This window comes from Tasmannia lanceolata, unplaced genomic scaffold (assembly GCF_043159265.1).
Source record: "Tasmannia lanceolata isolate RefF3 unplaced genomic scaffold, GAP_Taslan_0.1 ptg000044l, whole genome shotgun sequence".
NCBI classification, from domain to species: domain Eukaryota; kingdom Viridiplantae; phylum Streptophyta; class Magnoliopsida; order Canellales; family Winteraceae; genus Tasmannia; species Tasmannia lanceolata.
In genome coordinates, this window is record NW_027518721.1 from 20,134,999 (window position 1) to 20,279,177 (window position 144,179).

Consider the following 144,179-nt stretch of genomic DNA (forward strand, 5'->3'; position numbering starts at 1 on the left):
CAAAACATAATTGATAAGGATGAACTTACAGTCGAAGGACCAAACATCACTCAAAACCCTCTCCCAAACCATCGTGTTGTTGCTCCTCCTACAACTAATCCCATATTTGTTGATGAACCTTCTCTGGATCCTTTAGCCCTCATCTGTACAATCTCGTCAGAAAAATCATATGTCATAAGATTTAATGACAAAGAACTCGAGGAGGTGAAAGGGAACAAACCTTATGTGCTGTCGTTTAGCGACACTGAACTTGCTGAGTCATCTTCATCCCAGTCTTATGTGCTTCGAAGTGAGGGTTTGGAAAGAGCAAAGAAGACTCCATTACATCCTAAGGATGGAGGACTTTAGGGAGGAAAAGGCTAGTAAGACTCCGTATGTTTTCATAATGGAAGGAGATGAGATGTTATTACTGGATGATCAGTGTGATTAGATGCGTCACATGACCAGAGGAGGATGTGTTTTCAAACCTCCTGAGTTACGTGTAGATAATTCAGCAAAAGCTACAAGGGCCACTGAGGGTCAGAGACAGAATAGACTTGTGGTAGAAGAAGAAGATGACAATCTTCTGAAACAACTGAAGAAGACCCAAGCAAATATTTCTATTTGAGGTCTCTTGATGTCATTTTCTAATCACCCGAAGGTTATGTTAAAAGAATTGAACGCCGCTCAGGTGTCTGTTGACCTTACTCCAGATGTAAGCCATTAATCAACACTATATTTGCGTAGCTAAAAGTGTAAAACTCTTTGGTGTTATGTTGACGGATAGGAAATAGATGGCCAAGATTGATCCTATATTTTGGCATTCCAAATCCATGTAATGATGACTTGTCTTGAAAATAGAAAGCAGTATAAAGTAAAAGCAAGTCATTGATGTTCTCTTCTCATTCACGGTGTGGGAGCTGGTTTTTTCCAGGGGATCACCACATCGGGCTTTATTTTTTTTCGTCATAAAAGTTTAGTAGCAAGCATGTATTCTTCGTATCAATAACGTTTTTCTTTTTTTCTTTCTCAATCTTATGACTTTCTTTTCTTGGGTTATAATTGTTTGTGCGTCATCCTTTAAGGTTTTTTTTTTTTTTTGAACAACAAAGAATTATATTATAGAGGAGAAAAAACATGATCGGGTGGATCTACTCATTTTGTATTCAAAACTCAATTCCAAATCCAAATACAAAATACGAGGTATCAAAATGGGCCCTAGATTGCTGGCGGCCCCCAAAAATTCTGGGCTGGAATGTTATTCTCTCTTCCTTGGAGACTTTAGAAGATCAAGGCCTTCTCGGTCTAGTGTTATATTTATTTTCTTGTGTTGTATCTGTTTTCTTTTATCATTGATGAAAAATCTTGTCATTTAAATAGTGAGAGAGAGAGAGAGATACTCTATAGAGTAATCTGAGAAGTTAGGCGCATTTTCTTGTATAGTACATTGCCCAAAACCGGCTATCGTGGCTACTGTGATGATCTTAGTCGTCTAATTAAAAGTCTGCGAGTGTGAAATTTATAAAAGAATACAAACAGCCGTTACACAATGCCAGAAAATAATGGTTCATGTGACTCCATTTCCATGTGACCATAAACTTGACTATCAGCTTCATGTGACTTCTTTTTCATGTGACCATAAACTTCAATCAGTTCATTTTCATCTCACTTTCATGTGCTCTGGTGTAACCACATCATAAGATGATCCAAACCGTCCATGTGATGGGACACAACATAAATAGGTTGTGTCCCAAAAATCATTTCCATAGGATGATCCTAGCTCTATGATCTGCAGAGGTTTCATGGAGTGCAGAGGTTTCCATGCAGTTCCTCTCTAGATCACAGGGTTGGGATCATCCTATGGAAATAATTTTTTTGGGCACAACCTACGGAGGATTTGGATCATTCATTCATTCGTATTTAATTGGCTTGTGCCTTGTGAGTTGTGCCTTGTGTTTTGGGAATTGAGCTCTTTAAGTAATAAAAGACAAGGTGAGTTAGCACAGTTATCAAAATACCCTTGCTTTTGGTAGTTCGGCTTCTCGTCTCCCCTTCAAATTCCGTGCACTATGACTCCTCTAAATTTCTTGGGATTTTATTAATTGGGAATTTTGTACTGCTCGAGGCTCTTCGATAACAAGTCTTTTTCCTTGCTTTAAATGCCTTTAATTAAGTCTATGATCGCGTCATTAAGGATTTTGCTTTCATTTTTTGTCTTTTCTTGGGACTTTGGACATTGGAGTATTTTAGTAGGCGTCGAGGTGATGTTTCTCTCTCTCTCTCTCTCTCTCTCTCTCTCTCTCTCTCATTTCAAAATCCTTTGGAATTGCAAATGTTGGAAATGATGAGTCCCATCTTTGACTGATCATGACCGTCCCTGATATGTCCCATCGCTTAAACTTGTCTCGCGTAGGGGTGTCGATGGACTCGGACGGACCATCTGAATCTGAGTCCAGACTTACATGGTCAGGATATTAACGGATCCATGGACATATTTCGGATGGACCATATGAACCCTATGATAAGATCCAAAATTATTTCCATTGAGATCCATACGACTAAAAAACCATAAAACAGACCTACATCATCTGATTTATTATAATATTTTATAAAAATGTCCATCAATTTTATAAATTTAGGGTGTGTTTGGATTGCCGGAATCAAGAATCAGTATCAGTATCTGATTCCAATTTAGGTGATTCCAGCGTTTGATTTCATTTGCAAAATGGAATGTGAAACGATACTCAACTCAACTCAACTCAACTAAGCCTTTGTCCCAACTAGTTGGGGTCAGCTAATAAATCATTTAGAAAATTTTCATGAAGAAGGTGAAAGGATCTATCCGGCTCATATTGACTAAGGCTAATCCTGACACTAGTTGAGTCCATCTCTATGAATCATTTTCTTCCATTCTATCTTATCCAAGGTCATGTTCTATGTTATGTTCCTAGCCCTCAAGTCTTTCCTCATTGTTTCTACCCAAGTTATTTTCGGTCTGCCCCTACCTCTTTTTACTCCATCAACGTGGATATGCCCAAACCATCTTAAGTGGTACTCTCTCATCTTCTCTTCAGTTGGTGCCACCCCCACCTTTTTACGGATGCCTTCATTTTTAATTCGATCCAACCTTGTGTGGCTACACATCCCATCTAAGCATTCACATATCCTCTAGGCTCATCTTATGCACTTGTTGCTTCTTGATAGCCCAACATTCTAAGCTGTACAACATAGTTGACCTCACAACTGTCTTATAAAACTTTCCCTTCAACTTGGTAGGTATCTTACTGTCACACAGAACTCCTAAAGCATGCTTCCACTTCAACCAACCTGCTCTTATTCTCTGGTTAACATCATCTTCAATCTCTCATTCCTTATGTAGGATTGAACCAAGATAGCGAAAGATATCCCTCTTAGGTATCTCCTGCCTGGTCATATTTTCTACATCCTCGCCCCGCCTCCTTACATTACTAAAGTTGCACTTCATATACTCTGTCTTAGCCCTACTCAGTCTAAAACCTTTGGATTCCAAAGTAGTTCCTCATAACTCTAATTTAGCATTCAATTAATACTATGTCATCTTCAAATAACATACACCAAAGAAACTTCGTCCTAAATACCCTCCGTAAGTTCATCCATAACTAGAGTAAAAAGATAAGAGTTTAGAGTTGATCCTTAGTACAGTCCTATTGTAATTGGAAACTCACTAGACGTGACATCCGCAGTTCTAACACTAGTTACTGCTCCATCGTACATATTCTTAATCATATCAACATATTTAGCAGGCATTTTTTTCCTTTCAAAGACCCACAACATAACAAGGGAATATTTGACGCTTTTTGTTTCCCTCCCCCGGGGTGGTATTCTGATGCCTAGAATAGAAAGAAAAAAACAGTGTCAAATCCCCTCCCAAAGGCACTTGACCGAATCCACATGAAAAATGACTAAAATACCCCCATGACATAAAAATTGATCAAAATACGCCAATCGGGTAAAAATGACCGGATATTCCCTGATCATGAAAAATGATCGAAATACCCATATATCAGGTGAAAATTACCAAAATACCCATAAGTTTTGAAAAATGACTAACATACAACTATGACATAAAAATGATCAAAATACCCCCATATCGGGTAAAATGACGAGAATACCCCCAAGTCATAGAAAATAACTAAAATACTCCTATATCAGGCAAAAATGACCAAAATATTACTTAGTCATGCTAAATAAATAAAGTCACCCCATGATATAACAATGATTTTTCTATATCTCGTAAAAACTTACCAAAATACCCATGAGTCATGAAAAATGCTCGAGATAGCCCTAGTCGTGGAAAATGACTAAAATACCCCCACAACATAAAAATGATCAAAATACTCCATATCGGTAAAAATGACAAGAACATCCTAAGTCATGGAAAATGATTATAAAATAAAACTATGGTATAAAATAATCAAAATACCCCATATCGAGTAAAAATGACAAGCATGCCACTAGTGGTGAAAAATAACTAAAATACCCCCTATAATATAAAAAATGATCAAAATACCCCATATCGGGTGAAAATGATCGTACTGCCCATGAGTTATGGAAAATAACTTAAATGCCCCTATATCGAGAAAAAAATTATATAAATACCCCTGGTCGTAAAAATGACTAAAATACCCCCATGATATAAAATTGTTCAAAATACTTCACATAAGGTTAAAAATGACTAGAATAGTGACAAAAATTATCAAAATACCCATAGTTATGGAAAATAACTAAAATACGCCCATGATAGAAAAAATGGTCAAAATACGCCAATCTGGTAAAACTGAGCTGAATATCCCTCAATCATGAAAAATGACCAAAATACCACTAGTCAAGAAAAATGTGATGATCAAGCATGTTTATTTTTGGGTGGGTGGAAATGATAATCTCTCCCCTCCCCCCCCCCCCCCCCCCCTAACGGTTTCTGTGAGAATGGTTCACTTGTTGAGGATAAATTCCTTTAACGTTTTTCTTGACTTTAAAACCTAACAGATAACGTTAAAGGGGGGGATTTTGTCCGTCAGAGGGGGGGATATCATTTCCCCTTTTTTTTGAAATAATGATCAAGCATGTTGTTGTTGCATATGACGTGTGTTTTAATGCCTAGTCATTGATATTGCCTTTAGATTGCTATTATTGGAATCACGATTGATTCCCTAGATGAATTCCATTTCTAACAGAAACACTAGAATTTGAATCATTATTCCGTTTACAGGGGGAAATTGGAATTGGATTGGAATGTGATACTGATACCGATACCGATTCCCGTAATCCAAAAGCACCCTAAGTATTATTTTATGGGTTTTTTTGTAAATTCGAGCTAATGCTATTTGCCTTTTTCTCGAACTACTCTATTTTTCTTATTTTTCATTCATTTCTCTCATGTCAAGTCATCTTCTCTTTCTTCTGTAACCGTTGACATTAAGTCCCTAATCCACTGCAGCAGCTCGCCCTCGCCTGCTTATGAGAATCTTCTTCTTAGAATTTGAACCGTGTACAGAATAAGTAGGACCTACTACAACACTCCGATGGACGGTCCAATCTGAAATGGATTGTGATAGACACTGGAAGTAGATCCGAATCTGATTCGACAGAGACCGTGACAAAGTGTTCGGTCTGAAAATGCTCCGGAGTGGTCGGTCAGTGTGAGTGAGTGGGTGTGGGCGTGAGTGAGAGTGAGTGATTGATGCGGGCGTGCCAGCCTCTTTCGAGCCAAGAACTCGAAAACTCAATTCGAGGGGTACGACAACCGAAACGTTTTAGTCCCCTGGAAATGGATTTCAGGCGATTGAGAAGAATGGAACGACACTCTTTGCTTAGGCTCCACTACCTTTACACAGATGGAAAGGACTTTTCCAGTACAGATGCTACGCCTAATGTGGGGATGTTGACACATGCAGAATGAGAACAACACGTCGACACACCCAGAACATGAACAACTCGCAATTGGTCGATGCACCCAGAATGCAAACGACTCTTAAGGTCGACAAATCATTCGATGCAAACTATATGCAAAAAAAATAGAAACGAAATGCCAGTGCAAGGGATGGTTGAATTAAAGAGAAAGACATCCATGGGAAGATATATTCATTGCTTCCTTAATCAGGATAAACGCTACAGCTACAGAAAAAGTAAAAGTTACAGTGCTGAAAAGTAAAGATAAGATAAAATGCCAAGACATGTTTGGATTTAGTTATTGTACCTTTTTCTTCCAGATTTTTCTTCTAGATAAACGTCTCTCGCTCCTCATTACCGCACGTTCTTTTTTTAGGGAACTTTTTGGTAACTGTTCTTGCTAGTTTCCCTTATTGCATGTCCTCCATTCCTTCAGGTGGTTATTATCCACCTTCCCTCAAGTGATGGTTAGTACGTCACTCCCTTGACCTAGTCCAACTAAGTCATCTTCCAGTGGTTCGGTCCTGCATGACCGATCACACATATAAACAGGTATCTAGAAGTGGGAAGTTTCTGGCAATCGCCAAGTTATAGATCTTAAGATTCACATGTTCTGCTCATTTCCAGATAGCGGTTATCTGTCTTGCGTCAGATGCCAAGTTGGCATTATAACTACTTTTGACTCAAACTTAGTGAGTCAGCACCTAGTAATCTGGTCTTCATGACTGACCATGCTCGAAAATGGGTGTAAACACAAAGACATAGGTGGATCCGATCTGAACTGGATCCAATGACACTTGTCTCGTGACAATCTGACAGATAATCTCTCTTCCAACATCCAACACTTTGATCCAAAAAGTCATACTGATCCAGCATTATAATGGATTTCTATCAATGATTGTCAATTGTTGCCTCTTTTTCCAATTGCCTATTTGCAACACATTGGTCACAAGGCCAAGATTGTTCAAATGGACGACCCAATACAACCCAACTATACCCACAAAGGCTACATCAGTTTCTTCTTGCGTTCCTCTTAAGTAGAGCACTTCTTCATTGACAGTTCTCTCAGTGTATACAACTATACCCACAAGGCCACATGAGTTTTCTATGCTCGATCCAGCAGATGAATTGCTTCCTAAGTTTTATTATAATTTGTTACTTCAGGAGAAATCATAAACAATTGAGAATGTTGGAAAGTAACACCAGCACATAATTCAACTTCCAAATCACTGCCCTATAATCGCACTGTCTTCATCTTTGACTTGGTCTTATTCACCCGTTGTGGAGTTTAAGGCAGGAATACAGAATGAACCCGTCTTCTCTTTTTTAAATGGCTAGCTACTTTGCACCTATCATTGGAAGTTGATTCGGTTAGTTATAGGTGTCTGTGATCCAGGAAGCATTCGCTTTCCGTTCTTTTCTATCATCTCTAGGCCTAACCCTCCTCTCCCTCCTTTGTGCTTGTGCTTGGCCTTGGCCTGTTTCTAGCACACTAAGCTCACTAAGCATTGTCTAGATCCTCCCCCCTCCCAAACCACCCAAACGGTCAGCGCATAAATCTTTTCACCCACCCAGATTGGCGCCAGCAAATCCTCTAGGATTCTACGAAGCATTTGCTTTCCGTTCTTTTCTGTTTTGTCTATGCCTAACCCACCACCACCCAGATCGGTGCTGTGATGGGTTATGTGACAAGCAAATCCTTAATGGCCAAGTTCTCAGCTTTAATCCAACTATATCCAGAAGGCTTCATCAATCCTCTACTTTCCATCAGCTTCCTCACTCTCATAGCATCATCCCACCTACCAGCCCTCGCATATATGTTGGACAATGTCACATAGTTTCCAGCATTTTCTGGCTCTAAGCAAAACAGATACTCTGCAGCAAACCTTCCCAAGTCGATATTTTGGTGAACTCGGCAAGCAGCAAGCAAAGCCCCCCAAATACTTCCATCTGGGTCAATTGGCATTTTGGTTATGAAATCAACGGCGTCCTCAAGCCGCCCCACACGTGCGAGCAAATCAACAATACAAGCATATTGCTCCATAGTAGGGGTGAAGTCAAAATCCAAAGCCAAACTGTCAAAGAGATGGAGTCCTTCTTCAACAAGACCAGAGTGGCTACATGCAGAGAGCACAGAAGTGAATGTCACAGAGTTGGGTGCAATGCTTGATTGTTTCATTTCTCGAAGAAGCTGAAGGGCAGCTCTACCATTTCCATGAATACCATATCCACCAATCATAGTATTCCATGAAACAACATCTCTTTCTCCCATGTTTGAAAACACGGAGTAAGCATCGCCAATGCATCCATTTTTAGAATACATGTTGATCAATGCATTCCATACCAAAGTGACCAAATTAGAACAAATTTTCACTATACAGGCATGAATTTGTTTGCCAATTTTCAGATCACATATAGGCAATACAGTGGAAATCGTTATATGATCGTATTTAACTCCTCTCAATTGCATATCACTGAAATGCTTAACGGCCAAATCACCCATTCCTAAATGAACAAAACCAAGAATCATGGCATTCCATGTGACAGTGTCACCTTTGTTCATTATTTCAAACACGTTTTTTGCGTCTTGAATCCTTCTACACTCAGCATACATTGTCAATAACGCTGCCCCCACCGAATCATAGAACCCAATCGTAGATATGGTTTTAATTCCATATCCATGGACCTCTCTCCCATTCTTCAGAGATCCTAAATGCCGGCAAGAGGAGAGAACACACGAAAGCATATCCGAATCCGGAAAAACAACTCCTCGGCAAATCATCTCTCTGAAATTGAGTAAAGCCAATTCATGTTTGCCACTTCTCGAATAGCCCAAGATTAAAGTGGTCCATGAGATGATATTAGGCTCGGCAATCTGACAAAAGATTTTGAAAGCCTCCTCACAAAGACCCAATTGGCTATATCCATCCATAATCGTATTCCAAGTGATTAAATCAGGCTCAAAACCTTCTAATCTCATTGAACTTAACAGTTCCAGACCGGAATCAAGAAACCCATTACAAACGTACCCCGAAATCATCGAGTTCCACGACAGTAGATCTCTTTCAAACAATTCATCAAACACTCGGCGTGCATTATCAACATCCCCACATTTCGAGTACATATCGACCAAAGAATTGGATACGTGTGAGTTGGGTACTGTCTCAAACCTCAGTACATCTTCATGGATTCGAATACCCTCTTTGAGGGACGACAATTGAGCGCAGGCCTTGAGGACTTTTGGGAAGACGTATCTATCGGGTTTAACGCCTTGTGCCCGCATTTCATAGTAAGTTCTTAGGCAGTCTTCGTACTTTCCATTCCTCGAGTAGAAGAAGATGATTGAAGTCCATGCGAAAACGTTTGGTTGAGGCAATCCATCAAACAGGTGGCGTGCGGTTACTAAATCGTCGAAATCCGCATACATTTGTACTAGTTTGGTGGTAAGATACGGATTGGATTTTAAACCATGGATGAGGATCTGCTGATGAACCTTTTTTCCTTGTTTCAGAGTTTTTGAAGTGCAGCAAATTTGAAGAAGATGGTAGAGATAGGAGGTAGAGGAGTTTCTGAAATGGGTCTCTGAGGAGGATGAAATCTTTTGCCAAGATTGAGATATCCATCTTTTCATGTCATCACGAATAACACTGAATCAACTGTAAACCATTCGCGTTTGAATTTACGCCTGAAAACATTTACTTTAAATAGAAGAGAGAAGAGAGAAGAGGGAAGGGGAAGGAATTTGTGAAGTGTTCAAATAACAGACATCCGTACTACGATTTGATGATAATGGCACTACTAATTGAGTTTTACACGGTGCTAATTGGACGTTTATAGAATCTTAAGGAAAGTGATATATTCGTGCCCCGGTTTCATCCCTAGCCAGCCCACTATGGTGTATTTAATTTTATACGACTACGATTTTACACTACCAGGGGGTGGGACTTCGAAAAGGCTACTTATATTTGCACTGCCATGATTTTATAATTGAGCTAACACTCTGTCTTTTACTATTTAACTAGCTGTCGAAGGTTATCTTAATTCCCAAAAAAAAAAAAAAAAAAAAACTATTAGAAGCAAATTAAGAAAGAAAAGAAAAGAAAAGGTGTGTTAGTGCGATTATTAAAATATGGTAACCTTTAAAAATGGTAAAACAAAGTGAGGATGCCCTTTATTCAATCAAAATCGCACATAGTGGGATACGTATATCTATCTATATCTATAAAGCTGAATGTGGTAAGATGGGGTGTCGCCTCGTAGCACCCCCACTACATATCTAAATTTAAAAACACTTGAAGGAAATGTTGCACACCGTTTTACACTTTTGGAATTCCAAAAGTTCTTCCTAGAAAATCAAATCGTTCTATATTCCATGTTGCAACCCCTGTTTACTGTACTCCATTTGTATTAAAGAGAAAATAGATGCTAAAATCTCTCATCTATATCTATAGACGGAATTCTACACTAATGTTTCCCATTCTACACCTATAAAAAAGAAATTCTACACCTTAACATTTGGTATTCTATTTTGGGCTGTTCTGCTAATAATATTTCAAGAACATAATTTTTCGTCGCCTCGTGCACCGTACGGGACTGCAACTAGTTGATCTCATAAAAAGTTAATGCAAGGGGCCATTCGGATCCATATTGTACCACTACGGCATTGTATATACATACTAGATTAATCTGAACCGTCCAGTTGACAGATTTGGTTTTGGATCTTCTATCGACCAAAAATCATGTAATATTTTTATCTTAAGCATGGGATCTCTGTAAATCCAATTTCATAGCTTTGAAGCACCATTTCCTTCTCAATGTTTATAGAAACTCCCATATTTCCTTTGGTCTAAAAAAGTTATGAATTTAGAGATAAAGAATCACCTTTGTTATTCTCTATAGCCGTGAATCCCTCAGCAAGAACTAACTGTAAGGGGCCGTTTGGATACGCGGGTTTTAGAATCCAGGTTTAGTTTGAAAACAGCGTAAAAGAGGGTCATGATCAAGCTGTTGGTATGTTGTCCTAGCAGCATTTCTTGGATTTTAAGTAAGAAAACCAGATTTTTGAAATCTCTCCCGCATCCTACGATTTCTAAAACCTGGAAACATGGGACGATCGCCAGCTCTCTTACTGTCGGAAAGAAGGGCTATAAATCAGAAAACGAGGACTGCTCTCTTTCTTCTCTTGTCTCCCAGCTATAATTTTAAGGAAATCCATGATTCTAAAATACGTGTATCCAAACGGCCCCTAAGTCTTTAGTTTCCATGTCTCCATTGATTTCCCATTTCAAAGAATTTGATGGAGTTTTGCCTTGTCTAAAAATTAAACAGACCCAGCAGCAGATGAAGTTGGAGAACTGTCTCAAGGCTGGCAAAATGGAAACATGCCCACAAAGTCAGGATAGATTAAAATTTCGTTAGTCTTTTAACTTTGTGCATGAATTTAGATTGTGGCTTCAACTTCCAGCACTACATAGTTCTAACCTGACTTGCTTAACCTAATAAACCCAAGCTATGGAATCTTTTGAAGCCATTAAAATTTATCTTTTGATGCAAATAAGATTAATTTAAGTTAATCTGATTTGTAAATGGGACATTTATGCCACTCTAGAAGCCATTACGTGAGGTAGACAAAACAATTTTTCACTATTTGATTATAAGACTGCATGTAAACTAAATGCATATGTATACTGGAGGTTATTTAAAACTTATCTTATAAATGTAGAGTTTCTTTGACTGTTAAATATAGTGTAAATGTAAATTTCTATATTGGTATTAAATATCTTATACATGTAAATTTTTTATAGCTGGTATATACCTCACATGCAAACATATTTTAAGCTCTAGCTATTTTTTGACATAAATTTAGTCATAAAAGCACATACATTTTGCATGAAGAGAAATTATATGACGCCCGACCGTCAAAATAAAGGGCGGAGAGAGACAAACCCTCTCTCCCTTGATTTTTAATCCAAGGGAAAGCACCATTTTTTACTTTTCCTTAGTTCAAAAACCAAGGCAGCAGGTTTTGTCTCCTTCCGCCCTTTACATTTTGACGGTCGGGCATCATATAATTTCTCTTGCATGAATAAGTTCGAGCATAGCACGTGCTGTGTTCTTGCAAGATTACATGCAAATAATTTTTTAAGGTATCCAAAGAAGTCCCAAGCAACAAATACGCTTGTAAGATTTATATGGATCATTATGCTTCAAGTTGATCATTCCAGAAATAAGATCAAATAAGCTTGTAACATTTAATAGAATATAGAACAATGACCTGGTGATTGAATCCATTTCAATATAAAAGCATATATAATACTTTTCGGTCTTAAGACAATGATTAAAATTGTCTATGGCCAGTCTAAACAGAGAATCCAACAAAAAATCAGAATAGAACCCAGACTGAAATTGGATAGAGAGGCTTGGAGGAAGGATGATTTTAATTAAGAATTTAGAACAATGACCTGGTGATTTAATCCATTTAAATATAAAAGCATATATAATAGTTTTCCATCTTAACCAGAATGAATAAAATTGTCTATGGCTGGTCTAAACGGAGATCCAACAAAATTTCAGAACAGAACCCAGACTGTAATTGAATAGAGGAGCATGGTGCATGGAGCATGGAGCATGGATGATTTTAATCTTATTCATTCATGAATCATAGGATCATATATATTACTCATCTGTACATCGAACCAGCAATCTTCTATGTCCCCCTTTCCCTCATGCAGCTTTTACAATAACCTCGCCTGGGAACATATACTCAACACCCTCAGTGAGAAGTTAGTAAGATGACTGGAAATAATAGGTTCTGATTAAAAATACAGACCTGAGTTTCTTGATCAGTATGTCGAACTCCCATTTATCTCCGGGTTAGGTTATCACTGGATGGCACTTCGATAACACTTGACAGTGGGGTTTGTGGTTGTGGCGCGCTAACATCAGCCATCACATAGTCCTCATTAGCAAGTGTTACCATACTATCCCATTCAACCCCAGCTTTGATCAGAGTCAGGGCCTTCAATTTATTCATGATAAAAGCAAAAACCAGGTAATAAAGAAAAATGATGAGAAAATGAATCTAAAAAGGATACATTCTGTTTTCCACATGTCTGTAATGCTGACTCCAACATCCGATAGAAGCCAGTAGTCAGCATCGCTCTGCAAAACAAAGAAAATCTCTGACAGATATTCATTGAAATTTTTTTGGTGCTATCCATATAGGGAAAGCAGTTATCAGAAAGCAAGAGAAGAGGCACCAAATATGTCCAGAACAGCGACTTGATAATTCACCACTCTCAGAAAACAAGAAAAGAGGCACCAAAATTTATTTTTAAGTTGCAGAAGAGTACTGCCAAAATTCTAAGTGATTCTCCTGTCTATTCTGAAAACCATCCCACCTCTATGTCATTTTGGTGCTTTTGAAAGCCTGGATTCTGCATGAATTCAGAAGCTTTCGAGTGTCTACCAACACAGTAGTTTCTTTAAGCATCAAGGTATTCAAATTTTAATCGCTGTATGGGGAAGTATGTCTCGTGTAATCCTATCATTTTCTTCCCAGAGAGGAGGAAGTTTCATGGAATTTCTAATCCGGTGATTGAAAAGGGGCAAGCAATTGTTCCGATTATCATCACACTTACATCGACATCTGATGGTACAATCTTCATGATCCCACTAACGAAGTCCTGTGGAGGATTTAGATCGGAACACGTCCTCTGTGGCTCTTGAACTTCTAATGTCCCCTTCCCTGTGCTGAGTCTACTCTCCTCAGTGACTATTGCCACTGGTGGGTTCTCAGCGGAACCTGAATTTGATGCAAGTGGGAGACTTGGAGGTGCATCGACACCATTCATCTCCTCAAACTTCTCCTCAAATTGACTAAAAGGCAAGAAATGAAAAGCAAATGTGTCAGCAAACAATATTTTGTTTTCACTTTTTAGATTCTCCACTAGGTAAGGACCATGGACTTATGTTAAGTCTCATTGACTCCAGCATAATAAGTTCTCAATGCATACAAGTAGGGGTGGACATGGTTCCGGTTCGAACCGAGGAACCGAACCGAACCGGCACATATGGTTCGGTTCGGTTCGGTTCCATATTTATATGGTTGGTTCCGGTTCTGATATCTTGGAACCGATGGAAATTCGGTTCGGTTCTGGGTTTGGGATCCCGGAATCGAAAACCGAACCGAGAACGGACCCTCACCTTAAAACCCAATGCCTCATCACTTGATAAAATCACCCCACCCCCTTTTAATTCACCCCTCTTTAACGTGTTGCTTTGCCTTTAAAATTTTAATTCACCCCCAAATTTGTGCTTGATTATTCCAAATTTGTGCATGTTTGTAGGTCATATATAATTTTTGCATTGCCCAAATTTGTGCAAATTTGTGCCTGATTATTCCAAATTCGTGCATGTTAGTCTTTGTAGTTCATATATAAACAGGACCGAACCGATTATAAATACAATTAGGCAAAATATCTACATTTGGTGAAGGTTGGGTAAACCCAGAACCGAACCGATTATATTATATATGGTTCTGGTTCGGTTTGGTTCCAAACATATATGGTTCGGTTCTGGTTCCAATTTCAGGGAACCGATTATATATGGTTCGGTCCTGGGTATACCCCAAAACCGAACCGAACCGAACCATGTCCACCCCTACATACAAGCACTCAACATTACCTGACAAGATAAACATCGATTGGACCCATGGTGCTTCTTAGGACAATTCTATATCTCCTTTGTGGATATTCAGCAGCCTAGCATAAGAAACAATATATAGTGCGTCAGAAACAGGTTAAATGACCAATCATGCAGTCTCTTCTACACTTTATGTACCTCATCAGGATCTGGGACTTCCAAAGTAGTGCCATGAGGTGCTTTAATTGCTATTAGTGTCTCATTCTGCAAGAACCAACATTGGAAATCAGTAAATGGTTACTTAGCAAGCAGCAAAACGAGCAAAACAATCTTAGTATTGGGTATAATAAATTGCAGAAGTCAGGCCGGTCTAAAGTACATCATCTACATGGCACAGGAAACAAACAAACCTGAAAGCAGGGTAGGCCCTTGATGTCTTCTTCTGTCACATACAGCCACCTAAACAGAAAGAAGGAAAGCAAAGGAATGAGACACTAAATAAAATGATAACCTTTGTTTAGTAGCAGAATCCTTAGAAAAGTAAAAGTAAGACTTTAGTTTTTACCTTTGATTGTTCTCATCCTCACTTAGGCCCCTTAATCTTTCCCTCATTTCTCTGCAATAAACTAGAAGATGAGCATAATCCACAGATGGGAAGAGAACAATTAGATTTATTATTATTTTCTTATAAACAATGACTTTATTAATGAAGAAATAAATGAAACTCTTTACTAAAGAGGAACCAAAATTTATCAATGCAATAAATTACAGAACCTTATTCGTTCATCTAATCTACTCTCCTCCATGGAAAGATTTTTGACGCCTGCCTGCAGGAATCAAAAGTTACCATCAGATTAAATCCAGCACCTAATACTAACTTCGTAGTTAGAGACTATGCCACAAATATCTCTGATATTTTCAAAATATAGCGTTTTTATCGGGAGATTTTGATAAAACGACAAAATCCCGAACTAATACCGAGATTTTAAAAATATAGCAATATTTTCGTTTTTTATGATAAAATATCCCTATAATATCGCGATATTATCCCGATATTTTTACGACATTTTTATTTTATATTTTTTTTCTTAAATTTAATATTTTTAAAATAATTTTAGTTTTGCCGTTTATTTCCAGATATAAACCCGGAAAAATTAATAAAAATTAATATATCCCGAGATTTTACCTTGCCAAGAAATTCCCGAGAACGACATTTGTGACATAGATTAGAGATGACAAAACCACGTTTTCAGAATTACTAGATCATAGTTAATTTTCGTATAATGGAAACTAGAGGTCGTGGAGAAACCAGCATGTGTCAAGTAACCAATGCTTAATGTTGCTTCATAATTAGAGATTAAAACACAATTACACGAAGTCAATGGCATCAAAACGACTAATATGTATGTGAGGATACAAACAAGTTAAAAATTACTTCCACGTAACCTGTAAATTTGCAACATCATCCTCAACTTCCCCTGGCCTTGAGACATCAAGCCCCCTACAACCAATTCCCAAATTAATTAATTGTACTCTAAGCAATGCACACAGATAAGAAATCTTGATGATTATTCAACAGGAAATTCTGCATTACTTCCAGCGTATTCTGTTCTTAAGTTTCTTTTCTATGAGCCCAATTCCTTCCAGCACATTTGTTATGTCATATATTCGCCTCTTCTGCACCTATACCAACAGATATCTTTCCGGAGTTAGAATAAAAAGATAATAAGATATAAACTTAAACAAAAACTAATAGAATACTCACCTCCAAAGTGTCTGCCGCGTTGTTCAAATCAAGAATGCCGTCTTCTGCATGTTTGATCAGATTGATAAACTTTTTTGTCAGGAGACCTGCACAAGAGTCATGTCTATATTTTTATCAATAGTTCAAACAAGCAATAATACTATACACATATTCCTGTAATGGAAGTCTTGCATATTACTTCAATGATATTTCAGTTAATCTGACCAAACGTGAAAAACTTACAGTAATCCAACCAACAAAATTATAATTGAATTATCCATCACTTCAATTACCTAGGGAGCTATCGTAACGACAAGACCCAACTGGGGTAAGAGCATTGCTAGAGGGGGAACCTGCAATAATTCCACGGAATCTGTCATTAAAATCTTTTTTTTTTTTTTAATTCTAGATTAGATAGAGAGATGAAAGCAGTTGTGCTGGCTGCAAGTTCTAAGACCAGAATCATATTGCCAGCTAATAACCAGTCATCACAACCCCAACAAGATACCTATGCTTTTAGAGAAGTCTATTCAATTAGACCGAATAAAGAATAGAAAGCAGTGATATAGTATAAATAGGCAATACTTCTCACCAGCGTTTGACAGAGGAGTTTGGGGCACAGATCGAGAGTACTTGGAGACCTTTGACCTGCCGTTAATCCTACCTCCTTTTCCTGATACAGGTGTATGGAGGGGGCTGTTAACCACTTCAGTATGTCCAGGAGTCCACTCACTAGACTCCACTTCATATTCTTCTGCTTCAGGCTTCTGCTTCAACTGCACAAGCAACAAAGAATTTGACGAAATTCCAGAGTAGTATATCCAGATATTAATTTGGAATGTATCTTGATAAAGGCTCTATTCCATGAAAAAAAAAAATCAGTGCAACATGAATAAAGGGAAATGATATCAGCACAACCACGTTTTAATAATTGCACAAATTTGACTTGTCTTTTCCTTTGTAATTGGTTTGTGAGAGCTTTTTGGGAACCGTAGTAATCTTTGACAGCACTTTAAATAATAAAAGGAAAGATGGGTTAGTGCAACTATTAAACACGGTTGTGCTAATATCATTTCCTTAGATAAAACAGGTGTGCAACAATCTATCATAATTCTAACAAGGCAGATAATACTAAAATAAACAGGACATCAAATGTGCAACAATATATACATGTATATACATACATATCATATATATACAGAGGAATGCTAGCAACAAGCAGCTAAGCAGCTGCTTGAATATACCCGAGCGCTCATTGGTACACGTATTACAGTACTCCCAAACGTAAATGGAAATGATAAATCCGATCCCTTCTCTGTTGCACACTTGCCCTTCTCTCTAGTAAAAGTTAACCCTCCCTCCCTCTCTCTGTGAACTGCTATTGATGATACGGTGCTACCTGGCATCTCAGACTTCTCAATTGCTTGGGATCGTGCCATTGTATCAATGTATTTATGATCGCCTTGTCCAAACAGTCCCTCCTCACTACCTTCTTCCTTGTTACTCCATCCCTGAATCTTCCCCAAACGTAAATGGCGTACCTTAACAGTATGTTTTTCCTTCCTCCAAAAAGATATCATGATCCAACACACATAATAGAAATAAAGCTCAGCATAAACTCTGAATAATCATTTCTATCAGTCAGGTTGCATGTACTAAACCCAAATGCAATTGCATCCCTTCTCTTTAGTTTCATCTTCTGTTGGAAGTACCCAAAACTAAGAAGTGCAGTTTTACAAATTTGTCATGCTATTGAGTTTTAGGATCTGGGTCTTGAGATTTTGCTGGATGGGCAAGAAGTTTTAAGATCTGGGTGGGGAAGACGTTTTTTTAATGGTAAAAAACTCATTAATCAAGAAAAGAAACAGGGTAGAACCCCAATGATCGAGAGAAGACGCTTTAGGATGGGGAAGACGTTTCACGATCTGGGTGGGGAAGACTTTTATTGGATGAGGAAGACGTTTTGTCTCAAGATTTTTGTATTTCGAGAGGTTTAGGAAGTGAGGTTGGAGATTCTGCTATCCCCTTTTCAGTCATCAAAAAATGGGTGAGCGAGAATCTTGAGATTTTTGTATCTTGAGTGGTTTAGGAAATGGGTTTTGAGATTCTGGTATCCCTTTGAAGCCATGCAAAAATGGCAGAGGAAGGTTCTCGAATTGGAAGAGGAGATGCTTTCTCGGTGGTAGAGAGAGAGAGAGAGAGAGAGAGAGAGAGAGAAGGTGACAGGATTTACTGTTTACATTTACGTTTTAGGAGTTTCTTGTGACATGTGTACCAATTAGTGTTCCGGTGTATTCAAGCGGCTAAGTAGACGGTAGTTGTGTGTGTGTGTGTGTGTGTGTGTGTGTGTGTGTGTGTGTAGGGATATATATAAATATATATACATATATATATATATATATATATAGAGAGAGAGAGAGAGAAGGTGAAATTTAATAAAAAAGAGTAAAAAAAAAGCACGAACGAGGAGTCCCTAACGACAATCAGAAACTGGAAAAGCAAAAAATGTTACACTCAGCTACGAAATAGACAAAACAAGGGAGACTCACGTTTTCCCTATTAGATCTTGTTTTCGCCAACTTGTCTGACATGGCATTAGCTAGACGAGGAATAGGAAAATAACTAATCTACAAGTTAGCAGAAATATCTATAATGTGGGAGATGAAATTGACGAGTCTCGAAGGACCAGTACTTTTTCTTTGATCCCAAGATATGACGCTAGATGAGTCGCCTTTAGCCCAAATGAGCCTTCCGGGATGATTAGGGAGGAGCTTTAAACCTTCTAAAAGAACACTAAAATGTACAACTACAGATAATGAAAAAAGAAGCGATTCATCCGGCCCATCAAACGGGAATATTTGAATTAGTATAGTCATATCCATTATGCACCATAAGCTAATCACTAATGATTAAAGATAACAATACATATGGCAAGGACTGGAAATCTACTGGCTTGTGTAGTGGTAGATGCTGCCATTCTTGGGTTCATGTCATGGATCACAATCCACGCTAGAACAAGAGATCGAACTAAGAATGTAGCTCAAACCAGAGATCGAGCTCGAGTCAGAGACCAGGAGAGATGAATATCAAAGACCAGCGAGACTAGAAGACTTCTCAGCGATGTGGGTCGGCATGATGATCGAGGAGACAAGGTGGAAGGAGCCTGGGATGTGGTTCACAGACGAAACCTGAACAGGTTCGTCAAAGCCATGGGAGGTAGACAAAACCCTAACCTGGGGGATTGGATCTAAAGAAGATGCAATTTCGTCAATGTTAAAAGGAGGATTGTCTGCCAGAGATGCAAAAAGTATTGGAGTTCGGTTGACGGTGATGTAGGTGCGCGAGGTGGAGGTGAGAAGGTTGGTAGTCGGAAGAATCAGGAGCTCTCTTTTCCTGAAGGTCATTTTGTGGTTGTGTATGGAACAAATGCGCTCGGCCTCCATCCGGTTGGATCTTCCTCCAAGGAAAAGTTGGCCGGAGGGGAGCCAGCCTCGACATTTTTTCAATTCTCCCACAGGAGTCGAGCAACCCTACTCCGGCTACGGGGTGTCACAGCAAACCAATCAGGATTCTAGGACTCTAGAAGTTTACCTCAGGAAGGTTGGGGTTCCCATTTTCCAGCTCATTGGAGAAATTGATCCGTGTCGAAAACGAAGGAAACCCGGAGCTTATTGCAAGTATGCAGCTGAAAACCTTGAGATGCCCCTTCCTCAACCTGGTAAAAGGGAGTAGGTTCTCAGCCACCAAGGCATATCCATGGTGATGGGAATTCTGTGGGGTCCCGACCCATGCGTGCACCATCAAGACTTTCGAAAAAATTGGAGCACGCCCAGAGGAATTTGTTTCCTTCGATCATTCGTGTTATCATGGCAATGGCAGAGGCGTTTCTCGCCTATGTGTTGTGGCAACAGAATATTGCCCATCTGCTGTGTATCGTCCTTGAAATTAATGGCACAACAGTTTGGAGGAGGTTATGGCTAAAAAATGCGATAGTTTTCCTGGAATCATACACAATAATGGTGCTTTTGTAAGAAGTTTAGAAGCTTTGGACTGCCTGAAAGGATGGCCAAAGTCCTTGGCTTCTTGAATAGCAGTCACTTTCGCTTCCCTACTGCTTGGTAGCAACTTGAGAATCTTATTCACTTGTTCTACATTTGAATATCCTTTGCCAAGTGACTTTAAACCGTTAGTAATATCCATATGGCGAGTGAACATTTCAGAAATTGATTCGTCATTTTCATTTTAAGAACAAAATTTGGAAAACCAATAAAATTGTGACTTTATAGCAATATTTTCGTGGTAAAAAAAATAAAATATGAAGATATTTCGATGATTAACCATTCCATATAAGATTGTGTGTGTTATATAATGAAATTTTATTAATGAAAAGGGCAAAGGCCCTATGACCGAGATGATCATACAAAAGAAAACAAAGCAAGAAAGGATGAAGAGCATGGGAAAATATAACTAGAAAAATACAAGAATAGGGTAAAGCGAAAGAAAATAGTCTGTAAACCAAAACACCCTCAAAGAGGGAGCTAATCAAGAAGTAAAATCGACTCTCTAACAACCCACTACATGCAAGCATATCCGCATTGGAGTTGGTAGATAGCCAAACATGTCAGAGCTTTATGTTGTGTCCCACCAAGACGTCCAAGATTTCCTCTGTAGCATCCATGAATCTCTGTGGATATCTGATGCCATCACTCACTCATCATGTTGATGGAATCAACCTCAATGATAACCTAACACAGATAAGACTGGCCCAACAGCCTAGTATTATGAGGAAGTGCTTGAACCTTCGCATCGTTAGAATCCTTTACCCTGATCGGTTCCGAAAATGCCCACAACATGTCTCTATCAGTACCAAGGTTTCAGGTTTCAGATTCAGTTTGTGTTTCGGTCATGACAAAATGGAAACATTTCTGTTTCGGGTGGAAATTTTCAGTAGAAATCCTTTAAAATCACAAAAACATGTGGAAACATGTGCAAATGGACATTTGAGATGAAACATCAAGAAGTGCTAGAATAAACACAAATACAAGCTAAAAAATCTCGCATAAGTATTAAAAAAAACCCACCCATAATGGTTTAACAATATGTACCACATTTCAGCACATTTGGGAGATCCGCAGACAATGAGGTTGGTCGATTAGTGCGGTCTGGCATTGATAGAAGTGCATTGGACCTTTTTTACTTTCTGCCTCCTCGACATCCTCTAGTTTTGTATCGTTTTTTTCTTTTTCTGTCGCATGACATGTAGTGACTGACCACCTCGGTCTTTAGGCTTTACCCCATGTTTTGTATCAATATATAGGCTACTGATATTTGTACTACCATGTTTTGATAATGAGACAAACTCACCTTGCCGTTTCCTTTTTAATTGGCTGCTGAGAGCTTTTTGGAATTGTAGTAGCTTTTGACAGCTGATTAAAAAATAAGAGCTTTTCGGGAATTTTAATAGCTTTCTCTTCTTTTTTTACATAAGGGTGTATACGATTTTAGAGAGAGAGAGAGGGGAGGGGGGTTGTGGGTTTCACAAAAAGTTAAAAAAGGTGAAAGGGGTTGAATTTTAATAGCTTTTGACATTTGATTAAATAATAAAAGAGAAGGTGAGTTCGTCTCATTGTCAAAACATGGTAATGGGAACACACACACACACATGGGATTTGCTAGGGACCATCGCAGAAGGCATTTTGTAGACCGGCTGTTGCATGAGAGAGCAGCCAGATAGGCTCACTTTTCAACAGAATTTGTCTTATTCAAATGCCTTTTGCGATGATCCCTAGCAAGAGTGTGTGTGTGTATGTGAATGTGTATGTGTCTGTGTATGCGTGTGTGTGTGTCTTATGTTGCCATTCAAAAAAACCAACATTTAACGCCTAGTGACATGCGCGAATGCGTGTGTGTGTGTGTTATGTTGCCATTCAAACAAAAAAAACATTGAACGCCTAGTGACATGCGTTGTCGGGCATTTTATGATAATTCAATACGTACCATGTTTCACTTGTAATTCTTATAAATATTTACACACAATACATACAGAACATTTTACATGTAATTTGTTGAATAACATGTTGTAGCGTAGTTTAATCATTACCTCTAGTATAGAGAGTATTGTAGTCTTTGTACTCACTTGCCCTATTTAGGCCTATATATACATCATATTCATGAGGAGCTCCCTAGTGGAGACTCTCCATCCTTCACTCCTCTTCTTCTTCCTCTCTTCTAACCCTAATCTCATTTCTAACATGGTATCAGAGCCAATGGGCTGATCCTTCAACAAGGAAAGAAGAAGAGTATCTCCCTCCATGCCATCACCCCTTTCTCTCGTATCTCATTTTTCTCTCTTTATCTCTCTATAGTTTCTCCCTCAATTCTTCTCCTCGCTCGTGTCCTTCCCTCCTCCTCCTCCTCCTCCCACTGTCCCTCTTCCCTTTTCCCTAACCCCTCCATTCCCTGCTACAGTTAGCCACTACAGCAACTGCTACCGTAACCCGCTACAGTACCGCTACAGTAAATCGCTCCAGTAACCTGCTACAATACCCAAATATTAAAAAAAAAAAAAAAAAAAAAAAAAAACACCATTTCTATACCTTAGAAATCTCACTCTTTCTCTTTCATTTCGTCAAACCCATTTCGTTTTTAACCCATTTTCCCTCTATCGTATATCTCAAAACAAAACAAAAATCATGTTTGTATAACTTGTGTAAACCCATTTTGGGTTCTCCTCCACTCCAAAGTTCTCTTTATTTTCTCTTCTCTACGGCCTTTGTCTTTCTCATCTCATCGTCAAGGTGCACCCCAAGTGTTTGATGAAATGTCTCAAAGGAATTTTGTGCCTTGAAAGTGTTATTTTTGTTTCAAGTTGAAGGCCTTTGGCCTCAACTTGAGGGGGAGAGTTGTCTTGTATTGTTTCTTGTTGTTCTCTTGTGCTTGTCTTGTTGTCGTCTTCTTATCATCTCTTTCTTTCTATTATCTTCTATGTCTTTTATGTAGTTCTTCAAGGCGCGCACCACGTATTTGATAAAATATCTAAGAGAGGTGTGGTGCCTTGTTTCTCATCTTTCCTTTTTCTTCTTCTCTACGGCGCACACCAAGTGTTTGATCAAATGTCTGAAAGCGGTGTAGTGTCTTGTTTGTCTTCTTTTCGTTGGAAGTAGAAGGTATTTGACCTTCAACTTGAGGGGGAGTGTTTTCATGTAGTTCTTTGTGTCTTTTCTTAGGAGTGTTGTCCACTTTGTTGTCTTTGCTTGAGGGGGAGTGTTGTTAGTGTTGTCTTTGTCTTCTTGAGGGAGTATTGTCTTGTTTTCATGTCTCTTCGTGTTGTCCGGCTTTATGCCTTATCTTCACCGGGCGATGGTTTCCCCGTCGTTGGTCGATTATCTTCTTCCCTGTCTTCTTCTTATCTCGAGGAAACTGTTTCTCAGTCGACCTCTCATTAGGCGACGATGTTCATGCCGTCGACCTTCTTTCCAGACGATGGTTTCCCTATCGTTGTTCGGTTATCTTCTTCCTTTTATCTTGTTATCTTGAGGCGGCGGTTTCCCCGTCGACCTCTCATTAGGCGACGATGTTCATGCCGTCGACCTTCTTTCTAGACGATGGTTTCCCCATCGTTGGTTGGTTATCTTCTCCCTCCTTTCCGGGCGATAGCTTCCATATCCATCGTTGGTCGGCTCTCTTACAGGCGACAATCTTTTCCCGTCGACCTATCTTTTCCGGACAATGGTTTCCCCATCGTTGGTCGGCTCTTTTCAGGCGACGATGTTCATGCCTTCGACCTTGTCTCCAGGCGATGGTGTCCCCATCGTTGGTTGTTTATCTTCCTCTTCTTATCTTCAGGCGGCGATTTTCATGCCGTCGACCTTGTCACCAGACGATGGTTTCCCCATCGTTGTTTGGTTGTCTTCTCTATCTCTTCTTCTCTCCAAGCAACGGTTTCCCCATCGACCTTGTCTTCGATGGTTTCCCCATCAGTAGTTATCTTCTTCTCTTGGTATTGACTACTTAGCTGATGTTCTCGCTCGTGGTGCTTCGTCATTGTTTGTGTGCGCACCTTTGGTGTGACCCCTTTTTGCTCAATGGATCATTGTTATTCCCTTACCGAGGTGCCTCAGTTCGATCCTTCGTGGTTCCAGGCTTATTGTCGAGTTCAAATTCAGGGGGAGACCCGGTTGCGACCGCTCTCGCCGTAGTGCTACTTCAGGAGGAGTTGTTACTTTTTTGTGGCCGCTGATCTCAACGACCGTACTCTCATGGTGGTCGTTATCTCTTGTTATGCTTTCCTTATGTATTCACCATACCAGCTTGAGGAGTGTTATACCAAGCTGGATGTGTGTATGAGCTTATTGTATTTTTTGTTATTTTTAGTTGTTTTTTGTAATCTCCTTTGTGCTAAGCTGGAGTTCCCTAGTATATACCCTTGAGGGGGATTGTTGAATAACATGTTGTAGGGTAGTTTAGTCATTACCTCTAGTATAGAGGGTATTGTAGTCTTTGTACTCACTTGCCCTATTTGGGCCTATATATACATCATATTCATGAGGAGCTCCCTAGTGGAGACTCTCCATCCTTCACTCATCTTCTTCTTCCTCTCTTCTAACCCTAATCTCATTTCTAACATAATTCATATAAATATAATTATGTAACGCATAAGGTATATTATACGTCTACTACAATTGTGTTGGTTTCAACTTTCAAGAAACATTTTGGTTTCGTATGTGTTTTGGTGGGGATAAAAACAAAAATATTTCGGTCATTTCTTAATGGTTTCGACAGAATTTTAAAACTATGATTACCTCCCCTCATAAGGCCTCCAATATCAGTCACGCTCAAGTTACCAAAGTTCAACTTCAACTTTCAATGAGGTGGTCCCCACCGGGGTCGTAGATCCTCCTAACTCCTTATAGCATTTGCTCGGCCTAATTTCCTCCCAAGACCTATGGAAAGAGAATACCAGAATTCCTCTAAAGGTAGAAAGGTCTGATACCCACTAAACAATCAAAGACTGCACACTTCTTTTGAAACACCTTAGAAAGCCCTCTTGATCCTTCCCTTCCAAATCAGCCAAAGAGTGGCGACAGAGAACAAGCTTCAAAGAATCTTACCTCTAAAAGGCCAAGGAGCAAATAATTGTGACTCAAAATGATCAGTGGTGTGTTCAGGGAGAGTCCAACTAACTCAGAGAGCCCTCAAGCAAAATACCAAAGCTCGCACATGAATCTATAATGAAGCAATAAGTGATCAACAAACTCAGCATCGGCAAGGTTTCACGTGCAATGGTGGGCAATGCTCTTCTATCTATGATGGAGGTGATCAACGGTGAGTATCTTATCAAGGCAAGATGTCCTAAAAGGCAGTAATCCTCAGGAGGGACTTTAACTCTCCAATCTCCCCATGCATGCAAAGGAATAGAAGTATGAACCAAGTGATAAAAAAGGATTATATAGTGAAAGTGCCAGCCTCTATTCAACTCAACTCAACAAAGCCTTTGTCCCAAACTAGTTGGGGTCGGCTAAATGAATCCTTTAGAAAAAATTCATGAAGAAGGTAAGAGGAATCTACCTGGCTCTAATCCTAGTTCTAGTTGGGTTCTTCTACGTTGATCATTTTCTTCCATTCTATCCTATCCAAGGTCATGTTCTCTGTTATGTTTCTTTCCTCACTGCTTCTACCCAAGTTGTTTTCGGTCTGCCCCTACCTCTTTTTACTCCATCAATTTGGCATGAGTCGCCTCTTCTCACCGGAGCATCCAAAGGCCTACGTTGGATATGTCCAAACATATCCAACGGTGCTCTCTCATCTTCTCCTCAATTGGTGCCATCCCCACCTTTTTACGAATGTTTTCATTTTTAATTCTATCTAACTTTGTGTGGCCGCACATCCATCTAAGCATTCACATCTCCGCTACACTCATCTTATGCACATGCTGCTTCTTGGTGGCCCAACATTCTGAGCCGTATAGTGAAAGTGCCAACCGATGTCCATCTTCAAACACTTTTGTCCTTTCCCCATCTTTTAATACAGATTGAGTTAATTCTAAATAGGAAAGAAGCTATTGCATCTATCTCCCAATCGAAGAAGTTTCTTCTAAATCCTATATTAAAGTCCACGGTCTCATTGATTATACGGTAACAATCAACCACACTACTCTCTTAATTGGAAGTCACATTAAAGAGCAAGGGGAATTCATCCTTTAAGGTTCTATTACCAAGCAAATTTTCTACCCAAAATCTTATCTTTTCCCCTCTCCCACTCTAAAACAAACTTAAATGTCATGATATCAAGCCAAATTGTAGTCCCTTTATTCTTGTATGCATCCACATTTAGATCCAAGCTTAATCTTTGAAAAAAAAATGGTACAATTAACCACCTTATGAGATTTAGTGAGTCCTCATCTACTTGACTACTATGTAAAAAACAATCACAAGCTTTTCACGTTCCAGAAGACTCATTTAATGACTTCCGCTGATTCTATTTTAAAAGTGTGGAAATTCCCTCCAAGTCCCACGTGATGAATTCATTATGTAGCTGATTGTATTCCACCATGCTATTAGCATAGCCTAAATAAGATACTTAGGTAGATAATACAAACATTTCCAATCACCAAGTACCCACCAGGCAACCACATAAACACAACTACTATTTATCCACCTTTTTAAATCTTACAATGATTAGTGGTCTGGTCATATGATACTTCTTCAAACTGAATAGATTCAACCAGGGCCAAGGCATATGCTCTAAGACAGAGATGGAAATTTTGTCTCACAATTATAAGTAGCAACAGTGACTAAGAAAAGGGCATAAGACTGAGACTTTTAGAACCAAAGCACCTAGAGATTCCAAGTCAATTAGGAATTATTACAAAGAAGTGTGTCCTCATTAGCCCACCATTCAATTTTGACAAGGAAAGGTTCTCTAGATGCGAACCACTGGGTATCAAAAGCATTGATAGTGGGACAGTAGAAGACACCTTCAACGAGATCCATGAAGCAAACCATCATCCTATTCAATTGAAAAATGTATGTTATTCTAGAACTGTTTTTTTCATGCAACATTATATCATGGGTTTTTCATGCAACATTACATCATGTTTGACTAATCTTTCTTGAATACCTCCATCTGCAATGAAGTTAATTAGGTAGACGAGTATCAAGGTAATGGGAATATCACTATGGATATCTTGAAGCTTCCATGTTTCCTACTTTAGTCTCCACTATCTTTTGTTGGAAATAGTAAACAACAGATTCTTTGCCTCTTCCCAAAGGAACTACCATTTCTCTGAACCAAAAGATAATACCCACCTGATGATCCTCCAGTCTCGTCCAAATTGCAAGGGTCAATCTATCATCAACCTTAATCCATCAACAACAATTGAGTCAAGAAGTCCCAACAAGGTATAAAGTTACAATTGCCTCCCAGTGCGTACAAATAAATAAAAATAGTTCTTAGTTTTTAAGAAATTTAACCTATCACCCACAATGTTGACAAAGCCTATCATTTATAGTGTAGAAAAGTCATTTTAGTAACATTTTGCAACAGTCAAGAACTCAACTCAACTCAACAAAGCCTTTGTCTCAAACTAGTTGGGGTCGGCTAAATGAATCCTCTAGAAAAAAATCATGAAGAATGTAAAAGGAATCTACCCGGCTCTAATCCTAGTTCTAGTTGGGTTCTTCTATGTGGATCATTTTCTTCCATTCTATCCTATCCAAGGTCATGTTCTCTGTTATGTTCCTAGCTCTCAAGTCTTTCCTCAATGTTTCTACCCAAGTTGTTTTCGGTCTGCCCCTACCTCTTTTTACTCCATCAATTTGGCACGAATCGCCTCTTCTTACTGGAGCATCCAAAGGCCTACGTTGGATATGTCCAAACCATTTTAAGCGGTGCTCTCTCATCTTCTCCTCAATTGGAGCCACCCCCACCTTTTTACGAATGTCTTCATTTTTAATTCTATATAACCTTGTGTGGCCACACAATGCACATCCATCTAAGCATTCGCATCTCTGCTACACTCATCTTATGCACATGCTGCTTCTTAGTGGCCCAACATTCTGAGTCGTATAGCATAGCTGGCTTCACAGCTGTCTTATAAAACTTTCCCTTCAACTTGGGAGGGATTTTACGGTCGCACAGAACTCATGAGGCAAGCTTCCTCTTCAATCAACCTGCTCTGATTCTATGGTTAACATCCTCTTCAATCTCTCCTTCCTTAAGTAGAATTAAACCAAGATAGCGAAAGATATCCCTCTTAGGTACCTCCTGTCCAGTCATATTTACTACATCGTCGTCCAAACTCCTTACATTACTAAAGTTGCATTCCAAATATTCTGTCTTAGTCCTTCTCAGTCTCAAACCTTTAGATTCCAAAGTAGTTCTCCATAACTCAAATTTAGCATTTACTCCTGCTTTGGTTTCGTCGATTAATACTATGTAATCTGCAAATAACATACACCACGGCACCTCATCCTGGATACCCTCCGTAAGCTCATCCACTTCAACCAACCTGCGACAGTCAAGAACTAGAAAAATAAAAACCAGTGGATACAGGAAGAATTAGCCGTGTTTCCTCGTGTATCTTTAATATCAAAAAGGTCAAAATCCAGAAGATATTCAAAAAAGATGTTAGCTTAGAAAAGAATAGCGCACAAAGAAAATTGTGTCCAACAAAATCCCAACCTAGGGACAGATTTAAGTTGTTTCTTAGAGTAGTCTTGAAAATGACTAGTTCGGGGTTATGATAGAGCAACAGCGTGGTGAAGACCTCATATTTCATACATCTAGAGCATTGGCTGTGAGAGTAGTTTCTCTTTTAATGGCAAAGATATATATATATATATATATACCCCACGATCGAAATGGCCAATACAAGTACTACATAACCCATACAAAAGCATGAACTAGGGTCAAACGAGGAAGATAATCAAATAACTCTAGCCTATCCCTAAGGCCCCTTGAAGTGGCCTTCTTGTCCGCATCACTATTTACCGATCTTTTGACGTGTTGGAATGAGATTGCTGAGTTCGCCACTCGATCTTGGATCTCATCAAACCAGTAAGCGAATCGCCAAGGGAAGGGATGACTTCCCCTCAAACGCCTGAATACGTTGTTTGAATCTCCCTCCACTATCACTCAATCCATAAGGCTAGCCTTTGGGACTTGAGACCCTTAAGCACTACTTTAACCTCTACCTCAATAGAGTCTGTGATCTCAATTGGCCCCAAAAAGCCCAAAACATAGCTCCTATCTTGTCTCTAAGCACTCCATATACTCCAACTAGCCCAGGGTTGCCCATACTAGAACTGTCAAAGTTGAGTTTTAGGAACCCAGGACCTTAAGGATCCCACTCTGGTATCTGAAGTGATAAAAACTCCGAGCTAGCACAGATTTCCCTCAATCCATACCACAAATTGTGAGCAAAGATGAACCTGAAACTAAGCAAGGATCTAGTCCAGGATATGGTTAAAGACATCACCTTCCATAATATGAATTGAGTGCTTTTTACCAATCCTTTGAACACTCGAGTGTTTCTTTCCTTCCATAGACCCCAAAATCACAGCTAGCAATGACAGTTCCAAATAATCTTCCCTTTCTTTTGCCATGATGCGAAGTAGGGCGAAGTAGGGCTGGACATGGTTCGGTTCGGTTCTGGGGTAAAACCAGAACTGAACCACCTAATGTCGGTTCTCAATTGCTAGAACCATAGCCAAACCGGTTGCTCCTAGAACCAAACCGAACCAGAACCGAATTTAATCGGTTCGGTTCTGGGTTTGCAACAGTAAAAAAAATGGGTGGTTTTTTAAACCAAGTGAACCTGAAATACAGTCATACTAAACACTCAGTCCTATTAAAAGAGACCAACCATGTCATTGGCTATAGAATTGTAACAGGTTTGTATTTCTAACCAGTAAAGAGACCAACCATTAACAAATTCGTGGCCTCAATAATGATATCAACACGCCCCTCTTTTTTGGCATTTCACTGATTTTAAATGACACGCGTAAATACATAATCGTAATCGTATGGTATTTTTCCAGTTCGGTTCTTCTCGGTTCCATGTCCCCTAACCCAGAACCGAACCGATCGCCACCGGTTCCCAGATTTGGGAACCAGACCCGAACCGGCTCCACTCATAACCGAACCAAACCGAACCGAAGCACCCGGTTCGGTTCGGTTCGGTTCTTCGGTTTTACCCGGAACCATGTCCAGCCCTAATGCGAAGGACCAATACTCAAAAATATCCACAAGCTTAGGAGGAAGAACCCAATATATTGAATCTGCTGAATTATCTACCCCAAATCACTCTAGCCACTCTGCAATGGAGGAATATGTGATTGACTGGCTTTCCTGATTGAATGCATAGGGAACAATGGTTGATTATCAACATGTAGCGGCTTCTTAAGTAGTCTACTGTCAATATCTTGTTAAGGAAAGCAGTCCATCCAAAAGCAGACACCTTGGACGATGCTAGAATAACCCACACTCTGGCAAGGGACAAAGCAATAGGACAAAGGGAAAGCTGATGGTAAAATGATTGGACGTTGAATATCATGGAAGAGCTCCAGATCCAAACCTTTCTATCATCTCCAGTTCTTTTAATGTATTGAGCTTAAACATCTCCATGAGCCTAGCCACCCAATCTAGTTCTTTGTTGAAGAAATTTCATCTAAAGTCAAGCTTTCAAATGAATCTCTCATCCCTCCATTCGAAACAATCCTTAACACATACCTCCTTGTCTACTACCACTGCGAATAAGTCCGGAAATACATCCTACAATGTGGCTGTAAGAGTAGTTCTATAATAGAGTATGTACAAGGAGGAATGAGGTTTTATACACCTCGGCAATTTAACGAGGCAGTTCATTTTCATAAGAATAATCATACTAGTCTTCTATTTAAATGCATATATCAGTTGCCATGATGCCATATACCAGACAAATCTTCCAACATGTACTATATCAACATTTTCACATCGACGGGTTTAGATATAGTCACAATCGACCCATTAAAACACCATTTTCTTCAATAATAAGATGAAAGGTTTATTTGCATTGAAGCATCTAGGAGTTCCCAAATACCCCAAGGAGGTAGCTCACGTAGTTTTGCATAATTTATCATATTAGAACATTAACCGTGAATAACACTAGCAACTGTTGCAATTCTATAGCAAAGAGAGATCAGTTCAAACTCAAACCTTCATGCTGATGCACAATCTAGTTCACATGATTTCTTCAAATCAAAATTCTCATTCACATACTAAAATTAATATAAAAAAAATCAATAGATCTGCAAAAATCACAACCAAATCCATTCTTGCCAACTGATACCAAAAATAGAAACAGCAGAGCACAAAATTGAGAATAATCCAACAAAACCACAAATAGTCAATCCAAATCCAAATAAAACTAGAAGCAAAAAATCCGAAACAAAACCTAAAAAATTTAAAGGGAAAGAAACAGCGATTCTCGACAAACTCACAGGGGATTTGAAGACGAGAGCCTCGGCATCTTCATCAGATGGCCGGAGATTCTCGCCGGAGGAAAAGCGGTGGTAATTTTCCGGCGAAACAAACGGCGGCTTCACAGATGAAAACGGGAGGTGTCTCTTCAGAGAATTCAAGATCTGATCTGAGGGTTGGGCCGAGCGATTCGAAGCTCGGCCTCCAGACATTATAAAATCAGAGATTTTGATAAACCAAATAATAAAAAAAAGAGAAATCTATCAAACCCTCGGTTTTGGATCTCGAGAGATTTTATCGAGAGGTTTCGAAGATGAGTATTTTTTTTTTTTCTCTGATTGGTTGAGGAAGGAAGAGAGGAGTGAAATTAGGGTGGGATTGGGGAGAAAGAGGGGGGATGAGATTTGGATTTTTGGGGGAGAAAGAGAGAGGACGAAGAAGGTTAAAAAAGTGGAGAGGGCAGAAAAGGAGGGAAGGGGGGAATTTAGTTCGGATAGATATATGGAGGGAAGGGGGGAGAGAAAATTAAGAAAATTAAACACACGCGAGTGACTATTGCAAAACGATATGTTTTTGGGAATTGATATTAGCACAACCATGTTTTGATAATTGCATTAACTTATCTTGTCTTTTATTCTTTAAAGAACTGTTAATGGCTGTTACACTTTCCAAAAAAATTCTCATAAGCCAATTGAATGACAAAAGACAAGCTGAGTTCGTGCAGTTATTAAAGCTTGGTTGTGCTGATATCGCTTCCCTATTTTTTTATTTTTTTATTTTTTATATATTTCCGCTCCCTAATAAGAAGTGACTAATTTTGTTAGAATCGTGCTTTTTGTTGCGTTGCTACTTGCTCGGTCTCGTGATTATTTCTTCACAAACCATAATAAGCACGAGAATTTAGAGAAATTAAATGGTGTACGGCCGTGCTCGCACGAGCAGCCCCAAAAAAGGCGAGCTTACATTGTTTGCGTGATCTAAACCGTTCATTTGTTGGGCCCTGTTGTAGATACAGTGTGCCCAGAAAATCATCTCCATAGGATGATCCTAACCCTACGAGTTGTGGAGGTGTAGACACCCCATTTTGACCGGACCCAAGTTCGTTGCGTTTGTGCGAAACCCCATCCGATCACCAAGCTAAGATCCCAAATTACATTACAAGTTAGGATCGGTTCTCACCAGGGTCGCTGCCAAATTTCATCAAAAATCCGAACCGATTTGTCAAATAAGACGAGCCGAGAGAAGGTGCACAGTGCAGATCAAAGGGAGGGTGATTAATCTGAAAAGGGGGCTGTCCATGGGGAAAAGGGAGTGCAATTATATCATTTCTCATGAAAAGGGGGGTACATAATCCCGTCCGGGTCGTGGCTGATTCGCGCGCCCAGCAAAATTCGTGCGCTTATCGATTATAGGAGTGCCAATATCAGCGGCCTTTATTTTTCATATATAGATGAAAAATCAAAGGAAAGAGAGGAGATTCTTCGTTTTCTTTTTTTATTTACAGAGAGAGGGAGAGCGAAAGTGAGATCGGAAGAGGGGTTTTCCAAATTTCTCTTCTCCAATCTCCTTGCCGGAAGACCGTCACCGTCCCTCATCATCTACCGGAATCCGATCCCTTCACTGCCATCTCTCTTGAAGAGACGAATTGCAGAGAGAGAGAGAGAGAGAGGGAGTGCAGAGGGTTTCAGATCTCCTCCTCCGGCAACGGTGCTGGAGCTCCGATCGTGCTCAAATCTCAGATCTGAGATCTGAGAAGAGAGAAGAAGAGGGGGAGGATTTTGTTTTGATAAAAATCCGAGAGAGAGGGTTTTGCAGAGAAAAGGAAAAATTGGGTTTTCCTCCGCCAGCATCTCCTCTAGCCAAAATCCGGCAAGCAGCCGGTCACCGGTTCCGATCAACCTCTCTGATCCTCCTCCTTCACCTCCACCGGCAAGTTCCTTCTCCGATCGGATCCGTCCCCAGCCTCCGTTCCTCACCGGCCATCTCTGCAAATCCGGCAATCTCTTCTTCTCCGGCCATTTTCTTACCGGATTCCGATCAAGTTCTGCATCTCCGACCAAATCATTACCGGAATCCGGATAATCCATTCTTACGGCTAATATTTCTTCTTCTGTTTTCCTAAGCCTCTGTTGTGTTCTTCATTTCCTTTTATGTTTTTAAACCTTAAAATTTAGTTCTAGAAATCTAGATCTATTGCCGTTCTTTTTGAAACCCCACATCTACTCTTCTTTTGAAAATTTAGATCTTATTGTTTCCTCCTTAGAGCCGATTGTTAAATTAATTGCTCAATTTAGTTTAGATCCATTCCATGCTCCAGATCTGGAATTTTGGAGATAATTTTAAGCTTGCAAGTAAGATCAAGGAAAGGAGAAGAAAATATGCAAATATGTGTGTGGAATTAAAAGAGATGAATTTCTTGTTGTGTGAAATATGGATCAAAGCTTAGACATGATCTGAGCAAAGCTGCATTCAGCGGATTTTCGAGGAAGAATAAGGGGAAGATATAAAATTCGGAGGATCCAAATTGGGGAGCAGTTGCAGATTCTACCATCACTGGTCGGTCTCGGCAATTAAGGTATTTTCGTTTGTTGGATCTGTGGTTATTTGAGGGAGTTATATTGTCCAGTCAAGTTGCAAGTGTTAATCCAGGTTCTTTTTAGAAATGCATCCGTTGAGATTAAATTTTGTGTAAGCTAACAGTAGATATGCTAAATCTGTGATTACTTGAAGTGATGCTTGATGGATACTCAAAATATTCTTGATTTGCTGAGATTGAGCTAAAGGATAATGAATAGGAATGCAGTGTTATCTTAAAATTGCTCTTACGTTTTAATCACAATCTGTATCTTGTTTGTTTCTATAATGTTGTGAGTCAATTTCCTTGGGATGCCTGAAGCATAGTGAAAGACAGAGGGTACTTTATTTGTTATTTAAAAAGAGTCTTTGTTGAAGGTATCTACTATTGATTTTAGCAAAATTAGTTGTCTCACTAAGGTAGCATGCATGGCACAATGGTTGGGCAATGATAAGGTTACTTGGAGCCCGTCTTTGTGTTTTGTGGCTCACCGTTTTCTGCACTTGAATCTGCACAAGTTGATGCCCCCTGTTATGTACCAAAATTTATAAAAATCAGAAATATCATTGCATGCATTTGTATAATCTGTTAAAAATTTTGATATTCTTCTCTTGTACTAAGCTTTGAGTTAGGGTTTGAATACGGTAATAAATGGTGTTCAGGTGAGATTATCTCAAAGCTTATCATACTCATTTCTTTTTATTTTAAATAAATTGTTTAATTGAAGAAGGAAATCAGATGATTTGCACTATTCGATGTCCTTGACACGAATATCGTCTGATTTCAAGGCGGTTTGTAGAAATATTATATGTGTAGGAAATCAGATGATTACTTTGGCATCATCTGATTTCATTGAAGTCCCCGTATTGGGGTTTGTGGTTGGTTTTGAAGTGTTTGATATTGTTTTTACTTCATTAGGCTACCCAGCGGCTGGTATGGGCTAATTAATTTTTATTTTAAGTAAATTGTTTAATTGAAGAAGGAAATCAGATGATTTGCACTATTCGATGTCCTTGACACGAATATCGTCTGATTTCAAGGTGGTTTGTAGAAATATTATATGTGTAAGAAATCAGATGATTACTTTGACATCATCTGATTTCATTGGAGTCCCCGTATTGGGGTTTGTGGTTGGTTTGAAGTGTTTGACATTGTTTTTATTTCATTAGGCTACCCAGCGGCTGGTCTGGGCTAATTAATGTTGTTCATCATGCTATTTGAATTTGAATTTGAATTTGAGATTGCCTAGTAGTTCTTTTCTACTCTCTTGGTGGACTAGCGCAGTCTTCTAGACTTCTTTAGATAATAGAACCTGTACTAGGAGACATACTCTGTCTTGTTAGGCAATCCTCCTTTGGAGGCAAGCCTCATTTGTAGAATCCTCTCTGAGATTGCACATCAGTTTGTTCCTTTGTTAATTAGAGACCAATTTGGTCAATTAGTTGTCTTAGCCTTGCTTACCCCTTGAGGGCAATGATAAGGTTACTTGGAGCCCATCTTTGTGTGTGTTTGGGAGACCCACCCGGTCTCATTCTCTCGTTAGTCCTCTTTGTGTGCTTTTTGATTTTGGGAGAACACCCTACTCGGCTTGGCTTCATACCCCTACCCTTATGGGTATTGGGTTGCACATTTGTTGCACCCTAGGGCTAGGTAGCTGTCCGGCCCGGTTGGGTGTTTTACCTTTGCCAAATATGCACAAGGTCTCTTATTCCTTTTTAGACCCGCACGGTCTCATTCTCTTGCTAAACCTCCTCTTTGTGCGCTGTTTGTTTTTGGAAGAACACCCTACTCGGCTTGGCTTCATACCCTTACCCTTATGGGTATTGGGTTGCACATTTGTTGCACCCTAGGGCTAGGTAGCTGTCCGGCCCGGTTGGGTGTTTTACCTTTGCCAAATATGCACAAGGTCTCTTATTCCTTTTGCTTGTAAGCTTCTCCTTAGTCGTTAGTCCATTCGCATAGGAGTCAGCCTTGATTAGAGAGTCTTTGACTCATTCATCCTTTAGATAGTGTTATTAGAGAGTCTTTGACTCATTCGCCTTTTAGGTGGTGTTATAGGAGAGTCTTTGACTCATTTGCCTTTTCGGTGGTGTTATAGAAGAGTCTTTGATTCATTTGTCTTTCAGGTGGTGTTATTGAAGAGTTTTTTATTCAATCTTTCTCTTATTGGTTTTTCTAGAGAGTCTTTGACTCATTTATCTTTTAGTTGGTGATAGTGGAGTCTTTGACTCGTGTTTCCTTCTCTTTTAGAGAGTCTTTGACTCATCTATCCTTTAGTTGGTGTTAGTGGAGTCTTTGACTCGTGTTTCCTTCTCTTTTAGAGAGTCTTTGACTCATCTATCCTTTAGTTGGTGTTAGTGGAGTCTTTGACTCGTGTTTCCTTCTCTTTTAGAGAGTCTTTGACTCATCTATCCTTTAGTTGGTGTTAATGGAGTCTTTGACTCGTGTTTCCTTCTCTTTTAGAGAGTCTTTGACTCATCTATCCTTTAGTTGGTGTTAGTGGAGTCTTTGACTCGTGTTTCCTTTTCTTTTAGAGAGTCTTTGACTCATCTATCCTTTAGTTGGTGTTAGTGGAGTCTTTGACTCGTGTTTCCTTCTCTTTTAGAAAGTCTTTGACTCATCTATCCTTTAGTTGGTGTTAGTGGAGTCTTTGACTCGTGTTTCCTTTTCTTTTAGAGAGTCTTTGACTCACTTCATTTTCTTAGTTGATATTATTAGAGTCTTTGACTCATTCGTTCTTTTGTTGTATTACTAAGGAGTCTTTGACTCGTTGGTTCTTCCGTTGGTGTTATTTGGGAGTCTTTGACTCATTTCTCCTTTAAGTTGTAGTATTAGAGAGCCTATGGCTCATTTGTCTTGTTTGGTGCTGTTAGTAAGGAGTTTCTCCTTAGTCTTGTTGTCTTTCCTTCTTCTTTGGAGACTAGCCCAGTCTCATTATAGCTTTGCCTTTTGAGATCGTAGATCTTTTTGTTGTCATCGATAGCTTAGTTTGCCTTGTTTAGGGGTTTCCCCTATTTGCCCTAGGGTTTGGCCCTAAGGTTTTGCTTTGTATTTTCCCTTAGGTCTTTGACCAAAAGGGTGAAAACTCTTTACTTCAAAAACTTTTGAAAACTTTAAAAATACGAAAAAACATCTGAAAAACCTTAAAAAGCCTAAAGTGTTGAGTGTTTTAGAATTAGTAGTTAGAGAGTTCGTTTCGAACTACGTTGGCTTGATCCTCTTCCGAGGTACGTAGTGCAGCTTGGGATTTACATCCCAAGTCCAGCCAAACTTTTTTTTTTTTTTTTTGTAAATAATATTTTAAAAACAACCATTCAAAAAAAAAAAAAAATTTTAAAAACATTCTTCAAAAACCTTCAAAACCTTGTTTTCAACAAGATCTTCCTCTAGAGTTAGGACTTCGTCTTAGATAGAGGGTTTTAGAGTTAGGGTTTGTCTTTGATTTGTTGTGTGCTTGTTGTGTGTTTGTATTAGAGTTAGGAGTTTGTCCTAGCTAAGAGCGCCTCCGTCTGGTCAGTTGGCGATTCACATCGCCGACTGATGACTAGGTCTAAGATGCGTTAGTGATCCCATGGTTTTCCTTAGGAAATACAGCCTAGTTACACATAGGTTGTAGGAATCACCTGCATTAGCTTAGGGCTAATCTGCATTTAGTTAAGGCATATAGGGTGTCCTAAAATCCACAATTCACTGGAATTTAAATAATCGTACAAGAAACTTTAATAATTAGTCCGGTCTTTTAGATCGAGTCTAGGATAGAGGGCTAGGTGTCTTAGGCATCATAGCTTAGAATAGGCGCGAAGAACTACGTTGCCTTGATTCTCGTGGAGGCGGGGATACGTAGGCTTCTTTGGATGAATACCAGACCATCCGAGGACTCAGGCTAATAATTTAGAGTCTTAGGATTTGTTGTGTAGTTATTGTATGATTTGATATGTTTTTCTCATTTTTTTGTACTGATCTCATACCTTTAGCTATAGCTTGCATGTGTTTGCACATCAGAACTTAGACACCCATTAGGCTTGTCACTCATAACCTAGCTATGCTTAGGTGGCACATCTTTCATTTTATTTTATAGGTGTTTATTATTTTTATCCTCAGGAAATGCATGCTTAGGTAGACGAGTCCTGAGGATTGTTCCCATTTCACATGATTTTTATTCAAACTTCTTTAGAGTTACTAAAAATGGCATAAGAGACCAAGTGCTTGCACTCGGACGAATTGGGGGTGCTCTCAGACCTTCCCCATTCGTAACCAGGCACGAACCCATATATATTTCTGGTTATCCATTGCACAGAGGATTTGATTTTAGGGTTCCATGGCATATCCATGGATGGCGACTCTGAGTTTATTTCAGGTATGTCTCGGTTTCGAACTTCGGTTCTTGATCGAGACATATCTCTTTCTTTTTATATCGCCACTCGTGCTATGCTATGAGGGTGGAATCCGTTTTGAGAGTTTTTTGGTAGAGCTCTCCTTCACACGTGGATGATCCAGATGGTGTTAGGGACCCGTTCCTTCGCCGCCTATCTCGGATCGGGGTCCACAGGAGGTTTTACTATGGACGACACAACTCCACCGATCAAAAGGTTAGGAACATCCTATGGAGAAGATTTTCTTGGCACACCCTATCTCCATCAGGGCCCAACAAATGAACGATTTAGATCACCTAAACAATGTGGGGCCCACCGATTTTTTTGGGCTAAACGTGCATGCACTATGGAGTCGCATGCACTGTGGAGTCCATATAGTCCAGTATATGGACTTTTTATACGGTGTAAGCTCATATAGTCCAGTATTTTTTATAAAGTGTTGTATGGCCCACAACATAGGATGATCCAAGCCATCCATTTGATGGGTCAGAACTTAAATAGGTTGTTCCCCAAAAATCATTGCATAGGATGATTCCAACCTTCCGATCTATAGAGGTTTCCATAGTATGCAGTTCCTCTATAGATTGGAGGGCTAGGATCATCCTATGAAAATGAGTTACTGCTTGGTGTTGGTGTTTTGTGGAATTTTGAAGTGCAACACGCATCCCAGTGGGGGTATTTAGGCTATAGTGCACAACCTATTTAGGCTGTGGCCCATCTAATGGACGGTTTGGATCACCTCATAGTGTGAGCCATACGTGAGTGCTGATATCATGTCCCAAAAATAATTCGCATTATATAAGGGGAGTTTTATATGATGAAAGACCTTATAGCCACACTGTAGGATGATCCAAACCGTCCATTAGATGGGCCACAACATGGACGGTTTAGGACCCACATGTACGGAGGGTGTGCACTGATTCCAGTTGCTTCCCATCTCTTGACTTTTGTCAGTGAAAAAGATAGAGAATGATGGGCCCCAGGTTCAAAGAATCACCCTTGATTTTGACATCTCTAAGGCCCTGTTTGATTTGGAATTTGAGAACCGATTGTGAGGGAAAAAACGGATTATTGGACTTCGTACGACAATGCGAATGGAAACTCTTTATTACTTTGAGAATGGAGAGGGCATGCTGTGTGCGATCATACCAACACAAATGCACTGGATCTCATCAGAACTCCGAAGTTAAGCGTGCTTGGGCAAGAGTAGTACTAGGATGGGTGACCTCCTGGGAAGTCCTCGTGTTGCACGTTTAGTGCGACGCCTCCTAGGTTTCGGTTCGGATGTATTTATTTTCTTCCGGATGGTGAATTCAAATACGTCCGGTCTTTATTATGGCGGGGTGATAGTGTCATTTAATTGGATAAACGGAATTCGTTCTGACATTTCATTTGCGATCAAAATATAGCGGGGGTTTGTTTAGATTCAATGACGTACCGGCCATAGCGGATGAGTGTAATTTGAGTCTAAAATCAGTGGAGTAACAATTGCTTCTCAAAATCCAAAACAAACATTTCCTAAGGCTGAGCTGAAATGGGTTGTGAGTCACGGCTAACCAAGTCGTGTGACCATTTTGAAGGACAAGCAAACGAATGTTGGAGAGATTGATAGTCGCACCCTAATTTGCCATCATGTTTATGGACTTGAGAATAATAGTTATGCCTTTGACAAGTAAATAATAAGCGATTTGCTAGGCAAATTTGCGGAGAGCCATTTCACAGCTCACTTTTGCAGGAAAGAACCAACCTCGGATTAATTAAGTGAATAAGACAAAATTTGTTAAAAAGTGAGACTTTATGCTAGTTCTCTCCTGCAAAAGTAACCCGTTAAATGGCTTCCCGCAAAATTGCCTAGCAAATCCCAGAAAATAAATGAGAAACGATATCCAAATTTTATTGACTTAATACTCTCAGTCTGTCCTTCTATTATATATTTTTAGGGATTTGCTAGGGACCATCACGAAAGGCATTTCACGGGCAGGCTGTTGCATGAGATAGCAGCCACTTCATGAATAGTGAATCTTTTGAAAAGTGAACCTGTGTGGCTGCTCTCTCATGCAGCAGCCGGCCCGCGAAATGCCTTTTGCTATGGTCCCTAGCAATTCCCAAAAGATAAACGTATCAATATCCAATCAGAAAGTGTTGAATAAATTGGGGAGTGCCATTATAAAAAATGGACTGTGCATAATAAGATAAGTCTCTCACTTATCAACAAGGAAGAAAAAAATAACTGATTGGATAGGATGAAAAAACGAAAAACGGCCATCTAACAGCAACAATAGCTATATGATAGTGAGTGTGTCGTGTCTGCCACTCAAAAGGGGTTAAGTATCTGATGATGGTGGATTTGACAGGTGGGATGAATGGGGGCTTGATGGATCAAGAGATTAGGATCGTCCCATCAATTTGTTCTCAATGGCATTTGGCCAGACATGGTTTCAATTCGGATCAACCGATCTGATCATATAAAAGAGGCAAAATTGGTGCCAAATAAGTGTCTTTTAGTCTTTCTAACATTTCCCCTCGGTTTTGCATTGTATCAAGGAATGATAGTGAGGGTATTTTGAGATTCAAAGTTAGCTCAGAAGAGAATATTGTCACGGGAACAATTCAGAACACAACCGGTATTAAAATCCAAACATACCTCGTCTCGTTGCGTCTTGATAAGTCGTCATTTATAACACATTTGGTTGCCACTCTTGGTTTAGAGGGTCGGTTGGCCAAACTCTATAGGGAGAGTTGGCCCCATGACCTGTTGACTCCTCCCCCGTTAGGCCTAGCAGGTGTGGACCGGAACCTTGGCGGTTTGCTCATGGGTTGCAAGAGGATTTGCTTGTGCATGTGACGCACATAGCAGGAAATCATACTACAACTCGTAGGCATGCCCTAAGGTAGCTTTGGGTGCAGACTGCGAGCTATCCACAGGGATACTGCAGTTTCTTTAGTCGAGGATGGGGGCCAAAGACAGTGCATGATAGGTTGGGTTCCCACATGCATTGCGCGTACGGACCGGTGCAAGGGGCTAGCTATATTGTTTGCCTCCTGCACCGCAGTACATCTTGTGGGCAGGCCAATCTCTAGGTCTTCTATGAGTTCATGCCGGGGCGACTTCGGGTGCCCTCGCGAGGTGTACACCTTGCGGATCAGTCCATGAAGCATCTTGCTTCTTGAATAACCAAGCCCCAGTGCTTGACGAATTGGTGCGTGGCATCGTCATGCCTCGTACTCGATGGACTTTGCATTGGGCTCCAAGGCCTGATGTTCGATGTACTCATGATGCAGGCTGATCATGAGAGTGGATATCCAGTAGTGCATGTCAAGATCTGAGCCAAGCAGCTTGTTGAACAGCTTAGAGACTGTGCACATCCAAAGCATCAAGGGGTATTGGCGTGTAAGGCCTTCAGAGCCTTGTACGATTGAAGTCTTGCCCTAGCATTCATGCATGTTGGAGTGCCGCACGGGTTATTCCGCTGCTCAATTATTACGCCCGTGACACTATTGATATGAAGGATTGGGAAGAGCATTTAGGCCAGTTTGGATACCTCATGTTTTTGTATTTGGATTTGGATTTGGGTTTTGGATACGAAACACATCAATCATCCTCATGTTCATGGTTGCCAAACATGCTATAAGTATTTATTTCAAAAAGATACATTCATTATATTCCCCTTCAAAAAAAAAAATCAATAACTCATTCCCGTTTTTTTAAACCAGAAAAAAAGAGTAGAAGAGAAGCTTATGTTAAATAACCTCTGCAGTAGAAGAGAACTCTGCTTCACTCTCAGAATTCGTTGCAAATCACCTCAAATTTTTGCCAGGTTGGTGTTGAAGAACACCATTATCGATTTTTTTGGTTCTCTGCAGTTAAAAAATCGCTAAAGCTCTACCGCTAAGGTTAAATAATGTATCCTACGACTACGACTCCCAACACCCAAGCATCCCACGACGAAAGTAAAACTTCTCCAGAAAGTCCCCACTCTTGCATCTTCAATTTCAAACAAAAATGCACCTGATGAATTGGAAGAAGTATGCAGATTGAAGAAATAGGGAGGTCTCAGAGTGGGAAAAATCAAATTGAGGAACAAGGCTCTACTTGGAAAGTGGTAGTGGACATTTGGGGAGGAGAAAAATTCCCTATGGCACCAAGTTAATGGACATAAATATGGGAAGGGTTGGGTGGGATGGGGAAAGTAGAAACACTTCTTTAGGAAAAGGCTCGGATGCAAGGAAGTCCATTTGTGAGTTTAGGTCCTTGTATGATACTTTAGTTTGGTTTTGGGTAGACCCATGGCTAGGAGAGTCCTTGTTGTATCATGCATTTTCAAGCTTATATCCGTTAGCGACCAATAGGGAGGCAACTGTGTAACAGACTATACGGGGGAAAGGACTATATGGGGTAAGGGGATGGGAGCATTGTGTGGTCCATTAGGCTTAGAGGTAACCTTAAGGATAATAAAATAGTTTGTCTTTCTACCCTTCTGTCACGTCTCCATCATTGTTGTTGCTCTTTTTCCTCATCGGATCGTAGAGTGTGGATCTTGGATACTTTTGGTTCATTCTCGGTCTAATCTTCCTTTTACAGGTTGGGTTCTATGAACATGGAAGAATCGTAGGATTTAAAAATCACATGCCCCTCCCCAAGTGGTGGCTTTTGCTTGGACAATGGTAACAAACAATATCAATACATACGACCGTATGAAAAGAAGAAAAATTCGGCTTGCAAGTTGGTGCGTGCTTTGCAACCAAAGTGAGGAATCCTGGGACCACCTAATGATCCATTGACCCATTTGGAAGTGTATCTTTAAAAGCTTTGGACTTTTAAATCCTCTCCAAAGATCCATTAAGAACATCCTCTTGGATTGAATTGGGAGACCCTTTGGGGAAGTGGGTCGAGCAATGTGTTGGAAACTAGATATGCAATGATTTGGCACCTATGGAAAGAGAGAATCAACCAAATTTTCAAAGACAAAAATAGGGGCCTTGGAAAATTTTCACCCGACATCAAGGTTGACATCATCCATTGGTGTAGGACTCGCAAGCATGCACCTTCATATAGTGTTGCTGAAATTTTAAGAAACTGGAAGGTGATAATACTAGAGAAAAAAATTAAGAGTCAAAGTGACGCCGAGGTGGATCCACAATCCAATTGGTCCATTAAAAGATTGAACGATGTGTCCTTAAGATTTACAAGTGCTGCCTTGATAAGGGTGATTCTAACTTGAAAAGATAGATAGTGATTCTTCCATGGTAGCCAATTCCCTCTCCAGTCCTTCAATCATAGGATCTCAGAGGGCTGCTGATGGAATATTGTGATTCAAAAGCAGCCCGAGATAGGTAATTGGCCACTCTTCCTTTTTACAACCAAGTCTCATGGCATGCTCCTACACCTCTTCACCCTACATATTGATGCTGACTATCATGCTTTTTGAGAAGTTGATCTTCAGTCCTGACATCATTTCGAACCACATTAAAACCTATGATTTGTGGATACGGACACGAGCGACGAGTGTCGACCAAGACAATGTCCAGCAAAATCCCAAAATTTAGAAATGCAGACACGGCTAAAATAGAAAGTATATAAAACCATGATTTGTGGATATGGATTCTTCTGTCGAGTTTCGACACGGATACGAGGTGTCAAACATGGAAACTCCTAAAAATTTAGAAATGATAACACACCTATACACGCATAACTGATTACTATCATAATTTGCAACAATATAAATACGGTATTCATTTAACAAATTAATAAGTCTTAGGATTAATCAACTATAATCTAAAACAGACATAAGATGATAAAAAAAAAAAAAAACAACACATTCATTAATTTAATCTATTCTCTTTAGTCTCCAATATGCACCGAGAAAGGGAGACCAATAGGATACACTGAATATAATATTAGAATAAGAGTTTGTTTAGGGCTTTAGGTTTAGGAGAGGGGATATAACATCAAATATTAATTAAAGAGGAGTTAATAATAAAAAGATAAACACAATATTCAATAATAAAACAGAATGTACCACTTGACACAGTACACAAATGTGTCTTCATGCCCACATTAAGTTCGACACTTCTAATAGTACATTCAGAAGTGTCCAAAGGAGTGTCGACACGTGGGGACATGCATGTCGTGCCAGACACGACACGACACGCGTGTCCACAATAAATTCAAAGTGTCAGCCAAATCATAGCTGAAAACCCTTTGAAGTATGTAGTGTAAAGTGGATCTTCCATAAGAAAGTGTATCATCTGCGAACTGCAAATGAGATAGTGGATGGACATTTCTGTTAAGTTGTAGTCTTCTTATGAATCCCCTTTCTTCCACCTTAAATAAGAGTAAACTTAGTGTCTCTACCACCATTATGAGAAGGTGTGGGGATAGAGGGCTGCCCTGTCTGATACCCTTTGAACTGTTGAAGAAGTCGACTAGGTATCCATTCACATAGATAGAGAAAGATGACTAGATAAACAAGATTTTATCCAAAATCTCCATTTCCCTCCAAAACCATCCTTTCCTGTACAAAGTCCACAAAGTTCCATTCTATGTGGTCGTGTGCCTTTTTCTATATCAATCTTGCCGACGATTCCCTTCTCGCCTCCTGGAGTCGATGACTTCACTGGCTATAAGAATTCCGTCCAATATATGACAGACATTTACAAAGGCTCCTTGAAACTGAGAAATTATGTCTCACATTACTCCTTTGACTCTTCTCGCCAACAACTTTGCCAATATTTTGTATACGCTATGAGCGAGGTTAATTGGTCTAAAATCCTTCAGCTACAAGCCCCCCTCTTTCTTTGGGATGAAGGTAATGAATGTAGGGGTCATCTCCTTCCCCATTCCACCTCTTCATTGGAACTCTGACATAAATGCCAATAGATCTTCTTTGATCACTCCCAATACTTCTAGTAGAAAGCCATAGGGAATTCATCTGGCCAAGACCTTTGTCTTTCTTCATGCTAAATATAGTATCTCATATCTCATCATCAAAATCACTTTCCAGCCATCTCACCTTGCTCCTGTCTAAGTTGTTTAAACTCCAAGCCCCCAAGTTTGGCTCTACAGTTATGATCCTTGGTATATAGCTTAGAGAAATATTGGACAAAGAAAGAGGGGACGGGCATTGTAGGGCATGCAATAGCAGCACTTCACATTGCCAAATGAATTCTAAGCAAGAAACCTAAAGAAATAGAAAAAAAAACAAAACAGTGGGTGTATAAAAAGGGACTCCAAAAACCCAATATTTCAAGCATGTCCTCAACGATAAATTGCAATACTAAAAGATTGAGTTCAATTAGTTATGAATATAAAATTTCATTATAAAGAGAGAAATTCTCTCCACCTGTAACCTCAAATAAATTCCAAAATGCTAAGCAGCCTACACCATATATACATCCTATATTCATGCTGTCTATCTTTTGTCATCTGTCCCTAAAGCCTCTATTTCGCCTACCTCACATGTTCTATGAAAAGCAATATGAGAAATATAATGGAATATATAACATATCTAAAATTGTCTAACAGAGTTGAGTTAGTTATAAGGGAACAGTTTCAAATTGGGGACTTTTTGGCTCTTTTGTAACTCTTATGATCAATTTGATCAATTTTTCATTTTGTATTTAGTTATATATAGAAAATATCCAAAACTACTAAGAAAGATGCATATTTTTTTCCAACAGTCATGGCAGCCGTGTGAAGCATGCTCAGTAATGTGAATTTCTTTACGCCATGATAAGTATCCGAGTGCAGAAGGACAATATATGAGTAGCATAAATGTAATGAAAAGAATACAAAAAACATGCGGCTTAAAAACAAAAGAAGACTGGGTGTAGCAACCAATTCATTAGTTATGACCTATGACAAGAAGGATATTAGAAAATTGAGAAAGTATATCAGCTTTTTTACTGCTTTTAGAGGGCTTGAGCTTGTGTCCTAGCGGTTGGGATCCGATAGACACAACCTTGAGATTATGGGTTAAGGAATCCAGCTTAAGAAACAAAGTGATGGGGGCAACTGAACATTATGCTTTACTGGACCCTTCCAAAATATTCCACTAAGCTTCTTTAAGTACCGTCTTGAAATGGCATCCACAGTGTTTCATCAGAAGATAGTTGATGTTGTGCACTAATTTATTTGCTCAAAATGACTTGATATATGTCAGCTGTGAGTCCATGACAATACAAACTTCTAAATATAGCTTCAAGTCATCATCATGAGCCCAGATGCCAAAGCGCAACTAAATCTGTTGTAAAGACTTTGGTTGGCTGGTGGACAATTTAAATTGTCAATTGTCTGAATTAGTACATTATATAAGACAACAGCGAAAAAGTTGGAACGGTAGTAACATAGGAAGTAATAATAAATTAGAAAAAAACGTTTAGCCTTGAGTTTGTGTTTCTGTGGCCCCTTATACCCCTGAAGATGACAACAATGTAACGGGAATTTAAACAAGTATTTTCAGAGTATGTAAATGAAAACACTATGACATATAAGCTCCTTCAATATCAGGAAAGTAGGCTAACCTCACATAATATAGGGCTAAAGAATATACAACTCCCACTAGACAAATCTAACATACCATCAGTGATACATGCTAATATCCATGTCCTGGACACTTCTTGAATTCCCACAAAATAAAACTGAGACAGTTGCCTTACACAACAAACTGATCCAAGAACGATATGCAGAATGAAAACTATTCCAGGAGTGATCAAACCTCTGCTTCATTTAGTCATTGCTTTCAATAGGAAATGAAAAAGGCTGAATTGAGTTCCTTCCCTCGCCTCTAAACACCCCTTAATGCTACCTGTCCTAGGTTCCCAATTGAACTTCCATCAGAGTTGAGCTTGAGAGAACCAATGAAGGGTTTCTTCCCATGCAGCACAGTTACAAGTTCTTCTCAAGACAGGCAGCATGAAATCAAGCCCGACACATCATATGTTGAACATTCCCTTAGTTCATCAACGTCAACTGCATTCACTTTCTTGTAAATAATTTCCTACCCAATGAGCTATTTATAAGAACAAGTTTTCTTCTCTTGCAATCACAAGAAGTCCCTTCAAAACCAAACAATTTTCCCAGTCCCAATCCAATTAACAAAATAAATTTCACTTTCTCGAATAAATTTTTCAACGGCTAAACATGAAGGCATGAGCCCACTTGACCCAACGAATTGTTATTTAGAATATTTATATTAAAAACGATCATAACACACTCTGTATCAGTTCTCTATTCCAGACGTTGATCCATATCTCGTTGCCAGGAAGACCAGCCATTGTACAAGATTTTCTCAAGTTTTCCAATGCCCTCACTTCCTGTATTCGCATCATATATGTTTTTAGAACAGAACTGGCACAAAAAAAAACCTTCAAATATGAATTGTCAACCAGAATACAGCAACTTAATCATACAAATAAAGTAGAAGCAAACATAAGTCTTCTTCCCACACCAATTAGAGATGAGAAAAGCACTGTTTGACCTCACTCCAGCTGAGAAAACAGTCTAAAAGTTTAAGCTGCATTTGATGGACTCCATGAATTTAAATAGAAGTTGGACAGCAGCTAAATGGCACCATGCTAGAACCGACGCAAATGAACATCTTCCTAATCAATTAAGTCTTTAGCAATACCCTCCCAAATCTAGACAAACTTTTAGACATTCAACTCATAGTTTCAAAACTCCCCCATGTCATCGTGGACTCCATCAAGTCGAATCCCTTTTACCTCCGAGCCCTACAAAATCAAAACTCCTTTGACTCTCATGAGTTGTGACCGCATCAAACGAGTACTCAATCGTGTCAACCGAGTACTCGACCGTGTAGTGCCGAGTCGACTAGGATTTGCTTTGGCCTCATGTTGACCCGCATTCACATTTTGAAACACTGGTTCAACTCAAATCACCCACCAGAGTTGGGTCATCAATTAACAACAGAGTTACGACTACGCAAATCTAAAGAAAAAAACGGGATGTCAATTGTAGCGCTCTTGATCGATTGAGAGGAAGAATTTACATTTCCCAATATTCCTACTCGCAGAGGAAAAAATTTACAAGCAATTTTGAGAATTGAACTTGGTGGGAAAACAAATACATCAATTTAATAGTTTAAACAGATTCCAATTGATCACCCAAATTAGTACACCACAAAGGGGAGGTTCTCAACGGTGGCGAAGAGCTAAGGCATACCTCCAACCGACTGTGGAATTTCTCATCATTCATCTTCAACATAACTGGAAGTGGAAAACACACGCCCTTCTCTACACACATTTGATGCCTCGGCTTTATCCTGTTCTCCAAACTAAACGAAAAATACTGCGGAAATTCCTTTAACTCCTTCAACTCCCTCCCCATCTCTACCACAAAGTAATCGAATTTCGGCTCGAAATTGTCTTTTATACTGTAACAAAAAAGCTGAGGAAATCTCCTTACCATGGAGACAGAATCGCGGTAGGAGAATCCAATCTTCTGGAGGTAATCCATCCGCGGGATGTATTTCTCCTCGACGCTGCCAGAGAGGAGGGAGGCGTGTTTTCCAGCGTCGGTAATACCTGTTGAAGTATAAATGATTAAATAACACCAACTCTAAAAGCTTAAGCTTTTGGAGTAATTGGTTGTTTCACATGGTATCATTGCTATTGCTATTATCTCAAGGCAAGTCCTGGTCCCAAAACCCAACAACTCCTTAATTTTTAAAAATCCATAGCCAACCCAAAAGAGGGGCAACATGTGCCATGTATATGGCCAACCCAGAAAAAGTGGTGCCACAAGTGAGGGGGAGTATTCAAAGATCAAATAACACCAACTCTAAAAGCTTAAAAGCTTAAGCTTTTGGAATAATTGGTTGTTTAACATGGTATCAGAGCTATTGCCTCATGACAGGTCCTGGGTTCAAAACCCAACAACTCCTTGATATTAAAACTCCACGGCCAACCCAAAGAACATTAGTACTACCCTAAAGTGGTTTCACCCCACGACCAGAACCACAGTTAGGTAGACCAAAGCCATAGAGCGGGCCCACATACCAACATAACCCCTTGGGAGTGTAGAAGTATAAATGATTAAATAACACCATTCTAACCCCATTTAGTAGACCAAAGTGATGGCGTGGGCGTCTATACCAACATAACCCCCTAAGGTGTGTTGAAGTATAAATGATTAAATAACACCATTTATAACAGCTTAAGCTTTTGGAATTAGTAATGGGCTGTTTCACAATACCGAGCATTTGGAGGAAGTAGAGTGTGGGACGCAGGCATTTTTCCACGTCGCAGGCGAGCAATCTGGGCCGTCGATTGATGACCTTGCGGAGATCAGAACCGTCGATTTTAGCCTCCCGGAGAAGGAAAGTGAAGACAGGGAGTAAGGTGGAGATACCAGAAGTGAGGATTTCAGGGCACATGCCGCAGATGCGGCGGAGATCGGACGGATAGAAACCCATCGAGCGGATGAAATCGACGGTGGATTTGATGTCTTCGATTGAGGAGGAGACGATGGGAGGGTGGTTTTGGGCGAGGGTGAAGAGGTCAATGCCAAGGGAGTCGAGGTAGAGCATTTTGTCACGGAATTGGGTGTGGGGATCAATTTGAGGGGGGGTGGGAGAGGAGAATTTGGGGGGTTTTTTGGAGGAGAAGTTGAGGCGAGGGTTTGGGAGGGGTTTTGAGTTGGGGAGGGAAGAGAGAGGAGGAGGTTGAGGAGGTGGGAGATAGGGTTTTGAGAGGGAGTGGATTTGAAGGGTATTGGTGTGGAGATGAAGGAGTTCTTCCATTGTTTGAATGTGGGTAAGAGAGGGGGGGTGTTCTTTTGTTCTTTTTTGTTTTTATGGGTTGATTGATGTCTGAGAGAGACGATTTGTTGGGGATAAGGCTCAATGGATCGAATGAGATTTCGTTTTTGTATTTGAAAGGGTATTTGGAATCTTGATCGACTGGTGAGGATTGGAGGGAAGGGTATTTTAGTCGTTGAGGGTCTATGGCTAAATTCGTAATGGGAATGATATTCCCACGAGCTATTAGTAAGAAAACCCACAATTATCACTCTATTTGACGAGTGAGGGATTGGAAGGAAGGGTATTTTAGTCATTGAGGGGCCATTTGTAGGGGTGGACATGGGTCGGGTCAGTTCGGTTCTACCCCAAACCCAGAACCGAACCGATCCTTGTCGGTTCCCAAATTTGGGAACCAGAACCGAACCATGGTTCCACGGAACCAAACAATATCGGTTTGGTTATGGGTTTACCCATTTTTTTTTCATTTGTTTTTTTTTTTTGTTTAGTGACTACAATTACAATGGAATCTCCCAAAACATAGTAGCACTATAGCACACATAGATAAGCTAGCCTTAATTCTTCTACATACAGGAATAATAATTATTTTAACAAAGGTTAGGACGTAAGCGGTAAGCATTATCACAATCAGACAATAGGCATTGGAGTAGATCTATGGGATGTTAAGAGTGAAGGGGGTGATTTTATTCGTCAGGGAGGGAATATAGGGAATATTACTGTGCTTTCATATTTGCTTTTTTTTTTTAGTATTTATAATTTAATATATATGTGAACCGGTTCAGTTCTCGGTTCCAAGACTCCAAACCCATAACCGAACCGGCTAATGTCGGTTCCCAAAATTTGGAACCGGAACCGAACCGAACCGTCAAAGACTAGACCCGAACCGAACCGAACCATATAGGCTGGTTCGGTTCTTCGGGTTAGACCCGACCCATGTCCACCCATAGCCGTTTGGATAGGCGGATTTTGGAGTATTGGATTTCCTCAAATTTGTAGATTAGAGAAAAAAAGAAAAAAGAGACCAGTCGTCCTTTTATGTTTTCTCGCTCTCTTTTTTTTGGACACCAAGAGAGCAGGAGATCGTAATGTTCTATGAGATTTCTAAAACCTGGATTTCTTCCTTAAAATCCAAGAAATGCTGTCTGGACAGCACACAACAGCTTATCATGAACCCTCTCTTACACTATCCAAACGGTGTATTTTAGTGGTAAGGGGAATGATATTCCCACGAGCTAGGGCATGGCCTGTTCATCAGCTCCCTCCATCCTTTCCTGTATATCTGCAACTCCCATGGCTTCTCTAGCACCTCCAAAGATCTTCTCCCAAACCCTAACCATTCCCAAGACCTTCGATGGCCTCAGGAAATCCTTTCATCCTCGCGCCACTCGCCCGTTCTAGGCGTGCAAGTCTTTGAGAAGGAGTTTTTCTGTGAAGGTTGTAAGTGCATTCGATTCCCAGGTCTTGGGTCTGTTTTGTTTTGTTTCATTTCTGAAAGGAATATAGGTTTTTTTTTTGGATTGCGTGGGTTTAAGTCTCAGGGTTTATTTTTGGTGGGTATTGTGGAGAGATCTGATAATTGTAATTTCTTGGTGAAATGTGTTGTTTCCCGCCAGCATTTTCGTTTGCCACCCTTTTTATTACTGGGTTTGCTTCGCCAAGAGTGATAGAATGAGAAAACCAAAATTCAATGATCGAATTTAAAACTGTCATAGAAAATGTGGGTAACCATCCAATGCGGGGAAAAGAGGTTTGGCAATGTCAAGGATTATGGAAACATGGTACATAGACGACCCAGAAGATTAATGTGTATCAGTGTTGCCTTCTGATAGGGTATACATAAGGATGATTCAATATTAACTACTTCTAACCGTTGTTAAAAAATAAAAAACTTACAAAAAAACATAATAAGTATAAAATTAAATGTTTGAAAGAAGAAATATTGTATAAATGAACATATTGTACCTGTTTGGAATGAGAAATGTCTCATCGAAAAACTGTTTCTTCCTGCAAAAATATTTTATTTTGTGTGGTCACAATGAAAAAGCATCACACACAAAATACATCTTATTCCTCAATTCAACTAGTAATGATTTATACAGACGCATTTGGATGATGAACTGCTCATGCTTTTCAGTGTCCACATCCAAAGCCCAATATGGCTTAAGGCCGTACTCGATATGTACTGAATACTGATATCGTAATCATTTTCGTTCTTTTGACATTAAGGGGGCCAGTCTCAGTTAGTAGGCCTCGGACGAGAACTCAACCAGCGTAGACGGGATTCGACTTGCGTGAGTCAAAGATTGATGAAGTCAATTGTTAAATATCTTGGATTAGTCAAAGGAGTTTTTGACTGATTTGGTAGGCAAAACTAGGACTCGGCATATCATTAAAAAAAAGGGCTTGGATGAGAACTTTGGCCAAGGTTAAACAGAGTTGGCTTAGATAAGTCAATGATTGATGTGGGGAGTTTTCAGACAGTGGCCTCAATCCAAATCAGGAGCCCAAGCATGGCTGACATAAAAGTTGGAAGCAACCTCCCCTCCACCACATGATGATTCTCCATAAAACCATAGGGGTTATTTCTATCATCATGGAAGACCTCAGATACTCTGATGTGACCATGGTTTCTCTATATTGTTTACTAGATGTTATCAAACCATTTGGAGGTGATTCCACGGGATCCATGGTCCATGGGGGTCCAATGTCCGAATCAAGCTGCCAACCAGTTAGAAGGAGCTATTTAGCAGTTATATCATCAAATAGCTCGGTTCCCCCGCTCTTTCTGCAGCGCTATTCTTTCTTCCACTTTCCAAGCCATGATTCCAACACCTCCTAAGAATTCCACTATTTGGCTCCCAAGTTTTTCCATATGGTAGTGTTGATCTAGCTCGATAACAACAACTCCAAAGGTTCATTGTATTGATTTCCATGTTTTTCATAGCTAAATGACTAAATGAAGGGAACTTGGTTTGCAGTCAATATGGCTGTACATAGATATCCAAAGAGAACAGACACTCTTAACATCACAAATTGTAATTTATCTCAAGAGGTGCTTATATGGTATAAACCATTCTGTTATAAACCATTCATGGTTTTGTTAATGGCGTTCTTTAAAGTTTCGATGGTTTTCCTTCAAGCATCTGATTTAGGTCATCATTTCTTTCTTTCTTTCTTTGTCCTTGCACAGAGCCTTCCATTGGTTGGGAACCCGGCACCTGATTTTGAAGCTGAGGCAGTTTTTGATCAGGAGTTCATCAAGGTAAACAACTTTTAAGTGGCCCTTAACAGTGACTATATTGCCCATTCATCTGCAATCAAGAGAATGCAAATGAGATTTCTATGAAGTAAAAATATGACACAAACACAGACTCTCTCCCTCTCTCTCTCTCTTGATAGAAAAATATGATGTATTCCTTCTCATTTTATTATCTTTTATAAAATTGACCTTATCTCGTCTCTACAAAATCATGGGTTTCTCACTTGCCATCTCACTATATCACTGTACATGTTCGAACTTCAAGTGATTAATCGCGTACACCATCACCTGATGAAAACTTTTACTGTTCACGACTTCTTAGTATTATCATGTATATTTTATTATCACCCATATGGTACATCTAGAATCGCCCAATTATTTGTCACTGTTTTATTTATTTTTCTCATTCTTAAACAAATAAATTTTTGACACTTTAGTACTGCATGTAGAATCACTCTTCCAAAAGTCAGTCAGAATTTGAAACATTTGATATTTTATACTAATATAGGGGTAAGGGATTGTATAATAGATATATACATACATATACACAAGCATATGTCTAGAATCTAGATGTATGCATGATGAAATTCCATTCAGAAAGTTTCATTATCAACTATGGTAATGTTAGAAACACAAGGAAAATAATGGCTTACATGTTTTTTCATTTCTGCAATTTATAAGCTGATCAAATGTTGCTTGGCAAAATAAGTGAATTTAGGTAATTTGGGTCTGTACCCGAAGGTTTACTTATGTGGCCTGGTGCTCTCCAAGATTGATATATCTTTCTCTCTATGATTAGTTTGACACATTGTTTTATGTAAAAACCAGAGAAGATTTGGTTTGTTGGTCTCCAGTGTTGGAGATCATATATATTCTGTAGAAATTGTCTCTGTCATAAGCACTTGTAAATTGTGGTTTTTAGTCTTATGTTAACTTCCATTTTTCAATTTGGAAAAAGGTAAAGAGGGCTGCTAAATGCCATTATTAATAAACTAGACATTTTCTTTGGGGAATTATGTCAACCGTCCTTGTTTTGATAGCGGCACTATATAGAGAAAAGAAACCAAGTAAAAAAAAGCATCAAACATCTGGCTTGGTTTCAGTTTTAGTTTTGGTTGCCATGGAAAGGTAAATGTTTTGTTTCAGTTGGAAATTTTGGTGGAAATCATGTAAAATCATGGAAAGGTATGGAAACATGCAAATGATAGAATTTTAGATGAAACTTCAGTAAATGCTAGAATTAGCATAAATACACACTTAGAAATCTTCACATAAGAAAGACGACCATCCATAAGTGCTTAATAACATCGGACACCTAGGAACATGCGATATCGCACACGTCTGATAATTCAGTATACACCACATTTCCCTTGCGATTCATGTAAATTTTTATACATAATACATACACCTAGGAACATGCGATTCATGTAAATATTCATGAAAATTTTTTTATTCATGAAATTTTTTTTCTTATTCATGAATTTTTTTTTCTTTTCATGAATTTTTTTTTCTAAAGGATTCATTTAGCCGACCTCAACTAGCCTGGGACAAAGGCTTTGTTGAGTTGAGTTGAGAATACATTCACCACATTTCATATGCAAATCATATAAATATAATTATATAAGGCATACTATATAGTATACCACTAATGCACTTACGATTTTGGGCTTTGTATGTGTTTCGGTTTCGGTATTGTTTCGGTGGGGACAGAAACGGGGACATTTCGGAACTTGTTGGTATTCCTGCTAATTATAATTTGGTTTTGGTATGCATTTCAGTTTCGGTATACATGGTGATTATAATTTGTTGTTTCCAAATCAAATCCTAAATTGAATATGGAACAAACTGAACCTCTTGGTACATCCCAAAATGTTGGATTTGAAATTTCATTCTGGTTGATAAGGCTTATGTGTGTTCTTTGTCACAGGTTAGACTCTCTGATTATATTGGGACGAAATATGTGATTCTTTTTTTTGCATCCACTGGATTTTATGTTTGTTTGTCCCACCGGTAAGCTTGCGGCGTATCCCTCATGTGTTAATACCAATCTGAGTCGAAAGAATCACATTCTTAAAACTTTTTCTCCTTTTGCAGAGATAACTGCTTTTAGTGACCGGCATGCAGATTTTGAGAAGTTAAACACAGAAATATTGGGTGTTTCTACTGACAGCGTGGTAGGTTGATCCCTCCTTTTTTTTAAACATGGTTTGATGATATCACCATAATTACCTTTCATCGAATAGTATGTTGAGTGATGAAAGATTCAGATGCTAATTATTGGAAATCAACTTGTGTATCATGCAATTTATTGGCTTTTTCTAACCTAACAGTCCCTAGTACATCATGGGCCTAGTGTCACGGACCTTCGGTTTGGGAGCAAAGTCCGTGCGGCACTTGCGTTGTCTCACAAGCAAGTAAGCCTCGCAAGGTTGTGAGGATCAAACCTACAAAACAAGCAGAAGGAAAAATGCTAAGTTTACAAGCAAGCACAAAATAATGGGGCACACGAATAGGCAAATGCTGATCTTTATTGCTGAGTCTTGAACAAGTTACAATAGGACTAAAGCCAAAAGGACTACTACTCCTAATGGTCCCCGATCACCCGTTGACTAGAATGGAATCCCTGCTAGGATATGCACTAGCAATGCACCACTCGATGGCCAACCAAGCTCTCAGGGTAAAGAGCTTTAGCAACCTACGCACTTAGCGGCGAGTGGCAACCAAAGGTGCTATAAATGACAATTTCTCAAGACGCAACGAGACGATGTACATTTCGGATGTAATACCGACTACATCCCCACTACAACATGTACATTGGCATGACTCTTACATATTACATTGATAGACCAAGTCACGGGCCATAGGCCATGCGAACAGCGCTAGACGAAATGGCCCCGTGACACTCCCCCACCCAATTACATCGACGCCCTCGTTGACATTACATCCATGTAAACCCGTGCTTGATCTTCTGTTAGGAGGAGCTTTTCCTTGGGTTCCCAGCTGGCTTCTGATTCTGGTAGAGCTTTCCACTTCACGAGGTACTCCGTTGTTTGCTTTCGAGAAGTCCCCCGCGGCACGATGCGTTCAGCCATGATGCCCTCAACTTCTCGTGTGAAGGAAGTTGCATGCAGTTCCTCGCGGACTGATGTGTTCCTGCTACTATCTTCGTTATCCGCTCGATATGGCTTTAAACAACTTGCATGGAAGACATGATGGATCTTCAGCCAGGAAGGGAGTTGGACCCGAAAGGAGACTTTTCCGACTCGTTCAAGGATAGGAAAGGGGCCCTCATATTTGCGAACCAAGCCTTTGTGTACCTTGCAAGTGAATTTGAGTTGGCTTGGGTTGAGCTTGAGTAACACCAACACTAAGTCTCCAACTTTGAAGTTCTCTGGCTTTCTATTTTGATCTGCCCACTTCTTCATCCTTCTAGATGCTTTCTCCAAGTAAGCTCTGGCGATATCTGCATTTGTGTGCCACTCTTTGGTCATATGATAGGCAGGGGGACTGCTCCCTGTATAGCTGGCCGCAATGGAATGAGGCGTAGAAGGTTGTCGACCAGTTGCCAGCTCGAATGTGCTCTGGTTGGATGCAAAACTCCTTTGCAAATTGCAGCAGAACTGGGCCACATCGAGGAAGTGGACCCAATTCCTCTGATTGGCAGAAACAAAGTGTCTCAGATATTCTTCAAGAAGGGCATTGATTCTTTCCGTTTGTCGATCAGCTTGAGGATGTAGACTGGTAGAGAAGTTCAGTTTCGTCCCCAACAACTTAAAAACTTTCGTCCATAAACGGCTCGTAAACCTTGGGTCTCTATCACTGACAATGTTTTGAGGTACTCCCCAATACTTCACAACATGACTGAAGAATAGCCTAGCTGCTTCCTCTGCATTGCAATGCTGGGGTGCTGGGATGAACGTTGCATACTTGGAGAATCTATCCACAACCACTAAGATGGAGCCAAGCTGTCCCACCTTAGGTAGATTAACAATAAAGTCAAGGGAAACACTCTAATAAGGTCCCTTTGGCACTAGCAATGGGTCCAAGAGTCCGAATGGCTTATTTCTTTCCACATTATCCTGTTGGCATGTGAGGCATGTTCAGACGTATTCTTCCACATCGTCCCTCATTCTGGGCCAGTAATAGCTCCGTTCCAACAAGGCAATGGTGCGGTGTATCCCGGGGTGCCCGGCCCATAGAGTATCATGGCATTCCCTAAGAAGCTCCTTCCTTAGGTCTCCCCGGGATGTACAATCAGCTTCGCTTTGTGACAAGGAGGCCTTCTTGGATCCAGAAACGTCGCGCTTTTCCTTCCTTCACAAGTGGAATTAAGGCTTTATCAAAGGGGTCTTTCTCAAGCCCTTCGCTAATACAGTCACGTAGATTGCTCTTTAATTGGGACATGGAGGCTTGTTCTTCTAGTTTCATCGTGGCCAACTCTGCCTTTCGGCTTAGGGCATTTGCAACTTGATTAGAGCGGCCTGGCTTGACTCAAGTATCATGTCGAATTCTGCCAAGAAGTCTTGCCAACGTGCCTATTTTGGCGATAGTTTTCTTTGGGTATGAAAATAACTTGTGGCTACATTATCTGTCTTCACCACAAACTTGGAGCCAAGGAGGTAGTGCCTCCAGACCCGTAGGCAGTGCACTATAGCTGTCATCTCCTTTTCCTGCACCGTGTACCGTCGTTCAGTATCATTGAGTTTGCGGCTTTCATAAGCAATGGGGTGTCCGTCCTGCATGAGTACACCCCCTATAGCATAATCAGAGGCATCAGTCTGGACCTCAAAGGATAAGGCATGGTTTGGCAATTGCAACACAGGTTTCTCCATCACCGCACTCTTCAAGTCTTTGAAGGCTTTGTCACACTTCTCGGACCATGACCAAGGGCGGTCCTTCTTCAGTAGGTCTATTTAGGGTGAAGCTCGACTAGAATATCCCGATATGAATCTTCGATAGTAGTTCACAAGCCCAAGGAAAGATCTAAGCTCACCCACCTTGGTTGGAACCTGCCAGTCTTCAATGGCACGAACTTTCTCGCTATCCATGCGAATTCCTCCTCCACCAACTTCATGACCGAGAAACATGATTCGTTCTTGAGCAAAGGAACACTTCTCCAATTTCACATAGAGCTGGTTGCTTCGGAGTACATCAAGAACTTTTTTCAAGTGCTCTACATGTTCTTCAAAGATATTGTTGTACACCACGATGTCATCAAGATACACTACCACAAACTTGTCTAGAAAGTCATGGAACAAACCGTTCATCAAAGTGCAAAAGGTTGCAGGGGCATTTGTAAGGCCAAATGGCATGACCAAGAATTCGAAGGCGCCATATCTTGTCACACAGGTTGTTTTAGGCTCGTCTCCCTTGGCAATCCGCACTTGGTAATAACCAGACCGTAGGTCTAGCTTAGAAAACCACCTTGCTCCTCCCAATTGATCAAGCAAATATGCAATCAGGGGGATGGGATATTTGTTCTTAATAGATTACCTGTGGAGACTAGGGGTGGACATAGTTCCGGTTCGAACCGAGGAACCGAACTGAACCGAACCGGCACATATGGTTCGGTTCGGTTCGGTTCCATATGTATATGGTTCGGTTCCGGTTCAGAAATCTGGGAACCGGTGCAAATTCGGTTCGGTTCTGGGTTTGGGATTCCGGAACCGAGAACCGAACCGAGAACCGACCTCACCTTAAGTGCCACCCCTCATTTGATAAAATCACCCCACTCCCATTTTAATTCACCCCCTATAACTTATAAGTTTTAACTTAAAACTAAAAAGTTAAAAAACGAAAATATTTATTCGCAAATCAAACCAGAAACCCTAGTTTTCTTTTCTCCACAGCTCCACTCCCGCGGCCGCCGCTCCCTCCTTCTCTCTGTCTCTCTCGTTCTCTCGCCGTTTCTCGCTTCTCCTTCTCTCCGACTCTCTCGCTCCGAGTCTCCGACGCTCTCTGCAAACCGCAAGCCCGCAAGGTATGATTCTCCTCTCCATCTTCTTCCTCTCTCTCTCTCTCTCTCTCTCTCTCGGGTTTTATCCCTCTCTCTCTCTATTTTCTTCTTTTTTCTAACCCTTGTTCTCTCTTCAGTCGATTCGAAGAAAGAAAGGAAAGAGCGAGAGAGAAGAGGGGTTTTTGGCTTTTCAGAACTCTCTATTTTCTTCTTTTTTCTAACCCTTTCTGCTCATGTGTTTGATTTTTTAGGAGGTCTAGAGGTGGAAATGGCTGCAAGGTTGGTGATGACAATGGAAGCTTGTGAGTGTGATCTTATCTTGAAAAATTGAAGTTTCAAGTAAAGAAAAGGGTTGTTGGAATTAAACAAAGATATGGGTTTTTAATGAGGTTTTGTTTTTGTTTTTTTGGGTTTGGGGTTTTGGGTTTTGTAGGATGTTGATGTGGGAAGATGGGTTTTGTTGTCCATGGGTAGCAGAGTGCTTGGAAGAGATTGATGGTGAGGATCCAGTCAGAAAGGCCTTCAGCAAAATGTCCATTCAGCTGTATAATTACGGAGAAGGGTGGGTAGGTGTTTTCTTTTCTAATCTTTTTTTTTCCCAAGTTCCATTTTAGAAGCACTTTTTTGTTGTTTTTTTAAATGAGAATGATAAATAAAAAAGAGATTTTATATGATGGTTTTGTATTTCTTACCATTGTTTGATTGAACAGGTTGATGGGGAAGGTTGCTTCTGATAAGTGTCACAAATGGGTTTTCAAGGAACCTTCTGAATGTGAACCCTACATCTCTAATACTGGCAGAGCTCTTTTGATGCTGTATGTAGAATAACCAACTTATGGATTTGCTTTTAGAAAAATCAAAAAGAGTTTGTAGCACTCTGTCTCTAAGAAACCAGCTGATCCCCATTGTAACATTGTTGATGACGATGGGGATGACTCAGGTGCAAAGATTGCCCTGCCATTATTTGTTTTCCATCTTGTCTTTCACTTTTTGTTTGTTGGGTTTATACGTGCTGTGATTTTCTGGACGACATCTTGTTGATCAAGAAAATCAGCTGGCTACTTAAGGCTCGAATTTCATGTTGAACTTGATTTTATTTTTATTCTGTTTCTTCCTTGTATCGAGGGAGCCCACATTGTCTTTGTCCCATGTTGAATAGAATAACCAAGTGTAATTCATTATTCATATATAAACACTAAACAGGGCCATTGGTGAAGGTTGGGTAAACCCAGAACCGAACTGAACTGAACCGATTATATATGGTTCTGGTTCGGTTCGGTTCCATACATATATGGTTCGGTTCTGGTTCCAATTTCAGAGAACCGAATATATATGGTTCGGTTCTGGGTTGAGCCCAAAACCGAACCGAACCGAACCATGTCCACCCCTAGTGGAGACTGAGAACATCACCATACACTTCACTCTATTCATCCGTTACCGCCACCACAACATTTGTAGCACCATTGTCCACCCGGTCAGCTCGCTTTGGACAACCCTGCTTGATGTGGCCATATTCCTTGCAACAGTAACATTGCACACCCTTTCCGCCAACCTTGGATCTTGACTTGCCTTTTCCTGATCCCCTGTCAGACGACCTTCCTCTTTGATTCCCACCATGAACAACCATCTCATGCTCTTCATGTCCACCAAGAACAGGTTTCTTCCACTTCTCATTCGCCAAGAGTGATGCCGTGACTTCCTCTAACTTTATTGTATCCTTACCATACCACAAAGTCGCCACCAGGTTGTCATACGAATTTGGAAGTGAAGAAGTAATAGAGCCTTGTCTTCTTCCTTCAACCTTTTCATCAACCTTGTGGAACTGATCCATAAGCCCATTGAACACCGTGATGTGTTCCAAAAGATTCCCGCCTTCCTACATCTTCAGCACGTACAATTGCCGCTTCAGATACAAGCGGTTGGCTAAGCTTTTTTGACATGTAAAGCTTTTCCAACTTCTCCCATAACTTAGGCGCATCTTCTTCTTGCATAACGTTGAACATAACGCTATCTACCGGACATAGTCGAATCATGCTGATCGCCTTTGACTCTATGTCTTCCCACTCAGCATTCGTCATCTTTTCCGTCTTTGCATCATTTCCTTTCAACGCCTTAGCCAATCCCCCCTTTTTTTTAATGGTTGAACTAGGATGCCCTTCACCCTGACATAGGGTGAAACTGCCCTTTCCGTCAAATCTGTCGATGTTGAATTGAGTGGGATTACTTTGCACTAGCTTCACCTTGAACAAGAATCTTTCTTGACAATCTTTCCACTCCCAAAGATCGCTCTAACCACGATCCAACCACAACACCCACGATCACTCAACCGGCCTCGTCGATTGCTCCGACCACGGCTCCGATACCACTTATTGAGAAAATCCACGGGCAAATCAATTCGATCGTGCACAAATTAAACGAAAAGTAAAATTAACATCTGCAAGCCACAAGATGAACACCAAGAATTTACGTGATTCGGCCAAGCCTACTGCCACGGCCAAGAAACATGATCTTCCACTATGAGAAAAAACAATATACAAGGATTACAATGGATTTCACCCAAAACCCGCAACACGTTCCTTGCTTCTCAAACCCAAGACCGTACACACATGAGCGTAACCCAAGAGAAAACACACAAGAGAAAACCACAAGAAAAACCCCAAGGGGAACTAGGAAGAAACCCAAAGGTGAAACCTACCTTCTCCCTCTTTCCCTTTCTCTTTTCTCTCTCTCCCCTTGTCTTTCCTCTTGGCAGACACACCGGAGAGAACACCCTCGCCATTCATTCCTTTTCTTCAAAAAAAAAATAAAAAATCAAACCTCTTTTATACATAGGTTTTAGCAAAAACCTAGACAGAAGAGTTTCTATTTCTGTCTCCCCAACGTCCATGGGAAATAAGCAACTTTCCCAACACATTCATTTGATGGGCATAACGTAACCAGGTTGTCCCTTGTATATAATCTCTATAGGATGATGATAATCCTTTGATTAGACTGCACATTATAGAATCCATCTTATTGAGTTGTGGCCCATCAAATCAAATGAATGGCTTGGATCATCTTAAGAAGGGAGCCCCACTGTACTTTCACATGACACATCATCCAACAGTTGTTAGTGAACCCCTCTCTCATTGACCTTTTTAATAGCATTTTTTTTTTCAATCCAAAAATTACTTTCTTGATATAATTTTTTGATAGAAATTTTCTCTTTCCCGTATGTTTGATGGATGAGATTTCATCAGAGAGAGTATTTTCTTGACAAAAAATATTTTATATCAAGAAATTACTTTCTTGATATAATTTTTTGAGGCTAATGCTTTCAGCACAACCATGCTTTTTTTTTTTGGTAAATAATGTGGGGTTTGGCGGGACCCCAACCAGTGTATATATAAGAGAAAAATAAGGAAATTTACGTCCGATAATAGTTGTCTCCGAGAGAGTTGTGAGATACAATATCTAAAAGAGGCGAGGGGATTTGATGAAGAGGGATATCCTCCCCCTTTACGAGGGCGATTCGGTTTCGATAAGTAGTCAGCGGCTTGGTTTCCCTCTCTCCAGATGTGTGTAATCTTCCAACTTTGGAAGCTGGCGAGAGTGCTTTTGAGGGCCGATAGAGTTTCTAAGAGTCTCCACGAGCATTTCTGCTTGCCATTTAATATGTTGACGGCGAGAAGGGAGTCTGACTCCACCCAAATCCAATTCGCATCTTTGCTCTTGGCAAGGAGGGTTCCTTGATAGATTGTTTTCCCTTCCAATTCATATTTCTTGGGGGTCGTTGTCCAGGGAGGAGAGGCCTATAATCTTGCATCCAGTGTCTCGGAGAATCCCTCCAATGGCAGCTGGAGATCCGTTGAGGGATGCATCCGTGTTAATCTTCCCTGGTTCAGGTTTTCCCCAAATGCAAGGATTGGGAGTTGGGTCTTTGGTGAGAAGGCTGCAATTTGGATTAGTGGCTATGAGTATCGTCCAACTTTAGAAAAAACGAGTCTATCTTTAACAATTTGCATCACTAACATGAAGTCAGTTTACTTGTTTTGCTGGATTCTTTCAAAGACTAGCATCACACTCCACCCAGATATGATAGATTGCAGCTTTAAAGGCAATTCTAATTGCAATGGCAATTTGACCGCTCCCTTTGAAATGATTTCTGATCCACCCTTCCTCTTCCCAAAGGCTGACTTCATCGACACTTGAAGTGTCTGAAAAGAGCTTTCCATATCCAGGCAGAATATGAACATCGAAAGAATAGGTGGCTTGTCTAAGGAAAAGTTGATAGAAGGGGGAAAAACAAATGATCACGCAACGTCCGCAAGTTATAGTTAGAATCACCCACCGAATTTCTAGAGTCACTACATACATAAAGTGAGGATCATAAGATAATAAAGTGATTAGCCAGAAAGTAATTTTATTAATAAAGCTAGAAAAATAAGAGATTCCAACCATGATTTGAATTATTTAATCTCTAGGTGACCCAAAATGGCAACAAGAAATATATGTTGCAGACACCATCAATCCCATAGTAATTAAGCGAAGGGAAGAAGTCTAGAATCTGTAGTAGTAAAAATGAATCTCACAGACACTTATCAGAGTATGCGCCAATTAGCAAGTAAACGTTTGGGAGAAGTATAGGGTAGAAATAGAAATGAATTACTTGTCAGACCACCTTGCTCCACCTACACCTCAGGTGATAAATTGAGGTCATATGGAACTGGTCGAGGGCGCACAGACCCAGCAGAGGATACGAACTGTGCTGCTCGTAGAGGGCGCAATGGGACATGCCCAGTAGGGGATACGGACTGTGCTGCTGATGCCGCATGTGCCTTCTTGGCTGGCCGACCTCGTCGTGCCTTCTTCGTTGCCGGCCATTCCTCCTCTTCCTCACAGCTAGATCTCTTTATACCATTAGAAAACTGTGCTTTAATATACCTTGTGGTATTAAGGGCCTTCTCTTGCTGACATTCCAAAATTGATTAAAAAAAATTAGTATGTTCCAAAATAGATTAAAAAACTAGATAAAGAATATATGAAAAAACAAACAAACAAAACTACATACTTGTTTTTCCATTAAACAAAGATGTTTGAGTATAATTTATGGAACGAATTGCTCATTGGGCAGCTGTTGACTATTCAAATCAGACAAAACCTTCTCCGGCAAGGTTGCCTTGTATTTCCGAACAAACGAATCATAGAGTTGAATATCTTTATTGTCCAACCTGGAGATATGGGAAATGTTATTAGCACTAAAACATCTGATCTTGTAACAAAGTCAACACAAGAGAAGGTTGATTTAGGAACTATAGAAAAAGAAACAGCCATGTGGGTCAAAAAACTGCAATCTGCCATAGTAGTACCACAGTCGAATTTCCAAATGCCAACAAAGATTTAATTGCAAATGATTTATAATATTGAAGAGCATCCAAGAGGTAACGAAAATCATCCGGAGAAAATTAAAGGCAATTATGTGGAAAAAGAGACAATTAAAGCAATTCAAACATATCCTTCAAATATAGTAGTAGAGTTGATTGCAAATGAAAAAGGCAATCCTAATATTGATGAGAATACAGGAGACAATGAAATATATCACCAAAATCATGGATTCCAGACTGAAACCTGTCATTGGCAAACTAATCAGGCCCTCCCAATCCGCATTCATCAAGGGTAGGTTGATTCAAGACAATATAATGTTTACCCATGATCTTCTTTTTTTTCTTAAAAGTAACGAAACGAATTTGTTCCCACCAAAAACCAAAAGCAGCAGGGGACAATATGTCCCGCAGAATACAACCCGAAAATGATGGCCCACGGCCAGGAAGAAAATACAGAATCCAAAAAAAGAAAATCAAGTGGTGAACTCGGATTGGGTATAGTTTAAGATATGAGGTTCAGCAAGATTGGGTATGTTTACCCATGATCTTCTTCATAACTTCCATCTTCTTCATATTTACCTTTCCGATGGAAGTTGTGAAGAAGATCATGGGTAAACATACCCAATCTTGCTGAACCTCATATCTTAAACTATACCCAATCCAAGTTCACCACTTGATTTTCTTTTTTTGAATTCTGTATTTTCTTCCTGGCCGTGGGCCATCATTTTCGGGTTGTATTCTGTGAGACATCTTGTCCCCTGCTTTTGGTTTCGGTGGGAATAAAATCGTTTCGTTACTTTTAAGAAAAAGAAGATCATGGGTAAGCATTAATTTTTTTTAAAATCAGCATACCCTTGATGAATGCGGATTGGGAGGACCTGATTAGTCTGCCAATGACAGGTTTCAGTCTGGAATCCATGATTTTGGTGATCTTATGATTGCTTATCTCCTTTATTCTCATCAATATTAGGATTGCCTTTTTCATTTGCAATCAACTCTACTACTATATTTGAAGGATATGTTTTAATTGTCTCTTTTTTCCACATAATTGCCTTTAATTGTCTCCGAATGATTTTCGTTACCTCTTGGATGCTCTTCAATATTATAAATCATTTGCAATTAAATCTTTGTTGGCATTTGGAAATTCGACTGTGGTACTCTACTATGGCAGATTGCAGTTTTTGGACCTACATGGTGGTTTCTTTTTCTATATTTCCTAAATCAACCTTCTCTTGTGTTGACTTTGTTACAAGATCAGATGTTTTAGTGCTAATAACATTTCCCTTCTCTCCAGGTTGGACAATAAAGATATTCAACTCGATAATTCCTTTGTTCGGAAATACAAGGCAACCTTGCCGGAGAAGGTTTTGTTTGATTTGAATAGTCAACAGCTGCCCAATGAGCAATTCGTTCCGGAAATTATACTCAAACATCTCTGTTTAATGGAAAAACAAGTATGTAGTTTTGTTTGTTTGTTTTTTCATGTATTCTTTATCTAGTTTTTTAATCAATTTTGGAACATACTAGTTTTTTTTAATCAATTTTGGAATGTCAGCAAGAGGAGGCCCTTAATACCACAAGGTATCTTAAAGCACAATTTTCTAATGGTATAAAGAGATCTAGCTGTGAGGAAGAGGAGGAACGACCGGCAGCGAAGAAGGCACGATGAGGTCGGCCAGCCAAGAAGGCACTAGCAGCACAGTCCGTATCCCCTGCTGGGTATGTCTCATTGCGCCCTCCACGAGCAGCACAGTCCGTATCCCCTGCCGGGTCCGTGCGCCCTCGACCAGTTCCATTTGACCTCAATTTATCACCTGAGGTGTAGGTGGAGCAAGGTGGTCTGACAAGTAAATTTCTATTTCTACCCTATACTTGTCCCAAACGTTTACATGCTAATTGGCGTATACTCTGATAAGTTATGTGTCTGTGAGATTCATTTTTTACTTCTACAGATTCTAGACTTATTCCCTTTGCTTTGATGGTGTCTGCAACATATATTTCTTGTTGTCATTTTGGGTCACCTAGAGATTAAATAATTCAAATCATGGTTGGAATCTCTTATTTTTCTAGCTTTATTAATAAAATTACTTTCTAGCTAATCACATTATTATCTTATGATCCTCACTTTATGTATGTAGTGACCCTAGAAATTCGGTGGGTGATTCTAACTATAACTTGTGGACGTTGCGTGATCATTTGGTTTTCCCTTTTTATCAACTTTTCCTTAGCCATCCATATGCAGGACATCAATCAGATAGGTTTTTTTTTTTGTTGGTTGATAAGCTGGGATCGAACCCCCAACCTCATGGTGGAAGTCTAAAGCTAGAGGCTCAATCCCTTCAACGTGTATGTTGGTGATGGAAATAGCATAGAAGGAAAATAGCATGGGCAAAGGTTTTTTTTTTTTTTTTTTTCCTGAAAGAGAGTGGAAGTTTATTGTAAGATAAAATGTACAAGTCATCTACATAGTGTAGTTTGGGATAAGTAGATCAATTCATCGAAAAAAAAAAAAAACCAAGTGGAAATTACTGTCAATAATCTTCTATGTAATCTGCAAATTCGTAAATGAAACTCAAATCAAATATGTAAGGAATTGAAAGGAGTTGAGTGGTACAGGCAACAATCCTTAAGATAAATTATTTCCCTCACCTCAGTCGGTTATCTCCAGGATACAACGCTGGTGAGGGAGGGTGGGAGAGGGATAAATAGGAAAGGGACTGAGTGAGGAGAGGGTAGGAAAAGCTTGAAAACCAAGAAACAAAAAACTCTACTCAAAATATGATTGGCTTTCTCCTGGGTTTTCAGCCACTTCACATCCTCTACTCATTCATGCCCTCTCAACTCTCTCCTTCTCCCATCTACCTTTCCCTCTCTCACCACTTGGAGAAGCTAATTTATCGCGAAAAAAAATTCCCGGCTAGTGAATCGAAGAGGGCATTTCGTTGAATGGCTGTTCCATGAGAGAGCAGCCACATAGGATGAATTAAATGACTAAGACAAAAAGTGAGGCAATGTGGTTGCTCTCTCATGCAACAGCCGGCCCGTGAAATGCCTTCTGCGATGGTCCCTAGCAAATCCCTAAAAAGAGTTTTATTTAGAGAAAAAAGAAGGTTGTATGGCCTTTTGGAACCGTGATAAAAACTTTTCCTGGAAAACTCTTTCCTTGAAAGACTCTATCTTAGGTTTGATAATGTTTTTTTGTAGGTAAAAATATTCCAGAAAAAACATTAGAAAATTTTACTGATATGATTATCACCTGAATATGGCATGATATATATATATATATATATCTACTACTATAAAGAGGGAAGGAAGTTTTACTGTTGACACCCACGTGTTGGTCTCTTCTTCTTCCTCAGCCAATTTTTTGCATTTCCTGAATTGTTGAAAAAAGGGAAAAGTCTAAAAAAAAAGAAAAATCACCCACGTGTTGGTCTCTCCTTCTTCCTCAGCCAAAAAGAAAAGAAAAGTGGGAGACCTGTCTTGCGATACGGATAAAATCTCGGCTCTAGCTTTGTGAGATTTTGAAAAAAGAGCAAGAACTCTTGATATCATTCTCGGCGAGATCTCTCTCTCTCTCTCTCTCTCTCTCTCTCTCTCTCTATAATCGAGGGATATCATTCCCGAAATTTCAGGGATTTTGGGCCACCCGTTTCTTCCTGAGGCCAATGAAAAAATCCCATTTCTTGTGTTTGTTAGGGCAACCTCATCCCGTATGAAATCTGGAAATTTCGAAGGTTCAATGGTTCGAAGGTATGAACCGAGAGATGTTTTTTGGCTTACTTACTTTCCCCCTTCTTCCTCTTCTTCTTAGGTTTCCTGGCTTCCTTCTAGAACATCGGGATTTTTGTATTTTTCTTCATTTTCCACTTCTATTTCTCTAATTTTTTTGGGTATTTTATTCTTTGTAGGTTTGTTGCATTTTCTGCTTCTTCTTGGATTTAGGGTCTCATACTCTCAAAGCCTTTTCCCTGTCTAATGTTTCCTCTTCTTCTTAGGTTTCCTGGCTTTCTTTTACATTGGGATTTTTGTATTTTTCTTCATTTCCCGCTTCTATTTCTCTAATTTTTTTGAGTATTTTATTCTTTGTAGGTTTGTTGCATTTTCTGCTTCTTCTTGGATTTAGGGTTTCATACTCTCAAAGCCTTTTCCCTATCTAATGTTTTGAAATACATTGGCTTTAGGGGTATTTGTCTCCTGTAATCTGACCATCTTGAATGGATAAAGTTCTTGGGTGGTTTTTTAACTTGGACAGAGGCTTTATAGGTATTTGTCCCTGTACGAAATCTGAGATAATTTCCTACTTTCTTCAATGGATGACAATTTCGCATGAAATCTTGGGTGTTTGTTTATATGGATTAGTCATTCAGTTGCATGTGTAAAAGTGAAATACTTGACTTTAGTTGCATTCCAGTATACTTTTAGTACTTTCACTATTTGCATAACCAACTATTTTTGCTAGAAACCTATTCTCATGTACAGTTATGTGATTTCATAGACCAGCTTCATTCTATTGTGATTATGTGATTTCAGGAACCGAAATTTGTATTTGCACAGCTTATAAAGTAGAAATTCAATGTCCAAACCTGACAATATACTTGGAATCAGGATCTGGAGCGCGGTTTTCATCTCCTACGAAGCGATACATTCAACCTTCTTAAGGTTGTGTGTAGCTGTGGAGTAGCTTTCAACTGTGGGTATTGCGGATTTGAATTGGCACCCTGAAAACATAATAGTTGGTAGCAGCAGGCACAACAGATTCTGTCTTTAGGCTCCATTTCTTTCGACGCAAAATGGGCGTAAAAACCAAATTTTGCGCACATTTTTTACACTAATAAATGGGCATAACATTTCTTTTACGTCCATTTTACATCAAGAGAAACGGACCCTTAATTGCATATTTAAAAAAAATTAGCAGAGTATTGTAGCTGAATGGAATTGATATCTCCATTGTCTCAGAAATACTTGAGCCTCAGCATTCAGCAAGAGTTGAGCGAGGAGGGTGCTGCTTCTCCCAAGGTATAGGGTGCTGCTTCCCCCAAGGTATGTTCCTCCCCAATTCCTTTTCAGTCTTGCAAATCCTCATGGGTATCTTCTCTTTATGTTACTATGGATGGTAGCTTTTTATTTTATTACACAATGGATGGGTGTTTTGATAATTTTTTCATATTTATCTTTGTAGACGAAAGTGTTGATTTGATATGTGATGACAGTTCCCATTCGAAGATTTTGTCTCGGACATGAGTTTTGATGTTCCAAAAAGTAGATAGAGAGTTCTTTGCATTGGCAATTGATTCTTGAATGTAAATTTAATGGTCTTTAATAATAGTCCACCCGCTCCGGCAGATAGTTGATCTTAGGCTTTATAGGAAACAAAAAAGTACAAGCATGTTTATTTCATGTATGCATAGCATTTTTATTTGGCCATTTGCTGTCATTCTTTCAAAAGTCCACCCCTCCCACAAATAGTTGATCTTGGGCTTTGGATCGCTATTTCCAATCATTCATCGACACCTTTTTCTCATAATTGTGATCAAATTCATGACTTTTTTGAGCTTTTCATGGCATTTGGATCTATATCCTTTTTTTTTCAGAGAATTTACTGCAAATGCTGCTTTGAATATTTATGTCATGAATGATCCGTATTTCTGAATGTTCTATTAATGATTCATGTCATGAATGATTGAATCATTTATTCATTTTTGAGCCAAGCAGAGATGAAATTATAAAGCAAAACAATGTATGTAGTTAAGCTTATATTTTCAGAACCACTTCAATCTTTGTCATTCTGTTATTGTCTTGATGATTATTTGACTGGTCCCTACGTTAAGCTCAGGTAAGGTGATAAAAAGATGTCTTCAATCTGTTCTTTATGGTATTTCACCAAATGATTAGGGATCTCAATGGTTCCAACAATGATCCCCTCTCCATTTTTCAGCCACATTCTGAATTTTTTTTCGGCTTCCATCTTTTTGCCAACATTTTACCAATGCATCTTCTTCATTTTTTTTCTCAAACAGATTTAAAGCACACTTTTTGGGTAGCATCCCGTGCATTGCACGGTGGGTGGCCATTCATATTATGATAGATGTGGCCTCCTTCGCTGCGTCCCCTTCTCTGAACCCGCTTCTCTATTCAGGCAAATTCCATGCAGATTTCAAGAAGAGCGAATGTAATATTCATGCTTGGATTGCATGAATGGAGCCCTCTATTCTCTCTGCCTTGCTTATAAGAAAAGACCCAAGAAAAGGACAGTCCAGATCAGTTTACGCAGCCAATTTCGATGCCTGTGGTTTATAGGATGTTCTCCTCTGACTCGAAAATGACCATAGGATTTGGGTGAAAAAGCAGCTAATGGAGATGGAGTATTCCAAACCAACCAGAAATCCTAAACGACAAATTATTTTTCATGGTAAGAGAAAAATACTCTTTTAACTATCAAAATTCCAAACCTCTAAATCTAAAATATTCGATTAAATCTAAAATAATTTATCGATCATTTTCTCTCTCCCAAATGTTTCAATCATTTCCTTTCTGAATGTTGAAAGGTTTTCCTCCTCCAAACATTTCCAATTTCCTTCTCCAAACATTTCCAAGAAAATCCTGCAATCCGAAAATTTTATTTTGGGCTAATTTTTTATGTAGAAGAATTTTCCTTTTCCAAACATTTCCACAATTTTCCTGGTTTCCAAACATTGATTTTCTTTAAAAAAATTGATTTGACCATGAACTTAGAATAGGATTAACGTGATTGTGCAAGCTAGCCCCCTCGATCGAGTTAGAGTATTTGAACATGTTTTAAGATAAAATTTAATGAAAAAACTGTTGGGTTATTGAAAAAAGTTGTTAGGTAAATGTTGTCTTGTTATTGAAAAAAGTTTGGCAATCCAAGTTTCTTTGTCGTTTGTGCATTCGACAGAAAAGAGGCGTTTTATATGTCCACGCGTCTCTCTCTCTCTCTCTCTCCACACTATATAGCAGAAGAGAAAAGCAAGAAAATTTTGGATTTATTTGGAAACTCAGTGGATTTAACACGTGGAGTATTTTTATATTTACCATTACTGCCCTCCCAGATATCCTTCCATATAAGGTAAAATCGCCCTTTGATAGGGTATTTTTGCCCATTCAATAGCTTTCACCTCAAGGTATATCCGCAAATCTTGCCATCCATCTCTCCAAGCACAGCAGATGTCCCTTCTTTCTTTTTGCGTGTTGACTCGGCGAGAAGCTGAATACAGAGTTAGGGTTTTGTTCTCCGTCTCCTTTTTCTATCTAACTTTCTTTGTCTTGGTACCTCCCCATCTCTCTTAAAATTGCTTCACACGTTAAAATCAGTCTGGAGAAAACCCTCATCCCGGCATCGCTGTAGCTCTATATCTCTCGGCTTCGATTTCATTTTATTCTTCTTCTTACGTCTTTTTTTTTTTGCAGGGTTTTCTTTTCCACTGCAGCAAATTTCCTTTCTATTTGGGTTATTGAGATGGTGATAGCTTCTTCCTCTGTAAAGCTTCTGTCTCATTTAATTTGTTGATGACTTATTAACATTTTCATTTTCATTTTTGCTGCTGCTTTTGTCAAAACTTGTGATTTTTTAAATTTATCAATACATGGTTCTTGCTTTCTTTTCACTGCAGCAAATGGAGAGATGGGCTTTTTGTGTGATGCACACATGCATGAAGCAGATTTACACCTTTGAAAGTGGTTGGTTAGTCTTTGGTGACTTCCCATCTCTAAGGTTAGAAACCCTTGAGGTTCCCCTTCCCACCATTTTTCGTTTTTAATTCTCTGCATACTGTCTTTGTGTGCTCTAAAGGATCTAACAGCTATAGAAAGATTTGAAAGCTCTACCGTCTTTTTCTTATATCATTACACTACCCATTGCGTGCTCTATAGGTAAATATCTTTTTTTCCCTGCTTGTGGTCCTCCATTTCTTATAGCATTACATATTCTTCTTCTTCTTTTTTAATTTGATGCTTCTTTACATCTTTTACTTAATGTGTTTTTTCCTTACATCTCTGTAGAAAGTTACATGAACCCGTAGGATGGAGAGGGGGATTGCTAGAGGAAGATTCTTACATCTCTGTAGAAATACCTTTTTCTTTTCTCTACGATCCTGATACATTGATGCATATCTTGGTGCAAGATTAAGCTGTTGTAGAAGGCATGGTCTCAGGCCTAATTCTCTCTCATCATCTTTTATACCTTAATTTTCCCTTCAAAATTTTTATTATTCTATCTGCTTTCTGAAACTCTGTACATAAAATGCATGTTCAGGGTATTGTTATGAATTTCTTACCAGTGAGAGAAGTATTTGAATATTTACCAAGGGAAATAAAAAGATTCAAACATTGTATTTTGTATTTCCTTAGATATCATGTATCCTTATCTTTATTTGATTGGTTTTTTTTTTTGCATTATTGGGTCTATGTATGTGTCCTATTCATGGATATCCACCTTTGGGTGCCTTTGGAATATTGCAGTTGAGTTCACATCTAAATGAATCCTTCTACCCCAAATGTTTTCCCGTCCACAGGTTCAGAAATTTTGTTCGGTCTTCAATTTCCGGTCGGATTGGTGATGATTATAGGGTCTTCAGATACTCTATAATGGGTTTTGAATTTATGTTCTTCTAAGATTTGATGGTGGGTTTTTGAGTTGTTTGAATCAATGAACTTGGACTTGAATGGATTCCAACATTGGAATCCTTCTTTGATCATGCTTTTGTTACAAATTTGGGGATTTTTTTGGTAATGTCGAATATGTTCAGCGGTTTAACTCTTTTGATTCAGCTATTGTTACAAGTATGTGCATTTTTTCCTTAATGTCAGAATCTATGACAATGTTTTTTCTTCTTTAATATGGCTGGTGTTCCAAATTTGAATTTGGATTTTGGATTTTTTTCGTACTTGCTCATCGCTATGCCAAATTTGTTTTCTGTTTTTTTTGGTTTGAGCATGTGTCTCCTCAAATTCCTTGCTCATATTTTAACAGGAAGGCCCTTTTAAACCCATTCTTTTATCTGTCATTTATCTTTTTGTCGCCCCCGTGCATCGCACGATGCACGGGGTTTCTTACTAGTGTGTGTGTATATATATATATATATATATATATATATATATATATATAGAGAGAGAGAGAGAGAGAGAGAGAGAGAGAGAAGGTTTCTACACACTCGTGTAGATAAGTTATCTACACACTAGCTTAAAATACAGTGAAGGGCGTATTGTTTAGGTGATCCAAACCATTCATTTGATTGGTCCTCATATAGATAGTGTGTCCACAAAAAATCAGCTCCATAAGATCATCCCAACCCTACGATTTGGGAGGACAAATGGACGTGTATAAACCTTCACAAATCTGTCCATTTTTTGCCTCTACGGTTCGAAGGGTTAGGATGATCCTATGGAGCTGATTTTTTGTGAACACCCCATCTATGTGAGGGCCAATCAAATGAATGGTTTGGATCACCCAAACAATGTGGGCCTCCACTGTATTTTAAGCTAGTGTGTAGATAACTTATCTACACTTGTGTGTAGAAACCATTCTCCCTCATATATATCTATCTACTATATAGTAGAAGAGAATTTTTTGAATTTTTTAAAAATTCTATGAGAATTACACATCACTTTTTTTGACTTTTTTAAACAAATGCACCGTCAACCCACATATTTTCAATCCTACCCCCTCCTTTATGCTTTTTAACGAAGGCACCCATTAAAGCCACGTAATTTCAATCTAACCCCCCTCCTTTATGCTTTTTTAATGAAAAATCTATAGGGTGATCTTAACCATCCGATTGAAGAGGAATTATGGAAACCTCTATAGATTGAAGGGCTAGGATCAGCCTATGGAAATGATTTTTGGGGCACAACCTATTTATGTTGTGTTCCATCACATGTGCGGTTTGGTCTATACAATTCTTTGTCGGCCCGTTAAACATACTTTCTTTCTTTTTTGTTGGGTGTGAATTAAAATTAAAACTCCAATTTCAATGTAAACGCTTGCCATTCGGATCCGTGGGAAAAATATTAAAGTTTCTTCTAACTTTTACATTTTTATTAAGAAATAAGAAAAAATAATGAGTTATCAATGTAAGCCATTGTATACCCCCTTGCAAGGCTACCGACTTATATTTTCTCACTCGGCCTGCATAGGTCACCGTAAACTAAATATTATGTTATCATTATTTAACAATATGATCATTCAAATCAGACCCAACATCCTAATAATATCCCATTTGATGAAAAATGCAGACCTCACCCTCCGATTTCACCTTGGATAAAGATTTTTAAACTTAAAAACATTAAGAAAAAATTTGCCATATTCAAGAAATTTTTTTCCTGATTTTTGAAATTCGACCAGTGGGTTTTATACAACTTTTCTTTTTCCTGTAAGAGATGTGGCTATCCAATCTGAGTTTAACTATGCTTGTGTTCAAAAACCATTCTCAGCAGGCCCTTTTGCACTGTTTAACTGCGAGCAGAATGAAAAAGATAACACTTTTGTAAGTGGGGATATATGTTTTATGCCTCAACATTTATTCCACTTTACTCGATTAGCATGCTTTAGCCTTTCTGTTTTTGGCATGCTTAGACTCAGGTAGGGTAATACTATATTACTTGCTTGAGTGTTGAGCCCACCCGTGGTTTTTATATTTTCAGACCTTAAGTCCATCCCAATAACGGCTTATTTAGAATATTATTTAAATTAGAGAGACATTATGGTCTTTTTATACTTAAAGCATATCTCCAAGTGCAGCCCTAATCTTTTGTAACCGAAGACTACACACAATAGAGGAAAGAGGAGGGGAAATTCGCAGGGGATGCGAAGTCCCGCAGGCTCTCTCTTGAAATGTTCAATTCGAAGTGCTGCAATTATACTAGAAAATAAATTTTGGTTGGAGCTGGAGTGAGATGGATACTATCTATCCCTATCTCATCACCACAGGTCACATGCTCACATGAATCGATCTGATCCCATCTCATAAGTCTAGTCTATCTCGTCCCACAACATTGATTAAACCGACAATCGGAGGTTGATCCGTGGTCCGATTTAGTTGATTTTTGGACAGCGGGTTTGTGACTTCCTGATCAACATTCTGAACGGAATTTAGATCCCCCCACCCCCGACACACTCTCGTTGGGGACAACAATTAAAAAGTACAGATACAAGGTGGGCCTCACCGTAGTGTTTTTCTTCAAAAACACATGCAACCACCACTGTATGCACATGACAGTGTATTTTTAAACAGGGCTTGCCCATAAAATCATCTCTATAGGATGATCCTAACCCTTTGATATGTAGACGGACAACACTATAGATGAACCTCTATTGATCGAAGAGTTGGGATCATCCTATGGAGAATGTTTTAGGCGAAAGTCTATTTACATTGGGGCCTAACAAACGAACGGTTTGGATCTTTGCAAAGGTGGGCTTCAATGAAATTGTTAATAAATACGTGTTATACGATGTCCGTACATAGATGCAAGTATTTTTTTTAAAAATAGAGTTGGACCTACCTTGTTCAAAGATCTAAACCGTTCAGTTGCCGTGGCCTAACGTAAATGGGCCATTCCCAGAAATCAGTATCAATGTGAATAGGTCGTTGCCCAAAATTCAGCTATGTTGGATGATCCCAGCACTTTGATCTATAGAGGTTTATATATGGTGTTGTCAGTCTGCATATCGGAGGGTTAGGATCATCCCATGCAGAAGATCGATTTTATGGGCGAGGGCCAACAAATGAACAGTGTTGATGTTTTAATAATGTGGGCGCAAATGATTTTGTTTTTAAAATACACTTTATACGCTGTTTGTACATTGTCTGAATCAAAGATCAAAACCAGGGATTTCCATAAGCCATTTTATCTAGGGATTTGCCAGACAACAAGCTCGATTTTTACACTAGATAGGAGCATCGCAGAAGGCATTTTGGCTGTTGCATGACGAAGCAGCCACATAGGTTGTATGCAAGTTAGGGCTTAGGGAATGGAAAATATGATGAACTAAATGTAAGAAAATATGATGGCTATTTTGTACATTACCACCATTCATTTATATCAAAGCTTAGGATATGGATGAAATGGACACGATCAGACCCAACTAATGTGCCCAAATCTCCTGTACATTAAGACCTTCTGGGTCCATTGACAACCCTAGAAAATACAACATAGGGGATGGAAATCATATTCAAAAAACATATTTGTGACTAATTAATTTTTCACAGTAGCTCCACATCCGATCAACCATGCCTTCAACATTGCGAAGTAACCTACCAACAAACTAACCACATCATATTACTAATCCACAGCACAAAACTAAAACCAACAATCGTAAGTGAATATCTTATAGCATTAAAAGCAGTAGTTTTAGTGGTGACTAGTCTTCCGCGGGGGGCGCAAAAAAAAGAAAGATGAGTACCTTTCCTCATAAACACTTCTTCCCAAACTTCAATGCTAAGGCCCAGTGCTGAGAATGGAAGAGAACACGAGTACTAATTTGTAGGAGTGTCAAGGTCATGGGGGGCCTTAACCCAAAAACCATCAGAAGCATTGCTTCCTCCGAGTGTGGTAATATCTTTGAGATCTAGAAACAATAGGAGAGCCGAAAACGCATTAGGGTTAACATTCAACAACTTTCGTAAAAGATCTTGGTGTTAGAAATGACACAAAGTTTGGTCAAGGGTTGATCCGAGTGTGGTAATATCTTTGAGAAATCAGCTGAGCAGAAGCAAGAATGTCCCTCCCCATGAGCTCCAAAATCATCCAGAGAAAGAAACGGAAATACTGGACGTCGAACAAGCCCCTAACCCCAGTGAAAAAGGAACAAGAAGTGGTAGATGACACTCTAGAAATCCCATAGGTTATTGTCGTTCGTTGTGATCGATTCCAGAAGTGAAGAGAGATACGTGGTATAAAGTATAAACTTCGAGAAAGCTGGTCTAGATCTATGTCGAATTTAAAAGGATGGTTAGCAAGCAAAGAAAGCCAAGGGATCAAGCTGGCGGTGTATAAACTGTTAGAGAAATAATTATGTATCTGTTGGAAAGAAAAAAGCAGTAACTAGTTTGCTTCAAGGCGCGAAATCGCTTTCCTTAAGACAGATTTCGCCCCCACTAGAAGTGTGCAAAGGGGATCCGCGAACTGCCTCCAAGATACAATGAAGCCAGTAGGAATGTCCTACTAATTTGACGACGCTATGCACAAGCGGAGTCAAATCCAAAATGCCCTTAGAATCTTACAAGCCTGAGAGAATCAGTCTAATTTCTGTTACTGCAGTATAACAGTAATTAGATAAACAATAAGAAAATAGTTTAGTAAAATGAATTTTGGTGGGAGCAAGAAAGAGAGTATAATGCACTGGAAGTATTAAGAATTTGTCCAGAAATGGGTAAATTCGATTCTACCTTGAAATGGCCGGGTTCTGCAACTTTTATAGAGCCACTGGTGACTTTTCAGTGTGAAAAGCACCCCTGTATAGAGTCTTTCCAGATCGGTTTGAATTCTGGCCGTTAGATCGCGCCCATACGCGATTCAACGAACCAGATCAATCCTAGAGAGACTGTTGGGATATTTAAATTCCCGTCCTCCCATCTAACCGTTAGATGATCCATCTATGGTACAGATCGCACCCCTTAGATCCTTGACCGTTGGGGAAGGGACACAACCCAATGGATCGCACCCACTGACCGTTGGAGCACTGGGCCGACCGTTGTGCTCGAATCAAAGCCCAACCCAATCGAACTATTCGACACTGGGCTTGGGCTTGATGGGCCTATGAACTATTCGGCCCACCCACTAGACCGATCCACAATCGTCTAGATCCAACGGTCCAGATCAAATCTGGAAAAATTAAAGGCTCCAATCGCTCCTCGCTACGATGCGGCGTGCGAAGTGCAAAGTGCGCCTAAAAAAGCGCCAATAAAGTGCCCTATAGCCCATTGCCCACGCCGCGCGTGCGTGTGCGCGGACGGTGCGTTGCACCGTCCCGCGGTTCGACCCACGGCTAAGACCCCATGTGCACCTAAACAAATAAGAAGAAAGAGTGAAGCTTTATAAGCTCAACTCTTTCTTTCTTACGAGTCGGTACGGGACGATCTTTTCCCTCTACTTTACACTCTTCTCTTTCTCTTGCAAAAAGTAACTATTGAGTTTGAAAGAAGTCATCATCACAATATCTGGGGTAATCTCAGAGAATCTGAAGAGAATGGTTGAATGCCCCGGATTCGCTACTGGAGGATCTGAGGCGATGGTACTGGAAGTATCAAGACCTAACGGTGTCATGCGGGGAGAATCGGAAAAGTTCTCGCAACAGATGATTCATGCCATGTGGGTAATGGATAGGAGCGGGGCTTGGTGTTAATCCAGGCATCCGATAATACTCCGGAGAGAGTAGGGCTCCCGGTCTTCGTCGACGAGGTGTGCTTCTGGATCACCGCTATAAATATCAAGAAAAATAATACGAGGAAGGAGAGTGGTGTAGAAGGACCAAATGAAGAGGATAGCTTAGCCAGCTGTGTAGCCTGGTGGAGAGGGGAGTTCTTCCTGGAGATTAACAGAATGCTGGGGTCGAAGGAGGCGCACAATAGCAAAATAGTGAATGTGTGTTTCATTTTTGAATCTTCCTCTCTATCTTCCGCCTCTACCAGCTGCCTGTACAATCCAGCCGGTGATAAGATTCATCACCTGCCAACAGGGCTGAAATGTCATCTACACAAGGATGATATGTTAATAGAGAGAGTTGATAGTGGGACAAGTGACCCTCTCTTAGTCCATGGTTGATTGAGGTCCATCCAGGATGCTCTCCGTTCGGGATTATTGTTGAGCACAGCAGGGTGAGGGCAGCACTCAGCTCTCAGGTCATCTAGCATATGAAAGTCTTTCCTTCTCTACTAAGTAGCGTCTAGCTTCCCGCCCATGTCTTGTTCTTCACTGCCAGTGGGATTGTCCGGCATCCGGCGTTGCTTGAAAATGAGGCGAGTCAATGTGTTCTCAGAGAGATCGACCTACCTCCACCTTTAGGCCTTAAGTCCTATTCCTCAGGGGTAGAGGAGTCGGCAGATCTTGATGTTTTACATCATGTGGACGTAATTGATACGAAATTGATCTATTCGAAATTGATAAGAATCTTGAGGAGAAAATAATGTTTTATAGTGATTTTGGACGGTAATTTAACAATGTTGATGTGGAGAGTGGTTTTGCTACTGGTTTTGGTTATCTGCCTTCAAATTGAGGCGGATCCGTGCCGGATTCTTTTGGATACGGATGATTTCTTCGGTCTCTAGTATCTTCTGAAGCAGAATAGATCAGAATTTGATTTGAAGGCTATTACTAACAATGCAAATGCATGGCCAAATTCTGGGTATTCTGTGAATCAAATATATGACATTGTTTATATGATAGATAGGGATGACATTCCAGTTGGAGTATTACCAGATGGTACTATACTCCCAGATGTTGGTGGATATCTTCCACTAATTGAACAGGGTATTTCAACAGTAGGAGGTTGTCGGTACAGACAGGCTATTCCTTTAGGACCTGGAGAACTGTTAGATAGATATACTAATTATGGCATACGAAGAGGCTTCCTTCCACATAGGAACAGAGAATATTCTCCTCTTCTCCAGCCTACTGCACAGCAAGTCATGATAGATGCAGTATCTGCTAGTCCCATTACTGTGTTTGTCATTGGAGCTCATACGAATTTCGCCATTTTACTTATGAATAATCCTCATTTGAAGAAAAATATTGAGCATATCTAAGTCATGGGTGGTGGTGTAAGGTCAAAAAATCCAACAGGGCAATCGAGCTCAATTAAACTTCCATGACGGCCAACTGATCTGTGAGACGGAAGGAGGCATCAACCAGAAAAGAGAGCTGCGTATGATAGATATAGAAAAGGCCCGATGGTTTGTAAGAGATCAATTCCTCTACGTCAAGCATTGGAAAACAATAATACAATAGGGACTGAAATTAAAGAAAAGCTTCTTTTTGAAGAGAATTTTGTAAGGATGTGGAACAGTTGTGCAGAGGAGAGAATGAACCCAATGGTGCAGAAAACTATGGAAACTTGCAGGAATTTTTGTTTATCTTTCTCAGGATTAACTGAGAACTTAAGGAGGATGATTCAGGTCGCAGGAGAAAGAGAAGAGTTGAGATTGATTCAATCAGAGGGTTCAAGAACGGAAATCTCCAAAAGAACGGCTAGGGAGATGGGCAGATTAAAATCGACAATCAATTACGAAGGGAGTGAAACCAGCAAATCCAGAAGGAAGGAGCGTGCAAGAAGAGATCATCCCCATCTGGGGGGGATCTAAAGTAAGTGTACCATGAAGATACTATCATGGACTATTAGGGGTCCCTGGAGAAGACGACCCAGGTTAAGCAATTACTCCTAAGGACAAAACCAGATGTGATCCGTATTCAAGAAACTAAATCGGGTGATATGGATGGATATGTGTTGAGAGGAATGGGTTGTGGGGCAGTAATTACATGGCTTCATATCCAATAATGCAAGTTAGTCCTGAGCATATGTCTAACTATTTGTCAATATTTTCATAAAAAATGTTCACGATGAAGAAACCATACAATAAATAGCATGAGTACTCGGGTAGAATTGCCCTGTATATGTAGATGTGTGTGTGTGTGTGAGAGAGAGAGAGAGAGGGGGGCATGCAAACCTTCGGATTGGTAAAGCTGATCACTCCGATATTCGGCACATTCTGGATCAAGTTCCCTGAACAAATAAACACGAAATAAATTATAATAATCATATACTAAATAACTACATATATGCAAATTAAATTGGTCTAATATAATATTGATTACTGAAGCATATCAAATTGACATCTATGATTGCTTATTAGCATGCAATTACAAATTCTTATGACTTAAAGAATTAATGGAATCTTATATAGAACAAAAGATGAAAAAAGAAACCCTACTCTAACGTCATATCCACTGCACCGCTGAAGGAATCAAATGCGAGAACTATGCCTTTCAATCCCTTCTCCATCAAATGTGAAAGCATAACAAAAACCTAGGGCTGTAACTTGGGTCGGGTTTTACCCGACCTGAAAATAGCTTGGGTTGGGTTCATGTTTCTCGGGTTTCGGGTCTAGCCGGGTCTACGATCCAAAAAGCCCGCATGAATCTCGGGTCAAGCCGGGTTTAAAGGGACCCAACCCGAGTTACTTAAGTTATAGTATGTATTTTTTTTCCTAAAACTTTGTTACTTTAAAAATGAAAACTTAAAAGTAAAACTCACGTATGCACGAAATCACAGGGGCTCTTTCCATCTTCTGTTTGTTTCCCCCCTTTAGCTCTAGGGTTTCAAGTTTCAACTAAATAGTTAATGCACTAAATAGTTTGTTGTTTATCTCATATGATTATAATCATTTTCATTTGGTAATGCATCAATTTATTCTCTTTGGACTAGTTTTAGTTAATGCACTAAAGAGTTTGCTATGCTTGAGTTTTTCTACTTCTATGAGTTGAGTTGCCTTGCCAAACAAGAGTTTTCCTTAAAAAAATTGCGTCAACGTAAAAAAACCCTACCCGACCCGAGATATTTCTCGGCTAGGGTTGGGTTCTTCAAAACCCGACCCGCCCGACCCGAGTTGCAGCCCTAGTCTTTTTGTATTTGAAAGGGTATTTGGAATCTTGATCGACTAGTAAGGAACCCCAGCCTCGGGTTGAGGATGGTCAACCCTTACCTAACCCACCTTTAAATTTCTCAATCCTAACCCAACCCATCTAACACAAAATCAGATCAGGTTAAGTAGGGGTAGGGTAGCGTGGGGTGGGGTGGAGGTTGGGTTGAGTCGGGTTGGGTTCAGGTTCACCTTTGGCCAAACAGAAAATAACAATAATCCAAAGAAAACCAAGATAAAATTAGAGGACTTAGGTTGGGTTCAAGTTGGGTCGGGTTGCCAAGGACTCAACCCTAACCCAACCCGAAATTAAATCGGGTTGGCTTTCCCAACCCAACCCAACCCGACCCGAGGAAATGCCAACCCGACCGGGCCAAAATCGAACCCAAGTTGCACCCCCTACATTTTAGTGGTAATGGGAATGATATTCCCACGAGCTCATGACAATGCCGTTCAACCAACAGAGTACCACTGTTTCTTGGATCACCTCTAATTGTCTGAAATCTGTGGCACCTCTTCTGTGATTACTAAGAAAACCCACAATTATCTCTCTCTTTATCCACACATCACATCTGATCTCATCTCAATCTCAGAGAGAGAGAGACGTGGGCATGGCCTGTTCATCAGCTCCCTCCATCCTTTCCTGTATATCTGCAACTCCCACGGCTTCTCTAGCACCTCCAAAGCCCTTCTCCCAAACCCTAACCATTCCCAAGACCTTCGATGGCCTCAGGAAATCCTTTCATCCTCGCGCCACTCGCCCGTTCTCGGCGTGCAAGTCTTTGAGAAGTAGTTTTTCTGTGAAGGCTGTAAGTGAATTCGATTCCCAGGTCTTGGTTCTGTTCTGTTTTGTTTCATTTCTGAAAGGAATATAGGTTTTTTTTTTTTTTTTTTTGGATTGCGTGGGTTTAAGTCTCAGGGTTTATTTTTGGTGGGTATTGTGGAGAGATCTGATAATTGTAATTTTTTGGTGAAATGTGTTGTTTCCCGCCATCATTTTTTGCTTTCGTTGGTGGATTAACCTTTTCTGGTTTGGATTTTATTTTACCTTAGCTTGAAACTGAGCGTCTTGGCTTACAACTCAACGGTCTTTTTTGGTAGTTTCATCTATTTATCCTTGAAACTCAATTATTTAGTTGCCATAGAACACTTATTCAACTTAGTTTTTCCTAGTATTGCTGCACTGGATGTATCCTGAATTGAAGATCCAAAAAAAAGCTTATATGTTTAGCAATTTATAACGCCATTGTTGTTACATGTTATACGTTACAAACCCGAATCGGTTCACAACTGATTTGATCTTCTTAGAGGGAAGATCAACCTCTTGACCCACTTCGAGGGAAGGGTCGTTCCTACTTTGTGCAAAAACACAATATGGGGATAAATTTCTTCATTCCTCAAGAAAGGCTACGTACAAGTTATTTGTAGAAAATCCCTAATCTAGATAATCCTTATCTTTAAGACTCCTACACATCCCAAACAACAACAAAGCAAATCCTACCAACTAATAAATTTAAACTAATTTATTCCAGCCCAAGTGGGAGCATAGAGGCACGTAACATTATATGAGTGCTTCCAAACCATATACTTGTGCTTGTAAGTGACACTATGTTCGGCATGCCTATTAAACTGGTAATTGCTTTTTCTGTCCATATAACCTTTAACCTGTCGAGATGAAAAAACAATTAACTTGTGATAGTAATTATAGAAGCACTCCCCCCATTTGTCCCCCAATAGGTAGATTGACCTCATTTGTTTGCCACCCTCTATATTACTGGGTTTGCTTTGCCAAGAATGATAGAATGAGAAAACCAAAATCAATGATCGAATTCAAAACTGTTATAGAAAAAACGTGGGTAACCATCCAATGCAGAGAAAAGAGTAATAGCATATGTAAATTTATGATTGTTGTCGTATTGTAATATTGCTCCTATCCAAGGGCATTACTGTCTTGTAAAATTATCCACTTAATATAAATAGCAACCACATCCATCACAGATGTGAGTTTGCAAAATTAGCTGAAAATACAACTGTCTTCATGGTATCAGACGCAAGATAGATCCTTGGTGCAGATTTTCTTTCCATTTTCTCTCTCTCAAAAAAAAAAAAATCGAGATTGCTTCTCTTCTTCTTCAACGATTTTATTTTCTTTCTTCCTATTATGGATTCTGACATTCCGCTTACTTTTCATGACCCTATTCCAACGACAGACCATACTGTTCATTCTTCTGAAAATATCTCTTCATCTTCTTCAATTTCACAACCACATCTGGTTTTTGATATAACAAATATTAAATCTCTTGTTCCTATTAATCTTGACCACAAAAATTTTATCCTCTGACAAACTATATTTCTTCGTATTCTTATTAGTCATCATGTTAATGGAACATCTCTTTCCCCTCCTACAATTCTCTCCGATTATGGTATACCAGTTGTAAACCCTGATTACAGTCAATGGAAACGCATTGATGATCGTGTTGTTTCTTGGCTTAATGCTACTCTGATACTCTCTCGACTGATGTTCTTAAACAGATCCTTAAACCTTATCAATCTCTAACCGCCCGTGAAACTTGGACTGCAATTGAAAAATTATTCCATGATCAAGCCAATACTCGAAAATTATCCACTTAATATAAATAGCAACCACATCCATCACAGACGTGAGTTTGCAAAATTATCTGAGAATACAACTGTCTTCAAAGAGGTTTGGCAATTTCAAGGAGTATGGAAACATAGTACATAGATGACCAAGAAGATTAATGTGTATCAGTGTTGCCTTCTGATAGGGGATACATAAGGATGATTCAATATTAACTACTCTGGTAAGTGGTAACTACATCTAACCATTGTTAAAAAAATTAAAACTTACAAAGAAATCATAATAAGTGTAAAACTTAATGTTTGAAAGAAGAGATATTGTATAAATGAACATATTGTACCTGTTTGGAATGAGAAATGTCTCATCGAAAAATTGTTTCTTCCTGCAAAAATATTTTATTTTGTGTGGTCACAATGAAAAAGCATCACACACAAAATATATCTTCTTCCTCAATTCAACTAGTAATGATGTATACAAACACATTTGGATGATGAACTGCTCATGCTTTTCAGTGTCCACATCCAAAGCCCAATATGGCTTAGGCCGTACTCGATATGTACTGAATACTGATATAGTAATCATTTTCTTTCTTTTGACATTAAGGGGGCCAGTCTCAGTTAGTAGGCCTCGGACGAGAAATCAACCAGGGTAAAAGGGATTCGACTTGGGTGAGTCAAAGATTGATGAAGTCAATTATTAAATATCTCGGATTAGTCAAAGGAGTTTTTGACTGACTTGGGAGGCAAAACTAGGACTCGGAATATCACTTTAAAAAGGACTTGGATGAGAACTTCGGCCAACGTTAAACAGAGTTGGCTTAGATAAGTCAATGATTGATGCGGGGAGTTTCAGACAGTGACCTCAATCCAAATCAGGAGCCCAAGCATGGCTGACATAAAAGTTGAAGCAACTTCCCCTCCACCACATGATGATTCTCCATAAAACCATAGCAGGGTTATTTCTATCATCATGGAAGACCTCAGATATTCTGATGTGACCTGGTTTCTCTCTATTGTTTACTCAATGTTATCAAACCATTTGGAGGTGCTTCCATGGGTTCCGTGGTCCATGCGGGGTCCAATGCCCGAATCAAGCTGCCAACCTATTTGAAGGAGCTATTTAGCAGTTATATCGTCAAATAGCTCAGTTCCCCTGCTCTTTCTGCAGAGCTATTATATCTTCCACTTTCCAAGCCATGATTCCAACACCTCCTAAGAATTCCACTTTTGGCTCCCTAGTTTTTCCATATGGTAGTGTTGATCTCGCTCGATAACAACAACTCTAAAGGTTCATTGAACGATTGATTTCCATGTTTTTCATAGCTAAATGACTAAATGAAGGGAACTTGGTTTGCGGTCAATATGGCTGCACATAGATATCCAAAGAGAACAGGCACTCTCAACACCACAAATTGTAATTTATCTCAAACCATTCATGGTTCTGTTAATGGTGTTCTTTAAAGTTTCGATGGTTTTCCTTCAAGTGTCTGATTTATGTCTTCATTTCTTTCTTTCTTTTTTTCTTTGTTGTTACACAGAGCCTTCCATTGGTTGGGAACCCGGCACCTGATTTTGAAGCTGAGGCAGTTTTTGATCAGGAGTTCATCAAGGTAAACAGCTTTTAAGTGGCCCTTAACACTGACTATATTGCACATTCATCTGCAATCAAGAGAATGCAAATGAGATTTCTATGAAGTAAAAAATATGACACACACACGCTCTCTCTCTCTCTCTCTCTCTCTCTCTCTCTCTCTCTCTCTCTCTCTCTTGATAGAAAAAGATGATATATTCCTTCTCATTTTATTTTCTTTTGTAAAATTGACCTTATCTCGTCTTTGCAAAATCACGGGTTTCTCACTTGCCATCTCACTATATCACTGTGCATGTTCGAACTTCAAGTGATTAATCGTGTACACCATCACCTGATGAAAACTTTTACTGTTCATTACTTCTTAGTAGTATCGTGGATATTTTATCATCACCCATATGGTACATCTAGAATCGCCCAATTATTTCTCACTGTTTTATTTATTTTTCTCATTCTTGAAAAAATAAAATTTTGACACTTTAGTACTACATGTAGAATCACTCATCCAAAAGTCAGTCAGAATTTGAAACATTTGATATTTTGTACTAATATAGGGGTAAGGGATTGTATAATACATACATACATATACACAAGCTTATGTCTAGAATCTAGATGTATGCATGATGAAATTCTATTCAGAAAGTTTCATTATCAACTATGGTAGTGTTAGAAACACAAGGAAAATAATGGCTTACATGTTTTCTCATTTCTGCAATTTATAAGCTGATCAAATGTAGCTTGGCAAAATAAGTGAATTTAGGTAATTTGGGTCTGTACCCGAAGGTTTACTTATACGGCCTGGTGCTCTCCAAGATTGATATATCTTTCCCTCTATGATTAGTTTGACACATTGTTTTATGTAAAAACCAGAGAAGATTTGGTTTGTTGGTCTCCAGTGTTGGAGATCCTATATATTCTGTAGAAATTATCTCTGTCATAAGTACTCGTAAATTGTGGTTTGTAGGCTTATGTTAACTTCCATTTTTCAATTTGGAAAAAGGTAAAGAGGGCTGCTAAATGCCATTATTAATAAACTAGACATTTTCTTTGAGGAATTATGTCAACCCTCCCTTTATTAACCACTCTTCTCATTGAGAGCGCAAAAGCTTGTAAAAGATTGGGAATTGCAAAAGCTTCTAATAAAATTTTGTACCATTTTTTGATTATGTAAATTTTATGAAAACAAAAACAGAGGGCAAAATTGGTGAATGTGTTTGTGCAACGCCATTCAAAAAAAAAAGGGTGGGCAAAATCCAATCTACATGTTTCTAACAAATCTAAGAGCATGTGGAGATTTGCTAAAATCCAGAGCATTTCGAGACAGTCTTGCCGTATGTGGTTCTTTCCCTATAGATTAATGGGGTTGTATCAGATGTTACTGTTGTAGGGCCATCTTGGTCCTTGTCGCCATTCTGATCTTCATCTTTCAAAACAATAAAAATAAAATAAAACAAAGGGCAAACGCCACTATTTAGAGAAAAGAAACCAAGTAAAAAAAGCATCGAACATCCGGCATCTCACCCAAATTTTGGTTTTGGTTGCCACGGAAAGGGAAATGTTTCATTTCAGTTGGAAAATTTGGTGAAAATCATGTAAAATCACAGAAAGGTATGGAAACATGCAAATGATAGAATTTTAGATGAAACTTCAGTAAATGCTAGAATAAGCATAAGTGCACACTTAGAAATCTTCACATAAGAAAGACAACCATCCATAAATGCTTAATAACATCGGACACCTAGGGACATGCAATGTCGCACATGTCTGATAACTCAGTATACACCACATTTCCCTTGCAATTCATATTAATATTTATGCATAGTACATACACCACATTTCATATGCAAATCATATAAATATAATTATATAAGGCGTACTATATAGTATTCCACTAATGCACTTACGATTTTGGGAAGAAATATGTGATTCTCTACAAATCAAATCCTATATAGTATGCCACTAATGTCGCACATCTCACTAATGTCGTACTATATGTGATTCTTTACAAATTCTATAAGGCGTACTATATAGTATGCCACTAATGTCGCACATGTCTGATTTTAATTTGTTGTTTACAAATCAAATCCTAAATTGAATATGGAACAAACTGAACCTGTTGGTACATCCCAAAAAGTTGGATTTGAAATTTCATTCTGGTTGATAAGGCTAATGCCTAATGTGTACTCTTAATGCTAATCGAGAGTTCTTTGTCACAGGTTAAGCTCTCTGATTATATTGGGAAGAAATATGTGATTCTTTTTTTCTATCCACTGGATTTTACGTTTGTTTGTCCCACTGGTAAGCTTGAGTCCTATCCCTCGTGTTAATACCAATCTGAGTTGAAAAAAACACATTCTTAAACTTTTTCTCCTTTTGCAGAGATAACTGCTTTTAGTGACCGGCATGCAGATTTTGAGAAGATAAACACAGAAATATTGGGTGTTTCTACTGACAGCGTGGTAGGTTGATCCCTCCTTTTTACAACATGGTTTGATGATATCACCATAATTACCTTTCATCGAATAGTATGTAGAGTGATGAAAGGTTCAGATGCTAATAGTTGGAAATTAACCTGTGTATCATGCAGTTTTTTGTCTTTTTTCTAACCTAACAGTCCCTAGTACATCATGGGCCTAGTCCTACTTGAGGTCTACAATTAACAGTGACCCTCATGATTGGCTCAAGAAAGTACATTCCTACTCAAAACCTATGCTATGTCCACATCAAGTTTTTTTTTTTTTAATGGATCATAATGGTTGTTCACATCAAATTTCCTCTCTATTGTGAAATTATAGCCATATTCTTCCAAATGTCCATTAATAATTTAAGTACAAGTCAATGGAATGTACCATTTAAAAAAAAATAACAAGTCAATGGAATGCAGGGTAATGCTCTAGTAACCGTCAAACATTTCATAGGTCCATCAGAAAACCTCAGTGAGACTCATAGTCCCGAATATTATATGAAAGTTTTCACTTGAGCAGGTCTTCTAATGATTCATCCAACATACATTGAATCCATTCCGTGCTACCCTTGAAGCCATTCTAGAGTTGTGGCAAGGTTTTAAATTTCGGTTTCGGCTGCCACGAAAACGGAAATGTTTCAGTATTGGTTGGAAATTTCGGTGGAAATCCTTTAAAATTACTAAAACATATGGAAAGTTGGAAACATATACAAATGATAGAATTTAAATATGAGACTTTAAGAAATGCTAGAATAAGCACAAAAATACACTTAGAAACTATCACACAAGCAAGACAATCATCCATAATGGTTTAAAAACATCGAACACCTAGTGACATGCACTGTCGTGCTTGTATGATAATTTAGAACATGCTAAATTTCACATGTAATTTATAGAAATATTTGGAGCAAGGCACTTTATTTTATTTTTATGAATGGAAAATGGAATTTATAAAGAGAGTAAGGCACTTTAATTGGTCATATATAAAGGGAAACCTAAAGTGCCCTAATGTCGGCCTCCTTGAGAGTGGCAATTTAAAGTGCCATGTGTTGCTGATATCCAATGCTGCCAGATAGCACCCAGGCCCTAATCAGGGTTTTAAATTTCGGTTTCGGCTATAATTTCACCGAAATTTCAGCTGAAATCCCAAAATTTCGGTCGAAATTCCGTAGAAGATATCGAAATGCCAGATTTTTCTCCCGAAATTTCAGCCGAAGTTACCGAAAATTTGGCTGAAATTCTGTAAAGGAATAAAAAATTAATATTTATAAAAAATTTCTCCGACCGAAATTTGTCTCGATTTCGGTCCTCACCGAAATTCGAAATTTCAGATTCCGGCCGAAACTTAAAACCTCGGCCCTAATAAATAAACAGAAACACGATTTGGAAATTCTGGTGAAAAGTTAAGAGAAAATTTACCTCTTTTTTTCTTTTAAGACGGTAAAAATGAGAATATATTAAAAGACGAACCAAGATGGTTCTAGCAAATTACAGAAAGAGAAAAAATGAAAATACAAAATCAAGGTAGGAGATAATCAAACCACTCCAAGCTAGACCTAGAAACACCAACCCTTGCTAGGGAGTCTGCATCTGAATTAGCAGATCTCCTCACATGCTTAAACATTATAGACGAGTCAAGAACTATATCATCAATTTCCTCGAAGAAAGATAGAAAACGCCAAGGACGAAAAGCCGCACCCAGAAACCATCGGACAATATTAGAAGAGTCCCCTTCCACTATCACCTTATCTAACAAAGAATTATCCGAAAACTTAATCCCACGATGGACTGCTCTCACTTCCGCTTCATTAGCATCCGTTACTCCAATGGGTCCCAAGAAAGCCCAGAGGACATCCCCCTTGGAATCTCTGCATAACCCCCCAATCCCTGCATCACCAAGATTGCCAAAAGGCGAACCATCAAAATTCATTTTTAACATACCGTCTGGAGGAGAGACTCAGGATTGCTTGATTTTGACTTTGCTAACCCCCTCCTTACAAATAATCTGCCAACCTTCCCATAGATCATACGCTGAGACAAAATGAAACAGAGGAAGGCTTCTAGCCCGAGAAATGACCGCTGCAATGATCTTGATAAATATCCAATAAGACAATTTTGCCACACCGTCAAATACTTGGGAATTTCTTTCCTTCGAACCACCATGAAGCCAACAAACACATCTTCCACAACATCTTACCCTTTCTTTTCCAGGGACACCATTCCCAGCTTTTAATAAAATCTGATATGGTGTTAGGGAGAACCCAAAGTACCCCAAAACGAGATAGAATAAAGCCCCATAGATCTCTAGCAAACTTACAATGAATGAACAGATGATCGATGGATTCGCCATCCGAAAAACATAATGGGCAATGGTTTACCAAAGTCATCCCTCTCTTCCTCAAGAATTCAATTGTCTGGATACGTCCACAACATACCGCCCAAGCAAAAAAAGAGACCCTCGGCGGGCAAGAAATCTTCCAAATTGAAGCACATAGAGGCTCTATTTCGCTGAACACCAAATGATGATAAAAAGATTTAACAAAGAAAAATCCGGATGTGCACCAAAACCACACACGGGTATCGACCCCCCTCCTCTTAATATAACACCCTTCAATCAAGTACATCAACTCTAAAACTGAATTCAATTCTCTATCAAAAAAATTTCTTCTGAACTTCGGGTTCCAAACTACTATCGAGTTAACCCTCTCAAAACAATCCACCACCCGAGCCCCCTTCTGAGAAGACACCAGAAACAGATCAGGAAATAATACCCTAAGAGGGACTACCGAGCACCACGGGTCAGACCAGAATCGGATTCTATCTCCAACATAAACGTTAAAGCGAATACCTTTGCTAAATAAGACTTCAACCTTCAAAATATCTTGCCATACAGTTAGGCCTTTGAACTTAAAATTATCCGCAGAACACCAACTCCCCTTCTTCACCCCATATTTGCTCCCTATCACTTTAACCCATAAGGCAGAGGGTTCCGACCCAAACCTCCAAAGCCATTTCCCCAACAGAGCCGTGTTAAAACCTTTAATTCTCCTTATTCTCAAACCTCCATTTTTCAATGAAAGACACACATAACTCCATTTAACCAAGGGAATTCCTCCAGACGAATGAGAGCCTCCCCACAAAAACATCCTTTGAATTTGTTCAATTTTAAGCACTACGCTTACAGGGATTTGAACAAGGAAAGAAAGTAAATCGGAATATTTGATAGAACTGCTTTTATGAGAACCAACCGACCTCCTTTAGATACTAAGTTGCGTTTCCAGGAATCTAGTCTCCTCTCAACTCTGTGGATGATTGATTTCCAAAAGTGTTTATTCGGTCTTCCCACCCCCAAAGGAAGACCAAGGTAAGAAGCAGGCAAAGAATTCAATGAACATCCCAGAAAATTTACATCTTAACTTCACACCTTCTAATATAACTGAAATTTTCTTCCTAAAAGGACACTCCATTTTCAAATAATTCTTGTCACACATGACGCATGACAATGTATTAACGCAGATCCTTTTTAGCTAATTTAATTTGCCGTTCAAAAAATAACAATTCTTGTGTCACACATGACACATTGAAATGAAAAAAGTATTGCGAGTTATCTTCTTACTATCAACATACTTTGGTTAGGTTCCCAATCCACCAAAGAAGACTATGTGAAGAAACTACTAAATGAGTATGGGTACAAACAAAGACAACATTTCCCAAGTATCATGTTCAGTTTGAAGTGATTCCTTGGCAATATCAAGTTCTTTTGTCGTTGATTATTGAATATAGTAGTGATTAGTTTGCTTATATGCTTTATTGTTATTTGATGGATAATACCATTTTTCATATATTTTCACTGTGAATCATTAATTTACATCTTCTCCTGGCTCTTTTTTATCTTTCTGCTGGAAACTTGAAAAATTTTCCGATATCATGACAATAGATATCATTCTTCCGTGTAGTTTTCCCATCTTGCATGGGTTCAAACAGATAGGAAGTCAGGTGGACTTGGTGATCTTAACTATCCATTGGTTTCGGATGTGACCAAATCAATTTCACAATCCTTTGGTGTTTTGATTCCACATCAGGTATGCTGTTACTCTTTAAAATGCTATTTTACTCCTGGAGCAAAGGATTTTTCAATGCACGTTATATGAACTAGACTTTATGGACTAGAAGAGCTCACTGCATACCAATAATCATTTCAATTATTTATGGCATAGTGCATATTGTGGTCCAAAAGAACTATAATTTTGATTCTTTACTAGATCTCAATAATTAATAAATAGCTTTTGGTGTGATCAAGTGAATCCACAATAATATGGTGTTCTGTTCCATCTATATGTACAAGGTTCTTCTTTACATTTTGTTTCCAGAATAGTGGTCTGTTTTATGCGTTCAACACTAATTAGAATAGTGATTCATTGCAGAAATCTCACTGAAGCATCATACTTGTTAGAAATATATAGCGTCACACATATGGTTGATGATTCTACACATGCGTGAGCATGCACATGGGTATGCACGTGTGTCGCCGTGTGCTCACGCGCATGCACATGTGTGACCATGCATGGGCATGCACATGTATTGCCTCGGTTCAAGATAAGATGATATGCTATTACTAGTATTTTGGGCGTATGCTACGCAATACGCATGGAACTAAAATGGTGGGCCCCATCCCATTAAAACATGACGTGCAAAAAATGATTCGAGCCACCAAGACCGATGAAAAACTGGGCTACAGTGTCCTTTTCATGGAACAATCCTAAGGCAAATGTATTTAGGTAAATTTTTAAAAACCAGTAGTATATTATAACATATAAGTGAAAAAAATAGAACTTGAGTAATTTATGTCATTTTTACTATATAATCAAGAATCTAATATTTTCAAAGAAAACTAAGCTTCTACACATGATCATTTCTCAAATTGCATGTAAAAGAACTCACACACTTGGGACTCTTGAATGACTATTGACATTTTCTTCCCAACCAAAAATCAAAGGGAAACCACCGATTAAAGAAAATCCCTCTAACCTGATCAAAGAAGACCCATCACAGATTCTCAACTAATCTTGAAAACCCTAAACCTCGTCGTTGATATCCCTTATACTCTCGATCTTCAAAATAATAATAATAATAAGAACAACAACAACAACAACAACAATAATATGGAAAAAATGGGATTTGGGAGTATTGTCTACGGGTGAAATTAAAAGAGTCGTACATGTTGTTATGCTATTTGAGGAAGAGATTAGAAAGGAGGGAGAAATTTTAGGTATCAAATTATTAGTGGAAATTTTAAATTTGAAATGGCAGATCTAACCAATTTGAAACCGATTTAAGTAGTGCTAATCAGTTCGGGAAAGTCAATGTTAGCGGGAACTCAAATTTAGTAGGTAAAATCTGAATTTTTTGGGGCAATTTTAATTGTGACGGCAAAATCGTACTGATAGCATCAATTTTGTCTATGATTGGCAACCGAATTAATTGCGCATTTTCAATTTTGCACACAGCGGCAAACCCAAATTAGTATGCCAAATCTTTTTTATAGGGTAAAACTTTTTCTAGAAAAAATGTTCTTGGAAAAAAGACGAATGACAACAGAAAGAAACATGCTTAGTATATATTATAGATGAGAGCAATGCTTGAATTCATATGCCCCTTGAAGTAGTAATACTTAATGTACGAAAGTTTACGTTGTTCTAGGCTCATATATATTTATATATTTGTATCTTTTATTTTAAATACATATGCTTTCAATATTTTCAAACCTATAAAAAAAAGCCAACATAGAAAAGGAGGATTCAAGAGGACGATGCATTGTGGTAAGAAGGCAATCAATCTTCTTTATATTGTTGCCGAGGATGACATTTCTTAAGATGAAGCCAGTCAAGAATTCATGTTTGGACTAATGAAATAATTTTTGGACATATGTTTATAAGCACGTGCAGTTTAGCAAAGTGGGAGGAGCAGGAACTAGTGGTTCTCTAAACTAAAGCAGAAGCATCTTGGTAAATGCTATGTAAAATAATATTAAATAATTTAGAATATGAAAAACAATATCATTCAAGATTGTGTGTCAATACCTGAAATATTTAGATTCGGAATATGAAAAACAACAATATTACAAAGTTGATTCACTTGAAACTGGTCTTGATGGAATGAATATGTATCCATTTCCATATCTAAGAAACAATATCATTCCTTGATTGTGTATCAATACCTGAAATATTTAGATTCGGAATATGAAAAACGACAGATATTACAAAACTTACGTGAGAGGGGCGTGACGATTCCTGTGACTGTGAGCTGGTTTCAGTCGATTCACTTGAAGCTGGTCTTGATGGAATGAATAGGTCATGGTAGTAGTGTAGCACTAGTTGAAGGTAGGAGTAACAAAAGATCTGATTCTGAATCTGGGTGTGACAGCTTGAGTAAGATCCCAGTGGGCAGAGTGCAGAGCTGCAGTTTGTGTAGAAGATTTCTGTTGCTAGTGTTTAATAAATATCATGATCGCAAATGGAACTTGAGAGGTTGGAACTTGGAAGCATACTTCACTTAAAATATAGACCCATTGGCAACCCCAAACCCAAGTACATTCGAAGAATTCGTGAATGATCTGGAGAACATCAAAGATGATTTCCACGGTCTTGTGTATGTAATGTGCATCGATCTATAATTATACTGTAACTCACCCAAGTGAAATAAAAAGACCCTATATGGCATTTTTTGCATATTGTCAGTTATGCTGAGTTCCACTGAGATATCAGAGGCAATCTTTTGTTCCATAGGCATGGTTGCATGATGAGTGCGGCATGCTTTAGTTTCTATCTCGTTTCGGCTGCCATGCAACAGAGGCTTTCAGACAATGTCTTAGACCCCTTCATTGTTTGGGGTCTGTCCTTTAGTTCTTTTGCGGGGGAATATTATCCATGGGCTTGAATCAGGAGTTTTCACAAGAACTATAACTCTCAATGATATTTTCATTGTATTTTCTCTGTACAAAGTTGTAATCAGGTCCTATACCCAATAGAGAAGAATGATGTGGTATTCTCTGGCCAGCAATGGTGCTGGATGGTGAATGTTGCAACTTACAATATGTGATCTATGGATTGAAAAATCCTTATACTTTACAGTTCACACTGAATTTTTGGATGGAGAAAATAAACCTGAATCCTCATATAAAAGTGATGATTCTCTAGATGGATTCTATTCAACCTGAGGTTAAAAATCAACTGAACACCCACAAAAATTAAAAAGAATTCAGAGCATTATACGAGGATTCAGAGTGGAGTCAATAAAGCAATAGAGCTATCAGTCCGGCAAGGGCGGTGGATGGTAGGTGGCTCCCATGATTTAAAATACCTTTCTATACAATACATTTTGGATTTTCGGACAGGGGATGCAAAACCAGTTTGCACTTTGTATCGTCGTAATGTTATTTTATTCTTACTTATACATATTTATTGTCTATACTTTGATTATGTTTTGATATTAGCTTTTTTCTTATTTCTATTTACCGTACTTTCTTCTTAATTTTTCCACTTTTATCATTTTTTAAAATTCTTTCACCAAAATATATTTTTCATGTCTTGTATCAGATGGATATGCTTCACTACCAAATACCAACATTTTGGCCTTTTGTTCTGATTCTTTTGTAGCTAAAATTAAAGAGAAATTATTAGGTGTCTTCAGTGTTGTGATGCAGAAAGCGTGATAAGTATAATTCTTTAGATTATTTCTTTGAGAAATCAATCCATATACTGTAAATGGTTTAGGCCCTGTTTGTTTTAGATTTTGAATATTGTACTCAAAATCACGTTTAATTTTAGTCCAATATTTGGTTTTGGACTTTCAATTAATTGTCAAAATCTAAAACAAATAGGGCCTTTAGAGTCTAGGAAATAGATGAAATGTGTTCTTTTTGGGTCAAGAGTTATATTCAGGTTGGGGTGCCATGCTGGTGGGATTGTATCATAGTTTTCCAGCACTTGATGTTATGCCATTTTGCTTTTCTTGTTACCTTTTTCTGCCTGACCATAGAGACGGCACCTCTAGTCGGCGAACAAGTCACTAGCTTTATCTGATATTTTGCTTGTTGTGAGAGTTTTACGGAAATTGATTCAAAGAAACACCGTTTCAGATGATGGTAATGTTAGAGAATAAAACATAGGTTCCGTTGCAACTATTGATTTACAAGTAATCCTCTCATTAATAAAAAGCTGAACAAAAATGCATCCTCGAAAAGCACATTGACTTCATTTTGTTTTTTCAGATTTGTTTCTAAGCATTTAGAGTTTATCTTAGTAGCGAGTATTTATTTTTACAGGGGATTGCATTGAGGGGGCTTTTCATTATCGACAAGGAAGGAGTAATTCAGCACTCCACCATTAATAACCTCGCCATTGGCCGGAACGTCGATGAAACGATGAGGACACTTCAGGTAAACATTGAAAAAGAAAGAGATTATAGACTGGAGAATCTCTTTCTTTCTTTCCTCTTTTATTGAAACTTATTAATTTTGGGTGTCCTGCAGGCTCTACAGTATGTACAAGAAAACCCAGATGAGGTCTGCCCAGCTGGGTGGAAGCCAGGAGAGAGGTCCATGAAGGAGGATCCCAAGCTTAGCAAGGAGTATTTTGCGGCTATATAAAGGAAACTTATCAGTGTCTCTCTGCTGTATTATTCTTGTTTGAAGAGCTCCCTAGAGAGTTTTGTTTCCTGGCTTGCCTTTATGCTTCTTTGAGTTTAGAGAAATTCCCTCAGTCCATATATATTAATTGCCAGTGGTATGTAAAAACTGAATGGGATACTTTCCGGGTATTGAATTTATAATTTATACAAAGAAAGAAAAGAACTATGACGCCAAGGGAAAAACAATGCTGAGAAGACTGCCATTCAGGATCATTTTAAAAGCTATATGCTGAGATTCGATTAGTTCCATTAAATTCTGCTCCATTGCTCACTGCCCAAATTTGGTCTAATGACAAGAGCCCCTTCATCTATTAAGCCTTATTTATGGTTCAAATCCCCAAGCGAAGCTAAACCGTTGGTTTTTGCCAGCCTATAATAACAGGACTGTGAGCATATGGTACCAGTAAGTTGATGGTTCCCATTGTTCACGGGATATTACCTAACCACCTATCACTCCAAAAAACCCCACTCTTCCCATCCCTACCCTAAATCTAAATTCCTTGTGTGTCAAAAATAGGGACAATGCACCTCCACACCCCCAAGCCTCTACCTCTACCTAGTCTACCCACCCCTTTAGTCCCCATGCTTACTTTTGATAGCATTTCTCCAAAGAGCCATATTTTCTGTGCCAGAGCACCAAAGCCATTTCCCCAATAGAGCTTTGTTCCTTCTAGTTAAATTTCCAATTCCCAAACCTCCCTCCTTTTGTCCTTTGCAAAAGACACTAGATACCAACTCACCGATGTTTCAATTTTTTCCCTTCTTCATTTCCTTCCTTAAAAGGAAATCTCTTTGGAGTTTTTCCAGTTTCTTTGCGACCTCCAACAGAATCTTGAATAGTAACATATAATAGATCGGAAGATTAGCTAAGGCTGCCTTAATAAGAGTGAGTGTCCCCCAAAAGAGAGAAAAGACATTTTACATCCAGCCAATTTTTTCTCCATCCTCTCAATAATTGGATTCCATAATGCAGCCAAACGAGATACCCAAGCCTAACGGTAGACCCAAGTAGACAATAGGAAGAGAAGTAATTGAGCAACCCAAAACTTCTGTTAAGCTCTACAAATTGTTGTGATCCAAGCTTTTACCTACGTTTTTATTTGTAGGCCTGAAACCACTTTGAACCATCTCAAGATAATATGGAGGTTAATAATCTGATCCTTGGTTGGCTTTACAAAATATGATCGTGGCTTTACCCAGGCAGCACATGATTAGTACGTTCTGCATGTTTGCTTACAAAGATGGTCATGTTAGAATAGTTCTTTTAAAAGACGCACAGTGACTTTCTCATTGGCCTCTCAATGAAGTAAATGAATGAAGTTAATGAGACGAGTATTTTGACTAATGTTTTTGCAAGAGGAAACATATCAGACACCCATACACTTGGACTGCTTTTAGATTCGGAATCAGGTATTGGGCATCCTATTCCGAATCTCGCTTAAATGGAATGAGAAAAAAATTAAAATTATTTAATTCAAAACAATTATAATAAAATTCCATTCCAACTGGGGTGAAATCAGAATACCACCTCTTGGGGCGGAAACAGATTATGGCACTTTTCCCCTCTGATTCCTCCCGGGTTTTGAATGTCTTGATGCTGGGTCTGCAGCTAGTATTCCTCTACCCACTCCCCCTGCAAACCTTACTTTCAAAGGGTTGAGTGGAGATAGTTCATCAAGCTGTTTCTTAGGGCCAACTTGATACTCTTTCCCAAGGATCCCCAGATGATAGAATCCTAGGAGAGCTGCCCAACATGTGTTATGTGGATGTCATTGGATCCATTCATGTCAATTTTTGGGCCCACATGTGTTATGTAGACATTATTGGATCCATTCATCTGTGTGGGGAACACAAGGTTGATGAGATGATCCTAGACTCTTGACCCAACAAGCCTTGTTTTAATGGATTTGTCCAGAAAAGATAAAACTTTTGATTTTTGTACTCGTTCATCATACGATTGGTTGGTATATTGGTTGCCTAATGATGTTCTACAAAATCAACGGTCTTGATTACACATACAAACCCCTTTTAGAATTGAAAATTTTGATCGTAAGGAATTGCCATGAATGTAATCCAGTAAAAACCCCTTGACTCGACAAGGAACTCGCCTGAGTCGACTCCTTTTTACCTTGGCTGCCCGTTGCAGCACATCCACATTCCGTGTTTTGCCCTACAGAGTCAATAAACTCTTTTGACTCTCCCGAGTTATGACCGCGTCAACCGTATTCTTGGCCGCATCCGCACCGAGTGCCGTGTTCCGAGTTGTATCTGCGTTTTTAAACACTGATGTAATCTAATTTTTAGGAGCTACATGGTGTCATGATTTTTTATGGGAATATTACTTAGAGTAGATTTGACCTCCATCCCTACTAAGTCTGTTGCCTGAAATCAGCCCATTAGCATTCCGGAGATTAAAGAATCTTTTTTTTCTTCAATTAGACTAATCTCAGCTATTAGCGGGAAAGTGAATGCGCTAATTTCGGGCCTACAGGTGGAAGTAGTGGGATAACTTATTCTTTTTTCTTGGGGGAAACAGTGCCACAAACAGCATATAATTCCTCTTTTGATGTTCCATACAAAGACAAAGAACGAAGAACAAAGAAAGAAAAATGTCGGTAGGCATCCAAACCTACTCTTTTCAAATTGATGAACGTTGTTTTTCTCCAATGTTAATTCGCATTCCTCCACAGAAAGAATAAAAACATGAGGAAAGCTATGTCAACAACACGTTGTATAGAGATTAGAACATGCAAAAGGCAAAAGCCATCATATGTTGGTTGAACGTAGACGTTGGGCCGTTTCAGTCTATGACCGTGTTAGTATTTCAAATCACTGATTATTCAACTGTGAAGATTTGGTTCAAATTAGAAATGACTATTCTAATATGGGTTCATCAAACATGCATCATGTACTTAATTATCTTTAGGTGGTGGGGCTCTAAGAGTTTTTTTTTTTTTTTTTATGACGTAGGGTGTCCCACCCCACTTTGTAGAGTGAGACCAATTCCCTCCAGATGCGCACAATCACCCGTAAACCACGCTCATCGGGCAAGCCCAAGGGGATTCGAACTCTCGTCTCTGGGGAGCATACCCAAGACTTTAAGCCAAAGATTGGGCTCTAAGAGTTTTGATAAGCAATGAAAGAAGAATTGCGATAAGCCTTAAAAAAGAGCAGTCTATCTGCCAAAACGATAAAATATTTGCTACCCGAGCGGGCATGCTCATGTAAGAGGCACTTCCCTTGATATTTGATCCAACAACAGCACAGTTTTTAAGAGGTTGCCCATGGATCAAATATCAGGGGCTTTACTTCCTTCGTACTGCTTACACGAGCATGTTCGAGCAGGCTAAAGAGGAAGCGGTGATATTTTCACCCTCCCTGCATTACGCATGCGCCTTCCGTATCACGTGATTTGACGCCAAAAAGTATTAAAGTTGCCCACTTTTCGTCAAATCACGTTGTAAGGGGAGCACACGCGTAATGCAGGGGGAGTGAAAATATCATCTCCCTAGAAATATCCACTTCTCAAATAATAAAACCTAGGTGTACAATAGCCCAAGATCCATAACCCAAAAGAGAAGAAGAAAAATCACACACAAAATGTACTTAATATATATGATGGGATATGCTAGCAACCATCGCAGAAGGCATTTCGTTGATTGGTTGTTACATGTGAGAGCAGCCACCTCAGATGAATTAAATGAATAAGACAAAATCTTCTAAAAAGAGTGAGCCTGTGTGGCTGCTCTCACATGCAACAGCTAACCCATCCGTGAAATGCCTTCTGCTATGGTCATTAGCAAATCCCATATATTGTAGAAGAACAAAACCTACAAGTAGAACAATGAACAGTAGAAAAGAAGAAAGAAAACAAAACGTAGGTGAGCATTCAAACCTAGGTGGGCATTCAAACCTCCACTCTGTTCATATTGACGACTGTTGTCTTTCTCCAATATTAAGTTGCATTCCTCCACAGAAAGAATAAAAGCATGAAGACGATTGCTATGTCAACACGTTGTATAGAGAGATAAGAACATGCAGAAGGCAATAGCCATCATATGGTCGTTGAACTTAGACTATTGGGCAGTGTGAGTATAATTCAAATTACTGAAATCTTCAACGGTGAAGATTGGGTTCGATTTAGAAATGGCTATTCTAATGTGGGTTCCTCTCCAACATGCGTCATGTACTATCTCTATGTGGTGGGGCTCAAGAGTTTTGATAACCAATGAAAGAAGAATTGCGGTATGACTTAAAAAAGCAGTGCACCTACCAAAACAATCATCACTTTTTTAACCATCTTAACAATTTAGTTTTAATGTAATAAAATGGAATATTTTCTAAAATTTGACCACTTTTTAAGGGGCAACCATGGTAGAAATGGGCCAGAGAGCATAATAATTTCTTGTAGAGAATTTTATATGATGGGTGGCCGGGAAAACACGTGAAGTCTAAAAAGGTAGGTACGACCCACTTCATATCATGAACCAAACTGTTCATCTGTTTGGACACAATGTAAATAGGCTGTGCCTCAAAAATCATTTCCATAGGATGATCCTAACACTCCAATCTGAACTGATCTGATCTGAATATGGAGTGCCCCAAATTTCATTTATGGAGTCTTCTACATATCAGAGGGTTAGGATCATCCTATGGAAATGATTTTTGGGGCACAACCTATTTACTACGTTGTGCCCAAACAGATGAACGGTTTGGATCATCATATGGAGTGGGCCGTACCTACTTTTTTAGACTTCACGTGTTTTCACGGCCATCCATCACATAAATTCTCTTTTTTGTATTAGTTTTTTTCCCAAAAAACTTTTCTTTAGGACAACTTTTTGCTAGGAAACTTTTGCACTTCCACAATTTCGTGGGGAATGATAAATTTTTTGAGGATCACTATAAATTAAGGGAAATGATATCGGCCCAACTATGTTTTTATAGTTGCACGGTCCTAGCTTGTCTTTTCTTTTTAATTGGCATGTGAGAGCTTTTTGGGAACGGTAATAACCTTCTGGCAACATTTTAAATACTAAAAGACAAGAGGCTATTGCAGAAATATCAAAACATGGTAACGCTGATATCATTTCTGTAAATTAAAGGTTCTTGTAAATAAAACTTGAATTGTGGTGGTTAAGTCACTTCATTTTATGTGTGATCAAACAATTGAAAGGCATGAAATTTTGGAAAAGTTTTTCTTTTCCAAAAATCCCTGCAATCTAAAGAGGGACTTAGGGCACGTTTGGCATACATGAAAAAAATATTTCATGTAACATTAGTGGGGCCAATTGCGTGAGATGGGTCGAGAGAATGTATAAAACCCAAATTTAATGTAGGGTAACCTTTTCTCACTCTTCTGTCACAATTGGCCCCACATTAATATTCCATGAAAATAATTTTCCATGTTTTCCAAACATGCCCTCACCTTTCATGTCATTTCTGTTGTGGGGTCCAGCCCCATGGTGTGACCCACATCCCACATACCATGTATCCTATTGAAATAGGAAACAAGAGGTTTCCTATTGAAAAAGGGAAAGTTGCGTGAGTGTGGGCTATGTTGACGTTTTGTAAAACGTTAAAAAAAGAAATAGTGAGAATAGAAAGAGAAAAAAGGATGAAGAAAGAGAAGAACAATGGTTCCTTTGTGTTAAGGTTTTAGCTTGGTATCAAAACATAAGGCCTTTCTTAGGGATTCTTCTTCAAGACTTTCAGCACGCCGTTAGACCTTCTCGTTGCATGGAGATTTAGCAAGGATTTGGGTTTTAACTTTCCCGTTGCACGGAGATTTAGCAAGGATTTGGGTTTTTTCGTCTTGAAGATCGAAGTACGTAATTTTGGTGAGAAAGTGGATTTGGTTGTTCGCATCGAGATTACTCTTATTTCTTGTATGGTCTCAAGTTGTGGGTAAAAATCTTGAGACAGAAACATCGTATTACTTATTACAATAGTGGATATTTCATCGGATTCACCCGTGGTTTTCTCTCTAATCTGTCGTGTTCTTTTGTGTGATTGCTCTCATGGGTTTTCTTCAGCCAAAAACCCAACCCAGCAATTTCAAAATTTAAAAATTTCAAGACAGGAAGAAGACAGGGTGGGAGAACAAGTTCTAAATATAACCGTCGATGATTAATTAACTTCTTGATCAACGGGCAAAACAAAGTGTCTATATATTATGTATAGATAGCTGAATGAAATTTTTGTTTCACCCATCAAAAAGAACAAAAAAGAACAAAAAAAGACATGTTTTTTTTTTGTATGTGTTAGGACGGTAAAACATCAACCGTGTATATGTTGGGGCCCCAAAATATGCTAATACAATCCCTCGGTCACAACGTAGCAACACCTGCTTCAGGCACGTAGCTTAGCTGCTCTACCTCCCAAATCAACTTTGAGGTAACCTCATCATACTCTGGTACATATTCCTGAAAAATAAAGGGTAAATAAAAGGTCATGAATATTTACTTAAATAATAGGGCTTTTCTAGCTGGCCCCACATCTGTCATGGGACCCACAAGCTAGATGATGCAAACTTATTATTAATGAAGAACTAACTACTAGATTCATATACTTCAATATTTATTCAAACATAATATTTGCACGATAGTCTTCGTCTATCATTTAAAAATATCATAGGCAAGTCGATTCTTCAAATTAATTAGTTTCCAAGAATTGTAATTGCACTAAAGTCGGCCTCAGTCATGTACTAGATAGAAATTTAAAAAAATGATAATCTTAATTAGTTTTATTACCTCTAGCTCCCTCACTAATTCCTTGGCAGTTGGGGCAGATATGATTATCCTACGAGCAGATGGAGAGATGAAGCCTTCGTCAACGGCCTTATCGATGAAGGATAGCAAGGAATTATAATATCCATCAACGTTCAAAAGACCCACCTGTTAAAAAAATATAGTTCAAAAAGACTTGTAATGCAATCTCTAACATTCTATAAACTAATACAAATACAATAATGAGATGCTTAAAACCTGGGTTTGGCTGCAATAATTCTGATTTTTATAGTAATCCCATGTGGGGTATTCAATTAGAGAAGACAAAAAGAAAACAAGATGCTCTTGCTTGATTTGAGGACTTCCTAATTTAGAAACTCTAAACATTGCAAGTAATCAAATGGGGTCTCTGTTTTTAGTTTTAATTGACTAAAATGAGAAAAGCTGACCAATCGTTGGCCACCATGAGGATATATATTCCTTGCATGCTTGTACAAGCAAGGAATCAAATGCACTCTAGAAAGTTATATTTGACCATCTTTTGTAGACGACTAATCCATTTTTTGGCCAACATGGAAACCTTCCATGGGCGGGATCTTGACTTTGAGGCAAGAGGTGGGAAAAGGAATGGCGTCTACCATGGCAAAGACATGCATTTTTTCACTTTTCTTCTTATTTATTTCTTTACAAAAAAGTTAGTACTCATTCATGGTGACACATTCCATAACTCAATGGGAACATGTGTCTAGTAACCACCATCCCTTGAGTAGTTTGCCACCCAAAGTGAAATTTAGATTTTAATAACCAGCATAAAAAACAGCCTTTTGCATCCTAATTAATCCATCTTAATTTTCATAGGATTCATCAATAAATCTATTATTATGGGGTGCTAAGGGAATATCTTTTCATACTGGCAGAGAATTCTATTGATGAAAACAACAAAGACACGGAAAAATCCCGGCAATCGAAATGGTCAAGCAATAAAATAACGAAGAGCAAAACACAATACAAGAAAATAACACCCAAGGGGAAAGGAAATCACAGACATCCAAAACCGAGCTAGAGCAACCATCCCTTGCTAACCTATTGGCCTCGTAATTAGCCGACCTCCTGACATGGTGATATGAGATAGAGAGGAACCCACCACCCAATCGGATGTTTCATCCATCCATCAAGCAAATCGCCAAATGAGGAGATGAACTACCCTTTATTACATTCAAAGAGTCACTCGTCGATGGAAATATTAACCATTTTAATAATATAATTTCATACATAATCACCTTTATTATTAAAAAGAGACAAGAAAACCCTCAGAGCATTATCATACATAGAGATAGCTTTTCAACAAAGTGATGGTATTAACTATGCCCATTAATTCAGTCAAAAATCAATTATCCATCGTGCATTATAGAAGGATCTATGAATTATTTACAATTTTTATCACTTCGAGGAAATGCACTATCTTTAGTAGTGGTGAACTCATTTTGATTTTTGGGAATTTGGTTGAGCTTTACCTTCAAATCTGCTGCGGTTTAGATTCAATTAGTTTCATTTTTAACACAAGCTTAACCTAACCCAACCCAACCCAAGTTGCACCACTACTCCTTGAGTATAACCAGTAAACAGATTGCGGATGATAGAAAATACACCACAATAATGGTGTGTAGTTTATGCACCTTATCTTACATCTACTAAATGCGGCAAATGATAATTTTACCGGTTTCTTGTGGATTCCCAGCTGTGCCCAAGTTATGACTTCCAGCAGTTCTTCAAGAGTCCCATATCCACCTGATTTATTTTTATTTTTTTACCAAATTCCAGCAGCATATAGACAATAAATTAAGTTGGAAATTTGTATGAATTTATAACTTAGAAAAATGCATACTCAGCAATGAAGGATATTTTGGGTGTGGGCTGAGATTCTATACCAGGTAGAGCAATAAAGGCATCAGCTTGGCGAGCCATCTCTGCTTTCCTTTGATGCATGTCAGATACAGCTCTCACTTCTCCAACAGTCTCTCCAGTTATCTATAACAAGACCATATAATAATATTCAGAAATCTTAAACTTAATGAAATATGTCTATAAAGGTTTTAATTCCAACAGGAGAAATAAAGAGAAGAGAGTCAATTCAACAAATATAATTGATAGAGAAGGAAAAAAAAAAGAAATTATAATACAAGATCACAAATGGGGAATATTTGTTCTTCTTAAATAATTACCCAACCTAATCGTTGTCTACTCTATTTCAAAAAGAAGAAACCAAACTCCACTAGACAAGTACTTTGATTGTTGTCAAGCTCTTTAATGCAATTCATAAACTTTCACAGTTCATGAAAGGCAAAAGCTACCCACTATAGAAACAATGCCTCTCAGTTCACTTTAAACAGCATGTCTATAACCAAATTAAAAAGCCCCACAAAACTCACATCTCTACATATATAGTTTTGAGACAAACCAACAATCCAAGGGCCCCAAAATAAAGAAAAGCAAAATGAATCATAGAAAGCCCAACCCAACATCCTCAAACAAGATTGACATCAATCAAATTCTGTACATTATAACTGCCCCAAAAAAACAAAATATAAAACAAGAGAACATGAAGGCCCAGCCACATCACACTAGGCAGAATCCCATCAATCCTTTCCCCCTTACAGAAACAAATACTGCTATTGACAAGCTGTCCTGTTGCAAAAGGTATAGCAAGCTTTATTGCTCTTAGGTAATGGGCTCTTCTGATTATGGACAGAAAATGCAGCTCATAAAAGGGTAAGTAAAATGAAAAACAAGAATCTTTCAAGTTGTGAACTTCACCTCTCTTGGCATCAATGTCTTGGGAATTACCCTACAAAAACCCAGACACAGTAATATCAGTTAAAGTTCCATGCAATCACATATCTTAGCTACTCAACTGAATGAAAACAATGGCAAGACAATAGAAACTCCATATTTTCTGATAAATAAATAAAGCTCTCATATTTTTTAAAGATAAAAAACAAGGAGAGATGAAACACCCAAATATACATAAAAGATAAACAAAGAAGCAGTCTTTAACCTATCACAACATACACTAGATATTTTACCGACTCAAACCTCAAACTTTCCAATGACCCATTTTTAAAAATATAACATAAACGAAGAAGCAACATAACACCATACACTCTTGCTTAAGATAACCATACTTTATTTTCTACAAGCAGCATCCAGTTGCGTTGGATTTTGAAAATGAGTCCAATAATCAGCTTTTGACTCACAATTGGTTCTCAAAATCCGAAACAAACAGGGCTTAAAATATTTTTAAACAAGAATCAATTCACCAAGCCTATTGGACCCACATGACATACAAAGCCTCTCTACTCGAAAAATAATCATGCCACTAATGAACTAGAACCCATCATATGCTTAATCATCACCGTACACCGCCGCAATACAAGTGCGGATGCTGATCTAGACCGTTCATCGGGTAGTCTCAATATGGATTGGTTAAGACTCAGGAAATCAATGGGTCATCCATATGGAGCCCTCTAAATGAACTATACCACAGATCAGCATCCATATAGCCACATTTTAAGGTTGGTATGGAGTGGGTTGTGGTAATAAGTACATGAGAGAACCAAGAAACATATACTCATTATAAGTTCAACATAATAAAAAAAGAACTCCATTCATTCATATCTTAGAGAGAGAGAACATACCCTAAGACATGGCGCCCACCATCATGAACAGCCTGAGAAACCAGCCCCATTAGTCCCACGCTTCCCCCTCCATACACCAAATCAATCCTTTTCTCCACCTTCAAAAATACATCAAAATGAAAACCACCCACGTGACGTGTCACAAAGATCCAGCACAAAACTAGTTAGCTTCTTTATTATAATAGATGAACCTATTAATATGGTTATTTAGAAATTATTAAGAAGACCTTGCTTAAACACTAGGATAGTTGTAATCTCGTAGAACCCCAAAACCCTAGAATTTCTCTTGGGTGCCCAAGAAAACATGCTAATGAGTCATGATACTAAGGTAGCACGTTTGTTCCCTAGGGAAAAGCATGTTTTTTTTTTTTTTAATAATTATTTTGTTTGAAAACAAGATCATGCAATAAGGCTGGCCAAGTGACAGGCAGATTACAGCTAGCCATGGCTCATGCCAAAAAACCTAATTCACCAATAATAATCCCACGTTCAAAGCTTGTTTGTTACAATGCCAACACATCAAAAAATAGGGAAAATGAAGAGAGAAAAATAAGGAAAAGGAAAAATGGTAGAACAAATGAAGAGTCTTTCATGTGAGGAGAGGGAGAGAAGAAGTGGGCATTAGATTGCACTTGTCAAAACCCACAAACTCCCTCCAATAATGGATCCATAATAAGACAAAAAGGAATGAACATTTTGTGTCACACAGTCAAAATGAAAAGACCAATGAGTTTCTCTTGTTACTTTCCTTTTTCCATACATAAAATCAAAAGTTTCAGAACCAATCTAACAAATCCAATACACCAAAAACCCATTTCAAGATGGAAATGATCCCAAACCTTGTAAATAATGGAAATGAGTCACATCTTTGAATCATCAAAACTCTTGTCTTAGGATTTAATTTGGAACTAATCAATGATTTTCATGGTTGATTTGAATCAAACATTTGTTGGCTTTTAAAAAAAAATAAAAATAAACAACTTATAGAAAACTCAGACTCAAATCAAATTTAAAAAAAAAAAAGTACTCATACCAATTCGTTTCCCAACTGCACTGCAGCTTCTTGATAGCTTACTTTCTTCCCTGGGCTGCTACCACAGAAGACACAAATCCTTTTGAATCTTGATTTCATATCCTCCATTTGTTTCTCTGGAATCCTAGTTCTTCTCTCTTCAAAAGAGGGTAACTACTCTAGAAGAGGAATAGAAGGGTCTTTATATATAAAACTCAAAACTCCACTTCCCACTTTCCACAACCTATGGAAATAAAAAAAACATAAGGAAAATTATATACAAAACACAATCCGAGTCGTGTATGTATGTATGTATGTATGTATCTTGTGTTAGAGTATGAGCTTGGAATAAAAAAATTAATCAATTTGGATAGTCCATAGATAGAAATGATGGGACCATCTGACTCGATGTGGGTCCCACCTTAATTTCATTTATTACAAGGACTTCTTGCTAATTTTCATTTTGTAAATTCCCACGCGGCTCACGTGTGAACTCATTTGTTCTTGGAACGTCAATGGCGGTTGCACGGACCTTTTTTGCTAATTATTTTTTATTTTTTGTGAAATTACTAAAACGCCCGTTAGAATTATAATACTACACTTTTCAACATTATTCCAGTTATGAACTCTCATGGTTATTATCAGCCATTTTAGGGGTGTTTTCGTCTATTACCAATTAGCAGATTCCACCTAGAGAATGAGATGAGTGAGTAGGGGAATTGAATCGCCCGATTTGACCCACAATTCATTTGGTACCTCTCCTCCTATTTCACCCGGGGAAATGATATCAGGACAACCATATTTTGATAAGTGCACAAACTCAGCTTGTCTTTTCTTTTCTAATCGGCTTGTGAAAGCTTTTTGGGTAGTGTAATAATCTCTTACGGCTCTTTAAATAATAAAAGACAATACGGGTTAGTGTAATTATTAAAAAATGGTTGTGTTCTTATCATTTCCCTTTCACCCTTTGTTTGTGGAAGACAAAAAGAGAATTCTAAATCAAGTCTTTTTAATTTCCCTAACTTGATCCATCGTAGTATCTCTCACAACGTATCTCTTATAAATTCAATAAATTAAAGAATGTCTAATAAAATTTTAATAGAATATTGAAGCATGAGAAAAGCTCTTATTTAATTTGAGCTCACTAATTACAATCAAAACTTTGAGTTGGCTTGAACATTCTTTAAATGCCCAATTGTTTAATAAATTCTATCACACTTATTTTATAAATTAGCTTGATTATTCAAAGATTCATAAATCATGATAAGAGGATCAATGCCATCTTCTATAAACAAAATTGTTGTTTGAAACCTATATATTCAAAAGATTGAGAAAAGGTGAAGCTGTGCTAGACCTTCTCATGCTGTCTTAAAACTTAACCCTGATGTTTTTTTCTGGATTAGGGAAAAGGGCATATGTGGTGATTCTTACGATAGAGAAATTATATGGCGTAAGGGCTTACAACAATAAGGCCTTTGTAAGGTGGAAGTACCACCCTTGACATTTGATCCAACAGCAGCTCCTCAAAAAGCCCAAAAAGTGAGCTGCGGTTGGATCAAATATCAAGGGCGGTATGCCGTATTGTTGTAAGCCCTTACACCATATAAAATCTCAACCCTATTCAATTTTTACGTAGAGACTTCATTTTATGATAATATTCGTCTAAATTAACCGATAATCATATCATTTTTACGTAGAGACTTCATTTTATGATAATATTAGTCTAAATTAACCAATAATCATACCATTTTCTTCTAAATCGTGAAAAGGAAAAATTTTCTCATCAGAAATATATTTCTTGCAATCCAAACAGGGCCTTAATGACAAAACAAATGTGGCTAATTTACTCACACTTAATGCAAAAGCAAAGGTCTCACCTCCATCCCATTTTTTTTAGAAGGCCTAGAAATCAGCCTTTTACATGTGTTCTAGTTAGATTAATATCAGCCCTCCACAAAAATGTGAAAGACATTAATCTCACTAAAACATGTCTTTTATCTCAGCCCTATACATTAAAGTGAAAAGATAATTTGTGGGGAGCGCACTTACTAGAGGGACCGAGGTGAAACAAAGAAGCTTTTTAATTATTTATGGCCAACCTTTTCAAATGCGTCAACTCGCCCGAGTCTAAAGTTGGAGGCCAAACCGAGTCTAATAGAGTCGTGTCAAAAGAGGCTTCTTTTTAATACACGCTGAACGTTGGTTGTTTTTCTTCTTCTTTAGCTGAAAATGACTGTTTTTTTTTGGCTTTTCTTTTCTTCATTATTTCGGTGTAGGCTGTCAAAGCTCTTAATTATTAGTTCTAAAGTGGCGGCAAATTTTTAGGAAGGGATTCATATCAAAAACACTGAAAAGAGATAAAGACAAGCCACCTTTTTTCTTTATCTGCCATTTCTCTTTTCATATTTTTAGAATGTTTACTGATATTGGCACTACAATGTTTTGATAATTGCACTAACTAATTTGTCATTTTATTATTTAAGCAGTTGCCATATGTTATTTCATGAGATTTTATACTGTGTAAGCTCTAATGACCACACCATAGGATTATCCAAACCATCCATGTGATGGGCCACAATGTAAGTATGTTGAGCCCAAATAATAGTTTCTACAGGATGATCCCAACCCTTCGGTCTAATGAGGAACTGGATATTATGGAAAACTCTATAGATCAGAGGGCTAGGATCATCCTATGGAAATGATTTTTGGGGCACAACCTACTTATGTTCATGGTTTAAAATTTCGACCGAAATCCGAAGAGGGCTAGGATCATCCTATGGAAATGATTTTTGGGGCACAACTTACTTACATTCATGGTTTAAAATTTCGACCGAAATTTCGGATTTCGGAGACCGACACCGAAATCAATAAAAACCAAAACGGTCATTTATTTCTGCCGAAATTTGCCCCAAAAAATCTATTTTTTAATATTAATTTAATATTTCACCGAAATTTGGACTGAAATTACCGAAACTTTGGCTGAAATTTCGGTAATTTCGGTAAAAATTTAATATTGAATAAAATATTAATTTCGGGTTTTGTACCAGATTTCGACCGAAATTTCAAAATTTCGGTCAAAATTTCAAGGTCTGAAACCGGTACCGAAACTGAAATTTTAAACGTTGCCTACGTTGTGGCCCATCACATGGACAGTGTGGATCATCCTATGGTGCGGTCCCTACAACACTTTTTAAAAAATACAGGACTATAACTATAAGGGCTTAGACCGTATAAAATCTCATTATTACAGTTCCCCAAAAGATCTCATAAGCCGATTCAAAAAAGAAAAGACAAGATAAGTTTGTGCAATTATTAAAACATGGTAGTGCAAAAATCTGTACCTCTTTGCTATTATTTCAGTGAAGCGACAAAGTAAGACGCGGAAGACAACTTAAATTCAACCTCATACATTTAGCCATCTGTCATGCTTTTATGCATTGAAATGACGAATATACCCTTACCGTTCGAGAAACCTTTGATCTGAACCCTTTGATAAATAACTGGTTTGTAGTGGGTACCCGCCCGATCTGGGCTGCCACGTGGATGAACCGTAGCCGATAAATGTGCTGATTAGAAGATCCCTATTGTCCGATTAGTAGATCATGGCCATCCTTATTGTAATCACTCCTTTCTCATCATCCCAATTCTAATTTAACAAGAATAATATGATATCTGCCCACATATCCACGAAGTACACATTGATTTAATTACTGCTAAAACATTTTTAGTAAGGAAAATGCTATCAGCACTACTGTATTTTGATGAGCACTCCTCACTTTATTAAAAGTACGGTATGGCTCCAACCATAGGATGATCCAAACCGTCCATTAGATAGGCCACAGCCTAAATAGGTTGTGCCTCAAAAATCATTTCCATAGGTTGATCCTAACCCTCCGATCTAAATGTTAGAAGGTTGATCCTAATACTTTGTAGATCGGAGGGTTAGGATCAACCTATGGAAATAACTTTTGGGGCACTGCCTATTTAGGCTGTGGCCCATCTAATGGACGGTTTGGATCATCTTATGGTGTGGGCCATACCGTACTTATAATAAAGTGAGGAGTGTCCTCATCAAAACACAGTAGTGCTGATAACATTTCCCTTTTAGTAATTAATTAGAGGTGATGTTATGCAAAGCTAGCTTAATGTATGACATGAAAAAACCGCAAGCCAAACTATGATTTTAAAACATCTCTAGCTCAAAAGGACGATAAAAAATGTCAAAAAGAATGATAATGATAAAAATTTGAGTGAAAAATATGGGATTAGATAAAACTTCTAAAAAAATGTAGATATAGGAGGAATGATAGATACAAGGGAGCCCTTGCATAAAGAGCAGCAAAATGGCTCTTGATTGGATCCACGTCATCAAATGTAACTGATTTTACGTTTTCAATTGATTTTAAAATGTAACTGAAAATGACGTGGATCCAATGAAAGGCCCTTTTGCTGCTCTTTATGCAAGGGCTCCCTTGTATCTATCATTGCTCGTAGATATAGATATACAAAATTGTAAACAAATTCTAAAATCTAAAATAACAATCTATGATTATCAAATCTTTGTCATGTCAAACTTACTATATTATATATAGTAAATAATAATTTGTAAGAGTGAAGAAAGTGCTATAAATTTTTAACATGGCTAGAAAGGGCTCAACGTATATAATTGAATTAACATTAAATTAGATAATACAGCAATATTTTATTTTTTAACACCCAACACTATACCTCCTTTCAGTACATCTTAGATGTCATTGAAGACATAAGGGTGAGTTTTAAAACCCCACTCCCTCCCCCTATATTTCCCAATTTGAATTGCTGTGTTTGGTTCGTTTGGGTGTTTGGAATTTCGGTTGAATAAGGAGTCAAAGGGGATCGGGGTGGAATGTCAGTCAATGGGAATTTGGGTAGTGTCATACAAATGTGTTGTTTGGTTGTAATGATTATGTTTGGAATTTAGGTGGTAAAATAGTTGGTAGAAGCATTCCAGAAAAAAAAAAAAAACTTCAATTTTGTTGTTTACAATTCGGCTCCCATTTGCATTCCACGTCAGCAGACAGAGTTCCGACAATCCCAGTAGTCAAAAAAGCTTTTGGACGGAAAAAAGCAAACAAACGCATAAACCCCGTTCAATGCTTCAAAACAATCAATCTAAAGGAATATAAGAACCATAATAGAGCAAAAGGCTTAGAAGAAATTAAACATTAACGGATCTGAATGGTTTTATGAATAAAATTGAGTTTTTTTTTTTTTTAATTTAAGTATTAAATTTTAATAACTATAAAAATTATTAAACCAATTCAATGACACGTTTCTATAAAACATGTTCAAAACTTTTATTTTGAAAAAAAATGGAAGGCTTTACTATAATCTGTCTGACCATTACAAAACTTAGAGCCTTACCAATATAATTGTTTTTATCTTCATTTTATGCAATACGTTGAGACAGAGACTTCTGACCTTGTCTCTGCTATTGATGATGAGAAAGCAGATGAAGAACCTCTAGTTCAAAAAATGTTACCAGTTGGTGAAGCTTATCCACATACATATGCAAAGAGTCGATTGCTTCTCTAGTAATGAAGATTCATTGAACGAAAATTAGATCACAACACATGGAATGTTATTGGAAGACAACTTAATGTTGGAACCATTATCTCAATTCTTGTATCACCATACTGAGTCTCAATGATTATATGCACCAATCAAGGATTTATATGACTGCCAATATTTTTGCACCATTATTCTATTCTCTTTGTTCCTTTAGGACCATCTTGGTTCTGTTTATACATCTATATATCTGTTTATATATATATATATATATATATATATATATTCTGTTGCCCTTTTCAAAAAAAAAAAGATAAAAATTGTTTCATTGAAAAGGAGAACAAAATTACATGAAGAAGTTGCCCAGACTCGTACCGCGGAAGAGAAATAAATAAATAAATTCTTCTTGTCCAAAGACATGCCTCGAACTCTAAAAATGAACCCAATATTCCTTATTAATTCCTATAAATATGCATACATGTATTCACATTTTTCAAGTCTCTCTCTCTCTCCCTCTCTCTCGTCAAGGCAACATAATATGTGTTCACATGACTGCCAGGCTGTTTGAGTGCACATCCTAGGAGCGAAGTCGTTGTATCCTGGAGGTATATGCTATATATTGGAGAACCCATCTACACCGTCGATTCATCAAATGTGAGGGCAGTATTTGGCAAAAGAACAACGGATTTAGATTTGGGCATCGACTCAATCAATAAATCCATTCCTTCTATACTACTAATTATTTTTATCGTTTATGATTAGATTACATGTTGGTTATTCTATTATTTCCCTAATATTTGTATAGACATATTTATGAGTGTTTTGAGTTCTGATTCACACAAAAAGGGGAAGGCCTTTGTTGGCCCCATCTGTTTGGATCGATTATGCAGTGTTGTGAATGAAAGAGCAAGCTAAAGCAGCTTGGGAGATACACGACCAAAAGGGCCTGCAGAGCTCCACCAAAATACAGATGTAAAACCAAAATAGAATGACTTTTAATTGTATCAAAACACACAAGGGACTGGTATTCTTTTCCCTTTTCACTTAAAATTTCTGCATTCCTTCCTTGAACTTCTACCTTTGAAGCTTATCTTTGGAGCTTCTCTGTAAGCTTACAATCTCTGCACTAACCCTCATGAGTCCTCTAGGTATCCTAAGCAACATCATAGGAACTCCTTTTTGAGCATTTGATAATATTCTAGCCTAGACACTGAGAACTTTAAAAAACATAAAATAACTTACATTTTATATAAATAACAACTATGCTAGAAGACTACGAAGACTTTCAACAAAATCAGAAGCTTTGATCTTGATTTACAATTTTCAACAGCCTTAGCCTCCTACTATAGAGTTGAAAGAGCTTCAAAATTTTTTTTTTGAAAAGGGCAACAGAATATATATATATATATATATATATATATATGTGTGTGTGTGTGTGTGTGTAAAAACAGAACCGAGGTGGTCCTGAAGGAACAAAGATAATACAAAGATAGCAGTACAATAATTCAAGGAGGTAGATAGTCAAAGCACTCAAATTGTATGAACCAATCATGAGGATAGGTCTTAATCCTAATCGATCTAATCCTTCCTCGCTTAGAGGCCCGCATATTCCGGTTGGACATGTCAACAAGAGTTAATTCTCCTTCCCACGAGGTGTGAAGGTCATGTGATAATGTGTTCCGTATATGGGCATATCAAAAGGCAGAGTGGTCTACATTTTAGTGAGCATCTAGGCCAGGATGCCTCGTTGATGATATGGATATGAGACTAAAACTACACGCTGATCCGTTTGGTTGGAAGATTTGTTTTTCTACCCGACAGTTCAAGCAACCAAACAAAAAATCATAGTCTGGTTAGCTAAACATGGGATTTTTATTCTACCAGGATAGGGAGGTTTTTGTTCCACAAAAATCCCAGAACCAAAAAATTCCGGCAACCACAAAATTCTGATTTCTATTTCTAATTAGTCCCTTCTATGTTTAAATAAAAACACAGGGCAATGATAAATTCGCACCTCTGGTAAAGGGTGCGAATCATCCTACAGGAGGTGCGAATTTATCATTGCCAGGGCTATGATAAATTCTCTAGTAGCCTCATCAGCAGACACGTGGCGGTATCAAAGACCACGTGGCACGAATTCCACCGTATGTTTTGTGATCCGCAAGTGCTGAGTTGATGTGGCGAGACAGGAGAGAAAAAGAGAGCGAGTGGACATTTAATGAGCATGGGGGAGAGCGGGCCAGCATTAATGAGAAATATAAGTAAAGGCGTCGCACGTGTGATATGCCGCAGACAAAGCACCGACGCTAATTAAGATGGCACGCCGTTGTTCCTTCAAATCGTGCCAGAAGACCGTCAGTCCCTTTCACCACTGCACTAGAAATAGAGGAGAAAATACAGAGAGATATACGTGTGGTATTCCCATTTATTGCTATTTTCTATTTCATTTTATTTTGGGAGAGGATAAATTCACACTCCGTGTAGGATAATTCGCACCCTTTACCAGTGAATTGACGTAAAAAAAAACGTCAGAAAAGGAGCGTATGCGGCAGACTATAACGCTTTTTAACGTCAATTGACCGTAACACGGTGGGAATTATCCTACAGGTGTGGCTCTTTGGCTTAAAGTCTTGGTTATGCTCCCAGAGACGAGAGTTCGAATCCCCGGGCTTACCCGATGCGTGTGGTTTACTAGTGATTTCACACATCCTGAGGGAGTTAAACCCACTCTACCAAGTGTGTGGGGACACCCTCCATCATTTAAAAAAAAAAAAAAAAAAATTTAAAAAATCCTATAATAGGTGTGAATGTATCATCCCTTAATTTTTTCAAAAATTGTTCACGGGCAGTGATATTTTCACCCTTTTTACCCTTTGGGACAGCCACTCCAAGTGTATTTATGAATTTTATTTGACACCAGAGGGGTGTCCGAATTAAGAAGTGCGATTAAAATAATATGATAAAGGGAAATGATACTAGCACAACCATATTTTGTTATTTTCACTAACCCATCTTGTCTTTTAGCATTCAAAGAACAATCAAAAGGTTATTACAATTCCCCCAAAAGCTCTTAGGAGCTAATTAGAGAAGAAAAGACAGATGGGCTTGTGCAAATATAAAAATTTGATCGTGCTGATAATATTTTTCCTCAAGTTTAAATTCGTTGTTATCCAATCTAATACAATCCAAATGGAGATCCCAATTATCCTAATCAAATCTCACAGTGAGAATTAGCAATACTAGATGTTTGAGTTGCAGTACACATGTAGTTTGAATAGTGTAGGAATAGACGTTAGGGTGGAAGTACTTGAGTGCAAAACCGTCGCGGCGAGGAATACGGAGTTAGGACATAAATGAGGAAGAGGGGTACTAAGTACGAACCTGAAGGCTTATTTCCATTTCCCAAAAATACCAACTTTTTGCCGCTTACCTTTTTGTCTTGTCGATGGTCTTTATTCGAGGGGGATACTCAATGTAAAGTGTAAATGGGGATTGGGGAGTCAGTCTCGGCCATGGAAGGATGCTATTTAACATGAACCATTGGCGTGTCTTCCCACTTCAACTACATAGGAGTGATAGGACCCACTTTTTTTGGATAATCTGAACCATTCATTTGTTGGTTAACATTGCATATGGCAAAACATAAAGGGGGCTGAAAAATTCTCCCCAGTTCAAGGCTAAAATCACCCCCTTTTCTCAGGGCTGAAGCCATGCATGACCATGGTTTTAAATTTTGACCGAAATCCGAAATTTCAGGTTTCTGCAGCCCCGAAACCGAAATCGAGAATACTCGAAACATTAGATTATTTTGACCGGAATTTTGGTCGAGATTTCGTTTTTTCTGAAATTTCGCCTAAAATTTAAGGAAAATCAATCTAGAGTCTCATTTTTTTAATTATTTAATATTTCCCAAATTTTTTGTTTTGGTGAGGACCGACACACATTCTGAAACTTAAATTTGAAACCATGTGCATGACACAACCTGGGTTACATCTCTCTCTCTCTCTCTCTCTCTCTCTCTCTCTCTCTCTCTCAACCTTTAGGGGAGCCTAACAAGGGAATTATTTAGATATGTGAACAAGGTAGGTCTCACTGGTACTTATTCTCACACCAAGTGCTCTCTTCTCTTTGAGCATAGACCCTTGGTGGGGCCAAACAATGAATGGTTTAGATCTTTGAAGAAGGTGCACACTATAAAGTGCATTTAAGAAAAAAAAAATCACTTGGGCCTGCTTGGTTCACACATCCCAACTGTTCATTTGTTGGGCCTAGTAATTGAATGGTTTAGATCTTTGAACAAGGTAGGTCTCACCTGTACTTATTCTCACACCAAGCGCTCTCCTCTCTTTGAGCATAGACCCTTGGTAGGGCTAAACAATGAATGGTTTAGATCTTTGAAGAAGGTGCACACCATAAAGTGTATTTAAAAAAAAAAAAATCACTTGGGCCTACTTAGTTCATACATCCCAACTGTTCATTTGCTGGGCCTAGTAATTGAATGGTTTAGATCTTTGAACAGGGTGGGCTGCCCTCTATTTAGTTAAAAAAAAATGCGTGCAGTTGAATACAAATATCATATAACATATATTTATCAAAAAATTCGCTGCGGCCCACATTATTCTAACATTCAATGATGCATACCATTCATTTGATGGTCCCAATGTAAATAGGCCTTTCCCCAAAACTCGTCTCCAGATGATGTCCTAACTCTCTTGTTCAACATAATTAGGATGTGCCCCCAAAATGAAACCCATCGGATGATCCTAACCATACAATCTAATAGGACAAAACCATATGTAAATCTCCTCGGATCGAAGGGTAATTATCATCCTGTGGAGATGATTTTTGGGGCAAGACCTATTGACATTGGGCAACAACAAATGAACGGTTTGGATCTTCGAACAAAGTGAGCCCAAGTGACTTTTTATGCCTAACTCTGTTCTGATCCGGTTTGAGCTCACAATTGAATTGAGGCCCATAAGCTAAAGCTCATTAAAAAATCTTGCAATTGACACTTAAGTGGAAATGCAATTTTGAGGCTAATTTTTTGACATCATCAAGTTTGGGGTTTAAGTTGGGCCTCAGTGAAGGCCCATTTGGGTCACAATGTTGAATTGGCCGGACTTATGCCTAACTCTGTTCTGACCCGGTTTGAGCTCAAAGTAAGTAAATCAATCCTCTTTGTCAATCCTTCTTCAGATATGATCATTGATCAAGCCTAGATTGAGCAAATCTCAACCCGATCTGAACTCGAATGTATCCACCCTTGCACTGGAAGATTTTTTTGGTATGAGTTCAAACAGGTTTTAGAAAGATTGGCCTATTTTCTAAATGGGCCTTACGTCGGCTAGGAAGATTGGCCCGTATAGTCCAGTATTTTTCAATATGATCCAAACCGTCCATTTGATGGGTCCGAATGTTAATAGGTTGTGCCCAAAAAATCATTTCCATAGGATGATCATAGCCCTCTGATCATTAAAGTTTTCAATAATTTGAAGTTCTACTGAAAAAACGTTTCAATAGGATGATCAAAACAATTCAAGTTGTCGTGCCTTGTGTCCTTACATAAAGGCCCAACCACGACTTAATTTAAAAATGAGCCCGCGAACTAAGCCCAAATAAAAAGATCGAGGTCTGAACACCACGACCCTGTTTTGTTTTTGGTTTTCAGAATTGTTTTTTGTGTCCAAAACTGATTATTGGAGTCAAAATTAAATGTACTTTTCACTCCAATAATCACTTTTGGACTAAAAATCCAAAACAAAGTCTTAGTGACTCAGGCCCAAACCCAATCCCATTTTTTGAAAATGCTTGAAAAAGCCTGGGCCAAGTCCCTACAGGCCCCTCGACGAACCCGATCCACTTTCATACTTTAAGGCCTTATTTCAACCCATTCAGCTTGATTCCGGTCTACCCACACAATCTAGTGGCGATGCACCACAAGATCAATGGATCCTATCACCTTGTGTACATGTACAGTGAACTAGCAACTAGAATCTCCAATCCTAGCCTAACGATTAGGTTTAGCATTGCTTAAATACTTCTTAGGAAGAAAAAAATTCAGTAAAATGTTTTTGTACCATAAAAAATTGTAAATTGTTTCATATTTCAAATGATTATCGTCATGGTTCATATTCAATATATTAATCTAGAGGAATGTTTCATGGAGCGACCTCACTGCAATACGTAAGTGGTGTGCCCACTGAGGCATAGTGGGTCCCTCTGTTGATTGATCTAAACCATCCAATTGATAGGCCTTACTATGGATCTCCAATGTCCCAAAAATTATGCCCGTCGTGGATTTCTAACATTTAAAATAATTTGTTTTCCGTCAATGATCATGGACCACCAAAAACATACATACGAGCAAGGTTTAAAATTTCGGTCGAAATCTGGTACAAAACCCGAAACTAATAAATTATTCAATATTAAATTTCGGCCGAAATTACCGAAATTTCAGTGAAATATTAAAAAAAAAAAACAGATTTTTTGGGTCAAATTTCGGAAAAACCGAAATTTCTACCGAAATTCCGAAATTTCAGCCCAAATAAATGACCGTTTCGGTTTTAATCGATTTCGGTGTCGGTCTCCACCGAAATCCGAAATTTAAAACCATGCATACGAGCAATGGTTTACTTGCCATGGAAAAAAACAAAAAATACATAGAAGCAATGGTTTACTTGCAATGGCAAAAAATACAGTGTTTGGTGGTACGATTATTCGATGGACATATTTTTCACCATTGGAAATCCAAGAGAGGCTTATCAAGTGGACGGTTTGGATTAATCAAATGTGGGATCCATTATGCCATTGTGCAGAGGCGATGCCACTTGAAAGGAAAGAGGGACAATTGGCCCCCTTAATTTTTTGGAAAAAAAAAAACACCTTTATTTTTTAATATTTTTGTATACTAACCCCCTTTTAAAAAAAATATGCCCCCCTTTCCAATGATCCCTAAGTTAGAAAATAAGTTTAAAATTTTAATTTTACCATTTTTATCTCCCTTTCTTGTGCAAAATTTAGTAAATTTTGCCCCCCGTGCAAAATTTCAGATAGAAAATTTTCTATCTTAATTTTAAGATAGATAAAAAATTACTATAATTTTTGCCCCCTTGTGCAAAATTTCTAGCATCGCCCCTGCCATTGTGTATGGGTTATATTACAATGAAGGTGGCACCTACTAAGCATTCCTCTATTAATCTAAATCAATGTAAGCATGTAAGATACTTTCACTAAAATAAGCAGCATATTAAGTTATACAGAATAATTTGAAAATATATGAAAAATCTTATCACGTTATAGGAGAAATTATACGATGAGGGCATACCATCCTTGGTATTTGATCCAACATCTCAATTTTTGATGAGCTGTTGTTGGATCAAATATCAAGGGTGGTACTTTCATCATATAATTCCTCCTTGCTATAGAAGAAGGATTATGTTATTAATTAAACATTAATGAAAAAAAATCTAGTCATAAAAGTGATTATTATCTTGCATACTCACGTGAATATCAGATTGAGAACAAAACCTATCACCTTAGATTTTGGATCCAACAAAATCCGTGGTTGTTTGAAGAGAGAATGGATCCAACAATGGTCGAAAGACCTCGTTACTTAGCTTCAATGCTCGAAGGGGAGATCATATGTTAGAATTTTTGAACAAAAAATAATAATAAAAGATTTGAAAAGTCAAAGATGTTTTTTCTTTTTGTTTAAAAATTTGGAGGGAAGATTCAAATTATGTTTCCCTCTCTTGTTTTAAAGCAAAATACTTTTGCATGTGTGGGGACTTGAACCCAAGATCTTGGTGAGTGTGCTTGTGGTGTGTTTTCAAAACCAAAGGCAAATTAATAGTCCCACATCGCTTTGGAAGAAAATTCTTCTCATCCATATAAGATGAAGAGTTGGAGAAAGGCTTGAGCCTTCAAGGGGCTTTAGAATTTGTTGGGTCTTGGGCTTTTAGAAGAGCACAAGCCCATATGTAAATCACACACGCGCGCGCCTCGCCGGGCCGGGCTGTGGCCGTGGTCCGGGTTTGGGTTTGGGTATTAAATAAAAAAGGTTATTTTTATTGCCCAAAAATGGTTTTTCTTTTTACCCCTTAATTGCAAAACCGTTTCAAATCTCAACAGTCACAAATATGACTGTTGGAGATAAACGTTTTTGTCTTTTAATGGTGATTAATTATCCTCCAATAGTCATATTCTCATCTATAAAAAGAAGAGAACAACACCATTGGAGAATATAGTTTTTACAGAAAACATCAAAGTTTCTGCTTGTCTTCTTCCTTTCCTCCGTTCTGATCTGAGCACAGTTCTACGGTGATTCTGGGTGGACCAGTCAGCGAGTGCACGTGGACTGGAGCCAACTTTGGCTGTTTTATCTTGGAGCATCGGTTCGCGGATCCCGGTTTGCACCGGTAGGGGGCGGATACGACTCTTAAGGAGAGTGACCAGTGGCACGACTCAGCCTTCTTCTTCTCGATTTGTTTTACAGAAACGTTTTCTACAAAAGATAAGTACTGATTTATTTACATTTCTAATTTCTGGATTCAATCAAGCCATATATCAGACCCTACTGGACAACATCTAATTTGTCCAACAATCTTAAGAATCGTATTTTTCAAATCTGATCATATGGCTTCTGATAATCCGAATCCAACTTCTGTTGATACCATCTCTGTTGAGAATTCCAATCCAACGGTTGTTCGCACCTCTGTTGTGAACAGAATTCTCAACACCATTCCAGATTTTTCCAAGATCGAACGCCTTACTGGATTTAACTATAAAAGATGGAAACAACAGATCTTGTTTGCTCTACAACAAATTGGTGCCGCTTTTGTTCTTACACAATCAAAACCATCTGAAGATTCTGCTGATTTTGAAAACTGGAATAATGCTGATTATATTTGCAAGAACCATCTCTTGAATGGTTTGTCAAATGACCTTTATAACTTATACTATTCATTTGAACATGCTGTTGATCTTTGGAATGCATTGGTAACTAAATATGATTTAGAGGATGCTGGAAATAGAAAATATGTGATAGGGACTTTTTTAGACTTTGCTATGGAAGATGGGAAACCTATATCTGCTCAAATAGATGAGTATCAGTTCCTAATTGGAGAATTGGCTAAGGAAGGTATGAAGTTACCTGACACATTCGTGGCTGGTTCTCTTATTGAGAAACTGCCTTTGTCTTGGAAAGATTTTAAAATCGGAATGAAGCACAAGACAAAAGAATGGACCTTAGACCAAGTAGTTGTTCGGATTAAAATTGAAGAGAAAAACAGACTAAAAGATAAGCAACAAAATGCCAAAGAGTATACCAACAAAATGCCAAAGAGTATACCTCTAAGGCAAACATTGTTGAGACTAAGAATGATGGGTCTAAGAATCTGAAACCGAAGAAGGAAAAGAACTTCAAGAAATTTGGACCAAAAAAGAAAGGAGTCTGTTTTGAATGTGGAAAACCCGGACACTACAAGAAGGACTGCCGACACCGAAAGACTGGTTCGTCCAGTGCCAAGGTTAATTTAACCGAGGCAGATGTGATTGCAGCGGTTGTGACTGAGGTAAATCTGGTGGAAAATCCAAAGGAGTGGGTTCTGGATACTGGTGCTACCAAGCACATTTGTGGAAACCGAAACTCCTTCTACAACTACACCTTAGTTAAGGAAGGGGATCAAGTTTTCATGGGGAACTCACAGACCTCAAAAGTCGTTGGTAAGGGCAAGGTCTTGCTGAAGTTAACTTCAGGGAAAGTACTTGCACTTCAGGAGGTGCTGCATGTGCCGGATATACGGCGTAACTTGGTGTCTGGTGCGCTCTTGAACAAGAATGGACTAAAGCTCACTTTTGAAGCAGACAAGGCAATCATTAGCAAAAATAATGTGTTTGTAGGGAAGGGCTACAATGCAAATGGTTTATTTGTTCTTAATGTACTTGAAATCCTGAATGAAAAAATATCCTCTTCTTCTGCTTAGATTGTTGAGTCATTTGATATTTGGCATGGTAGATTATGACATAGAAGTGCACCTTACATTAAAAGACTTTGTAATTTAGGTTTAATAAATGAAAAAATTGAACCTAGTAAAGATAAATGTGAAATATGTGTTGAAGCAAAATTCACAAAGAAACCTCACTTTAGTGTTGAAAGAAAATCTGACTTATTAGAGTTAATTCATAGTGATCTAGCTGATTTTAGAAATCTTGAATCTAGAGGAGGTAAAAGGTATTATGTGACCTTTATAAATGATTACTCTACATACACTAAAGTATATCTTCTTAGAACTAAAGATGAGGCTGAACAAGCCTTTATCAAATATAAAAATGAAGTGGAAAATCAGTTAGATAGAAGAATTAAAAGACTTAGAACAGATAGAGGTACAGAATACTCTATAACTAAGTTCTGTGATGATAATGGTATTATCCATGAAACCACAGTCCCGTACCAACCTGAATCAAATGGTATAGCAGAACGAATGAACAGAACATTAAAGGACATGTTTAATGCTATGTTGATAAGTTCTGGTTTACCCTTGAACTTGTGGGGGGAAGTACTTCTTTCAGCTTGTTATATATATAACTGGATACCTCCAAAGAAAAATGGTCAAATACCATATGATCTGTGGCATAACAAAATGCCTAGTTTATCTCATTTGAGAGTTTGGGGTTGTTTGGCTAAGGTTGGAAAATCAGAACATAAGAAAAGAAAACTAAGACCTAAAACATGTGATTGTGTATTCATAGGATATGCTCAAAATAGTACAGCCTACAGATTTCTAGTTTTGAAATCAGTTGAAAATATCCTTGAATATAACACTATAATTGAATCTAGGGATGTTGAGTTCTTTGAACATCACTTCCCTATGAAGAAAGAAATTCCTAAAGAACCTAGTAATGATTCAAGAAATCAACCTGAAACTGAAAAGGAATTAGATTCTGAGTTTCAAGAACTCAGAAGAAGTAAAAGATAAAGAAAAGAAACAAATCTAGGAGATGAGATGTTCACCTATCTAATAGATAAAGATCCTGTAACTTACTCTGAAGCTGTAACATCTCCAGATGCTGTATTTTGGAAAGAAGCTATTAAAAGTGAATTAGATTCCATAATAGAAAATCACACTTGGGAACTAGTGGACCTTCCACCTGGAACAAAAGCACTAGATATCAAGTGGATATTTAAAAAGAAGCTAAGACCTGATGGGACAATTGACAAGTTTAAAGCAAGACTAGTAGCTAAAGGCTTTAGACAGAAAAAGGAGATAGATTATTTTGATACCTATTCTCCTGTTGCTAAGTTGTCCACCATTAGGATATTATTAGCTATAGCTTCTATTCATAAATTGGTAATACATCAAATGGATGTAAAAACAGCTTTCTTAAATGGAGATTTAGAAGAAGAAATTTACATTAAACAACCTGAAGGATTCATTGTGTCTGGTCATGAAAACAAAGTTTGTAAACTAATTAAGTCACTGTATGGTTTGAAACAAGCACCTAAACAGTGGAATGACAAATTTGATAGTGTCTTAATTACAAATGGGTATAAGATAAATGAATCCGACAAATGTGTTTATAGATCACTTGATGGTTGTATGTGTATTTATTCAAGTTGTTATACATCTCAGGTTGTTATATGGATGTATGACTCCTAACGAACATATACGTGTATATTGAATCAGAATGACAACTGCGCCACAAACCTCGCAGAAGAGGGGGAAGAATGTCATTTGGAATGACCAAATGGACAAGGTGCTCGTAGATACCCTTCTAGTTCAAATCGCAGAGGGGTACAAAATCCCAAATGGTTTTAAGGATCATGCTTATGTAGCTGTAGATATGACACTCTTAAGACTTGTGGCTGTATTGCTTATGTGAGGATACAAGACCCTAGAAGACCTAAGGTAGGACCTCGAACAAACACTTGTGTTTATCTCGGTGGTGCAGAAGATAGTGCTGCTGATCGGTTTTTGGATCTATCTACCAATTTGGTTATAGAATCTAGAGATGCAGTATTCTTTGAGAATAAATTTCTCAGAGATCATTGTTTGAACCTACCTGGCGATACTGAGATGGTTACAGAATCGCATGTAGAGCTTGCACAGGATTCTTCTGACACCTGTCCTACACTGATTTCTACATCAGAACCTTTAAGAGTTTCTACAAGAGATAGAGTACCCAAGAACTTTGGTGAGGACTTTGTGACCTACCATGTAGAGAATGAACCATCAACCTATAAGGAAGCGATGAGATCTAGGGACTCTTTGTTGTGGGCAGAAGCCATTGATGATGAAATGAGCTCTCTGTTACAAAATCAAACTTGACAGCTAGTCGATTTGCCAAAAGGGGCTAAGACTGTGGGCTGTAAGTGGATTTTGAAGAAGAAACTTAATCCTGACGGATCCATAGCTCGGTATAAAGCACGTTTAATAGCTAAGGGCTATACTCAAGTCAGTGGGATAGACTACTTTGATGTTTACTCATCGGTCTGTCATTTGGCAACGATAAGAATTCTTCTTTCTTTGGCTTCTATTGAGAAGTATGTTGTGCATCAAATGGATGTAAAAATGGCTTTCCTTAATGGAGACCTCACAGAAAAATCTACATGAACCAACCTGAAGGGTTTGTCATGGAGGGTTTCGAGAACAAAGTTTGTAAGTTACACAAATCTTTGTATGGTCTTAAACAAGCACCTAAATTGTGGCATAAAAAATTTGACAAGGTAGTAAAGAGCTTTGGTTTTCAGACCAGTTACTCAGATAAATGCCTTTACTTTCGTTCTGTGTCGAATAAGGTTGCGATTATTTGCTTGTATGTAGACGATATGTTGATTCTTAGTTCCGATCTCTCTGTAGTGAGTGACGTGAAAACCACTTTGGCTCAAGAATTTGACATGAAAGATCTTGGTGTGGTTGACACCATTCTTGGTTGAAAGTAAGTTTTGAAAGGCAAGGGATTACTCTTAGCCAAGCCCATTATATTGAAAAACTACTTTCTACATGGGGATACAGTGAGTGTAAACCGATTGAGACACCATTTGATTATACCAAGAAGCTGATCTCTAATGAAGGAGACAGTGTGAATCAGTTAGATTATTCTAAACTGATTGGTAGTCTCATGTATGCTATGAGTTGCACTAGGTCAGACATAGCCTTTACAGTTGGCATGCTGAGTCGTTTCACTAGTAATCCTGGCCATGAGCACTGGGATGCCCTTATAAGGCTGATGAGATACCTTAAGGGTACTCAATGATATGCTCTATGTTATAATAGCCATCCTCCTATCCTGGAAGGGTATTCTGATGCATCATGGGGCTCAGAATTAAGAGACAGTAAATCTACTGGTGGTTATGTTTTTACTCTGGGTGGAGCCACTGTTGCATGGAAGTCAAAGAGACAGACTTGTATTACTCTGTCATCTATGGAATCAGAACTTTAAACCCTAATTGCTCTAACAGTTTTATCCATGTTTTAACCTTGACTTTAATTCTTTGCACACAGAAAACGCAAAGAAATCAGTGTTGCAAATTAAAGCAAAGGAAACACATGTTTTTAATTTCAAGTAAACTCAAAAGAATATGTTTTTACCTCATTTAAATAGTAGATATCTTCTCCCTTCTTTCCTTGAAACGTGCTCCCCAACTACGAGAAGCTGGTTTTAAATGATGGAAGAAACAACGCATTTGGCAAATTCCTGTTTAGGAGAAAATCAATAAGCCAAAGAAGCATATAAGCACAACATAAAGCAACAAAGGATACATATATGCACAAATTTCAAATGAATCTACATGCTTTCGTTATCCACAATTTAAAAAGGCCTCACTTTGCGTGCATCATGCAATGCAAATAAAAAGAAGCCCTGAATCTTACAGTGCATCAAACTTATTTTTATAATCAGTTGAATTCAAAACACAAACAATAACAGCACATAAATCAGAATGCCCAAAAAAATAACAGCAGCCCAAACAGGGGCGATGCCAGAAATTTTGCACAAGGGGGGCAAAAATTATAGTAATTTTTTATCTATCTTAAAATTAAGATAGAAAAAATTTCTATCTGAAATTTTGCAAAGTGGGGGCAAAAATTATAGTAAATTTTGCACAAAGAAAGGAGATAAAGATGGTAAAATTAAAATTTTAAACTTATTTTCTATCTTAGGAATGATTGGAAAGGGGGGCATATTTTTTAAAAAAGGGGGTAAGTATAAAAAAAATTAAAAAATAAAGGCATATTTTATTTTTTCCAAAAAATTAAGGGGGGCAATTGTCCCCCTTTCCTTTCAAGTGGCATCGCGCCTGAGCCCAAAGGCCATTGGTACAGGTTTAAACTAAAAGAAATTATGAGATTCACCACTAACAGCCAAATGCCTGTTAGCAAACCATGGTTTGGAATTTTAGATTTCAGCCGGGACCGACAGCGAAAGTAAGTCATATCGTTGTCGGGCTTGCCTTGGTGGCACGTGTTGATCCGGGAGTGGAGGATCTTTTTACATCCCCATCAAAGACTACAAAGACTTTCAATAAAATCATAAACCTTGATTTTGATTTACAATTTTCAACAGCCTTAGCTTCCTAATATATAGATTAAAGAGCTTCCAAATGTATGACCCAATCATAATCCTAATCGATCTAATCCTTCCTCACATAAAGGCCCGCCTATTCCACCTGGACAAATTGTCAACAAGGAATTAATTCCCCTTCCCACGAGGTGTGAAGGTGATGTGAGAATGTGTTCCGCATATTGGCATACCAAAAGGCAGAGTGGTCTACATTTTAGTGAGCATCTAGGCCAGGATGATGCCTTGTATGGACATAAGACTAAAAACTACACGTCCATCCTCTTATTTATCTGATTTCTATTTCTATATACTCCCTGCCCCCCTTCTATGTTTAAATAATATAGGGATAATTGCATTTACACCCCTCTAGTTTCTGACACATCCACTTCCACGCCTATAGTTTAAAACGTGACAAATACACCCTGTAGTTTCAATTTGTTTAAGGCAGGCCCCCTCAGCTGAAGGTTCGTCCATAGATTGAAGGGTTAGGATGATCCGATGGAGCTGATTTTTTGGGCACACCCTATCTATGTCAGGACCCATCAAATGAACGCTTTGGATCATCCAACCAATGTGGGCCCCCATTATTTGGATGATTTTTTTGGTAGTGTTTGGATTCAAGTATGGGCCCCCATTATTTGGATGATCCAAAGCGTTCATTTGATGGGTCCTGACATAGATAGGGTGTGCCCAAAAAATCAGCTCCATCAGATCATCCTAACCCTTCAATCTATGGACGAACCTTCAGCTGAGGGGGCAAACCTTAAACAAATTGAAACTACAGGGTGTATTTGTCACGTTTTAAACTACAGGGGTGGAAGTGGATGTGTCAGAAACTAGAGGGGGTGTAAATGTAATTATCCCAATAATAAAACTTAGAAAAGTTTAAAATTTGGGGATGACAATATATGGAAAATATCAGTGCTCCTTTTGGGGCATGATATTAGGCCCCCCTTCAGTGCGCATTCGCCCCCATTATAACGTGTATAGCGACGCTTTTTGACGTCAAATCACGTTAAAAGAGGGGCGAATGCACACTGAAGTGGGGTGAAAATATCAGTGCTCTTTTTATAATGGCGTTAGAAACTGACGTGGTTACTCTACAAAAAAAAACTGCCTTATCAGCAGACACGTGGATAGCTGAGACCACGTGGCACGAATTCCACCGTATGTTTTGTGATACGCAGTGCTGAGTTGATGTGGCGAGACCAGTCTGAGAGTGAGCATTTAATGAGCATGGGGGACAGCGGGCCAGCATTAATGAGAAATATAAGTAAAGGCGTCGCATGCCGCAGACAAACCACCGACGCTAATTAAGATGGAACGCCGTTGTTCCCTCAAATCGTGCCAGAAGACCGTCAGTCCCTTTCACCACTGCACTGGAAATAGAGCAGAAAATACAGAGAGATATACGTGTGGTATTCCCATTTATTGCTATTTTCTATTTCATTTTATTTTGGAAGATAATAAATTCACACCCCATGTAGGATAATTCACACCACCCTTTACCCGTGAATTTTGGCGTCAAAAAGCGTCGGACAGACTTTAACGTTTTTTGACGTCAATTCTCACTCTTAAAGAGTTGCGAATTTATCACCTTCCTTTATTTTGTTAAAAATTGTTCATGGGCAGTGATATATTCACCCTTCTTTCCCCCTCGGGATAGCCCCTCCAAGTGTATTTATGATTTCACCTTTACACTAGAAGGGGTTGTCCCAATTAAGAAGGGGCGAATATATCATTTTCCTTGTTCACAGGCCATTCAGCCATTGTTTTGATAGTTATTCACCTCTCAGCCTGATGAAAATAATTTGATATTTGAAATGATATTAGCACAACCATATTTTGATATTTTCATTAACCCATCTTGTCTTTTACTATTTCATGAACTGATTAAAATATGCCATTTTTTTGATAGGTATACACCTCTCAGTCTGATTAAAATAAAATGTTAGATAAATTCCTAGTTAAAAAAAGTATGATTAAAATAATTTGATAAAGGGAAATGATACCAGCACAACCATATTTTGATATTTTCACTAACTCATCTTATCTTTTAGTATTTAAAGAGTTGTAAAATGGTTCTTACATTTCCTCCAAAAGCTCTTACGATCCAATTAAAGAAGAAAAGACAGATGGGTTTGAGCAAATATCAAAATATGATTGTGCTGATAACATCTCCTCCGAGTCTAAATTCGTTGTTATCCAATCAAAGACTACCCAAATCGAGGTCCCATTTATCCTAATCAAATGTAGTTTGATTAGGAAAAAGAAATACTACATGTTCCGAGTACACATGTAGTTTGAATAGTGTAAGAATCAACTTCAGAGTGGAAGTAATTGAGTGTAAAACCGTCGCGGCCAGAAATAGGGACTTAGGACATAAATGAGGAAGGGGTACCAAGTACGAACCTGAAGGCTCTCACATATTTACATTCCCAAAAATACCAACTTTTTGCCGCTTAACTTTTTGTCTTGTCGATGGTCATCATTCGAAGCGGGATACTGAATGTAAATGTGGAGTCAGTCTCGGCCATAGAAGGATGAATGGCAACCGAGATTTTACACGAAACAATGGCTTGTCTTCCCACTTAGGCTATGTTCACTTGTTTTCCCGGGAAAGGAAAAGAAAAGGTTTCCCGAGAATCTGACATGGCAAAAGGAAATGAATTCCCGAGAAACTGTGCAGGAAAAGGTTTCTCACAGCTGTTCACTTGCGCAGGAAATCCCGGGAAATTGTGCAGGAAAAGGTTTCCCACGCCTGTTCACTTGCCAATTAAACATTGGTGGGAAACCTAAAGATAAAAAATCATTTTTGTAAGATACATGTTCTCATTTTCCTTCCTACTTTTCCATAGGTTGTTGAAGAATTAATACATATAAACCAATATTTTTCAAAATTATGTTGCACCACGGATGACCCAAACCGTCCATTTGGATTACAACATAAATGGGTCAACCGCTGATATTTAAAATCACTAGAAGAAAACGTATTTCCAACCATCTCAGTTGTTCCCAAGGCTCTATTTTTTCAACGTAAAAAGGGCTTAAAACAAATTTTACTCATATTTACATTCAGATGGGTGTAAATTTTGTTTTACATGCATGGCTCAAGCCTCCGCCCCTGTCAAATATGCATGATCAATCGGCCTAGAATAATGCTACACAAGCCTCCACATAGAAATTGGCAGTAGGTTCAATTCCATTACAGCTTAGAATAATGGTACACCATCTTTCCACTTGCAGTGGTTGAACTTCATTTACATTTTCTTTGGCAATGGATTGCTGGTCAATAACAGGAGGGCAAGAAATCAAAGTTCATACACTTCTTCAAAAAAAAAGAAATCAAAGTTCATACATAATAACTGTTAGCAACCAGACCAGCTTAAGGATTCCAGCTGCTGTTAACATGCATATCAACAATATCAAAAGCTAGTACAAAAGCATGTCCTTGATGGCAGGTATATGAAACCAAATAGAATTTAAATTCAAGGAAGTCCTGTGTTTCTAAATATAATGGAAGGTTAAGCTACTAACGAACAAAAATCATTTGGAAGTAGTTAGAACATCCAAAAGCAACAGAAACCTGCTGGATATACCCACCAACATAACCAAAATTTTTAAACATAACCGTATCCAAACAACACAACATAACCAACCATAATAGTATCCAACCATAACAACAACCATAAACAGAACCCAAAAAATATAACATGAGTTTCCCACCACCAACATAAGGTTGAGAACCCACCATAACAATATCCAAAAAACCCCATGCTAGCGAAATAAGAAATAGTCAACCCACCATCAAAACCTCTAAAATAGCGATAACTACCTCGTGACGTCCCACGTCCTCCAGGGAAAGGAAGACCTCAGCTTCCTTATGATGGTTATGGAGGTACATGTAGGCTCTAACCCGCTCCCTGTAGGAGAAACTCTCCATGCTCATCATCGAGTCTTTAAGATGACTGAGGTCGTGCACCTCGGCAGTCGATGTGATGGCATCAGCCATCATCCTGATACTGTCGGACAACCTATCCATATTTTGTCCAAGCTTGGCATCTGCACCCCGCGCCCTCTTTCCTCTGCTACCCGGAGTAGGCGCTTTCACAGGGCATGTGTCACTGAACCCCATGCTAGCGTCTCTAACAGGAGAAGATTGGCGTGATCTGGAACATCGTGGAGGACCTGGAGGAGTACCTACAGGGGGGTACATGTCGGCCATATCGTCGAGGCCCGCTGGGTCGCTAGAAGGAAAAGTACCGAACTCATCATGGGAAGGGGCATGGCTGTCGTCAAGAAACTCTCCTGTAGCATGATCCTCCCCAAACACATACTTCCATTCTTCATAAAGGGGGTAACGGGTGTTAAAGAACCGAAGGTGTCCGGGATTACTCTGGGAAAAAATGGTGTAATTGTAAGTAATGAGTGGAAACTGATTACAAAGAAAAACAAATCATAAACAACTCTATTGGAGATTACCTGCAGGTAATCATTCTTCACTTCATTCTCAACACTTATTTTGCATTGTATTGTATCCCACCCAAAACCGCTGCGACTGAGGATAGTGTGAAGAATCCTGTAATTCGTTTTCATTGTCTTCATTCTGTTCCTCACATGATCTTTCGTGATATCCCTACCAATTCTAATGGTAAGATCCTGTGCCACTGCGTTTAATGCAAGCTCTTTAAACCCGTTAGCAATCTTGTTGCCCAAGGCAACCTGATGAGCTAAGCTTGAAACAAGTAGTCTATCCTCATCCTCTCCCCAATGATTTTTTTTCCTGGCCTTCGACACCCCTGAAGTAGACGCCATCTTACCTGTGACTTTGTTCATGTAGGAAACATGATACCATCAAACAGAAGGCGCAAAAATAGTACTAAAAGCAAACAAAGTAGTACTAAAAGCAAATACGCATTCATCCCAAAAACAAAGTAATAAAAGCAAAGTGTAATAACAGCAAAGTATTCGCGAGTGAACATAGTTACAACCCAAAGACAGATAATAAAATATAATGGTAAACAACAAATCATCCTAAGTATGACCACGGCGTGCCTCGAAATCACACCACAAATGATCCATAATTCCTGTACGGATCAGTCCTCCTGCTCTCACATCCTCGGCCCTAGAAATAGGGGGCAAATGAAGCGGTGGCGGAATCTCCTCCGGAGGGGCTACTGCCAACTCACGGTCAACCACTTCAATGTACTCATCGTTTGGCATCTCCCTCCTGATGTGGTTGTGGACGCAGCAACAGGCTAACACAATGTCCACCTGCCGTTTTAAAGAATACATGGGTGGTGAATTTATTATGGTGAATCGCTTCTTCAGGACCCCAAAAGTTCGCTCGATTACATTCCTAACCCCTGAATGCCTCTGATTATATAACTCCTCAGGAGATCGAGGCCTGCGCCCCCTGATCTCGTTCAAATGGTAACTAGGGCCGCGGAATGGAGTTATAAAATAAGCCAGGCATGGGTACCCAGCATCGGCAAGGTAGTATTTTCCTGCACTCACAAGAAGGATTATGTCTAAGGTTCAAAACTCAGACCATAAACTAAAGGTAAGGTAAGGTGTAAAAAATAAAGTCTTAAGTACCGGGTGGACATGGAATGGGTTTCGCGAGTGATAAAGCGGATGCCAAGACCCGTGAGTCTGATGCCGACCCCTCCCACCCAGCTAACACATAAGTGAACTTCATGTCGAAGTCACATGCAACGAGCACATTCTGAGATGGGTATCCCTTACGACACCAAAATCTGCCATTCAACTCTGCACTTACTCTTGCATGTATGTGAGTCCCGTCGATTGCACCAATGCAATCCTACAATGTACACATTAAACATCAAGAAACGTCAGCATATGAACCTAAGGCCCTAATCAATTACTAAGAAATACAGAGGTAATGCTTCGTACCTTAAAGTAGGGCATCCAGTTCTGATTTCCAGCGATTTGATGTGGTGTCTCCATTGAAGGAGGTAAGATGAACAAGTGCCGGATATTTAGCACGGCATCCAAAACCTTGTTAAAATACTTCGAAACCGTCGCCCCTGACCGTCTAATTACTGCCCTAACACGGCGGTTCCTATCGCTGTGACCAAGTATTTGTAAGAAAATGGCCACTTGTTCCTCGACACAACAGTGGATTGTGTCTTCGAGTAGGGCCGTGTTTCTTAAGATGGCCACAAAAGTGCGGAAGCAGCGAACATCCATACGAAGCACAGCGACACAGTGATTCTCTGCTTGTGTGATACGTGTAACATATTCCCTGTGGGTTAGGTACCCTGATTCGTAAGGGGCTCGTGTCCTGCGATGAAGGTTTCGTCTAATCCTAAATAACAATGCAGACGCTGTAGCCATAACTACCGCTGCTGCTCGAACAATCATCATCCTCCTATTTAATACTTCTCGCGGCATGATGGTAGCCCTACAACACCCGCAATCCCCTTTCAAACAAAACATCCAAGCACCGAACCATCAAAACACCCACAACCACCCATTCAAACATAGGCACCACATAGAAAGCAATCCCAAGCATAGATCAAAATTGCGATTTCGATGGCAAAAAAAATTGCAACACAACATATTCCGATCGTATTGAATTCAAGCCCTCCTAAGTTCTCAAAATTCTTAAAAAAATTAACAGGGGTGACAGTTGTAGATAAAATGTATTGGCATTGTCTTGTAAGAAACCAGCATACAATGTATGAACTGTTGTTCTTGTCATTCATGAGCGTTAGTCATTGCATGCTTGAAATTTCAGGCCATTTCCTCACAGTTTAATATCAAATGCTTGGCAAATAGGGCCAACAGGAAAGCAGTGTCTTAGTTGTGTCCGAACTGTCATGCAAGTTCTTTCTTTTAATGGCATCATTAAAGGAAGATGGCATCATTAAAGGAAGTGCTTTGATTATATTTTAAATGTAATAATAATTATAAAACCATAGGCTAAATAGTAAAAACAAAGGGTACAGGGATAAGATGGCCCCAACACACAGAAGAAAGAAAAAGTAACCAAGACAGTAATATATCCAGGGATCTTTCACCCTCAAAGAAACCCGACTATTCATTATCTTTTGTTTTCATCTTTTTTCTTAGAGATGGCAGATTTTATAGAACCCTAGATTTTAGTAAACCATATGCAAACCCTCACTCATCGGAAAACAACCAGATTTCATATCACAGAACCCCTAAAAACCTGCTAAAGGAGTGAAGAGAACAGAGGAGAGAGAGAGAGAGAGAGAGAGAGAGAGAGAGAGATCCAACATCACAGAACCCCCAAATAGCGATTTAACGATGTTCCAACGACAAATGCAACGAACCCTAGATTTTCAGGTTTGGAAGAAGAAAAGGCAAAAGAACAAGGAAAGAGCTAGCAGTGGCTTACCTCCGAGCTTCTTCAGAAGGAAGTGAGGAGGAAGACAACGTCGAGGTGAAGTTGAGAGGGACACCGTTTGGCACTCAAAACCCACTTCACGAAACCCAGTTTTTCTTTCCCGGGAAACCAAATCGCACCAATTTATTGGGATTTGGTTTCCCAGTTGCGTGAGAAAACGTTTCTCTCTAGCGCATTTAATCAATTTCCACGTCATTTTTTCAATTTCCAGCTAATCACTGTTAATTTCCCGGGAAGACAAGTGAACACAGCTAATTTAAGATTTCTCGGGAAAAAATAGGTGTTTTCCCGAGATTTGGTCTCCCGGGAATGCAAGTGAACAGACCCTTAAGTACATAGGACCCAACCTAAAAAAAAAAAAACACAAACAGGACCCACTTTTTTAGATAATCTAAACCATTCGTTTGTTTGTAATTAACATTGCATATAGCAAAACCCTGAAAAATTCGCCTCACTTCAAGGCTACAATCACCCCCTTGAATAAGTGGTGAAGCCATGCATGACACGACCGGGGTACATCTCTCTCTAACATACACTTTTTACGGTGCTAACCTTCTTCAATGATCTAAACCATTCATTGTTGGGCCCCTCCGTTCGGTTGCCAGTTAAATTTTGGTCTCAGGGAGTTTTAGTAAAATTTTGGTCCCATTCCATGTTTGGTTGCCTTTTAGCACTAGGTATTTTTAATCCTACTCTTGTAATGATTGCTTGTGTGGTGAATTTTTTAATCCCACTTTTGTAATGATTGCCTTTTCATCCCATCCCAAAATAATCCCAGGAACAAAAATAAACCTAGGAACCAAAAATAAGCTTAAGAATAATTTTTTTCTTTCTAGCAGTTCAAGTAACCAAACAAAGTTTTTTTTTCCCCACCATAGTCCAGTCAACCAAACATGGGATTTTTATTTTACCGGGATACTTCTAGGACTTTTTTTTTCCTACCAATCTCCTGGGATTTTTTTTCTCCCACATAAATCCCAGGAACCAAAAAAAACCCAACAACCAAACATATCAGGTTCATGATTAAAGAGAGAAGAGAGTACTAGTCATGAGGGTAAGTATGGATGGGGCATTCCTTGTTCAAAGATCCAAATAATTCTTGTTAGGCCCTACCAAAGGTTTGTGTGTGTGAGAGAGATGTACCGGTTGTGAAGGCTGTGAAACCAGTAGAAGGGGGTGATTTTATCTTGGAGGGGTTGAATTTATCAACTCCCAAAATATATTAGGAAAATGACCAAAAAAAGTTGTTTTTTGAACTATTATTGAAAAAGCAGTGGGAAGTTGAAAATGACACAAAAAGAGTGCTTTTCGCTGTTCACCCATTTTTCATGACCGAATTGCCCTTTAATTACCCCATTCGAATAAACAAATACTTTTTTTTTACTTTTACATTACTTTTGAAAGTTACGTTACATCTTTGCAATTGCATTTGATCACGTTAGCCATTTATGTTGACCTTCTGAGAGATTTACGGGAACAAGACAACAAAGTAGAAAACTACGGTATGTTTTTTTCCAAAAAAATGTACGAAAATATGATAATTACGGAAAAAACTACGAAGAAAATACAAAAAGGTATGACAATTATGTAAAAAATGCCAAAATAAAACCTGTTTCGCTTCTTTACGGACACCCGCGGATCCACCCGGACCGGCTCAGTTTTCACGGGCCGAGTGGACCTGCAGGTCATTTTCAAACGGGTCAGAAAGGAGTGACCGGGACCCCGGAAAATAAGGGCGGGCCGAGTCGACCCGCGGGTCCGGGTCACTTCTTGCCAGGTCTAACGCCGGTTAATCCCCTTCGACGGAGAAGAAAACCCTGTTTATGCACGCCGGTTAATCCCCTTCGACGGAGAAGAAAACCCCGTTTATGCACGCCGGTGAATCCTTCACTCCGCAAAAGCTTTATTCATGCCGTTGAACATTTTTTGCACGCCGGTGAATCCCGTTGGAGATCGGCCGTCATAGTCGAAGGAACTTGAAGTAGGTTGTATTCTCATATTTTTTTTAGATATTTAACAGATGCAAAACTCATTGAAGCAATGTGTTTTTCAAATGTGAGAGATTGAAAAAACCCACTGCTCCATTTCTTTTCTCATCTTCCATTACTTTTGCAAATATTTTTTCATGGGGTTTTGCTAAACCAATTTCAACCACTATTTAGGATTTTGTTAGGGTTTTGCTAAACCCATTTCAACCACCATTCTGTCGAGGTTTTGCAAAACTCATTTCAACCACAATTCTGTTAAGGTTTTGCTAAACTAATTTCCACCACTATTTTAGGGTTTTGTTAGGATTTTGCAAAATCAATTTTGAGTAGTTAGGGTTTTTGAAATACAATTTCGAGTACTATTCCTTATGGTTTTGTTAGGATTTTGCAAAAGCTTTGTTAAAGTTTTTCTCTGTGGAAATTGAGTTCAATTAGTGGTTTGTAGTGAGGAATTAGTGTTTGAAATATGTTGTAGTGGTTGAGATGTCTTGAAATAGTGGTTAAATTCTATTTTGCTGGTTGAAATAGTAGTTGAAATAATTTTTAGTGGTTGAAATTGGTTGAATTAGTGGTTGAAAACTGTTCTAGTAGTTGAAATGTGTTGAAATAGTGGTTGAAATGTGTTGAAATCTGTTTAATGGTTGAAATAGTAGTTGAAATTTGTACTCTGTACTTATTGTTTGAAATTGGCTTGAAATTTTGGTTGAATTCGGTAGAAATCTGTTTTAGTTGTTCAAAGTGTCTTCTTAGTTAGTGAAAGTGTCTTTTAATTAGTTTTGCAATTCACACTATTCTAGTGATGCATTAGTGATTTAAATCTGTAAATTTAAGTTGAAATTGGTTGAAATAGAGGTTGACATCTGTTTTAGTCGTTGAAATTGTTGATATAGTGGTTGATACTGGTTGAAATTGGTTGAAATAATGATTCAAATCTGTTTTAGTTGTTGAAATTGTTGACATAGTAGCTGAAATCTATTTTAGTGGTTGAAATTGGTTGAAGTGGTTGAAATCTGTTTTAGCTTTGAACTTCTGGCAGGCTGATATTACTGCCACGAGAAAAACTCTACTCGATGAATTCTTATAGGGTGTGTATGGGCGTGTCAATGTATAAGACTTTGCCAACCTTGGGCTATTTGTTATATTTTTGAACCTGTAGTTCATTGTTTGATGTAATTAAACTACTTATCTACGTTTTTTAATGTAAAGTTCAATATTTTCTTCTCACGTATATAAAATGCATTATAATTAGGAAATGTAACTGACCTTGTAAACGAATCACTTTGTATAATGAAATCTGGACAAAACTTAAAATGTAATTTTTTTTTTAAACAGTAGAGTCAAAGTCGACTCCGGAGTCGACTTTAATGTAAATAGGAGGTTGAAAGTCGACTCCGGAGTCGACTCTAAGTTAAATAGTAGGTTTAAATTCGACTCCGGAGTCAACTTTTGTGGTTTTTTAAAAAAAAATGGAAATCAAAAGGTCGTATTGAATGGGATGAACCTACCCTTTGTTTTCTTCTCTAATAAAGAAGCGAATGAGAGTCGGCTAGAGGTGTAAACGAGCGGAGTCGAGCCGAGCTTGGTCAGGTTCGGCTCGGCTCTTTAAGCTCAAAAGCTCGGCTCGGGCTCGAACCAGGCTCGGGCTCGGCTCGGCCAGGCTCGCGAGGGCCAGGCTCGCGAGCGGCTCACGAGCCTTACCGAGCTCGGGTTATATTATGTTCACACCCCTCATCTTCCCTGGACAGCCCTACTAGTGTAATTTGACTACTTTTTTTACACTATGGGTGGTGTTCCTAGTAACAAATGGGGTTCCAAAAATGAAGTGACATATTTTGCCCCCCCTTTCACTCCTTGGACAACCCTTTTAATGTATAAATTAATATATAATATATATATATATATATATTTAAATATATTAAATTTTTAACGAGCCTTAACGAGCCGAGCCGAGCCTGGCCTAAATTGGGCTCGGCTCGGCTCGTTAAGGATTCGAGCTGAGCTCGAGCCGAGCTCGAGCGAGCCTCCGAGCCCGAGCCAAAATTGACACCCTTAGAGTCGGCTACCCTTCGTTTTTTTCCTAAAAAAACTACTAATTACACAGTTTTAACTACTATTTCAACAATCCTCAACCACTAGTAAAGTAGATGAAATCCAACCCAATGACTCAATATGTACTAGATGAAATACAGTCCAATGAACAACATTTGGACAACTTTAAACCAGTGTGGAAGAGTTTGAACAACTCCTAACACACACTAACCACTATTGACAGTGTTGCAACCACTATTGATACCCTTTCAACCATTAATTACACAACTTTAACCACTATTTCAACAATCCTCAATCACTAGTAAAGTAGATGAAATCCAATCCAATGACTCAATATGAACTAGATGGAATCCAGTCCAATGAACAACTTTTGGACAACCCTACACCAGTGTTACTCTAAGTTTGAACAACTACTTAAACACATTAACTACTATTTACAGTGTTGCAACCACTATTGATACCGTTTCAACCACTAATTACACAACTTTAACCACTATTCCAACAATCTCAACTGCTAATAAAGTAGATAAAATCCAATCCAATGACTCAATATAAACTAGATGGAATCCACTTCAAGGAAGAACATTTGGACAACCTTGAACCAGTGTGGGAAGAGTTTGAACAACTCCTTATATACACTAACCACTATTTACAGTGTTGCAACCACTATTGATACCCTTTTAACCACTAATTACATAGCTTTAACCACTATTCCAACCATCCTCAACCGCTAGTAAAGCAGATAAAATCCAATCTAATGACTCAATATGAACTAGATGGAATCCAATCCAATGAATAACATTTGGACAACCCTGAACCGGTGTTACTCTAAGTTTGAACAACTACTTAGACGCATAACCACTATTGACAGTGTTGCAACCACTATTCATACCCTAAACACACAGTTTTAACCCCTATTCCAACAATCCTCAACCACTATTAAAGTAGCTGAAGTCCAATCAAATTACATAATATGAGCTAGATGGAATCCAATCAAATGAACAACATTTGGACAACCCTGAACCAATGTTACTCTAAGTTTGAACAACTACTTACACATATTAACCACTATTGACAGTGTTGTAACCACTATTCATACCCTAAACACACAGTTTTAACCACTATTGCAACAATCCTCAACCACTATTATTAAAGTAGCTGAAATCCAATCCAATGACACAATATGAACTAGATGGAATCCAATCTAATTAATAACATTTAAACAATCCTAAACTAGTGTGGGAAGAGTTTGAACAACTACTCACACGCATTAACCATTATTGACAGTGTTGCAACCACTATTCATACCCAATCAACCACTAATTACACAGTTTTAACTACTACTCCAACAATCCTCAAACACTACTAAAGTAGATGGAATCCAATCTAATGACACAATATCTACTAGATAGAATCCAATCCAATGAACAACATTTGAACAACTTTAATAGTGTTGAGGATTGACTGGAACACATGTTTGAGGATTGACTATAACACAAATCAATAGGTTTTCATAAAAACACTCTACAAATCTACACAGTTCCACAACCACTGAATAAAGTTTACCTCAACCCAACTGATTTACCTCAACCACTACAAAGCACAAAATGGGTAATTTTGCCGCTACTCTAGAAGGCCTCGAAACCATAAAACTATATAGAGGATAACAATAATTTTGGAGCAGTGATAAATCGACCCCCAAATATCTTAAATGACCCCCGATGTGTCTATCTCTCTCCTGAGAAAGAGGAGAGAGAAAGACACATAGGGAGTCATTTTTATCACTCCCCTAATTTTGCCCCCATTTAGCATTAGGTAAATGGGGGGCAGCGGACAAGCATTTTAAGATTAAGTGGGCCCTATCACTCTCACCAACTAAAGTAGCAGAGGTTGTCCTCTCCTATAGCACAATCACCGTTGGATCAATGCTAACCGTCAATTTTTAGGTCCCGCATAGAGATTGCATTCCAAGTGAAATTTCAGCAATCAGGACTGTTGATCGGCAGTTGGATCAGCAGAGCTGATCCCGTAAATAAGACACGAATTGGGCTGAGAAAGTGTCGAAGAAGCTTAAAATTGCAAATCATACTCAAGTTTTTTCAGATAAGATGAGCCCATTAGATAACGCTTAACGTATATCCATTGTTGGGCTTCATAATTGAGGCCCATAAGTTAAAGCTCATTTAAAAATCATGCAATTCTATCCATTTGATTGTTTGTGAGTGAATGTCCAGTTAAGAAAAATTGAGTGATAGTTGACACTTATGTAGAAATGCAATTTTGAGGCTAGTTTTTCAACATCATCAATTTCGAGGTTTAAGTTGGGCCTAAGTGAAGGCCCATTCGGGTCACAATGTTGAATTGGCCGGACTATGCCAACTCTATTCTGGCCCGGTTTGAGCTCAAAATAAGCAAATCAATCCTCTTTGTCAATCCTTATTCAGATTTGATCATTGACCAAGCCTAGATTGAGCAAACCTCAACCTGACCTGAACTCGGATGTGTCCACCATTGCAGTGGAAGATTTTTTAGGTATGGGTTCAAACAGGTTTTAGCAAGATTGGCCTCTTTCTAAATGGGCCAGAAAATGGGCCTTACGTCGGCTAGCAAAACTTTACCACCCCAAGTTAAAAGAAAACCTACGCTGAACTTGAGAGTACATTGGATTTGGAGTAATTGGGCCTGGGTATGGGCTATTTAGTAGATGGGCTAGGAAACATGCCATTGAAATGTTCGACAGTCTTAAATATACCCAAATTTGTTCTATAATAGGCTCAGGCCACAGCTATATTTCCAACCCTGGTTTCTGATCATGTAACATTAATGATGGGCCCAGATGAACGGTCCAGATCATGCTGTCATGTCCATGGGCTGTTTCTCATAATAGTATTCCTCTTTCCATTTAGCGTTTGGGATTTGCTAGCGTCCATCACAAAAGGCATTTCGCAGATGGCCTGTTGCATCAGGCCATAGGACTGGACACGTAGCCCAACATGAAGGATCCAAAATTTACCTTAGAATAGGACCGAACCCTGATTTAGGCTATATCCTACTTAATCCGAAGCAGTTGCATTAACATCCGTGGACCTCAATGTGGACGGGTTACAATGAACAAATCTAACCATAGTGTGGACCCGTACAATAAGGGCTTTAT

General features: G+C 38.7%; 7 protein-coding genes, 1 long non-coding RNA gene and 1 other non-coding gene across 33 annotated transcripts; 4 read left to right on the top strand and 5 right to left on the bottom strand.

Annotated features, from left to right (window-relative positions):
• Positions 1-6,067: 6,067 nt before the first annotated feature.
• On the bottom strand, positions 6,068-9,769 carry LOC143863528 (pentatricopeptide repeat-containing protein At5g39350-like). The gene has a single exon (XM_077374220.1). It carries the CDS (start codon positions 9,536-9,538, stop codon positions 7,589-7,591), a length of 1,950 nt encoding a protein of 649 aa, XP_077230335.1. The 5' UTR covers positions 9,539-9,769; the 3' UTR covers positions 6,068-7,588.
• A 2,557-nt stretch (positions 9,770-12,326) lies between these two features.
• Positions 12,327-32,224, bottom strand: LOC143863505 (transcription factor E2FB-like). The gene is made up of 15 exons (XM_077374183.1): positions 31,774-32,224; positions 16,887-17,070; positions 16,588-16,647; positions 16,316-16,401; positions 16,145-16,233; positions 15,997-16,051; positions 15,325-15,377; positions 15,116-15,166; positions 14,961-15,009; positions 14,749-14,814; positions 14,593-14,669; positions 13,548-13,785; positions 13,002-13,068; positions 12,737-12,906; positions 12,327-12,656 (listed from the first exon to the last, which is right to left on the bottom strand). Exons 1-14 carry the CDS (start codon positions 31,963-31,965, stop codon positions 12,770-12,772), a joined length of 1,404 nt encoding a protein of 467 aa, XP_077230298.1. The 5' UTR covers positions 31,966-32,224; the 3' UTR covers positions 12,327-12,656; positions 12,737-12,769.
• A 7,612-nt stretch (positions 32,225-39,836) lies between these two features.
• Positions 39,837-39,955, top strand: LOC143864073 (5S ribosomal RNA). Its single transcript, XR_013241076.1, has one exon. It is a non-coding gene; the product is annotated as a 5S ribosomal RNA (ribosomal RNA).
• Positions 39,956-48,592: 8,637 nt separating this feature from the next.
• On the bottom strand, positions 48,593-50,650 carry EMB3114 (Mitochondrial transcription termination factor family protein). Its single transcript, XM_077374309.1, has 2 exons — positions 49,917-50,650; positions 48,593-49,246 (listed from the first exon to the last, which is right to left on the bottom strand). The coding sequence occupies exons 1-2, from the start codon at positions 50,461-50,463 to the stop codon at positions 48,804-48,806; spliced, it is 990 nt and encodes a 329-aa protein (XP_077230424.1). The 5' UTR covers positions 50,464-50,650; the 3' UTR covers positions 48,593-48,803.
• Positions 50,651-51,514: 864 nt separating this feature from the next.
• On the top strand, positions 51,515-73,420 carry LOC143863918 (uncharacterized). 24 transcript variants are annotated; one of them, XM_077374707.1, is made up of 15 exons: positions 51,515-51,918; positions 53,672-53,743; positions 55,668-55,750; positions 55,835-55,914; positions 59,590-59,720; positions 59,948-59,998; positions 60,130-60,258; positions 60,407-60,511; positions 69,668-69,752; positions 70,019-70,102; positions 71,080-71,471; positions 72,491-72,560; positions 72,694-72,794; positions 72,873-72,952; positions 73,082-73,420. In XM_077374707.1, the coding sequence occupies exons 3-9, from the start codon at positions 55,732-55,734 to the stop codon at positions 69,741-69,743; spliced, it is 591 nt and encodes a 196-aa protein (XP_077230822.1). In that variant the 5' UTR covers positions 51,515-51,918; positions 53,672-53,743; positions 55,668-55,731; the 3' UTR covers positions 69,744-69,752; positions 70,019-70,102; positions 71,080-71,471; positions 72,491-72,560; positions 72,694-72,794; positions 72,873-72,952; positions 73,082-73,420. The 24 variants fall into 24 exon arrangements, 18 of the variants coding, with proteins under 18 accessions (XP_077230822.1, XP_077230829.1, XP_077230824.1 ...); XM_077374714.1 differs by having other exon boundaries at positions 72,694-72,764; XM_077374709.1 differs by having other exon boundaries at positions 72,694-72,760.
• Positions 73,421-77,072: 3,652 nt separating this feature from the next.
• LOC143864002 (uncharacterized) lies at positions 77,073-82,127 on the bottom strand. 2 transcript variants are annotated; one of them, XR_013241058.1, is made up of 4 exons: positions 82,003-82,127; positions 81,739-81,794; positions 77,481-77,645; positions 77,073-77,331 (listed from the first exon to the last, which is right to left on the bottom strand). It is a non-coding gene; the product is annotated as an uncharacterized LOC143864002 (long non-coding RNA). The 2 variants fall into 2 exon arrangements; XR_013241057.1 differs by having other exon boundaries at positions 77,073-77,342.
• Positions 80,236-80,886, top strand: NSH5 (Inosine-uridine preferring nucleoside hydrolase family protein). The gene is given in 1 exon segment (XM_077374820.1): positions 80,236-80,886. A coding segment is annotated over 1 exon segment (651 nt).
• A 1,027-nt stretch (positions 82,128-83,154) lies between the features above and the next one.
• On the top strand, positions 83,155-98,261 carry LOC143863917 (2-Cys peroxiredoxin BAS1, chloroplastic-like). Its single transcript, XM_077374701.1, has 7 exons — positions 83,155-83,519; positions 86,847-86,918; positions 89,113-89,194; positions 89,276-89,355; positions 93,317-93,442; positions 97,684-97,797; positions 97,891-98,261. Exons 1-7 carry the CDS (start codon positions 83,322-83,324, stop codon positions 98,005-98,007), a joined length of 789 nt encoding a protein of 262 aa, XP_077230816.1. The 5' UTR covers positions 83,155-83,321; the 3' UTR covers positions 98,008-98,261.
• Positions 98,262-104,199: 5,938 nt separating this feature from the next.
• LOC143863574 (cytokinin riboside 5'-monophosphate phosphoribohydrolase LOG7) lies at positions 104,200-109,738 on the bottom strand. Its single transcript, XM_077374284.1, has 7 exons — positions 109,505-109,738; positions 108,472-108,569; positions 107,591-107,621; positions 106,705-106,804; positions 106,494-106,564; positions 104,801-104,944; positions 104,200-104,473 (listed from the first exon to the last, which is right to left on the bottom strand). The coding sequence occupies exons 1-7, from the start codon at positions 109,610-109,612 to the stop codon at positions 104,378-104,380; spliced, it is 648 nt and encodes a 215-aa protein (XP_077230399.1). The 5' UTR covers positions 109,613-109,738; the 3' UTR covers positions 104,200-104,377.
• Positions 109,739-144,179: the final 34,441 nt, after the last annotated feature.

Excerpts from the sequence above, each read along its gene's own strand:
- LOC143863574 (XM_077374284.1), bottom strand. The coding sequence starts at position 109,612 with ATGGAGGATATGAAATCAAGATTCAAAAGGATTTGTGTCTTCTGTGGT. Across the intron at positions 106,565-106,704 it reads TGCCTTTATTGCTCTACCTG|GTGGATATGGGACTCTTGAA; the intron begins GTATAGAATCTC and ends AAAATAAATCAG. Across the intron at positions 104,945-106,493 it reads TGGGAATCCACAAGAAACCG|GTGGGTCTTTTGAACGTTGA; the intron begins GTAAAATTATCA and ends TTTTTTTAACAG.
- LOC143863528 (XM_077374220.1), bottom strand. The coding sequence starts at position 9,538 with ATGAAAAGATGGATATCTCAATCTTGGCAAAAGATTTCATCCTCCTCA.
- LOC143863505 (XM_077374183.1), bottom strand. The coding sequence starts at position 31,965 with ATGTCTGGAGGCCGAGCTTCGAATCGCTCGGCCCAACCCTCAGATCAG. Across the intron at positions 16,234-16,315 it reads ACGCGGCAGACACTTTGGAG|GTGCAGAAGAGGCGAATATA; the intron begins GTGAGTATTCTA and ends CTGTTGGTATAG. Across the intron at positions 15,378-15,996 it reads ATGATGTTGCAAATTTACAG|GCAGGCGTCAAAAATCTTTC; the intron begins GTTACGTGGAAG and ends TGATTCCTGCAG.
- EMB3114 (XM_077374309.1), bottom strand. The coding sequence starts at position 50,463 with ATGGAAGAACTCCTTCATCTCCACACCAATACCCTTCAAATCCACTCC. Across the intron at positions 49,247-49,916 it reads CTACTTCCTCCAAATGCTCG|GTATTACCGACGCTGGAAAA; the intron begins GTATTGTGAAAC and ends ATACTTCAACAG.
- LOC143863918 (XM_077374704.1), top strand. Across the intron at positions 55,915-59,589 it reads GTGTTTCTACTGACAGCGTG|CTCCACTCCCGCGGCCGCCG; the intron begins GTAGGTTGATCC and ends TTTTCTCCACAG. Across the intron at positions 59,999-60,129 it reads GGTGATGACAATGGAAGCTT|GATGTTGATGTGGGAAGATG; the intron begins GTGAGTGTGATC and ends TGGGTTTTGTAG.
- LOC143863917 (XM_077374701.1), top strand. The coding sequence starts at position 83,322 with ATGGCCTGTTCATCAGCTCCCTCCATCCTTTCCTGTATATCTGCAACT. Across the intron at positions 89,195-89,275 it reads TACGTTTGTTTGTCCCACTG|AGATAACTGCTTTTAGTGAC; the intron begins GTAAGCTTGAGT and ends CTCCTTTTGCAG. Across the intron at positions 89,356-93,316 it reads GTGTTTCTACTGACAGCGTG|TTTTCCCATCTTGCATGGGT; the intron begins GTAGGTTGATCC and ends TCTTCCGTGTAG.